Below are 144,179 nucleotides of genomic sequence, written 5' to 3' on the forward strand. Positions count from 1 at the left end.
AAGTATGGAAAAAGAAAATAGTATGCAAAAATATTTGTGTCTCCAGACTACTGCTCCTATTGTGTTTGTTAAAGTACAAGTTTTTCATGGGTTTTACAGCAGGCAGCCAGCACAGCCAAAATATTTACCACTGTGTGAGAGAGCGTGTTTTTCTGAGCAAAATTAGTTCTCTTTTCTAGTTCCCTGCTGAATTATACATGAACTTCCCTTGTGTTAATGTTGGGGGTGAAGGTGCACAGTCATTTAGATTTACATGACAAAAATGTAATAACATTGCACAGTTTTAGCATTGCAGCTTGAATAAAATGCTGTGCACTAAACTTGGGGTAGGTGTTAATTGATTTGTATGAATTACAGTACCTTGCTACAGTCCTCTGGCAATTATTTGGCAGCACACAGTGTATTTAGACCCCTTCACTCCTCACATTTTATTATGTTGCAGTTTTATGCTAAAATCATTTAAATACATTTTTCCCTCAGCAATCTACAATCAGTATCCCATAATGACAAAGTGAAAACATAATTTATCAACAATATGAATTAGAAAGGAAAAATTTAAATATCATATTGACATAACTGTTGAGACAGTTCACTCAGGACTTGGTTAAAGCACCTTTGGCAGTGATTACAGCCTGTAGTCTTCCTGGGTCTGACATCACAAGCTTTGCACATCTGGATTTGGGGATTTCTTTGCCGTTCTTTCTCTGCAGATCCTCTTAAGCTCTGTCAGGTTGGATTGGGACCATTTGGTGGACGCCAGACTGGTACAGAGCACTCAGGGCCTCAGACGCCCAGTCATTCTCATTAAGGATCTCTCTGTCATTCGTTCTGTTCAGCTTTCCCTCAACCCTGACCAAGCTTCCTCTCCCTGCTGCTGAAAAAAACCCACAACCTGATGGTGCCTCCACCATGCTTCACCGGTGGGATGGTGTTGGGGAGGTGATAGGTAGTGCCTGGTTTCCTCGAGACATGACACTTAGAATTGAGGCCAAACAGTTTAATCTACGTTTCATCAGAATCTTCACAGTCTGAGAGTCCTTAAGTGGCTCTTTTGCAAACTCCAAGCAGCTTTTATGTGTCTTTTACTGAGAGGAGAGGAGAGGCTTCGTCTGGACACTCCACCATAAAGGCCAGATCAGTGGGTTGCTGCAGTTATTGTCGTCCTTCTGGAAGTTTCTCCATCTTCACACAGGATCTCTGCGGCCAGAGTGACCATCAGGTTCTTGGTCTCCCTCTTACCAAGATCCTTTTCCCTGATGTCTCAGTTAGTCCAGGGATCCAGCTGTAGGAAGAGACCTGGTTGTTCCAGACTTCTTTCATGTAAGAATGATGAAGGTCACTCTAGGGAACCTCAAATACAGCAGGAATGTTTTTATATCCTTCTCCAGATCTGAGCCTTGACACGATACTGTCTCTGAGCTTTGCAGGCAGTTCCTTCCTCTTCATGGTTTTTGCTCCGATCTGTATTTTATATATGTGTGTGTGTGTTTGTGTGTATATATACATAGACAGGTGTGTGTCTTTCCACATCATGTCCACTCAGCTGAATTTACCACAGGTGAACTTCAGTCAAGGGGTCATAGCAAAGTGTCTGAATACTCATCAATTTGATATTTCACTTTTTAATTTTGAATAAATTTGCAAAAAAATCTAAAATTCTGTTTTCACTTTGTCAACATGGGATATTGAATGTAGATTGATGAGGGGGGAAATTGATTTAAATTATTTTAACATAAAACTGCAACATAACAGAATGTGAAAGAAGTGAAGGGGTCTGAAGACTTTCTGAATGATCTGTAATAACATACATAGTCAGTATGTAACACACATGTTAACAGTAACAATTTTAACAATTTATTTACATAATAAACTAGCTACTTGAACTCAGATGTCAGATATTGCCAGAAAAATCTACAAAGAATTCTGGAAAATGTGAACGACCCCTGGAGAGATAATGGCTGCATTGCCATGTCAAAGGAACTTCCTGACAATAGGCCTGATTTGAGGAAGTAATCATGTTTTAACAGATAATCTGAAGTTGACTTAAAACAAATACCACCTGAAATCAGTCTTGGCAGTTGTACAGTGTGTTATTTATTGATTTTTATGGCATTTTTAATACTTTTAAAAACTCAGTTTCAGGTCAGAACAAGAGACATGGGACAAAGAACATGTAGGTTTCATTAAGGACGGCTCTATCTACTTTAATTTACCTCATCTATATTTTTATGCTACCAACAGAAATGTGTCTGTAGCAATGAGTATTGGAAACTGTACTAAAGCACTGAAAGTTGACATTAAACTGGTCAGATTTGTAGTCTTGCTTACTGATTCTCTGATCATATGGTTCCTGACTTTGATAATCATTTTGTTAGTCCAGGTATCAGCAGGAGTATTGAATTTCTACTTTTGAGCAGAAAGAAGCAGCTCAAGTTGGCCAATGTACCATTAAAGTGTAAAGCTGAGTGTCCTTGCAGTTCCTGAAGTCAGAGGCTGACCTGGAATACATTGAGAAGCGACTGAGGCTGGACTTCATCAACAGCACTGCAGAGAGTGGATCTCCTGCTGAGGTAACCACTGTACTTCCACTGACACCGTTTCTCTAAACATTGTCATACAGTTAAGACAGGACACCATCCCCAGTCCACAGGAAACTGAGGACATGATGGCAGGTCTGTCATTTGTGTGCAAACACACAGTCCTGGTCAAAATTATTGGCAAACTACAGAATTCAGAATCTTCAGAAATAAATGCAAATGAACCAGTTTTGTATAAACAGAATATTTAATAAAATGTCCACTTATTAAATTAAAAATACAGACATTAAAGTTATTAGCACCTTTTGTTTGATTTAAATTAGTTCTTCAAACCAAATAAAAAACATAACTCACCTATGCTTAATCTTCAGTGTCCACAAGACCTGAATTAACCAATGAATGATGTTTATGTTGCATAAAAAGGAGGTGATTGTTTCCAGAGCTTTGTGGGAATGCACTGCATCAGTTTATAGGTGATGACGACATGAAGCTCATAAAGAAAAGAACACGTATCTACAGTAAAACATGGTGGAGGTTCGGCTTTGCTGCCTCTGGTACTGGTGGCACTGAATATATCAAAGAAATAATGAAATCTGAAGATTATCAAGACATTTTAGAGTGAAATGTATTACCCAGTGTTTTCATACATAAACATAATACAACACGAGAAAATATTGCAGTAAATCAATTAAGAACAGGTAACACAACAAACAGAACAAAACAAACCAGGGCACAATGAAATATTCCAAAGAGGAAATGTCCCTCATTCATGAACCATTGTCTGACTCATTCATGAACCATTGTCTGACTCCTCCAGTGACCGAGAACAGACATTGAAGTTAAGACTTAATCTTCCAAATCAAGTCCAACTTCATGTTTGGAAGTCTATGTGATGGCAGGAGACACCTGTCCCCTAATAATGACAGCTAGGGAGAATACCAGTGTCCTAAAAGGAGAAACAATAAACCATCCCCACACTAAATGAAAAGAAGTACCGAATTCATTTTTACATTTTAATAGTACTTGTGTACAATTTTGTTGATAATCTTCATAATCAATCTTGGAAATCCCATATTTTCTGTTCTGTTGCTATATATACTAAATACTGTGTCTGCAGGAGAACCCGGCAGTGATGCTGGAGAACTTGACAGTCATCAAGGCAAAACACGCAGAGCTGTGCTCCCAGGTGAAGGAGATCGCAGCTGCACAGAAAGAGTCCATGGACTCCATCAGAAACAACCTCGGCAGTGTCATGAAGCTGATCCAAGACTTGCAGCAGACAACCGATGTGGAGGTAACTACAACAGCTACAACAGCAGGCTCACAGTACTGTACACATCATACATTCCATTCACTACCATTCACATGAATGCTATAGCATTCACACTATTGTTATTCAAATCTTTATTTTTGGTGGGATTGCTGAATGAAGCAATCCCGGTATATGTTGTTGTCAGGTCGAAAAACGAACATTCTGTTTATTATTATTATTATTAGTAGTAGTAGTATTAGTATTATTATCATTATTATATTTGTTAGTATTTATTATTATTATTCAAATTTTGAATGCTGTAGCATTCATACTATTGTTATTAAAATCTTTCTCTATATTATTGGTGGGATTGCTGAATGAAGCAATCCCACTATATGTTGTTGTCAGGTCGAAAAACGAACATTCCGTTTATTAGTTATTGTTCTTCAAATCTTTATATTTTATTATTCTTACTTCTTCCGCCTTTCCATGGTCTCTAAGAAACCATTCAACAAAAACTTTCAGCTTGTTCTGTAGATTATCGGATGTATACAATATATAAAGCTATATAAATTATTATAAACCTTTTTCTGCAATTTTTTTGACATTCAAATGAATGGAGACGATGTTCAAATCCTTGAAAACCTAAGCCTCTTTGATCTTCAACTACTTCAGCATACTTTCAGCTACAGACTTCATTCAAACTTGAAAAATGTTTACAAGACTTTTGAGTTTATAATGGGTGTGTATTGCACGGATTGTTCGAGGCTAGAGTGGATTGTGATTTGTGATTGGTGGATTACCTTTAACCAGTGTTTTCCAGGTGCTACCTTTTTCAAAGCGAACGACATGTGGGCACCCAGTGAGACAGCATTGTCACCATGGCAAACTGTTGTGTTTATCAACCACTTTACTGACATTTATGCAGTGATTTACAAACATCTCAACTGGTTTAACTGGAAATATGTTTCAGTCTAGTTGTAATCAGGAAGCAATCGCCAGTTAATTTCAGTTTGTCATTTTAACTGACACAGAAACACATAAATACAGAGAAGCAGGGAGGTACATGGACAGAAAGAAAGGCAGACAGACACAGACAGGCAGATAGATACACAGACACAAACATTATAATATTGATGTATAATGTAATAAACACTACATCCTCCACAGTGATCAATTGAATCAAAAACTATCTAAACCTATTTTAATAATAAATCGCCAACTGAGTATATTAATAATTATCAGGCGTATGCTGAGGCTCCAAAGTGCCTAACTGCAATTAATTGGTTGATTTTGTTGCTGTTCTCCCCTGAGAACTGATATATCTGGTAACCTAAAGATGTTCTTTAATTTTATAGTTTTAATATAAATAAATAATAATATAAATATCATTGTCAAATTATCAAATGTAATGCAGTAACACCTTTAACTGACTCACTTTTTTTACTGAGGACATTTTTACACTGATTTATTTCTACTGATGTCTTTTCACTAATTGTAGTGACACCGTTCACATGTTGATGTGCTGATGTCAGTGTGGTGTCCCATTTCTGTTACTGGTAGAGTTTATTGCTGCTCTGTCTGAACACAGTTAATGTTGCTGTTTTCTTCATCACAGTGTCTAACTACCTGCTGTACATTTAAACTTGCACACGCTGCTCCTTTTAGTGACTTTCACAAACTCAGAAGTTGTTTACATGCTGTTCCGATCAGCTAGTTACTTTAGCTTAGCAGTAAGCACTAGCTTCTCTCCCTCTCTCTCGCTTGCTCGGTGTGGTGTTGTTGTAACTACAGTGTAAAGGATTGTGATGTTCATTACATCTTCAGCAATGTCTGCTGTCTTACTTCAGGCACAGCTCCAATCACTAACTTTAGCTACCTGCGAACTCTGACTGCCATCCCTGAATATTTCCCTCAAATAAAGTCAGACAAACTCTTTTTATATCCCACAATTTCCAACCTTCATTGACACATCACTATGCCAGGGCGGAGGCTTGTGGTGGTGATCTCTCTGGGGAACTGAGACTTCCTGCCGAGATCAACTCTCATGCTGCAGTCCTGTTTGGCAAGAACTGACCTTGGTGGAGCTCTTGGTGTTGTCTTTGTGTTGCTCCCACCTTCTCTGACAAACTGGATGTGATGGTCTGCTGGTGGGGGATGACCTCTGCTCATTTCCAGCCTGCGTCTCTCCAACACCTCTTGCAGCATGATAGGATGTGGTGGAAGCTTGCATTTAGGCTGTTGCAGAGGGGGCAGCACTCTTCCTGGCCAAACCACAGGTGCAAGTTCAGTGGGCAGGGGAGTGTGTCATACGTTGCCCTAATGAGGAAGCTGAGCTTCGACTGTGGGGGGATCTTCCACAGGTCCACCATGCTGATGTTTCTGCCAACAACGCCTTCCCACCTTGTCCAGCCGCCCTGATGTCCCTGTGCTATGGCCTTGATCTTAAAGCGCTCGTTCTCCATCCTTGTCACCTCAGACACCACCAGTTCCTTCCTCTCTCTTCTGTTGTCTTTGAACCAGAACTGCGGGGCTTCTCCCCACCCAAGACCAGCCCTTCCCATCTGGACTCTGCCTGTGATCTCCTTGTGCTGCAGCTTGCAGATTGCCAGGTCAACCACAGCATGGGCTTTCCATTCGTGGCCAGTGCGGATCTGGACATCTGCACTTCTCATTCCCACACTTCCCTCATCTCCATCACTAGCCTGGACTTCTCCTGCTTGTAGCCCATGCTTATTGATTGCAGCGGCAGCTGTAGGGTGTTCTTTCCAAAGAGACCAGCAGGTTAAGCTTTGCCTCCACAACCCCTCGCAGTGACCTCTCCCAAATCTTGCTGAGGTCTGCGTCTAGTTTCTGCCATGATGATGCCTCGCTGGCTTTTGGCCACTTGATTTTGTCCCTCTTAGCTGGTTCTTTCTTCACTGAATTTCCTGGCTCTGGTCTTTCTGGACAGGTGGGTGCGTCTCCTTGGTGCTCACTCGGCGGGTCACTTTCCACTGAAGGACCCTTCTCCTCCGCTGCCTGCCTTCCCTCAGCAATGCAAGCACTGTGGTTTTCGACCTGACCTTTGGTCCCTCTTTTCTTATCTGCTGCTGTAGTGCAAGGTTGCTGCTGGCAGTTCCCTCCACACCTTGCTCTTCCCTGGTGGATTCTTAAACCCCTGAACATGGTCACCTTTTGCCATCTGTACCCACAAATGCGCAAGCTCTTCTCGTTGTCCGTGTTTGTTCCTATCGTTTCCATGTGGTCCTTCCGATTAGGCCTATTTTTCACCCCACCTCTCAGAGGGCCTGCGGGTTGTCTTCTCTTTGTAGACTTTGTGGTAGATGTTGGGTTATTGCAGATCAACTTCTGTTAGGGCATGTACATGTGTGTATACATGTCTTGCTATGGTTGTGGGGACAAATTTGGATTTGAAACCATCAGTGCGAGGTCATTTTGGTCAGTCGTGACAGCTTCAAAAGGCTTTTTGAGGGACAACTGCCGTGACTGAGGTCAGTGTCAGGATAAGTCTCTACAACATGAATGAAACTGAAAGTAACGTCCTTTGTACAGATTGATACCTGAGGAGTGAAGTACATGCACCAAGCATCAGGCACATTCAAAATTTCTTCAGGAATTTTCTGGTTTCTGTATATCATTTTAACGTTTTAACCCAACACTGTTTTCACAGCTAATCATAAATGGTAGCAGATGCATGTTTCACAAAAAGGTGTTGGTCACACAGCTGATAAACTTGCAAATCCTTTCGCAAGCTCCTGCAAAGGACACAAATGTGGTGTTTGTTTTGATTTGGGAAATGTGTCAAAGTTATCCCAAGAAGTAAAGGTCTTGTGTTGCAATTTTAGTCAAACAGGTGCAAACCGGCCTAATGGCTTTTGACTTTAACAGATAGAGCTGGCAATGTTACAGATTCTGTCGCTGTAAATAGCTACAAAATTTGCATAATAAATAAAAATGTGATGTAACAGAAAACAAGAAGCAATGGCATTTCATAATGCACAAATAAACTGCATCCCTGATTATAAACTGTGACTGTGTCCTCGTTAACATGCTGCAGGTTCAGCCGCTGACGGAGTCAGAGCAACAGTCAGCAGATCTCCTGGCTTCAGCCGACAGTCAGACCACAAGAGAGGTAGGACCTTAGCTCTAGGACTATTTGTGTTTACCTGTAACCTTTGTGACACTCAGCACCTCCTTGGCTGATACACAACAAAAGCCGTCTGATGCTTTGCTGGTGGTGAGCTCATAATGTGTTAGAAACCGGCCTTTGCTTTGCCTGAATTGTAGTTTAACACAACAGCAGACTTCACAGCTCTGACAGAACAGCAAGGCACAAGGTCAGAGACCAGTGAGATGTCATCAGGAGGAGTGACACTAAACCACAGAGACTCCTGCATTGCACAGGAGCCTGTAAGGGCCAAGAGTTTATGGGAGATGAGGTTCGTTAAAGGCAGAAATATGGGATAAACAACAATATTAGTTAATATTATTTGTTTTTCAAAAGAATCTGCTGCCCTGATTTAAACAAATGAATTGAGCCACACAATAGAGTGTTGTGAATGGCTCTGCCCCAAGGCTAGATTTTAGTTGTTAGTGTTATAACAAATGTCAGTGTGAATTTTGAATGAAGTGTTCTTACTTTTATGAGTGAACATAAGTTGAATTTATACTAGTCCGGTATCATAATGGTGATTGCAGGGTGTGGTTGATTATTTCTGCTGCTGTTGAATTAAATTAGTAAATGATTTCCTTCAGGTGCCTCCTGATGCAGCAGCTTTGGCCAACGGCAGCCACTGAGTGAGTGAGTCCCTTCACATCTACTCCTTTGCTCTGAATACTGTAGAGATGGCATGTCACTCTCTTGGCTGATCTTTCTGTTGGTCAGTCACCACTTCAGTCTCACCTGAAATATCTCAACTATAGGATGGATCTCCATGAAGCCTTTATACAGACACTCATTTTCCCCAGGATGAAATGTAACAACTTTGATCCGCTGACTTTCATCCAGCTCCATCATCTAGTCGACATCTTATTTGTAAATTTTTGGTTAATGATCATTCCCATCAGCCTCAGATGTACATGCTAACATGCTAAGCTAAGACAGTAACCATGGCAAACATGTTACCTGCTTTACATCAGCATGTTGGTATTTTTAACACATGTGGACATGATTGAAGCACCATGTACAGAACCACTGGCATGGCTACAGACTCTGTGTCCTGTAAACACATCAGTCATTTAGTCTTCTTGGTGTATGCTGTTTAGTCCTAGTGTCCTGTTTCCATAAAAGAACACACACACTGTTGGCAGCTAGTACACAATGTGTAGAACTTATTGTTTTCTGTGTGTATCATACAAATCCAGGGTTTCAGCTGCGTTTTAGTTTAACATGTTACAGGCCTGTCATTATTTCCTACTCTGTAATTTGGTGGTAATTATGGTAAAAGCAGAAACAATGTTCTGATACAGTTATTAGTTAATTATTCTGTGTAACTCAAAAAGAATTGAGATCCTTTTACTCCATTGATCTTCGAATTTACTGATAGTGTTCAGTTTGTGTCTTTCATTGATGGGCTGAGGCAGCAAATAAAAGGTCTGAAACCTGTAAGAACTCTGTAAGACGGTGAACTCTTTACCCAGGGGTCTGTACAAGCTTTCAACACTCTCATCGCGTCTGATTTACTGTCTGATGTTCTCTGTGATGTTTTCTCTGTGTCCAAAATCCATAATTAAGTCTTCATCTTTGACTGGACCACAACAGCAGAGCCAGCCCTATAATCACAAATGTCCCCAACTGACTGACTGATCATATTTCAACCATGTGACTAAATTGGAGTTTCTCCATTTGTCGTTGCTGTTGAAGTTGAGCAGCAGCAGTTTGTTACCCAGACAGAGGCTGTGAGAGACACAATAAGAAAGATATTGTGTCTCTTCTAACGTTCTCTGTGTTGGGACTTATCATTCAAGAGACCAGATGTTTCTTTGCTCCACTGGACAAAGGAACTCAAACCCCACAGTTGCCCACTGTTCACACCTGGGGACGACCCTTCCCCCCCATGGACCTCACTGGCCAGCCAGTGTGGGTCACCATGTGACATGTGACCCCCAAGGGTGTCACCAAACAAAACCAGATCTCTTGTCCCTCTTCTCTCTCTCTTCTCTTCTCGGCTTGCTCTGGAGAGCAGCTCCTGCTCTCTCCTCTCGGCTCCTCAAAGGGCAACAAGGCCCCAGCCCAGGTCAGCTCTGCTACCTGAGAAACCAGCTCTCTCGCCGGCCTGCTCACAGCAGCCTGCAAACGTTCCTCTCCTCAACAGCAGCGACCTGCTTCGGATTAACTCAGAGTGAACCAAGTTCTCTTCAAAATCAGCAGCTATGACACAAGGCCAGCTGATTTTCCAAGCAACAGGAGTCATAGCAGAGTTAGCGTGGAACAGCTAACTCTGTTAGGAGAACAAAGGAAACTAGAAAATTTCAGGGAAATTTTGAGTGCCACGGGGGCTACTGCCGGGATGAGTACATGATTTATTTCCAGTGTTCAAAAGTCACCCTGATCATATTCTGGTTTTGAGAAATGTCTTGATATAAAAGACTCTGATATAAAACAATGTCACATCCCTCCATCATGTATTATGTGGGAAATATCTATATCATAATATATATATTAAAAAAAAGCAGAAAAAAATATTGATATATGATGATTTTATAGCATTTTCTTTGTGTGTCCTTTTTTGGACGCGAGGAACCCCAGAGGGTACAAAATGTGTTACCAGTGTATAATAGACCTGTAACAGTAACTGACATTAGATTTTAAAAATATGTCAAAAAAGACACTTTCTTGCAGAAATCCATACCTTCAGCTGTAACACAGCCAAAATGATCAGCAAATCAAAAAAGAAAAGTGAAGAAAATGTCCAAAAAAGGACAGAGGGACCCCTGAGGGTTAATAAATCCCATGAACCGCTATTTAAATTACCACTATTATGTTTTTTTTTCGGTGCTAAATTTAAAATTACTGGGGAGGAGAGCAACGCGACTAGAAGTGACAGCGAGAGAGGGCTAGTAGCTTCTCCTCTCCTCTGTCTCAGCGGAGACCGTCACAACTTCATTCACTCACTTAACAAAACAAAAAGAAAAGCAACGAAGGAAGCAGTAAATGGACTTACATATTTAAGACCTAACTAAATATAATTTAAGACCTAACATGCGGCTAATGTAAAGCTAGCGGAGCTTGGAGAGTTGGTTATCTGGTTGCTAGGCACGCACACACGCACACAGGTCAGGAGCTGCCGTTGCCATGGCAATGTGAAAATCTGCCCAGAATTTGGCTTCTACATGGCTTAAAACAATTGCAAATTATGAGAAAACCGGAAGAATAATAATAAGCCCGGAGGAATATTAATAGATGCCTCGGAGCTGAGCACCCGTGGCACTAATAACAGCAAAGCAACACAGCCAGACAGGACTTTACTCCACCAGGAAGCCTCCCAACTCACTGGACTTTACAACAACACTGGAAAGGACCTCTTTGTTTGTTCCAAGGACTGGTTTTTACCGCCATCTTGTGTAGTCTTCTTTGTTCAGGTCATGTGGTCACAGTGACAACTTTGAACCGGCCATCTTGCCTTTGTTTGTGTCCCCACAGTTAGACAAACATACCCCTACACACACACATACACACACCTGTATATACTAGATTAGACATTGTGTTTTACTCTGCTCCATTGTAAATAAATGCCTTTAAGTATAACTACTGGTGTGTTTAATGTTGCACAAGCGTGAATATTGCCAACCTCTACTTTGTAGAATTCCAATCCTTCAACTTTAACTTACTGTTGATTTGGTAATTTGGTTATAGTTAGTTAACTATAACCTCGAGACCTTTACCTCTATGTTTCACTTTTATTACTTCCGCCCTTCTAAAATCTCTGCTGGAGCCACAAACAACAATATAACCATAAAACCCAGATGTGTAATGGATCCTTTGACAAAAAGCAGTATTTTGGTGGAATAAACCCTTATGGCAGTTAAATATGGTCCTGAAACTGCAGCCTCCTAATCGCGAGGTGGCACTGGCACGAGAAACTGGGGTCTTAGAAATTGCAGTCCTGAAACTGCACTGCAGGAACATGGTATTGGAGTGGGAATTGATGCTTGTGGCTATAATTATTTATAATTTAATTTTTAGAAAAATAATTTATTTTTATTCAAATAGGAGTCTTACTAAACTTACCAGTTGAGACATTTAGGTGGTGGACCAGTCATCACTGGAGCTGACTGCGTGTCATTCATCACAAGTCTGTCCTTCAAACAGCTGAAACCTACACATGGGATGTACTCTTAGTATATCATTCACTACATCCTTACATGTGAGTGAGTGAGTGAAGTTACTCCTTTGGTTGGCCCCTCAAAAATAAACAATAAAATCGAGTAATGAATTTACCCTTTAACTCTGCACTCGTCTGTACTTGATACTCACACTGTGGTGGCTTCTTTACTGGTTCCTGGACTCTTTTTGGTGCCATCTACTACAAGACCCTGCAGCACATTGTCTAGTTTTGAGTGGGCTCTGAAAGGGAGAACACACACAGACCATATGGAAATTACCACAACTCAGCTACAGGCAGTTTAAATAATCCTGCAATTTCATGTTCATCTGCTCAAGTGGATTGAGCTGATTGAGGCCTGACACTGAACAGGAACAATCAGCTGGAGGTTCATTCATGAGGCAACAGTTGTGCCAAGAATGTTTCTACTGATTTGATCTACAAGCGCAAACTACTGTAAATACTTGGATCAAATGAGCAAAAAAAATGCTTCAAATGTAATACTAATGACTAATTATTAACATTAATACCATAATATATAACTATACTGTAATACTCTCAACCCAGCAGGAACATTAGTCAGTGAGTCTGCTTTTATCTACATTCAATATCCCATAATGACAAAGTGAAAACAGAATTTTAGAAAATTTAGCAAATTTAAAAAGAAAAAACTTAAATATTACATTGACATAAGTATTCAGACACTTTGCTACTTTGCAATGTACTTTGCATCTTTGAGATGCTTTGACACCTTGACTGGAGTCTACCTGTGGTAGATTCCGTTGATGTGGAAAGACACACACCTGTTTATAAAAAGGTCTCACAGCTGACAGTGCAGAGCAAATGGAGTTCTAATCATCATGCCTGGTTTGCTCCAGACATGACTCTTAGAACTGAGACCAAACAGTACAGCCTTGGTTTGATCACACCAGCAAATCTTGTTTCTCACAGTCTCAGAGTCCTTTAGCTGCTTTTTTACAAAGTACAGAGAGGCTTCGTCTGGACAGAGCCATAAGCCCCATCAGTGGAGCGCTGCAGTGATGATTGTTCTTCGGGAAGCTGCTGCTATCCAAAGAAACATCCCTGCACCTGAAGTTTGACTCTCTACAACACTACTGGGAATATGTTTAATGGACTGATGAAACTAAGGTTGAACTGTTTGAAGAACATGCAGCATCATGATTTGGGGGATACATTTCTCCACTCAAAAATCAGAGACTCAGATAAAATTGCTGAGAGTAAAGATAGTGCACCACATAGTAAATAGGGAGTAATTATGGATACAGCCTGAGAGTGCTTCAAAAGAAACAGTTGGTATATTTTAAAAGAAAAAAAAGAAAAACAGTGTGTTGTCTGTCAAAGAGTCCCTGGATTCTCAGGGTAACTATAGTGTTGTGTAATTATAACTAATGTTTTCATTTCACAATTCACCTTTGGGCTTTGTCTCCTGTCACTCTCCATCCGTGCACCAGATGTCCTCAGACTTTCTTCCCTATCCTAGTCATCTGATTGTCATATCCATCTGCTGACCTGTCTCCTATTCCCTGCTTCCCTTACACCTGTCAATCCAGCCTGCCTGTGTGTCTGCAGTTGTGCACACAATCTTTCTGCTGTTTTTGACAGTCCCTGTTGTGACTGCAAAATGCTCACGCTCTCTGACTGTTCCAAAACTTGGAGGAGTGCAGTAAAACACTGAGGATGAATGAATTGGTTCAATTTTGCATTGAGAATGAATGAGTCGACAAGCTGAACCTCGGGCAGATTATGGAGGATGCCGTAATCAAGATTTACAGAATGAGGGTATGACAATACACTTCTTGATTGTTGCAAATGAGCAGTGTAATGAGTTGGCAATGGTGGGAGAGAATATGTTATAGCTATACACTATGGCTATACAGCTAATGATACTACTTCTACAAATGAGATGATGATTAAATATTACTATATTTCGACATCAACCCAGTCATGAGCAGAGTGTTAAGACCGGCCTACTGTGAGTTGCGCTGTAGCTGGAGACCCTTGGCTGGAACCCAGGTGGCTGTGGTTGCTGTGGTAACCCCGGAGACGCGGGATCTAGGTGGATTCTCCTGGAGGCCGTATCCCATTATCATGGTGACAGATTCTGCCGGTGTCTCAGCGATTCAGCTCTGGTGGAGTTTGCCAGGAGACTTTTTGTCTCGGGCACTCTTGATTTCTGGTAGGCTTCTCTGCGGCGGTCATTGGCAGATGTGTTATCTGCCGGCGTCTCTTGCAGGTTGATGCGAAATAAACTCTAACGCACTTCACTTTGGCTGGATAACTCTAGAGGAGACTGGCGTTGACCAGATGACTCCAAACTGTCAAAAATCTTCAAAAAGGAAACTTGATAATAATTAAAAGTTACAAAAATTACTCTGATGCCCTTTTGGTCTTGACTTGGCTAATAAAATTAAAAGATTGTGCATGTAGACAAAAAGAATGCTACTTGGAGCACATGGCAAAGAAAGAAGGATGCGGACAAAATTATAAAGTGCAAAAATGGCTAAGAGCCGTGGCTAAGAGTTTGGAACTACATAGCTACAGAGCTACAAAAAAGCCATTGAACCAGGCTTTGAGCAAAGTGTGAATTGATCACAACTGTTTTATCTCCTGGGCTGGCGCACGTTTCAGGGGCACCACCCGTCCTCTCCTGTGTTTCAACTTGGAGAAGAGAGTAATTTTACTACATTAATTCTACAGTTTACCTATTAACTCGCACATCCGTCTTCCACCATGACCATAAAACATTGGATGAAATAACATATAAACCTAATGGCACTAATAATGACAGACTGGAGCATTGATTTCATATTACATCCTTCAAACCTGGAATTAATCATAATACAAGTGGTTAACTGATCAAACAACAATATAAACATTTCCTAAAGCTAATAGTCTATAAATGTGGATTACACAGCAGTTCTTTGACTGGGTCCATAACTCTGCATGTCCTTACAATGAACTTCTTTAATGGCTTGTGACTGATGCCAGGTCAGGTATGTATGCTGAAATATAATTTTAAGCTCTTATTGAATGCATTTTTCTGCAGCTTTCAACATCTGCAACAGTTAAAATAAAAAATAAAACAAAGATTTAATTGAGATCTATCTCTTTTTCTGGCCGAGAGGGCAGACGTACTGCAGTTTTGAGTAGCAAAATGTTATTCTTCACCCATATAAACATGAAAACTAGAATTACTGCCTCACGGTTGCGTGCCTCAGTTGCGTGCCTTGGCAGTCATCAGGTCTACATCTACGTTTGTCCAGTCTCATATATGTAGTGAAAACTTTAGTAGGTACTAAGTTTATTTTGTCATAATTACACTGTTAAAAAAAAAAAAAAAAAAAAAAACTTTAAAAAAATTATAATATTCCGGCAGCTTGGGCGTCAGAAAAATACATAAAACATCAGTAGATCAGTAGATTCACTGTGTCCACCATAATCCGAAGATTTAGAGAAGAGAACAGGTAATTACCTTTTTTGACATTATAGTATGTAAATGTTGACAGCAATTACTGTATGACTATATGTATACTGTACCACAGTATACTGTAAGTAAATATATGTTTCAGTACACCACTGTGCCGATGTACTGTAGTATTGTAATGGAGGGTTAGTCTTGTAGGCCTTGTATTCGTATATTTTTGTAACTGCATGTTCTCTTTTTGTAGAATTGAAAGACTGCCACATGGGGGTGGGAGGACAGCTATGTTCTCCCCACACCAAGAGACCCTAATTGTCGATATGGTCCGTGAGAACAACGCCATTAAACTGCATGAAATTCAGCAGAAGATCATTGAGGACCATGTAAATTTTGAGGGTATCAACAGTGTCAGCCTCTCTACTGTTGATCATGTCCTCAAGCGCAACAGACTACGCATGAAGCAACTGTACAGAGTGCCCTTTGAACACAACTCAGACAGAGTCAAAGAGCAAAGATTCCAGTATGTACAGGTTGGTATATATCCAGACACATTCAATGTTGATTACTGTAAGTAGTGATTTACTGTAGTGGCCTAAATCACTTTTTCTGTATCACTTACAAAACTATATCTATTTCTACAGAGTTTTTCAACTGGATGCAATGGAAAGAACCCCATGAATACATCTACATGATGAAGCAGGGTTTAATCTCACCAAAAGGAGAAGGAGAGGCCGTAGCGTGATTGGCCAACGGGCCATTGTTGGTATCCCTGGGCAGCGTGGTGGCAATGTCACATTGTGTGCTGCCATCAGCAATCATGGGGTTGTCCACCATCATGCCAACCTTGGGCCCTACAACACTCACCAGCTCCTCATTTACCTCAATCACATGCGAGATGCTCTGTTAGGGCAGCAGGATGAGTATCCCATCTATGTTGTTGTTTGGGACAATGTGAGTTTTCACAGAGCCCTCCGGGTTAGAGAGTGGTTCAATATGAACCAAGGTTTCATCAATCTTTGCCTTCCACCGTACTCCCCTTTCCTGAACCCCATTGAAGAAGAATTCTCCTCATGGCGGTGGAAGGTATATGAACGCAAACCTTACACCAGGGTAAATCTCCTGCAAGCCATGGAACTGGCCTGTGGTGACATAGGTGTGGAGGCATGCCAAGCCTGGATATGGCATGCCAGGGTTTTTTTCCCCTGTTGCCTGGCCAGACAAAATGTGGCCTGTGATGTGGATGAAGTCCTGCGGCCTGACCCAGTACAGAGAAATGATGCTGTGGCTGAGTAATGCACTTCTCATTTGTATACTTTTGTACTTTATTTTTATGTAGGCTTACTGTATAAAAGTGCTAAATGCATAAGATTTCTGTTTGTTTTTGTACTGTACAAGTGCTACGTGTAAATGCGCAAGATTTCTGTTTATTGTACTTTTATATTTTTACTATGTACAAGTGCTAATGCACAGGTTTTTTGTTTTGCAACATGCATTTAGCCTACAGTGAACAATAAACATTTATTTCGAGAGCTTCATGTCCTGAGTATTGTGTTTTCTATTTTTCTATGTAGTGTTTAGTGACTGCTCAGTAGTGTTTTTAATTTTGATAGACTCGGGGCACGATTTGACAACATAGTTCAGTTTTGAGCACAGATTAAACTGTTTTGAGGTGAAAGTTTGGTTTTGCAAGAAGAGTCTGAGGTTTTGTGAATGTAGCTTGAAAATTGGGTTTTGTGTTCACAGTTTAGAGAAAAGGAGAGCTGCTTTCGAGAAATGTGTCTTAGCAATCGAGAAAAACTGTAAAGTTCAAATTTCAGGACTCTCTTCCTACCTTACGCAGAACCTTTCCTATCTCCTCATCTGCTACATCTGCTACAGTGGCTTTGAAGCCAGGCTGGCCTAAAATGTGGTTCACCAGGTTCTTGTCGAGGAAATGTGGGGCTGGTCCTCCATGTTTTATACTCACTGCAATCATCTTCCCTGCCAAGAAATACTCATCTTCCCTGGCAGCTGTTATGCAGAGTATAGAGGAAGCACATACAATTAATCATCATATTATTTTTAAATATACAGGAAAATGAAATAGCAAGGATTTGCAAACTTTACAAAAAATGTTTTCAAGGTTAAATTAAATAATAATTCATTAAAAGTTGCTTGAAGGGGAAATTTGCTGATTTTCAACCTTACCTTTATCTATCCCAGTTAGGGATATAGTGTGAAAAACGCCTGCAGCTGTTGCCGATCTTGTCCGTGTTAAATGCGTCTTTTGATATCACTGAATGCAGGAAGTACAACAGGTGCCGAGCTGCACCCCAGAGACACGGACCAGATCAGCAACAACTGCAGGCGTTCTTTACACTATATTCCTAACCGGGATAGATAGAGGTAAGGTTGAAAATGGGCAAATTTTCCCTTACACACACAAATAAACTACCTAAAAAAAATACCATTGGAATTATACACAAGGTAGCAGCTTTCTGAAGGTCCATCAAAAATGGGGCGATCTTTGAGATGACTCATTAGAAGGGTGAGGAATTCACACCTTGGGCCACCTGTATCCAAACCCTCTTCAAAAGAGCCAGCATCGTCGGTGAACTTCACAAGCATGTCATTGTTTTCAGAGTAAGAGCCACGCTTAAATCCTCTGACAGCTTCGTCCCATATGTTTGACCTAGCTACATTGAACCTGCTGACTTTTTTGTGTTCAAGAGCAAGTGTCAAATCTGCAATGATTTCTTGAGCCAATACACTTGTATGCCTTCAAAAAAGTGGAAATTAGGTAAAGAAATACTTCAGATGTATAGGACCTGGTACAAGCATATTTTAGTAGCTAGCAGTTTGAACACTAATGCATACAATATGAATATATCATAGTACCATGCATACTGAGATAGCCACTACTCGCTATGCCTTGTAATCGTTAACTCCCACAGTGTCAGATTGCACGCTGCCACTGAAAAAAGGAAACTCCTGAGAGGACAGATATGTGAGGACAGAGCACAGTTAGGCAAAAAGACTTTGCAATCCATAGTTTGACCAGGATATGGTGACCAGAACTGCAGCTCTGTGGGCGTCAACAACTACCAAGTGCAGAGACTACTGGTTAATACAGTTGTAATAATAAAAATTTAGTGACTTACTCAGGTTCCTCTGGAGACGCATGTCTTTCATTTGAAATCTCATCATCATCATCGTCATTATCATCAATGACAACGGGTGCATACAGGTCTGTGTACTTCCTGCGAAATGAACACAACATTAATTTATATCCCCCCGTACACTTTCTTACACAAGAAAAAAAGACACACACACACACACCCATAATAACCGCTCCTGGTGGTAGAACATCCTGCGGTACTTTGAATAGTGTCCTCAGTATCAGATAGTATGATCTGAAATATGTAGAGAAAATAAAAATATATTTAATGGGTCAAAGTATGTGGTACATTTGTTCACTTGGTGTTTGTCTTACCAAATATGTGACATGAAATGAAAAGACACATTTCAACCGCTTCAATCTCTAATGCCAAGAAACAATGAGAATCTCAAAAGAAGAAAAAACGGATTCAACTCTTATGGACACGGAAAAAGTACAATGTAATAAAAAAGTAATATATGAAACTACAAAAGATACAAAAACACCACAAGTAATATATACTAATGTATTATTACCTCTGGTACGTCACTCCTTGGTGACAGTCGGCCAATGGAATTCCTGAGATAGGGAATACGTTTTATATTTAGGTGTGGGAAAAAACAAGGTACAACACAGAAAGCTGAAGGAGTCCAGTATATGTGTTCTATAGTCACATTTTGTATAGTGTACCCTTAAATGAGTAAGACTGTCAATGGTGGACCTGATGCAACTATCCACATGAAGAACTAACAGAATGTATATGTTTAGATATAAACTTGCTTACAGTGTCTCTGTTTGCGTTATGGGGCTGCTCTCATGCTGAGGTTCAAATGGCTGCAGTAAAATCACAAAATAACCATTTACATTAAAACAGACTGTATTGTTGCTATAAGTTAACAATTGCTTAATACTCTCAAATGTGTTAACATAACATCACACTCAACAGTGTGTCAGCAAGATCAAACTCAGTTTTTTTGTGCAGAGAAAAAATGTGATCCTCTGATATGGTTTCCCTACTTCTGCCTTGTATTCCTTAAGCACAAAAGGATTGTCTGTCCCAGGGACATTGATTATTTCAGAGGCAGCAGGGTACAGGGGGATGAAGGGTCCTTCGTCTTTTAGATCCTTATTAAAGTCCCTCATCTTCTTCTCAGCAAGTTGATGGAGAGTTTCGGCATTCGTGTCAGGGTCTGTGTTCAGTGGAAGGGTTTTTCCACGTATTGGTTTTAATTGTAAAGCCATCAACCCAATATTTATCTGCAAAAGAAAACAGACACAAATTGGGAAATTCATTGTCATCTGGTATTATCAGCAATTACAAACCAATTCATTAGCATTTGCTGGGTGCTTGGTCAAGGGTATCACTTGAGCAATTGTTTTCCCACAATAAACATGAAGCAAATCCATATAACTTCAGCATAAGTTGTGCTAAAATTACCTCTTTACTGACAACATTTGGATCCAAGATAATGTTAGATCTGAAGGCAAATATGTGTCTACAGGCTCTGAACCAGAACAAGCAACTAACCTGTGCATTCTTTTTTATTTATTTATTTATTTATTTATTTTTTACCCATTCTCCCAAATGAGAAGTTCTGCCTTTTTCTTGCGATATTGCAAAAAAGTACACAGAGATGGGTTTGTGGATCCACAAGCATTGGTGGATCTGCATTTGTTTGGTAACAATGCTGGAAGACAAACGAAAATGACTTGTTGTGAATAGCATGACCTACATTACCTGGCTAATTACAGTTTTTCTCAATTGTTTACACACTAACATTGGTACTTGAGACACAATGACCACAACCTGTAACTCATGTACCAACCCCCTGAACCAATACTGCTGAAATACAAGCACATCTCCTGCTTTACATTCTGATTGCTGTTCTAAACCACTCTTTTTTTCCCAAACACTGGACATAATTCTCTACATTTGGCACAATCTTCATAAATAACATCTCTTGTGTTCACATGGAACACGCTGGCATTCATTCATACTAGTGTTTTACATTTTGCTCAACAGTGTTCAACTGGTTCTTAGAAATGTTTATTCATATGATGGGGTGTGTGTGTCATTTAAACACAAAATACCATTTTGAGAAGACATAACATTGTTTTGACCACAGTGTCATTTTGCAGGAGATTTTTGGAGTTGATTATCTAACGTTACTGACAAACTAACGTTACCCTTATCACTTTTTTTTACCGTTCAAGGCGGGGTTTAGTGTAACGTTAACGTTAACATTAGAGCCCTGTTTAATTAGCCTGCTAGTAGACAGTAACAAAAACAGAACTGTACAAAAAATGCATCACACGTCACTGAGCTTTGAAGACAGCATAGTTGAATATATAAATAATGTCATTTGTTAAGTATCGTTAGCAACATAATGTTAACGTTACCTGAAGATGGTGCATTCGTAGGCTTAACGTCAGGTTGAGGTTCATCCATGGCTTCACATTCATCATATACAATCCCTGGAAGCCCCTTGCCACAGCCGCTGCAAAAACTTGGCCGTAGCTCTGTAAATAATTTCTTGCCGCAGTGAGGGCAATACATTATTAATAGTTTTGTTCCAGCTCCTAACTTCCTACCTACCTCTTAAAAAAAAAAAATAAAAAATGTACCTAACTTTTCCGGTTTGAATCTCTCTAATGCTGTTATGTTTTCTGATTTACTGTTGTGTTTTCTGATTTGCTGTTGTGTTTTGCACTTCAGGGCCACCTTAATAATGGGATGAGCAGCAGATATGGTGCATTGATTAAATATGTACCTGACACACTGAAATAACAGTATCCTACTATTTTTCATGCATGAGCTACTTGCTCTAAATCTAAATGATTTGACATTAATGAGACAACAACCAAATGTTTAATTCTGGTCTATTGACAAATAACTTACACCATTAACATGAGATACAGCTGTTATAATTTGCTACGGGAGAAGTTTTTCATTTAAACCTGAGAGAGAGAAAAACTCTAGTTATCAGAATGTTTTAATGTTCAAATGTGCAGATGTCGACATCTCTAGGATACACTGGTTCTTAGTAACGAAGTTGCTTTTAATACAAAATCATTCCATCAATATGAACAAGACTCTAGAAGCAAGCCTTTTGACAATGGGCAAACTAAGTATCTTTGCAGTGAGTGCCAGGCAGAGACTTACTGGTCAGGGTCAGCTCCATAATGAAAAAGCAGCTCCGTCACCTTCACTTGGCCCAAGAGAGCAGCACAGAACAGTGGACTCTGACCCAGGTGAGTCACACAATTCACATCAACACCTGAAACACATCAGAAAACACTGAGACCATGTTTTTGTTATTGTTCTTCATTTTGAAGTGCAAGTGTTCCTTTGACTTAAAGGAGCTATTTGTATGTTTTGGTATTGCTTCATAGTCAACATCAGCATTAACAGCAGTTTACTTACCAGTCTAAAAGAAACATTGCGAGTCCATTATCACACTTCATTCCTACTCACCAAGAGCTGTCTCCAGTGGTGGAAAGCAACCCTTTTGTTTTGCTTCTGTTTCTATCACTTCTTTTCTTCTACTTAAGTTAACATAATAACCAGCTCGCCCCCAGCCCGGTTGGTCACTTTTCGATAACAGCTCACTGTAGCGTCCAGTCTGCCCTGAGGAAGTACCTGCTCAGAGGACATATTATAACCTCTTGTAACATTTCCTCAAGCTCTTAGTGAGACTGGTAAGTGAACAGCTGTTAATGCTACAGTTGGCTATGCTGCAATAGCAGAACTCTTTTAGAGAAGAGTATGGAATTAATCTTTATTTGCATGTTACCAAACTAGATGTTTTATAGTATAGATACACAACAATAGTTGTACTATTTACTGTAACTAGTTGCATTCCCTTTTTCAGCAGTTTCTCCAACTTGGTAAGATTTCCCTCCAAAGTGTATTTGTGCAGTTGAGTTTGTAGGACACCCACATGAACAGGACAGGGGAAATGCAACGCAGTCAACTTGTTTCATCTGGTCAACCAGCAGAGGGCACTGTCATTAGCCAGTGAGGTCAAACTTGTTACAGCTAGTTTGTCTTTATTGGTGCTTTCATACATAACATGTTTGGTACATTTTGTATATGTTTGACTCCAAGGGAATGTTTGTGCCAAATTTGAAGGGATTCCCTTGTGTTCACAAAGTCAAAACAGTGTCTAAACTTACTTCTACCAGCAGTCAGTTACATCAGCAGCAGAGGGAGGAGAGACAGGACACATGACAGAAGGAAGGACTGACACTGATGTCTGAGGACAGAGGACGGGAGGAGGGATTGACACGGACTGATGTCTGAGGATACAATTTACGCCATCTGCAATGCATGCCACGATAAAATACTTACAATTTGAATGCAGCATATATCTGATTTGAAATCCTATTCTTGGTTAATGTTCTGAGACATATAGCCTTTTATTTATTAGACTATTTGCTCTGTTTAGCCTATTGAATGGGCTTAATTTTTTTTTTTTTAGTATGTTAATAAAGGGATGGGACAACAGGGTGAGTGGAGGCAGTGAGAAGGGGCAGAGGGAAGGAAGATCACATAGGGTGACATGGTTAATGAGGCCAGCACTTCCTCCTTCACAGCATCTACAATGTCCTTCCAAGCCCTGCAAACCTTGTCACATGGGGCCTGACTGGAAGCACAAAACTTGACATCTTGTCCTCTTGCAATACAGCACAGAGGAGATACTTTCTTCTTCATTTCATCTGAACTGTTCTCTGTGAGTTGTTCAGTGTATATAAAGTTGATCCAATAAAATGTTACTTTTTTTTTTTTTTTTTTTTTTTTTTTTTTTTTTTTTTAAAGTATATTTTTTGGGCTTTTGTGCCTTTATTAGACAGGATAGTAGAGAGAGACAGGAAATGGGGAGGCAGAGAGAGGGGGAACGACATGCAGTAAAAGGCCGTCCGATGCGGGATTCGAACCAGGGCCTGCTGCAGCGGGGACTGTAGCCTCTACATAAAGGGTGCCTGCTCAACCCACCCTGTTGATGGTGAAAGCTACCTTAGGATGCAGGCTGGAGACGTCGTTGAGGGAGCAGGAGGATCGGAACCAGGTGAGCAGTCAGCAGGGCAGACGAACCAGGAAGGAGCAGGCAGGTGGGTAATCAGAGCCAGACAAAGGATCAGGAAACCAGCAGGGAAATACTCACATTGCAACGTTGGAGCTGGAGAATGCCAAACAGCCACAGGGACAGGCAGACAGGAACCAGGAAGTGCACAGGCAGAACTCATGGTCAGGGACAGAAGGCGGAGGTGTTTACTGGGGCAGATACGAGGCAAGATGGTCAGAGACGAGCAGAGTCGATACCAGGAGGTCAGTCTGGAGATGGAAAGTCTTGCATGAGTACAGCGAACAATCTGGCAATGAGTGAATGAACCGGGGCTGCATATATACTGACTTGATGAGTGATGAGATACAGCTGAGAGCTCAAGGTGGAGCTGAAGGCGCTGATGAGGTAGGTGTGGTCAGCCAGTGGGGTGAGAGAGAGCTCAGGTAGGAGCAGAGGCAGATTGTGACACCTGTGAGTGATGAAGGTGGTTAGCTTGACACTTTCAGGGTCCAGAGGGATATGGAGGATGCATCCAATGTGGAAAACAAATTTTTTATGCCTCTTTTCTTGGCAGCAAGACTAGACTGCTTTAACTTATGTATGTAACTTGATTAGCTCAAACTGGCAGGCAGTATTGATGGCTCTATCTAGACTCAGGTTGCTTTCCATCTGCTACTTTTCAGAAACATCATGGTCAGTGATGCCTCTGTATCCCCAAACTCACACTGTTCTGCCAACTCATATAATCCTTTCACAAAATCCTCCACAGACTTACTGGGCCACTGTGAGCTCTAATGAAAACATGCCTGGTCATTTATAACATTTGTGCGGGGTATCAAGTGTTCATTCACCTTAGTTACCAAATGGCTGTAGTTGCGTGAGCTGGGTTCTCAAACATGAGTAAATTGATGACAGCATCTTCTTTCCCCGTGGCGGACAGCAGTCAGTTTTCATGCACTGCTCCATCCTCCTTATTTAACTTTGTGGTGATACAAAAATGGGAAAACCTGTGTATCTACAGTGGCTACATCGCTGGCTGGCTGAAGCTGAAGGGCTCCTGAGCTCTGAAGTTTGACATGCTTTCTCAGTTACTGGAATTTCTGACACAATGAAATGAGAGGAGACCACACAAACAACATGAATGGTTTTAACTTTGCTTTAATAATTGTATATAATATTGTATCTACAGCAATATGGCAGCTCTGCTGACCAAAGAGATAAAAACTCCAATAACACTTGTAATATAATGTGCAACTTTATTGTTTTTTATACTGCTGTTTTTACCTCATCAGACTTTTCCCCTCCTCTATACACCTTGAAAGTGGGTAAGGTTGTGCTAGAATTCCCAGCTCTGCTGATAAAATTCTCCCTGATAATCTTCCAACTTCCTGTTTATGTTTTGCCTCAGAAATTATGGGATATATGTTGCAGGTACCAATATGTCCTGCCTTTAAACACTGAGATTCCCTTTGCTTCAGGTTAACTGCCCAGTGTCCACGTACTTTTGACAATAGTGTAGTTCTAGAGATCAATCAGTTGGCAAGTGCACTGTTGTTGCAAAATTCCTACATTTCCGACGGCGCGCGAAGGCAGCAGAAGAGCCCATAGTCTGTGCTCGAACTCGTAAAAGCTCTTGTCATTTTTCCTTTTTTTTCTACATTCAGTTCGTGTTTGAACTTTTACTTTCTCTGAGTTCATGACTGAGAAATCGGCAACAAAACCGCCACAGTAACCTAAGAAAAAGTATAAAGGGACTCATTTTCTGATCTCTACGTTTCATTCCTAAAAGGAGCTTTTTGGAACAGGTTATAAATTAGCTTCTTAAATCAGCCTGCTTGTGTTGAACATAAAGTGGAACTTCACCATAAAACAAATAATTTTATTTCATATTCAGGCCGTATTTATGTGCTTTACTTGGTGCCTGAACTCAACCTATCGTTCCGTCTTGTATTTGTCACATTCATGGGCTGGTCTGTTATACATCTGCTTTATAATAATTGGATTTACGCTTTTAATAAACACACAACAAGAGAAGACGAGAGGAGGAGGGATTTCCCTGCTCCAAAAAAACTTTTTCCTCTAGTTGCATTAGCTGGAGGAAGACGAATGAGGGGGGAGGTGGGGGACATTCCTCTCATACTGCAGATCAGGCAGGGGGAGCTTCCTGTTTCTTCTCCTGTATTGCTTCCTTTTTTTTACGGTTAAATATGAAATTTGTTGGGAAGGACGGAAAGTTTTTGGCCGCGAACGAACACCTTTTCCGGGAGAAAGGATTAAAATCCGCTGCGAAGCCCGCGATCAAGCGGCGGCAGAGAGTGCTGTTGTAGAGAAGAATTTGTGCAGCCAGAGGAGTCGCTTCAGTCCGGAGTGAAATAACAGAAAAGATGTTTCATCGAGGACCGAAAAAGTGAACGGAAGGATCTCTGCAGAAAGGTAAAACGGACATGTTGTTAAGATACTAAAGTTGGTTAAACTGTGTGCTCGGTTCCCACTTTAGCGTATTCACGTATCACAGTTGAGAAAATTACAAACCGATGTCGAAGAGAAAACAATCTGTCCCCGCAGGAAAGTTACAGGCAGTTTTCTGTTGTATCATGAAGGCAGCCAGAGGAGAGGGTGGTTTATAGTTTCGGACAATTATTGTGATCTAATCCGTATGTCTCGTCCTGGTTCATATTTCATTCATTGAAGGCTTCTGTGAGTTAATGATTTTTAATGACTTGGTATTTTCTGCATATACCGATAACTGAAGCCTGGATAATGGAAAGTGTAGGTGGGTGTATCCTGTGTTAGCAGAGGTCCTGTTTGCTGCTTTTCAGCTTCAAGTTTAGATTTTCCCATGTGGGGCCACACAAAGGGTCCTTGATGGTTCCAGGGGGTCCTCAGAGACATGGTTCTGTGACTGGTCTCATATACACAAGGTTTCACTGAGAACGTTAACATGCGCAGCATAATCTGCTTATCTGGAGATTTCTATCACAGTTAACACTCCTAACAGTAACATGATTATAGCTAATAGTTAACACAGGTTTGCTCTGTCAACACTGCAGCATGTTCTTGGGTTTATTAATGCAACATTCAGGTAACTGCATCAGGTGAACTGTGACTGGTAGAAAATTCATCCATATCACTGGTTTGGTAAACAAAGGAATTTCAGGCCTTTGTTTATTTGCACATATATTCTTGTGTTGTCATTTTAGATTAAAAAGATTTGATGGTCAAAATCAATCTGTTCGATAATAGTGATACTGATAAATCATTCTGATCAGCAAAATTCCCAACTCAAACACAAAATAATGCAGATATGAATTAAAAGCAGTGTGAAGACCAAAGTTTAAAGAATGAATTTGACTAGACACTGTCAGGAGTTTATTTACTATTCTGTACTGGTAGGTTAATAACAGAAATAGTGTGTTATAATGTTAAATAACACAATTCTATAATGTGGATATTTCCTGGAAACAGAGACATAATACCAACTGTATGCGTGGATAGTCTATTTTTTTTCAGTTAACACATTTTAACGACACAGACATCCCTTATTAAAGCTGTTAAATGAAGGACGTCTCTCTGTTGATCCAGTGTGCAGTCCATCTGTTCTTAATGTCAAGTGGTAAATTAACTTCTAAAGCACTTTTCTAATTTTTCAACCTCAAAAAGCCATATACACCCATTAACTCACACACTCATACACTGCTTTTCTATCACACACACACACACACACACACACACACACACACACACACACACACACACACACACACACACACACACACACGTGATACATGATGATACATCTCAAAGCCACCTCACCTCAAACACGAGTTTACTGTAGAAGCTAGAAATTAGCTTTTCAGCCACAGTTAGGAGTAATTTTTAAAAGTCAGTTATTCTGGAGATTTTGCATGTTATAGCTCATCAACTACAATTAGCACACATGTTAGATCACCAGTGACCATTTCCCAAAGTTTACTATAACTTTTTACCAGTCAGCTGAGCTAGCCGTAACGCTGGTGAGCTAATCTGCTAGCATGGTTACGGACTGCTGTTGGCTGTGTGAGCTGTTGAATGTTATCTCATAGACCACTTATACGTGTGGATGGACAATTGTCCAGCATTTGTATGAATTTTTCAGACTTTTAGAACATCCACCAGTTCCCGGAAGTCGTGGCACCTCTTTCTTTTTCTCCAGCCAAGACCAAAACAGCTTAGTGCCAGATTTTCCAGAAGAATGCTTTGTGAGATCTTCTGGTGTATTAACTTGGAAATTTGGCCAGAAAAACTAATTGCTCTTTTATGGAAGCAGATTTAGGGCAGAGATTCCCTCATGAGTCCTTACTTCTGCTGGGAATGGTACCTGGATGTATGTCGACCGTTGTGCCATTCGGACTGCACTTCATCTGAGGTAGTTTTGTCATTCTCATGCTGCAGTTCTGCTTTTAAATGATCTGATTGATGAACCGCACAGAAACTAATTCCTCAGGTTCCTGTGTCAATAAATGAATGTCTTCATCATTGTCCCTGTATTCATTTGTAGTAACAGTGAGACAACAGTGCCATCATGAGGTCAAACTGAAGGAAACAATGATACCTACTATCACTTGCAATCCAGGACACAGAAAAAAGTGACACTCTCACAGAACGTACTTTGGTTTGCTATGTGGTCTTGAAGACTATTTAGAGAAAGACAAATTGAGATACCAGAACACTTTTAAAGGCTGTTAGCTGAATAAAATGAATGAATTAGACAGGGTTTAACACTAAAGACCTGAGGTGGGCATTTAAGGGTTAATTAAATGAAGCACAGTATACATTTCATTATCAATTTGTTATTTAAAATTAAATTAGTTTTCTTTTAATTGCAGTCTTGAAGAAGGCACAATTCAGGTCTTTCTCAGAATTTTGATGAACTGTCATCACATTCATGATATTTTTCCAGTTATGCAGATCTACACATTCAAGAATTGAAATGGTATAATAATAGAACTGTAATACAGAAACTGGAAAGTAACTTGTGTATTGAGGGGCTTTCAGGGTATAATCAAAAGATATGTCATTTTGAGGGAGTTTGCTACATCTTCACCATGTTTGTCTGTCTGTTGGAGACATTCGTGTTCTGCACTGATCACCTGCTTAAAGTACACGAGTATGGCTACACAAGTGACGGCCGCGGTTGCCATCTGCGTGGTTGCAGGAGCCCCTCAAGAGTCTCCGAGTTCCATGTATGAAATATTTGAGTGTGAATGGAAAACCCCCTACAGATCAGAGACAGAGAGGCCCACTGGGTTTGACCCAGAGCCTAGAAATTCCTCTCACTGCTCTGCTTCTCTCAGATATAAACACTTCTCTTCTTCTTCTACTTTTACCACTGTCTTTCAGCTTCTGCCCCCCCCCCCACCCCCAAATTTCTCAAACTTCCTGTCATCTGCTCTGTGCATTTTTATTTTTTTTGTTCAAACTCCTGGCTTGTTGGCTTGACTAAATCTTGTAGTGAACAGAAAGCTTTTTCAACCAGGACTGTGAATAGATTTCTGCAATGGAAGATCAGGATTTAAGACTTTTTCTGGAAAAGCCAGGAAATACCACATGATTTTACAAATGGATAACTTTGAAGGAATAGACCAGGAAGTATTACTATGGGTGACTTGTGGTGGTTTTCTGTCTAGTTTCCTTTCTCCAATTTAAAAGAACACGAGGATAAAGAGTCAGAAAAGTGCTCTGCTTAATTCATGGAAATTCAAGGAAGTTCCATCACATGCACTTGTGGGGAAGCTGGTTTCCATAATCATTGTAAGGAAAATCCAGTGAAGATTGCTAGGGCTTTCACAGTACACTACCCAACGTGTGCATACTCAACTAACTCAACTGTGGGAAATGGGGCTGAGGGTCTGCAGCACCCCCTGAAATGACACATTATGAAAACCATCAGAAGAATGTTTTTGGGATATATATGAGTGGTCCACTGCTATGTGTGGGAAGAAATCCTTGAAGATGTAGATTGATGACCTGGTTTCTCTGTCTCCTCTTGACAGTGTCCATACTTGTGAATGTTGACTGACGTGTATGTGCTCACATAGAAGAATATCACTTTTTGTAATAGTAGCTTTGAATTGGGAAAATTTGAAGCTCCTATTACAAAAAGTGATATCCTGAGTTCAACTTTGAGAAAAACCTTTGTCTGCCACTCTACGACCTCTCTTTCCAGAGCAGCACGATTAGCAGGGCAGCGCTGGGTCTATGGGGTCTATGGGGATTGAGTCCGTTTGGAGCGACCCTAAAAAAGAAAATGATTTTTTGTTTAAATAAAGAGCTGCAGGAGCTTTGTACAGTTTGGGCAGCCAGACACAGTAAGGAGCTGTACCTGCTGTACATACCTACGTGAATAAGATGAGGTGGCCATGATGCTGTGTCTGCCCTCAGGCCACAGCATAATGAAAATTTTAATCAAGTCAGAGTTACACAGCATGAACATGAAACAGCTCACGTTTTCCACTTAATATCAAACATGCAAGAAGTCAGTTCCTCACTCCACAATAATTATTAGATCTTTAAAAAATCAGCATCAGACCACAGCATCCTCTCCTTGACTGCTGTTTGCTGTTCAAGCAGAAGCTGCAGGTCATGTTACAGTCGGTTTATCCAGTGTTTTCTGGTCTGAATGTTCCTACTTATCTTTTATAATCACAGAAATGAAGAGGAACAACATCAGCCAACAGTCCATCATATTGTTACAGTCACAAGCAATGAAAGTAGAAGTTACATTCTCAGACATTATTTATCTCTTTGAAAGAGTAAACGTTAGGCAGTTACACCAGCGTGCAGGTATTAGGGAGTGACACAGTGCTGAATGGTTGCCAAATCCACCTGTCTCCTCCCAGCCCCACCTTGGATGGGGGCAGGTAGGTGGAAAGAGAGGTGCGCCACCTAAAACCCGCACAAAACAGGTAGACTTTATAGAACGTGGACACGGTGGATCAGACAAATGTTGGACTACCTACAAGGTTTTCAGTCAGCTTGATTTTAGGAGAATATAGAGATTTTTTAAGGAAGCCACACAGGTAGGACCATACGTCAGTGTTTTTGATAATCCCATTTTTAATCTTTTTTTGTGGTAAAAGTGGTACTTTCATGTTGGCCTGTGAAATAGTTTTATATACTTTTCTAGCACAAACTTGAAGATATTTAAAGATTTCATAATACATAAGTTGAATCTTTCAGGAGCAGTAGGAAAAATGTTCTCAGTTACAGTTCCTGGTAAAAGTCTAGAATGAAAACAATAAGAAAACAAGCCAGCAATTAAATGAGTGATGACCAAAGAATGTGGCAGCGTGAAAAAGTCATGTCATCTGTGAACAGTGTTCTCAGCTGAACAAATTCACTGAACTCCAGCTTCTTTTTCTCATTGTCAAAGCTCACTTACACTTAGACAGTAGCTTCTTATTTTAGCTAATGACCATCACTTTCACTTGTAAAAAATGCAAATGTTAACCAGCTGTACCACAGGTCTGTAGTTGCTCACACACTGAAAGGTTTTCGCTCTAGCAGATCACATAATAACAGTTGCAAGAGTTTAATTTTTATTGTATCTGTAATTTAAGACGATCTATCAACTATGGTCTGTGTGAGTCCTCAAATTTCAATCAAACTTTTTTAAGTCAGAACTTTTTAATTTACATTATGTGAGTGTGGAACCTTACATACGAGTATTTATTGTGTTTATTAATTATCCATGTAAATGGGGTTTAATATGGTTTTCTAGTCATTGAGACACCCTGAGTCAAGTAATCAAGTTGAGATGAAAAAACATGCATGGATGAAGGTCTCTGCAACAGAATGGGAGAGAGAGGGGTGTAATCTGGAGATGTTCTTGAGATGGAAAAAGGCTGTTTTGGTGATGCTTTTCATATGTGTGTCAAAACAGAGGGTGGAGTCCAGAGTTACACCAATATTTCTAACTTCAGCTATAGAGGATGTAATATACCCAGGGATGGTGAGATTTAAATGGGTGTTGAGTGTGGCTGGGGAAACAATGAGGATAGCTTCAGATTTATCTGGGTTGACTGAGATAATTGCAGGTCATCCAAGCACTGATATCAGGACAGTCAAGTAGGATGGTGGCAAAGTGTATGTTGGCTGTGTGTGGAAAGGATTGTGTGTTGTCAGCATAGCAGTGGAAATTAAGGCCATGTCGATGAATTATGTGTCCAAGAGGTAAAAAGTAAGTGATAAATATTATTGGCCCAAGAACTGAGCCCTGGGGAACACCATGAGGGATGTGGGAGACCTGAGGTTGCTAATGGAGACGATCTGCTTTCTAGCTGTGAGGTAGGGCATGAACCAGGATAGTGGAGTGCTGGTGACACCAAGTAAATGTTCTAATAGGTCAAGGAGAAGTTTGTGGCAGAGTGTATCAAAAGCAGCAGTCAGATCTAACAGGATGAGTATGTTGAGATAACCAGAATCTGAGGCTATGAGCAGGTCATTTGTCACTTTGGTGAGGACAGTTTCTGTACTATGTTTTGTCCTAAACCCAGATTGGATCTCTTCCCACAAGTTGTTGTCAGACATATGAGCCTGGAGCTGGCTGGCCACAGTGCGCTCAAGGAGTTTTGCTAGGAATGGAAGATTGGAGATGGGTCTGTAGTTGGTGAGGTTGTCCATATCAGTTCCAGGCTTTTTTTAGGACTGGGGTGATAGCAGCCATTTTTAAACCGGAAGGAACAAATCCAAATAGGAGAGATGTATTAATGATACAGTATGTGTCAGCAGGGGGCAGACGATAAGCAGGATTGTTTTCTGGGGTCAAGAGGGCACGTGGTAGACCTTGGATTTCTGACAAGGTCAGTTACATACTGCTCATCGAGGGAAGAAAGTCGAAAAAGAGCTGACGGGGAAGGGAGGGTGATAACATTAAATTTCATGGACATACTCTGTAGCTCTGTAGATGGAAATTATTTTGTTGTAGATAAAGTTCATAAAGTCACAGCAGAGATTTGTAGAGGCAGCCGGAGGAAATTGTTAAACTGGTTGAAGAAGGTTATTGACAGTGAAAAAAGAGCTCTGGGGTTGCCTTGTCCTTTCGTAATAATGGTGGAGTAGTAAGTGCACCATCCCTGTTTCCCTGAAGTGCTGGAGAATCCGGTTGTGACTATGGGAGACATGTACCTGGTACCTGTAGCTTGCCTGGTCTGCTGCATGGGGCACAATCAGACCCATCCAGCCGTAGTTTCTCATAAAGACTGAGGAGCTCCTTAAGTATCTGGGCAACAACTGTGCAGGCACGCTCTACTCCCTCCAGCATACCCACTAGTCCAATGTTATTCTACTGGGATCTGTGCTCACATTTAGCTTGCAGTAGGCTCCACAGGAACAGCGCTTCCTTTTATAGCTGTGTTCGTATTCTCAGGAGAAAGTCAACATGTTTTCAGTGGGTGTTGGTCTCCACCAGTGTTGCCCCTTGTCACCTATTCTGTTTGTGATTTTCATTGATAGGATCTCAAGGTATAGCTGGGGGTAGGAGAGTGTCCAGCAGTTGGGGGACCTTAGAATTTATTCTTTGTTCTTTGCAGATGATGCGGTTCTTTTGGCTTAATCAGCTGGCCACTGGGCCAATCTGCAATCGAGGTTAGAAGCAGAGTCAACACCTCCAATACCCTTTTTGCACCAACATTATCGTGCATATGCTGTTATTTTTAAACACTGGCAATAAGAAAGCGAGGTAAGAGGATCTCAGTTGGAAGGCGAAGCTTTCGGTTTACCCATTGACCTATTTTCCAAACCTCACCTATGCTCATGATAGTGACCAGAAGAACTTGGTTGCGGATACAGGCGGCTAAAATGTTTTTCCTCCCCAGGGGGACGAGGCTCATGCTTAAGAGATAGGTTAAGGAGCTCAGATGGAGCTCCGAGTAGAACTGCTTCTCCTTTGTGTTGAAAGGAGCTGGTTGAGGTGGTCAGGCATCTGACCAGGATTACTCCTGGCATAGACCCAGAACATGTTGGACAGCTTATACATCTCCTCTGCCTTGGGAACATCCCAGGATCCTCCAGAAGGAGCTGGAAAATGTTGCTGGGGAGAGGGACATCTGTACAACCTTGCTTAGCCAAAGTTAAAGGTCAATGTCACTGTTACTGCACAAAACACTTTTTAGCCATAACTCTAAAAGTCTTCACAAAGTTTTTATGACAAACTTCCACACAAATGGTTAATATTTTATGATTTTGGATAAACAGGGATGTAACCTAAAACTAGTCTGAATATTTTTCTGTTGAGCTTCTTCCAGACCACAGTCAGTTTGTTTACATGTATCAATCTGGTTACTGTAAATCTGCATATACATAGCAGAGAGAGAGCACAGCTCTTCCATCCTGAAGTGTCTGAATTTAAAATCAAATGTTCAGTCTCCTGTTGATTTTTTTCATTTTGTTTTGGATCAGTTTCAGTTTCTCTATCTCTTATTTAAAATAGAAGAACACATGGCTACGTGTCATGATGTGTCATTTCTCCTGCTGCTCTGCTGTTTCTTTCCATTGAATGAATGAGGTGAAAACTCTACATGGCAGTAAAAGTTCTCTCCACTTATTTCCTCTGTAGAGTGTCTGGTTCTTGGCGACGTCGACCAGTGCCTCTATATCTTGCAGCACCTTGAGGACCTGCTGAGTCTGCAGAAAGGCAAGGACTAGGAGTTGACCCACCTGCCACCACTAGGCTACCATCACCTTACACTGGACCACCTTCACCCACAACATCATCAGCCCCATCCTCCTGCTTCCCCTTACTTATCTTGATCAAGACTCATCTGGACCTCCCAGTCAGCCAACTGCAGCTTTTCAACATGAGCAGCTGTTGCCACTGACACCGCGAGGAGAGCAGAGTGAGAGCAACCATACAGGTAGGTATGTGAGGGACAAGACTGAGATCTGGGAAAGTAAGCTGGAAACAGATGAGGAGGAGTACAGGCAGGAAGGAAAGAGGGAACTGAGGTAGTCAAGAGAACGGAGGGAGAGAGAGAAAGAGAGAGGAAAGGCAGAGGAGGTGTTAGGTTATGCCTGGTGATGGAAAGTAACTAAGTACATTTGCCCAAGTACTTTATTTAAGTAAATTTTTTTGGTGCTTGTATTGTATTTCCATTTTATGCTACTTCACACTTCCACCCCACCACATGGAGTGGTGGATGATATAACACATTGGATAATATAACATGTTTTTAAAATACAGCACATTGTTAAAGATGGAAACAGTGGTTTCCAACCTTTCTGAGCTCTGATGTCTTACAAAAAGACTCAGTTATCAAACTGATTTTTTCCCCCTGAAGTTCTCACATGGTTTCAAGTAGCTCTTTACTAGTGATGCCTTCTCATCCTGTGTCAGAGCTTTTAATCTTTTGTGTTTCCGGTTGTTTTCTTTTTCTCCTCCTCTTGTCCCGCTGCTAGCTGAATATTTTTGGGATGAGCTGCAGGATATGGCAGCTGAAGTATATTTGAGAAAGTTTACATGTGCAGTCTGGGTGACTGGGGAATGGACAAACTATAAAGATCATGGCTGTAGCCTATTTCTGAAATCAGTGGAATCATATTTTAGAGCTACAGTTTGCAAAATTTTACATAAAACTAACATTAATTAAACAGAAAACACATGATCATACTGATCTTTTGTAAGCTTATGTAAAATAAGCTTACAACACACAATATGCCAAAAGAAATCTTTCAGATGAGTGCACTGCCAGTGCTGACAACTGTCAGACTTGTCAGACATTTATTTATCTGTCTTATGGGGTCTGCATGAGTTCATCAAACTTGTTTTATGGTCACATGTTCCATACACCCTCCCTTCACATATGTCCTGTCTCTCAGAGGCGGTCCATGTCATCATTTGGCACTCATTCAATCTGCTTACAACAACTCTGAGCTCAGCATCCTCACAAGTTTAACTCCTTCTTCTTCCCCAGCCTCCTCTTGTATTTACAGCCATTTGTACATGAATTTTGTCTGTGTCTGTGATATGTGCTGATGTGCATTAAATGTTGTGTATCTCAGGCTCTGCCTGTGGGGGGTTTCAGAGTTCAGGAATGTTCAGGATGTCAAACTGCTCAGATTTGTTTCAAAGCGTCACATCAGCAGAGTCACACTGGCAAACTAAATGCCTTGACTGAACTGTGTATAATTTATTCAAGAAATAACACACAGATGTAACAAACCCACACAACATTCTGTTCAGTCTTAACGTAAAAATGCCAACTGATAATCAGACTGTATAGGCATTTTTGTTTCATGACAGTATTCAGTCTGACTCTGTGTCCTGTGTGATGATGTTTATGTTTGGGAGAGAGATTATCTGTTCTAACAAATTAGTAGGAAATAATATGTCTGTCCCACCATGGTCAGTTTTTGTCAACACAGATGCTGTAGTAACAGAAGAACTATTTTCACCAAAAATATACAGAATGTAAGAATTGCCAGTTGTGTAAGTCAACTAAAAACAGCCCGATCGTCCATTTCATCCAAACTTACCATCATTTTCATGGCGACTTTTCTTTTTCTTTTTTCTCATTTTTCTTTTTTTGGCATTTGTTCCTGTATTTGATAATGACAGTAAAGAGGTGACAGGAAATGAGGGGAGAGAGGAGAGATGACATGCAACAAAGGTTCCTAACTGCACTTGAACCCCTAAACCACTAGACTAGACCACATTGGTCTGTAGCTACTTTTCTGGCTCTGACACAGGAAGAGGACATCCCCATTCTCAACGCCCTGCAAAACTCTGATTGGCTCAGCTGTTTTTCTGGGGAGAGAGCTGTCAGTTAGCACCAGTTTGAATCACTGAAAAGAATGTGACTCTGCAAAGCAGATATCAGTAAGCAACCTAAAAAACAACAATAAGTAAACAACCCCCAACCTTACTTAAAAATAGCCACAGATACATATCAATACACATGTTGCTGCATTCAATCATGTTACAATCGTTCATGTAATCTGTGGTGTTTACTGCACAAAGACTCTTTTGTTCCCTGTAGACTCTGAGTCAGTGCCTCCTTCCAGATAACAGAAGTACCCCAGTAAAACTGCAAATACACAAATACAAATATGAAGCAAACAAACTTTATCAACAAGTAAAAATCATCACTAGACTAATGGCCAGTAACATAGTCATAGATGTAAGAGGTTTGCTTGAACCGTATGGGATCAGAAACTGAAATATGGTGGAGCCAAGTCTGGCGTTAATAATAATTTTAAATTTAAGATTTTTAATAAAATTAGAAATTTAACATCGCTACAATGTAGTGAAGCCAGCAGTATGGTGGTATGAGAACTGCTACAGCGTCTTGATTTTACAAGAGTGCAAAGGACAAATAAGAGTAGTTTGGAAATATTTCTTAACTGGAAACTAGAATTTCTGCCTTGTTGGTGTTTCCTCCATGAACCAGCCAGTTGCAGGAAATATGACCACAACCTCTCTTTCCTGAGTAACAGCATTGAATTGTCATATTTTCATCCTTTTAAACAATTGTGTGAAATTGTGACATAATTAGCGTTTGTGACATTTTTGGCCATAAGTCAAGAACCCAAAGTCACAATGACCTTGGCCTTTGACATTGACATCTTCTCCACACGTCCTTCCTTCCATCATTTTCAGGGAGGTAGATTTTTGTTTTGTCAGTTCATACAACATTGTTCCAAAACTCTTTCTTTTTGTGTGTTTTAGTGAACTGCAACCTGACCTTTCTGTTTTTGAGGGTTACCAGGAGTTTGAATCTTGTGGTGAATCCTCTGGGGTTCTGGTCATGAATTCTTCTCTTGAACTCTGACATGAAACATATCTGCCTACATCCTGGGCAGCATTATTGACTGACTAGCTGTGCAGTCAGAAATAGGTTTTTCTGTGACTATCTAATGATTTTCTTTAATCTACTAGACTACTAGCCCTCAGCCTAACAGCTCGTTTTCTAGTTTTTCTGTGAATACCTGCTGTTTTTAGAGCACGATCTCTTTCTATCTGTCTCATGGGACTTTTGCTTTTTTTTTAATTTTTTTTTTTTTTTTTTGTGAGTCCTCTTTCACTTCACCCCAATGTGTCATAGGTAACATAGGTTAACACTGAAACACACATCTGGCTAAGAAACATTTACCAGACCAGCGTCCAATTGCAGTTAAACCCTTACAAGTTGGGAACTGTGTTAAAACAGCTGAATCTCCCACACAGTTATTTCTATACTGAAATTAAAGCTGACCCTCAGCACTTTAATGTTATATCCATTGATTTATTTTAATTGAATGTGTTGAAGCTCGCTGTCAAATACTAAGGGGCTGGACTGTAGGTCAGAGGGTGTGGTGATAAACAAATACACTCTCAACCAAACACATCACTGGTCTCATAGGTCTGAAACAACTGTGCCAATAATAGTGCAGAGCAGTGTGAACACAGCTCCACATTAGTTGTGTATTGTATCTGTAAAACATCAAAGTGTGCCAGTGTCTAATGGAAAGGTTTGTAATCTTGGGTTTCTGCTTTAGTTGACTTGCTTTTGCTTCATGTTTTTTTGTGGAAGTTACTTTAGTTTAAAATGATGATCATAATGAATCAATAGACAGATAAAATGATCTTTTGTGTATCTGAATTTTCACTTCCCAGCCAATTATACTCCATAAACACTTTTTTCTTCTCTGTCTTTTCAGCTTGAAGAATTTGCTGACACCCACCAAAGCTGACATTTTTCCAATTGTCTCAAATGATTTTATTTACCTACAGATGTTTCGCAAAAAAGCATCTTCCTCCTTGAGAATGAGAAGAATGACAGAAAGCACTAGATGTAATAATTTTTTTCTTTACTCTGTAGAAAAAAGGTGTAAAACAGTGGAGTTATTAATGTTCAGTGTTGTCAGAAGAAACCACACCCCCCCAAAGAAACAAACAAACAAACAACTTAAATCTACACACATGTCAATTAACCATTTTTTCACTTGTTTCTCTGGACTGGAAACAAGACATTAGGAACAGTTTTGAGTGTAAACCTCTTTTGATGTTCACAGCAAACACATCCCAGGTGGTTTCAGGTTTGACAACATTGGATGTTTCATTGTAAATTGAGTATCTTTGTTTTTGACTGTTGGTTGGACAAGATACGACATTTGAAGATGTTACCTTGAACTTATGATTGGCATGTTCACTAGTTCTTGCCATTTTATAGATCAGATGATTCATCGTTTCACTGAAAAAAGAAATAGTAAGCATTTCAATCCCCACGCTCTGTAGCCTTTTTTAGTCATTAACCCACAACTATTATGGTTACCTATTGAGTTTAAATTTTATCCTGGATGTTTGTGGTTTAGGGGTTCAGGGCTATGCTGGTGGTTTGGTTCCTCAGGTTTTTCAGAAAGTGTTCTTCCTCCACTGTCATTGTTCTGTCCCATCATGCATTGGTGGGTCTTTCATGGCTTTGTGTGGGGAGCATTGATGGTGGTAGATGGTCCATATGCATCTCTGATCTAAGTGCTTTCTGTTCCTTTCTATTTTTTCATCTCTTCGACTCTCTCTTTCTGTCGCTGTCATGGATTGTTTCTCTTTTCACTCTTGTTCCATCCCTTTCTTCTTGCTCTTGTCTTCACTCTCTCCTCCTCTCAGGGAGTGTGGACCGTGGGCGGAGCTTGTCCTTTCATGAGGTGCGTGACCAACGTGAGGCAGAGATGAGGGCCGCAGCCGAGGAGTCGTCAAACAGCAACAACAGTGTTGGAGGTGGAGGAGGAGGTGGCAGCACCGTCCTGCAGCGCCTCCTGCAGGAGCAGATGAACCGGAATTATGTGTTGCAACAACAGCAACAACAGCAAGGAGGAGGAGGAGCAGGAGGAGGTTACTCAGTACAGGGACAGGGACAGGTAGGCCCCTCTGATGACCACTCAATGACCCCTCACATTGCCCGCCAGGAACCCCAGGGACAGGAGCTCCAGACAGACAATGGCCTGGAGAAGCTGGGCTCTGCCAGAGTTGGAGGAGGGGGTGGGAGCAGTGGAGGAGGAGGAGGTGTGGGGACTGGAGGAGGAGGAGGCGGCAGCAGTGGAGGTGGTGGGAGCGGCCAAGGGCAATGCCCGAACCCCGAGGACCTCCCTACGTACGAGGAGGCCAAAGTGCAGTCACAGTACTTCAGGGGCCATGGTCCCCCTCCTCAGCCTCAGCAGCAGAACAACCAGCCCCAGCAGCCTCCTCTCCCAGCCTCGGTGGGTGCCGCCTTCTATGTCACTGGGGTGACCAGTGGCAAAGTGCGCACTGAGGGTCGCCCGACTGTGCAACGAGTGAGTGGTGCAGGGAAGGTGCACCAGGATGATGGGCTGAAGGACCTGAAGCAAGGCCATGTACGGTCTCTCAGTGAAAGACTTATGCAGCTCTCTCTGGCCACCAGCGGTGTGAAGGCCCATGCTCCCGTCACCAGCGCCCCACTCTCCCCCCAGCTGCCCCCTCCAGGGCCGCCGGGCGACTACTACAAGCCACAGCATCGCGGTCCCCCTCCAGACTACCCGTTCAAAGGAATGGGCTCACCTTCGAAGCAGCAGGAGTCTGGAGGCCATTTTTACCAGGAGCAGAGAGGGAGGGAACATTCGAGGGAGGTGCTCCCTGTCCGATACCAGCCCCCACCTGAGTACGGCTCATTCAGGTAAGGAACACACATACACACAACCCTAAATAGACACACTTAAAGCTGCACCAGTAATAGTTATTTTCAAATATCAACTGTCTACATGTGATGTGACTCAAAGTGATGAACTCAGAGATGTAGCTCTGCAGTTATGTGTTCAGTGCATGTTGAGACTCAAGCCTCTCATCAGCCCAGTCTCACATTCATCACCTCTCCTATTACATTATATGCTAATGTAGGTTGTTGCTACACTTGGTAGTATCCAGCTTTGGGTGACACTCAGAGCCTAAATAAAACCCAGACCCTCAGAAGCTGTGGAAAGAAAGGAAAGAAAGAAAGAAAGAAAGAAAGAAAGAAAGAAAGAAAGAAAGAAAGAAAGAAAGAAAGAGAAAATTATTTTGTAAAACTACAGGAGAAATTCCAGTTGTAAAAAAAATTTGTTGTGAACAGGGTCAAAATTCATACTCATTGAGTTTTATACAACATCAGACTTTGGAATTATTTGTGGACATAACTTAATCTATATACAGTACACAAGTTTGTTTGGATAGTTGAAGTGCAACTGTCAAATAGTTTTACATTGGCATGAAGCCACTAAAATGAGCTGTAAAATAATGAGCAGCACAAGGCAACCTGAACTGTGCTTGAATCCTTGCCAGCTCAAGGAGAGTTGCTCTGACCTCCGACCTTCATACATGAAGATTTCAGTTTTTATAGTAGTTAACAGTGTTGGAAGCCTTTTTAGTGTGCCTTTTAAATGTTAAATCTTTTTCCGTTTGATTACTTTAAGTTTGTGTCTCCATCACAAGTCATCTGAGTGGTTTCCACAGCAACTACAGCAAGTACAAGACCACAAAACTTCAAACAAATCTTTGAACTGAAGCGGAGAAATGATAAAAATGCTGAGCTTGAGATTATCAACAAAGACACACATTCATTATTGCCTCCCCATGATCGTCACACAGCTTTATTTTGACTTCTCCAACTTCTGAACTGAAATGATCAATTATCAATCAGTTAAATTGTTGCCTGGCGCCAGCAGACTTATTAACACCAGCTGTTTTTCCTGTGGTCTTTTCCACATGCAGATTCTCAAACACAGTTTCACAGATTGAAATGGAAACAGGTTCATGTGGAGTTTAATTCCTCAATCATGAAGTAAGACCTGCTTCAGGGTTTGTTTACTCACAGAAAAGGACAAAAAGGACAAAAAAATTTAAGAAACAACCAAGTTCAAAAATAATAAAAACATTTGAAAAGGTAAAATGTGAGAAATTTTCATAGTTTCCCAATAGTGTTTATCAGGACAGTGAGAACAGAGCCTGTTGGGCCTGTTTCACACAAGTCTCTTTACCTCAGAGCAGACCGGATTCAAACAGCCATGAATACCACAGAATTTTAATCATCAGGGCAGGACGAGTTAGGACATGATCTGTGTGGGTTTGATGACTTTCCTTTGAGGGCTAATGGCAGGAATGCTTGCTGAAAAGCCAGTTGACAGCTAGGGTTTTCCCACCTCACTCAAAAACAAGTTCCACAAACAGCAGGTGAATCAGACCAGGCTGAAGGACATTTATGTTACAAAGCCTTCATTTGTCTTCATTTAACTTAATTTAATCTATCAGCCGCAGTAGCAATTATATCTTACCTTGACTGTTTTAAACACTTAGCGTTGAAAGGACACAGAGACACAGGATGCCTCTTTGTTGGAACAAATCCTTTCTGAGATTTTAGATTAATAGTGAGGTAGACGATGTAAAGGTCAGCTCTGGAGTAGAGACAGTTTCAAAATGAAATATCCTTGTTAAAGCTGAACTGGGATTGCTTGTTATCTGCTCATATATACAGCAATTCGATAGATGATGAGATAAACTGACAATGATATCACACACAACTTAATCAAGTATCAAGACATTTCCTGCTGATTTTCAGTCATATGTTTTAGCTGCCATCATGCCAGGTATTCTCCTCTCGTTATCACTGGTGTTATTACCTGGGTTTCAGTGCTGATATCAAAACTGTCCTTTTTATAAATATTTTTTTCTACCAAATGCTTATTTCACTGAACAAAAGAATCCAAAGTTTCAAATGTTAAATGATCTCAGTTGTACAATAATGTTAAAAAATAAATCCAGATTAAAATGGGAAAAATTCTAATTCAAATCAGGGTCAAGACTCGACTGAGCATCCGGTACTAACGTTCAGTACTCTGCGCACCAGACACATATTCCAGTTATTTAGTTCGATACCTGGTCCTTGTTTTCAGTTGAATATCTGATCCTGCAGCAGTTTTGTTGTGTATATTAAATGGAGAAGTGGAGACAGGAAGTCCTGTGGTTCATAGTCCAACGCCACAGACAGACATGAGGTGACATAAGAAATGTTGTTTTTACTGTAACTAGAACTGAAACTAACCCTTTAGTTGATTAGTCCATTGACAGAAAATGTATCTGCAAATATATGAATGATTTTTCAAGCTAAAATGCCAAATGGTCTCATTGTATCAGATATGAGTATTTGCTGCTTTTTTGTTGTAAATGAATTGAATTTACACATATCCTTTGTTTTTGAGGTCAAGGTTACAGATGGTGTTGCACTGGACATAAAAGTGTTCCTAATTTTTTATCCACCCTGTACAGACATGAAGGTGCAGAACATTAGAAACACCTTGGTATATAATGCAGTCCAGTTCAATATGTAGCACAAATAAATGTATTATTATTATTATTGTTATTATTATTATCATACCATCACTAACTATGACTGCAGTGCAAAAACATATAACTGAATCAACACATCTATGACAGTGTCATCAAAAACCTTACAGGCATCATAAAAATAGACTTTGTATTGATTTGCATTAGATTATACAGGTGCACCTACCAAAATGGCCACCAGGTGTATAATGGGCATTTTAAATGATTAATGGATTAATAATAATCTGCAGATGAACTGAAAAGAATCATTAGTTTGGCTTAGTTTTAGTTAATTAATTTTACATTAATTAAATGGCGCTAAGACCTTTTTATTTCTACTGAAGCACTGAAACACAAGGAAAATTGTAATTCTGACTTTCCAAGTTCACATGCAAGTGTGTATGTGTGTGTTTATGTGTGTGTACAGTGATGTGAGTGTAATTGTGTGTGAGCTCAGGGTTATAATGAAGAAATCAAAGTAACTTCACACCGACTTTGTTTGCACCTTCAGTCTTCTTCTGTTATTCCTCCTAGACTGACAGTTTATTATGAACAGAGAGCTCGACAAACTGTGTCTGATCCTGTTCACCCCCTTTTTAAAGAATTCACTAAACTGCCCCTGGGAAGACACTGTAGAGCCGCAACAGCAACCAGGAACATTTACAGAAAATCCTTTATACCAAATGCAATAACTTTGTTGAACTCTTAAGCATCATTCACACTGGAATCATGGCTGTTATTGTTGTCTGAACGTTCCATATTGTGCTAATTTATTGTATTTATTGTTTGTGAGTTACAATGATGTGTTTTAACCAGCCCGTGAAGCCAAAGGCTGGTTTCCACATCATTATTATTAATATTATTATTTTTATTATTAGGTCCAGTAAGGAGGGCTCGGTTCACTCCCAGAGGACCCTTCACCAGCACAGTCCCACCTCCTCAGTCACTTCTGTGGGATCCTTGTCCCGCGCCCAGTCCTCCACCCTCAGCAGCATGCTTAGCGCCTCCCACTCCTTCCCCCACCAGCACCCTCAGAGCCAGGGAGAACCCTTCCCCAGCATGGGGCCCCGCAGTCCACAGAGTCCTGGCTCCCACCATACAGGTGAGCCCTTCACCCTGGGGCCCATTCACCCACCCCTACAGAGAGGTCATGGATTCGCATATGACCCCTACGGCTCCACTCCAAGGATGCATCATCAGCAACAGCACCATCAGTATCAACAACAACAACAACAGCAGCAACAGCAGCTCCAAGGGCCGGCATCCCCTCAGCTCCAGCAGCCTGTCCAGGCCGGACATTTCCCCCACCCGCACTCCTACTCCCACCTACAAGGGGAACCTTTTGCTATGATGGCGCGCGCCCACCAGATGGTGGATGTGCTGACAGAGGAGAACAGGATGCTTAGGCAGGAGATGGAGGCCTGCCGTGAGAAAGTCACCAAGTTGCACAAGGTAATATCTTCTGCAGAAGAGTTTTAAAGGACAGGTTCAAAATCTTTTAAAGTTGATACTCACTATTTAACTGTACATGTGGATATATATATGTACAGTTACAGATTATTTATTGCTGTCACTGTTCCTCCTGTCCAAACAGAGACCCCTTCTAAAAGCATTTTCATTGTAAGTGATGGGGATGGTGATGGATTAAATCCACAGTAGGTTCAACTGAAGCTGATATGAGACTTCAGTGGTTTGAATGAGATAAAGCAAATGGGTGTTTGCCAAAGTCACAGTTTTTTAGTTTGAAATTCTTCCACAGGCAGTGTTTCCCTGCTCAGAAGTGACAAAGAAAAACATTTTTTTACTTGAGGCTGTTGACAGTTGCACTGAAATGTAAATAATACATAACAATAGCTAGTGATCAAATGTGATGCAAAGGGAAGAACTGTAAGTTGCTCTGAATAAAAGCTTCTGACAAATGAATGAAACATTCAGCTGATGCATGGGGCATGTTTTTATAAACTCTGACCTACTCCCTTGAATTGACACTATGGACACGTTTTTGATTTTACAAAGTAGAGTGGAGAGGAGCTGGAACAGAGATTAAATATGTGTCCTGCAAAGATCAAATATTTCAGCACTACAACTATCATGCACATTCACATTCCACACTTTGACTCAGTGTTTCTGGTATTACTGTTAGGCACAGATGTTCATTGTGCAGATGTTGAAGAGATACTTTGCAGTTTGCAAGAAAAAAAGCTGATCACGCTTGAAGTTCAGATGACTTGAGTTTGTCAGCTATTTTCTTCTTGATGTTGTCCTTTTGTGTTTTGGTTGAAATCGATTTGACTTTTGATTGTTAGTTCATTAAGCCAGTGTGCAACCAAATTCCACATGAATAGTGAAGACCTCACATTTGGTGAAGCTCAGGCTGTAACCAGAGTTTAGGGAAGGCACCAAGCTGCAGCTGTTAATGGATGACAGACCAAGCAAACAACACAGTGTTGTTTGTCATATGCTTTCATTGATGCAGGTTTTGACACACGTCAATAGTTTGAAATTGAAAATATAGCATAGAAATAAATTTTACATTTTAATAAAAAAAAGTTTGATGCATATCCTTCACCCTCCCTGTTTCCCCTGTGTCCCTTCATTACCCCTGTGTCTGTGGACAGTTGGAAACAGAGATCCAGCTGGTGTCAGAGGCTTATGAAAACCTTGCCAAGTCCTCCTCCAAGAGGGAGTCCCTGGAGAAAACCATGAGGAACAAGCTAGAGCTGGAGGTGCGACGGCTGCATGACTTCAACAGGGACCTCAGAGGTGAGAGAGATGCAACATATTTCTACACTAGTGGAACTAATTTCCAGCCTAAAGATGCTCTTTAATTTAATAGTTTTATAATATATTATTATATTCATGTTCAACATGTTTTACCCCTCTCCTTCCCCCTTTTAAAATGTAACATGTTTACACAGTCATTTAAATTGACTTATTTTGTACTTTTATCAGAGAACATTTTTACACAGTGATTTTACTTCTACATTTCAACATTACTTTCTTACAACTTACTTTCAGTTTCATTCATGTTGTAGAGATTTGTCCTGACACTGACCTCAGTCACTTTAGGTGTCCCTCAAAAAGCTTTTGAAGCTGTCACGGCTAAAATAACCTCACACTGATGGTTTCAAACCCAAATTTCTTTTTTACAACCATAGCAAGACATGTATGCACACATGTACATGCCATAAACTGCAATAAAGCTATACAACTATATCCCCATATAGAGGATAGCTTCTAAGATCAGACTTTTATGACCTACCTTACCTCTTGACTTTTTGATACTCTTATTATGAAAGGGTCTGTGCTTCTGTGTTTGGCAGTAGGTTTTTATTTTGATGGTTAATCCAAATCGTGGCGATGGTGTTTGTGTGGTTAGGTTAAACATAACAGAGATCAAAGAGCCACTAGATAGTTGTTGATTCAATTGATCACTGTGGATGATGTAGTGTATATTACATTATACAGAGGTGTTTCTGTTATTTAGCCTACTATGAGGGATAAAAATGGGGTGGTGGGGGTGGGGTGGTGGTGTGTGTGTGTGTGTCTGTGTTTGGGGGGGGTGTCCAATTGAGTAGAATTGAGTCCAGTTAGCCAATAAGAATCGGCTTTGTCCATTTCTGCCCGGATACTGCTTTAGTAGCACCTGCTGAGACCTGAGACCTGCTGTTTGCTATCAGCCTCTGAATTTGTATTGCAGTCTATGGGAGAGCTACTATGATGGTTGAACAGTTGCTGTAGCTCAAAGCTCAAAGTAAATTCAACATGTCTGCTGCTGTATTTACTGTTGTACTGTCCAGTCTGAACTGTAATCTCTCTCTATGAGCACTAACTTGTAAACTGCTTTCCATCAGTGTGTATCTGTGTGTGTGTGTGTGTGTGTGTGTGTGTGTGTGTGTGTGTGTGTGTGTGTGTGTGTGTGTGTGTGTGTGTGTGTGAGGGCTGTGTTTGTAAACATCACAGAGATGATGAGTCTCTTAACGAGCTGGTTCCAACACCTGTGTCTAGCTAGAAGAAACAGCTGGCTCGGCGAACCTCTCAAACGACTACTATTTGTGAAAAAATGGTAACTCCTATCAAAACCATGAGTGGACCATGGCTGGCACAAGATCTTTGTGCACTGCATATCTGGCTTTGGTGTTTTTAAAGCCAAAAATGTGGACACAGGAGCGAGTTACAAAAAAATGTCACTTATGCATTTTTGGGGAAATCAGCTCCTGAATTTGTATTGCATTCGATGGGAGAGGTGGAGGGTATTCCTATCGCTTTGAGGCTCATGTTCAAATTCTGTAAGCCTGTGTGCTTAGGTAGACACATTGTATGAAACAGAAGACCGTCACCTAGCCACTAAAACCTGAAGGATTTAGATTAGGGCATGTACATGCCTGTCTCTGTCTGATTGTCTGCCTGTCTGTCTTTCGGTGTACCTGTCAACCTGTCTTTGTGTCCGTTTTTGTATAACTGTGTGTGTATTTGTATCTGTGTGTGTGTGTGTGTGTGTGTGTATGTGTGTCTATCTGCTTGTCTGTGTACCTGTGTATCTCTGCTTGTCTTTCTGTCAGTGTATCTCTCTGCTTCTCTGTATTTATGTGTGTTTCTGTGTTTCTACATTTCCTCAAGAAGCTGAACGTTTTGATAGTTGAATGGTTTATGTAGCATATTTCAAGTGGGGAAAAAAAAAAAGTTGCTGAGAGGTGTGTATATCATTGTCTGCATTTAGTGTTGGAGCAGTCTGTAGTGGGATTTTGATAGAAATGGCAATGTCAGTAAGTGGTTGATAAACACAACAGATATCAGAGGAGTCTTTAATCAGGTAATTTGACCTAGCTGTGTATCCCCTCCCTCCACTCAGAGGTTGCCATGGTAACAATGCTGTCTGTCTGTCTGACTGCCTACCTTTATTTATCTCTGAAAAAGGTAGCACCTGGAAAACACTGGTTAAAGGTAATCCACCAATCAGAATGAGCTCCAACGGTAATCCACCAATTAGAATATATGTAATGTGGAGTCAGTTAGATTGCAAACTGAAATAAACAGCCAAATGTTTCCTGAATGAAACTGTGTCTGTCTGTCTGTCTGTCTGTCTGTCTGTCTGTCTGTCTGTCTGTCTGTCTGTCTGTCTGTCTGTCTGTCTGTCTGTCTGTCTGTCTGTCTGTCTGTCCGTCTGTCTGTGTATGTGTGTGTAAGAGAGAGTCTGGCTGTTGCAGACACAGAGCTCAAACAAATCTATGGGAGAGAGCGGTCAGCCAACCTCTCAAACTCCTACCATTAAATACAAAATGGTGCATAATATCAGCAAAATTATCACATGGTCTGTGAAGACTCTCCTACACACCTCTATGTGGTTTTGGTGTTTCTAGAGCCAAATATGTGGAAACAGGAGCGAGTTACAAAAAAGGGTCAGCTCCTGAATTTGTATTGCAGTCTATGGGACAGTTGGAGGGTACTCCCATCAGATTGAAGCTGACAGTTTAAATTCTGTTAGTCTCTGTGCTAAGGTATGAAACAGGACAAATTTGTCTACTAATGAGGAGGAAATGATGTGTCAAGATCAAAATATGTGTTACACAGTAACACAGATTACTTTCAGACAAATTTTCGAGCTTGTCCGTTCATGACAGCTTTCTGTCTTTCGAGGATTTGAACAGTCTCTCCATTAATTTTGAATGGCAAAAAAATTGCAGAAAAAGAAATATATATATAAATATTTAAGAATATTACAAATAGTAGAAAAAAGTTGTATACATCCGATAATCTACAGAACAAGCTGAATGTTTTGAAAGTTGAATGGTTTCTGTACGAAAAAGTATGAAGGAGTAGTTAGAGACCGTAGAAAGGCGGATGAAGTAAGAACAATAAAATATAAAGATTTGAAGAATTAGTATGAATGCTGAGGCATTCACACTACTTATATGGCACATAATTAGTCCAGTTCATGAGCCACTTCCTTTGGCTGTGGTGATACACAGCCTGATGGCAAAGGGTACAAAAGATCTCCTGAACCTCTCTGTTCTGCAGTGCAGTGAGATGAGACGTTGGCTGCAGCTGTAGCTGCTTTTCTGTCCTGCCAGAATGTTGTGGAGCGGGTTGTTGGTATTGTCCACGATGGCCTCCATCTTACATTGCATGCGTCTCTCAAAAAGCAGTCCTGAGCAAGTCCAGACTCCTGCCAAGCATAGACACAGCTTTTTTGACCAGCTTGTCCAGTCTCCTTGTGTTCATGTCAGACATGCTGCTGCCCCAGCAGACTGCAGCATGAAAAAGTACACTGGCCAACTGACTCATAAAACGTGCAGCATTTCACTGCAGAAGTCAAAGGACCTAAGCCTCCTGAGGTGGCATTCGTGTTCCGGACCAGTCCAGTTTACTGTCCAGGTGCACAACTAGGACAGCCACCTCCGCCACCTAGGTATTTAAGTGTGCACCACGCCAATGTCCTTCCCCCAAATCCTGACTGGCTAAATTGTGAGCCTAGTCCTCCGAAAGTCTCCTTGGTCTTGGAGGTGTTCAGAAGGAGGCAGTTCTTGTCGCTCCATTCACTGAAGGCCATCTTCAGATCCCTGTATTTCTCTTCCTGCCTATTCCTGATACACGCCACAATAGCTGTGTCATCTGTGTATTTTTGGATGTGGCAGGACTCAGAGTTGTATTTAAAGTCCTCCGTATACAGGGTGAACAGGAACAGGGCCAGAACAGTCCCCTGTGGAGCCCCAGTGCTGCTCATCACTGTCCCTGAGATACAGTTACCCAGCCTGACGTACTGTCGGTCATCTTGTCAGGTAATCCACAATCCAGGATGTGAAGCAGGGATCCGACCCTATCCCCTCCAGCTTCTCTTTAAGAATGGGGGGTTGGATGGTGTTAAATGCACTCAAAAAATCAAAGAACATAATCCTCATGTAACCACCTGGCTCATCCAAGTAAGAATGGATAAGAAAGCAAACTTTATGGCGTCTAGTGCATGTTCAACCTGTGGCCTTAGAAGGTGGAGAAGCAGCCACTCCAGGGTCTTCATAATGTGTGATGTGAGGTTTTTTCACATCATATGGTTTTCCAACATAAAAATGAAAAAAGGAAAACTAGGGCTGGGAGCACATCTACTCGTACTTACCTATGCTAAATTTTGGATCAGACTTCATGCCTGGCCCACCACCTGCTTGCTCCAGATTGACAGGTGAAAGATCAGAGAGACTCAGTCCCATGTTGGAGCCTCAGTCAGATCCAGACTCAGATGATGAGTCTGCTGTGACTAAAATCAGAGACTAGCAGATGTATCAGAACAGTTAGTGTAGTTAGCATCTTTTATTTGTTTATATTTGTTAGCTTGTAACTGGCAGTGGCTGACACAGTGCTAGTGGTTGTGTTTATGCAAACTCTCGCTCTCTGTACTGACAATTTTCAGGTTTATTTTTCCTGTGATGTATGAAACCCTCGATGACTGAATCTGTTTTTGTGAGTCATTGGTTCACTGCAGTCCAAGGTGGAAATAGTCAGTCATGGTGTTGGCTGATTATTTTGCTCATGATATGTCTTGTACAAAAAATATATGGACATGTTAACAAGATTAACAAAGAGTGGGTCTTTAAAGTATCGTGATCAGGGCAAGTTAAGGAAAGTTACTTGACTGTGTACCCAGTACGTTTAATCCCAGCTGATGTCAACACCTGTAGTGTGTTTGTTCTAATCATTTTTGTTGTGTGTTTTAAAGAGCGCATGGAGACGGCCAATAAGCAGCTCGCAGCTAAAGAGTGTGATGGCTCAGAGGACAATCGCAAAACCATCTCCCAGCTGCTCACACAGAGTGAGTACAACACTTACACATACACACGCGCACACACACACACACACACACACACACACACACACACACACACACACACACACACAAACAGAGTGTGTGACGTCCCATCCCCTGGCATTTGTCAGGCACGATGTCATAGACAATGTCAAGATGGACGGAGCCTCCATGACGTCACCCACAGGTTTCTGAGTGAGCTGCCCACCATCGTCATCTTGGCAGTATTGGACTCTGTCTAACTCACGGCTAATTTCCTTTTTAATTGATTAATTAATTAATGCATGGAGTAGAATGTAAGATGACTAATCTATGGTGTGCATAACAGCAACCTTTTTTAAAAAACATGGAGGATAGCATTGTGTTTGTGTTTGTGCATGGGCTCATGTGTTTGTGTGTGTTCAGACAAAGAAACGCTACGTGAGAAGGAGAAGCTGGAGATGGAGCTGACTGCGCTGCGCTCCACCACTGAAGACCAGAGGAGACACATTGAGATCAGAGACCAGGCACTGAACAATGCCCAGGCCAAAGTCGTGAAGCTGGAGGAAGAGGTAAGAGTCACTTGTCACTCTTACTGCTACAGTTTACTGCACGTAGTCAACTACATCAGAGCCAGAAAATTCTGATTTGTTGCTGAGGTGGAAGCAGCAACCAACTTCACTGACTGTGATGAGGCAATACATCAAAAATACACTCCAAAAAAGTTCCCACCATGATGTTTTCTTAATCAAACAAGAGTCAAATGAAAAATAAGTGCAACAAGCTGTCAGATGGCTACAGGACTAGAATCTCAACAGACAACAGCTGCGAGGATATCTCATACCCTGCTGATAATATCTGCTGATCAAGAATAAAGAAAACAGGTTCCTTCTTACCACAGCTTTAGATGTTGTAGAGGGCAGAACGAGCCACAGCTGCGGTGTATGCCATATACATTAAAGGTGCAAAGGAGGACAGTGAGTTGTGAGTTACAGGGTTTTGATGTAGCAGGGGAGCCTTCACATGTAGCTGCCGTTAGTGCACTTTACCTTAGGAGCCTCCTGCTGCTGCTCTCTGAGCCTGAGGGTTATATAGGACCCACTGACTCAGACAGAACCATTAAGGGTCTAATATACTAAAAGCACAGACGATGCTACTTTGCAAATGGAAAGGAATCAATGAATCAATGAATCAATGAATCAATGAATCAGTTAATCAATTAATCAATTTGTCAATAAAATAAAGTTTGTTATCAGAAATTATGCAAAGATTTCTTTTCTTCACTGTTTTGGGGCATTTTCGCGGATTTAGTAGAGCGTTTTGTCAGCAGACCCTGACGCCAAGATATTAGAAGTGAGATGATTCAAACTTGGTAAAATGAAAATAACTGAAAATGATCACTGAAGGAAACAGCTGAACAAACAGGTTTTCTTAGATCCAGGTAAAAAGTGATCCCCAGCAAAGTTAGAATATACTATATATGTTTGATTATTTCATTTGTTTTTGATTTTCAATTGTGAAGGACTGAGGAGCCCTTGCTGCTCTGTGTGAAGAAAAGCTGACAATCAGGTCACTTTATTGTTTGTTTGGATTCTTGGCGAGTAGCTTGTGTATCCTGGTTACCAATGTTTTACTTTAGTGGAAAACCTCTCAATGCTGCTGCCTCAGTGCTGGCCTGGTGTTGGCCTGCTATTTGACACCAGTGTGTTCTCACTGCTCTGCTGACCTGTCAGTTAAACACAGTGAATGTCCTTTATACTGTCATGTCTACTGGTGGCTTTGGATGGGATGAGCAAATTGCTCTCAGTCTGATCAGTCATTATTCTTCTGGATCTGGTACATGGGTCTGTCCTCATTTCTTTCCTGTATTATAGTTTTATGTCTGTATTATTCACCAAATAGGTACAAGGGACTGATTTGATACATTACAAATGGCACACACTCGTTCATGCGCTATGGACAGTTTGGCTCCATTGTAATATTCAAAACAAGACAAAAGTAAAGTGAAGTTATATACAGGAAAGAAGCAAACAACATTTTTAAACATACATATAAAACTTCATAAACAAAAATCTCAGAAACTTAACATATCATTCCACATTCAGTTTGCTTCAACTTCATTATCATTGCCATCAGTTATGAAACACAATCACACAGGTTGTAAACAAGCCAAACAACAGTTTCAACAGAGGTCATACTGAAAGTCAGACAGTGATAATGGCTCATTGCACAGGAAAGCAGTTTGGGTCATAATATTTCCTTCACCTTTGTTTTCTCATCCAACCTGGAGGCTTGTTTCTAACCTGCCTGAGTGCTGACTGGGGGTACATTGTTTACCATGTTCACCATCTGGGTTTAATGTGTTAACATACTAACATTTGCTAATTAGCACTAAACACAAGTACAGCTGAGGCTGATGGAAAGTCATTTACTTTACAGGTAGTTGGTATATAACCAAAATATTGGACATGTTACAATTTTGACCTGATGATGTCCCTAAATGAAAAGTCAGAAGATCATTAATATCAGTACAATTAATCCTTTGGGTGCCATGATTATCTGTAGCAGATGTTGTGGTTCACCCAGCAGTGAGATATTTCAATCTGAACATCTCAACTAAAGGCTGAAGAAGACAACAACAGAACTGCCCAATAGAGGGAGGTTGTATGCGAATCTGTGTGTTTATTTTATTTTCCAATCCTCCACCTCCCTGTCCTGCTCTGTTTTTTATTTGTTTTTCTCTGGGTTTCTGTCTACTTCTGTTTTGAATCATTTCTCCTTTCTTCCCACATTCCCTCCTCCTTTCTTATATTTACGCTTCCTGCATTTTTCCCCCTTTCTATCATCTTCTGCTCCTTCTCTTTTATCTCCTCTTTATTTCTGCCTCTTCCTCTGTCTCTCCAACTCTGCCAGCGACAGATGTGGCTGGAGGTATTATATTTTTGAGGTGGGAGGGTTGGGGAGGGGTAACCGAGGTCCCATACAGGACAGGGAACGGGCTGGCGCTGGGCCAAAGTTGGGCTCTGACACAAAACGCCTGCTTATTGTCAGAACAAAGGAGTTGCAAGCTTTTCTCTTGCTCCGTCATTCTCTTCAAAAATGCAAGAGTCTTCAGATTCTTGGCCCTCTGACTGCCTTCTCTCAGCTCCTCCTGTCTTCCTCCCCTCTTTTCTCTCTACTGTGTTTTTTTCCTGTTTTTGAAGATAATCACTGTAATCTAAATCAGTCTGTTGAGCAGCAGCAAACTAAACTGTTCACTGGAGACACCTCACAGACACAAAGCCTGGATTTATGTGCTGTAAGCATGATAAGTGTGTTGCCTGTAATCGGTCCAGATCTGTATTTGTTTAGACACTAAAGAATAGAATAATAATATGTTAATGTACCAGATCCTTCCAACTCAGAGGGTCAGCAGAGGTCTCACTTACTATATGTGGTAAATGGACTGCACTTTTATAGCACTTTTCTATTCTTATTGACCAATCAATGCCCTTTACACTACAAGCCACATTCACCCATTCACACACACATTCCTACAGCGCTTTCTACTATTCATACAGCACTTTTACCATACATACACACACTCATACACTGATGGAACAACCATCAGAGGCAATTTGGGGTTCAGTATCTTCCCCAAGGACACTTCGACATGCGGACTGGAGGAGCCTGGGATCAAACCATCGACCTTGTGATTATTGCTCTCCTCTACTATAATATGGTTGCACCTCTGTTAACAGTTAACTCTGTAACAGTGCTTTATGAAGACCCTGGTGTGTTTGATACTTGGAGTTGACGATTTAGTCCTATCTGAAGGAGAATCAGCACAGCACCATTACCATGATGTAAATATTTCCCTCTCTCTGTGTGTGTAGCTGAAGAAGAAGCAGGTTTACGTGGAGAAGGTGGAGAGGATGCAGCAGGCTCTGGCTCAGCTGCAGGCGGCCTGTGAGAAGAGAGAACAACTCGAGCATCGACTCCGTACAAGACTGGAAAGAGAGTTGGAGTCACTACGCATGCAGCAGGTAAAACACCAGGCCTGTGCTGACTGGCGATCATATACAGACTATCTATAAAACGTATTTATGAATTTTATACAAATCCTCATCAGTCTGCTGTGGTAACACTAGTATCTTTCCAAATCTGTGTAGCCTATCATACAGGCTCATTAAAGTATAGTCTGTGTATCAGGACCTGGGAACATCTGACAAACGGAGTGTTTCAGTCCAGCTGTTTTCATGTACATTTTCTAATTGCACAAGAAAAATGGTGTAGTAATGGTGTGGTGAATGTTTTTTGTGACACACTTTGAACCCCTTAATACTCATCAGTCATGGTTTGAGTGTCACCGCCCGTCTTGAGTACTGTTCCCATGTTCATCCCATTATGGCCACAGTTTACCATCATCTAATGACTTCCAGCAGGACAATGCTCCATGTCACAAAGCAAAAGTCTCAAACTGCTTTCATGAACATGATGTGAGTTCAGTGAACTTCAGCGGCCTCCCCAGTCTCCAGACCTGAATCCAGTAGAACACCTCTGGGATGTGGCAGCATGAATGTGCAGCTGACAAATCTGCAGAACTGATGTGATGCAGGTCAGACTCTTGACACAGGAGGATGGTGAACACCTCGATCTGTTCTGCGTTTTCTGTGGCGTTTAATTACAGATTTAAAAACAGTTTGATGAGTAGAACTTGATGTTGATAAGTAAGGTGAAAGCAGTTAGATGTCAGTCGATGCCTGTCCTCAGACGGACTGCACTCTTCTCCCGGTTTCAGTGGCTGGACAGAGACATAAAATTCCTTCATTTAGCTGGAGAGATTATAAATAAAAAGCACTTTCTCATTTCAAGGAAAATAAGGGTTGTAACAAATCTGCAGAAATGATGTGATGCAATCATGTCAACATGGAGCTGAATCTCAGAGGGAATCTGTGAAATTTGGTGTGAACTTGTTCCAGAGTTTAGAGCAGAACCTTTTCCAACTCATGGCCACTTTAAAATCTCAACAACAAAAAAAAAACGAAATCCAACCCCATAACAATACGAGGGCCAATAATATGTTCTCAGAGCAATTTTTATTTTAATGATAATTAAGGACTGAACAGAAAGCAGAGGAAGCTCAATTTTTCTTTTTTGTTTGATCACTTGTAGATTCGCATCTATCTCTTGACTCTCTTTCCTTTTAGTTATTCCTGTTGCTAACCAGCTACCCATTTTAATAATCCAGTTTTTGCTATGGATGTAATCTTTTAGCACACAATCAGACTGTGATAGCAAACTGAGATAGCAAACAAACAACAATCAGACTGAGATAGCAAACAAGTTTAAGTCATGTTGTTGCTGGCGTCAAAGTGGTCCTGCAACAACATAAAAGATCCTATCATTGTCTTATCAGTGATAGGCCTTAATACATGAAAACATTTTAATGTTTTTGAAGATTGTTTCATTTTAAAACATTTAAAAATATTGTTTATATATATTTTTTGACCTGAAGGTGACCTTGTACAATTCGCTCTTCTTCATCTTCCTCTTAGGGTGTTTGATGAGCAAAGTCAGAGCTGCAGGCAAGAGACTGAAGTGTGGGTGGAGATAAAGTCACGGCTAATCAGGCAAAGTCATTTTAAGGCCATGAAGGTATTTTTTCATGGAAAAAACTTCTAAATATGTAATTTTGTGGAACGGAGATGAGTTTTATGGGGTTAATCAATGCAAGGAGAGGACCTTTTAACATTTCTGACAGCCAGCAATCTTGTTAACAGATTTCTCTTTTCTTTTTCATTTTTCAAGTTTCAGCTCCTGGTTTAGCTATCCAGGCCACAAACGTTACTGGTTTGTTATACTTTCACAGCATAATTTTTGGCTGCAGCAGCAGCTGGTTTCAGCTGTCCTCTACCTGCTGAGCAGCAAACAGGAGACAGACACAGTCAAGCCAGCAGCTGGTGAACATAGTGGCAGTTAAACAGCCAGATATTTCTTTCAGGGGTTGTCTTTCATTGTTGTGTTCACAGCCTGTTCCAGTTGCACCCAAAAAGCCAATCTGTTACTGTTATTTGTACACCCGTTCCTTGTCTGGACTGACCATGGGCCAGCGCATGATCTGTCAATGTCCATGAGTAAGTGAGCGAGCGAGCGAGTGAGTTTAAAGAGTGATCAAGTTCCAAGTCACTTGAGTGGTGGACTTTTCCCATTGGCCGTTGCTCTTTCAATGATTTTGATTTGATGGTTTCTGTTACGTCATCACGGAGTGTTTATAGTGAATACGCAACAGTTTTCAACTACCACATTTCCTCAAATAGTGACTGGGGCATTTGTTTAACTCACCTGTATAAGGTAAGAGGTTTTTATTTGTAACTTCCTCTGTTGACATGTATAATTGGTCATTCAGGTATTTTTTGTAGGATTCCTCGTTCTAATCTGCTCCTGTTTGCCCTGTTAATGTTTCTGCATTATATGTTAATACACACACTTCCTGTTACTGTTTCAAATTCTCTCCCAGCGTCAGGGAGGCTCTCAAAGCAGTGGTGTGGTCCCGTCTGAGTACAACGCCACAGTGCTGATGGAGCACCTCAGGGAGAAGGAGGAGCGGATTCTGGCTCTGGAGGCTGACATGACCAAGTGGGAGCAAAAGTACTTGGAGGAGAGTGTGATGAGGCAGTTTGCCCTAGATGCCGCAGCCTCTGTTGCCACTCAGAGGTACATCTGCATGTTATAGTTAGTGTGTTGTTATTGGCAGTTCATTCTGTGAGGCCTCATGGAAGAACCAGTTGTACAAACTGATTAGTTCTTAAGGGGGCAGGTATAAGTGATTTAGGAGAATTTGTGGTATTCACCAATTTTCTATTAGGTTTGAATGAGATTCAGAGGTGGTCCAGAGAACAGAGGGGGAAACACACTCATTTGACTAAAGAATAATAGTGGGTTAATCTGAATGAATTTAGAGACAAATATGATATTAATTAATTAATTAATTTTATTCATTTATTTTATTAAAATGAATCAAAATTGATTTTAAATGAATAAAAATTATGATGTACTTGATGCAAAATTAATATTATGTTCACGGTATTATCATCATAGCTAGCCAATTGACAGAGACATTTGAATCAGGGTCTTTATGCATTGTCATTCCCTTGCATTTGACAGTGTAATATCACCTGCTGTAGGGTATAATTGTCTCTAGTCTATATATATGTATCTCAGTGATTGTTGTCCCCTCGCATATTAGTCATGGACCTCTGTGCTTTAGAAAGCTTCTAACTTCATGTAGTCTGGATAGTTATTCCTCTTTATTTCCATCGCAGTACAGCGCTGCTCTGATGACTCAACACTGACAGATGTACTCGTATTATTTTGAATAGTTTTCGGTCCTGCAACTACGACTACAACTACTGACTGCTGACTACTGATTTGTAGCAGGCAGCACCCTGTATGTGGCAATTTTAATGCAAATAAGTAAGTCATGTACAGGTGGTATTCATTAGTCTGAGAGAAGTGATTTATGACAAGTTTTTCAATCAAGAGAGTTTGGTGAATCCAACTTGGAAGCCTCACAGAAAAAAGTATGAGAATCTGAGGACAAGAATATAAAAATGTTCTCGGGTGAAGCCAGTTGTTTCAGACACTGATGTCTCTCAAATGTTCATAAGCTAATGGTAAAATGGCTTGGCTTGAACAATGGGATGGAGCCTGGATGAGCAAATACCTCAACTGAGACACATGTGTGTCAAGACTCATCAGAATTAATGTTCCCTTATAGGAAAAATAGAAGTGAAATTAGAATTCAGCAGCAATAAATTCTATTTGCGACATCATTGGCTTTTTATATTTTATTATTTAAATTATTTATTTTGTTGTGGATGAGCTATTTCTGGACAGTGTTGTCTAATGGAGGCTCTTTCCTGTTTCGCAGGGATACATCGGCAGCGGTAATAAGCCACTCTCCCAGCAGCAGCTACGACACGTCCGTGGAGGCTCGAATTCAGAAAGAAGAAGAGGAGATTCTCATGGCTAATCGACGCTGTCTGGACATGGAAAGCAGGTAAAGCTCTCTCCACATACATGCAGCGTCCCTTAGACCTGTCGTCGGGTGGCAGCCTGATAAATATTCCTTTTAGTTTGGACGATTATTCCTTCTAGTTTGGACGATTATCTCATGAAGTTTCCCAGTGATTAGTTTTTGTTTTCTGGTTGTGGCTTAAGTTTCTTCCATGTGTTTTGAGAACTGTATTTCCAGGTGTAAACAAACAAACAAAGAAAAGATGTTGTTATCATCCATAATTCACTGTGGACTGACTAGCGGGTATAGTGGTTCAAAGACATGCTACAGCACACATGTGGATTTCATTCTCAGCCTGCTTTCACAACAGTTCCAATTAACTCTGGTGTCTTTGCTGGTTTGGACAACTGGACAGAGACCAACTGAGGGGGATTTCAGTCAGTTTCCGATGAAATTTTTCTTTGTGGTGTGAAAGCAAAGCAGATCAATCACAGGGCTGTGTGATTCTGGCAGGAATTCAGAAGTTAAACTGCTATTGAATCCATCTGTCGATTGTGAACTGTCAGGAAAAAAGATCTAATAGGCATCCTGTAAAAGCAAATCATTCAGTAAATGTTTCCCCGACCCATCAGAAAGTGAAAAGGGGTTTAAACAGAGGTGTTTTGCAGTTTTTCATTAAAAACTTAGTGATCACATTAATGTTAATTAGATGCCTCTTCTTCATCATTGTGACACTAGAGGAGGTAAACAAAAACATTAGGCACTGTTATGTGCCGCTGTTGTTGGTCTCTCCACCTTTGGTTCTAACGGTGCAGGGTGACATCACCAAAACTGCTTAATGGATTAATTATTTGTCAGTCCATAGGACTTCATGTTTACTGGTTTGTCTATAAGAAGCCAGTGTGAACATGAAGTGGACCAGAACTAAAAGGCAACAATGAGTATTTTTTTAATCCTTAATCAAATAAACTGAAGTCCAGATGTGACAGCACACATGTAGCTCACAGGTGCTCACTGTCCTGCAGTAACTGTGGCTCCTATCTGGTCCAGGATAAAGAATCTCCATGCCCAGATCATAGAGAAGGATGCCATGATCAAGGTGCTCCACCAGCGCTCGAGGAAGGAGCCCATCAAGTCAGACCTGCCATCTGCCATGAGGCCTTCCAAGTCTCTGATGTCCATCTCTAACACTGGCTCTGGTGGTTCAGGATTGCTCTCTCACAGCCTGGGACTCAGCAGTTCACCCATCACCGAAGAACGCAAAGACACCAGCTGGAAAGGCAGTCTGGGTAAGAACCAGCAGTCGTTACAGCTAAGGCAGAGTGTTTACCACGTGTGACACAGCAGCTGAAATGGTACTATGGTTGAGAAATGGTGATAGACAGTCACTTGTCACTACTGTCAGCATTTTTGATAATTATTTCTTCTCATGGTTGTCCAGGGGTTCTACTGGGTCCAGAGTTTCGCACAGAGTCTCTCAGGACGGAGTCAATCTCATCATCCCCCTCCCCAGTGCTTCCTTCCACTCCAATGACTGCAGGCCACTCGAAGACGGGCAGCAGGGACAGCTGCACGCAGACCGAAAAGGGCCAGAATCAGGACACCAGCAAGCCCAGCACTCCAGCACTTCAGAGCATGACATTGCCTGCCCGCCTGTCCAGTCCCAGCCCTGTCTACATCCCTGATCGCATAGCAGGTCAGCTCTCACTGTCTGTCAGACATGTCTGTCCAAGCTCAGGGATGTGTAAGGCTCTAATCACAATTCAAATTCCTAGAGAAATTTTGAATGTGCCTGCTGCTTCGTGCGTGTACTTCACTCCTCTTGTTTCAATCTGTATAAAGGGCGTTACTTTCAGTTTCAATCATGTCGTAGAGACTTATCCTGACACTGACCTCAGTCCCTGCAGTTGTCCCTCAAAAAGCCTTTTGAAGCTGTCACGACTGGCCAAAATAACCTCACACTGATGGTTTCAAACCCAAAATTTGTCCCCACAACCACAGCAAGACATGTATACACACATGTAGATGCCCTAACAGAAGTTGATCTGCATTAAAGCTATACCCCTATGTCCCCATATAGACGGTAGCTTCTATTATAGGTCATGTGGTCAAGCCCTAACACCTGACATCTCTCAGGATTGTTTTTACTGCTCTGTATGTTCACTGCTCTATATCCTTGTGTGACTAACCTACAAGACTAGAAGTTCACAAAACAGACAGATTGGATCATCAGAATCTGACATTTTTTCATCTCTGTGTAGATGTGGCAGTGTTTCATAGCAGCACCCTGGAGCGGAGGCTCCCTGTCCAGTCCCACCCACAGCAACATCCCCCCCCCTCAACCCCATCCAGCCAACAGGAAGTGGACAACGATATGGTGGAGATCCTCATCTGACCCAGTGACCTCTGGAAAAAAACTATCCATCTAAAAGAATATATCAGTTTCATCACAGTAAATGCAGTGACAGACGTGTAATTCATCACACCTGTAGCTGTTTCTGTGTTGACAGACCCACACCAAGACACATTTTCAAACTCTTATGTTTACATGTGTGCTCATTCAGACACTTCCAGCCTGACCAGAGTTTTTACACATTTCTTTCATTCCTTCACTGAATCACTGTTTATCATCAAGGTAGGAAAACCCAGAAATCATTTTCCTAAATGTGTGTCTTTAATATGAAGTGGAAGTTCATAGCTTCATATTTATTTTCCTGGTGCCTTTGGCTTTTGTGATGGTGATGGATTCAACTTCGGTGACTTGTGTTTGAAGTTGAATCAAAGTAAAGTATTTTCGAGTATTTCAAGTAAAAGCTGACATAATTAACACTCATGAGATGGGGAATTTAAAAAAGAGTAGACTAAGCTGAAAGCCAAAATCTTATTAAAATTGATCATAGAGTACAAACACATCCACACCCACACCCACATATACAAATGTATTTTTTACTTTTACATTTAAGGTGAAGGATTTCTCTTTTTGTTTGACTTGCTGTGGTTGGTGACAAATGCTTTGTTTAAATGCACTAGTTTTTGACATGGGGGGTTAAGTGTCATTGTTTCTGTGTGTGCAGACTAATAATGACCATATCGCAGCACAAGTGGCATTTCAGCAGATTTGGTAGGTTTTAGCATGTAGCATTTTTCCCTACCACCATGTGAGCAAATGAAGATTAAAAAACTGGGGACAAGGATTTAGCCATAAGAGAAAGCAGCTTGTTACTGGACATGTGATAGAGATCTGTAAACTCCCCTGTGCAGTGTTGCTGGAGGCCGGTTAGCTCCAATTTGACCAAATGTCTTGGCTACCTTTTTTGTTGCATTTATTGCACTAATTATTTTTTATGTGTTTCTTTATTGCTATATTACTTTAAGACTTCTGACATTAGATATTGTATTTATGTGTAATGTTTTTATACTGTAGTTAGACACAGCACTTGGGTAATCAGAAATGATGTAAACTATAAAACATTATTAACTGTATATATAGAGTATTTACGTTGTATATGTACTGTAATGGCCTGTGTTACTGTGTGCCGCGGAGGGATCTGAGAGCTGAACCTTACAGCTGTGTTACATATCCAGAGTTATTGAGTTAGTGAGCTGGTGAGAGTCTGACAGTGTTTTGGCTGCCTGTATGACCCCACTGGCTGAGGTCAATCTCAAGTAGCAGAAAGTAATACAGTATTTCTTTTCCCATGCTTGAACACAGATTTATTTTTTAGTATGATGCACATGATATCATAAAATTGACAGACGTACATGTTAATGTGAATATTCAAATTTCCAGCCACTTGTGTTACCATACCAACCTCCCACCTGACTTGGTAGAAGATCAAGATAAACCAGGAAAATTATTTCCAGACACCATTTGACTGACTTGAGGCCTGATTTGTCACTGTTATGCAATGCTGGACAAAGTCTGCTCTTCCCTTGGCATATTAAATATGATTTGGTCAGTTACCAGGCTAGGACAAGTTTGCATTACTTTACACTATGCATAGTGGAGTGTTGACCAAGGGTCAATGGATTTGTGTTCATCCCTGTAGATAAAATCCTGAACTCAAGAATAGCACCATCTTAAAAAGGGGTCACATGTTCAGTGTTCAATCAGAGCAAACAACAAGCGATCCAGTCATTTCAAGATATTAGCATGAACTGTATAGTTTAATGGACTGTACATAATCTATCTATGAAGTTTTGTGGTGGTGACAGGCATTAAACCTGCTCCAGGCTGCAGCAGCAACTTAAAAAAACTCCACCGAAAATCCACAAAGTCAAGAATCACTCATCCTTTAAAAAATCAATAGTTTTTTAACGTATGTAATTAAATATTACATTTCCAGTGAAGTTTATAGTTAGATTCAAGATACCCACTGAAAGCCAAAAACTTTGGACCAAAGAAGCTCAGAATGGTCAGAGGTCAGACCAGTTCATCAGAAGAATGTCATCAGGAAAGCACTGATATGTTGTAATTGAATATATAGCCATAACATTATGACCACCTGCCTTAATATTGTGTAGATTCTACCTTTTGCCGCCAAAACAGCTCTGACCCGTAGAAGCATGGACTCCACAAGAACTCTGAAGGTGTGCTATGGTATCTGGCACCAAGACGTTAGCATCAGATCCTTGAAGTCCTGTAAGTTGTGAGGTGGGGCTTCCATGGATCACACTTTTTTGTCCAGCACATCTCACAGATGCTCGATTGGATTGAGATCTGGGGAATTTGTGGGGACAAGTCAACACGTTGTGTTCCTCAAACCATTCCTGAATCATTTTTGCCGTGTGGCAGGACGCATTATCCTGCTGAAAGAGGCCACATCCGTTAGGGAATACCGTTTCCATGAAGGAGTGCACTTGGTCTGCAACAATGTCTAGGTAGGTGGTACGTGTCAAAGTAACATCCACATGAATGGCAGGACCCAAGGTTTCCAAGCAGAGCATTGACCAAAGCATCACACTGCCCCCGCCAGCTTGCCTTCTTCCCATAGTGCATCTCGAGTGCCAGCTCGAGTTCTGATGTTCACGTGCCCATTGTAGGCGCTTTCGGCCGTGGACAAGGGTCAGCAATTTGTGCTATAGTAGCTCTTCTGTGGTATCGGACAACACAGGCTATCCTTCGCTCCCCACGGACATCAATGACCCTTAAGCGCCCATGACTCTCTCGCCGGTTCACTGGTTGTCCTTCCTTAGGCCACTTTTGGTAGGTACTAACCACTGCAGACCGGGGAACACCCGACCAGGCCTGTAGTTTTGGAGATGCTCTGGCCCGGTCATCTAGCCATCACAATTTGACCCTTGTCACAGTCGCTCAGATCCTTACCCTCACCCATTTTGCCTGCTTCAAACACATCAACTTTGAGAACTAAATGTTCACTTGCTGCCTATTATAGCCCACCCACTGACAGGTGCCATTGTAACTAGCTAATCAATGTTATTCACTTCACCTGTCAGTGGTCACAATGTTATGGCTGATCAGTGTACGTGACATTTGAGCAGAGTATAAGGATTTAGACCACTACTTCATCTCATCAGCCAAAATGATTGGTGTCATTTTTCTCCATTACAGAAATCAACAATCTTCTTGTGTGAAATCATTTGAAAATCAAGATGCTTTGCTTCCTGGCACAGGACATGCAGCACTCTGTATTTTGACTGAAAAATGTTTATAGCTGTCAACACAGTTCACTGTTGTCCTCTTTATCTATTGCTTTTTTTCATCACCAGCACAATAAGTGTCCTTTATAGAGGTACTGTAAAATACCTGTCTGAGCGTTGTCACTTGTCTTGTTGGGCTCAGCTGAAACTTGAAGACAATGGACCCTGTGAGAATTATAAGGCCTCAGGTGACATCAGTGCAGCTCTCTGATGGTAGACTGCAACCTTCATGAAGCCATCCTTTAAGAAGCTTGCTTTCTTGCTGCAAAAACTAGCACTTATTTTAGTGCCAAAGCAGCAAAATTGAATTGACTCTTCTGTTGCTGGTGTTCCCTTCAACAAACACATTTCACTGAATGTTCTGACTGAATATTTTGGGTAAAGGCCAACCAGACCAGAACATTTCAAAATAATAATAATAATAATAATAATAATATATCTTTTCATAGTTAGTTGTGGAAGATGAAATGCCAAATAATGAAAGGACAGTTGGGATCAGTTGGGTTCTTTGTCTCATTGTCTAACACAGGGAGTTTAAAAAGCTTCAATGAACATCACATAATGAGCTGGAAAATACAGACAGCTCTCATCAGACCTACAATAGTAGGTAGTTTCAGGGAGGACTAAGAAAACTAACATCTTTACATTTGAGAAGTTGGTACCAGTGAACATTTATGGTATGCTTATTATTATGTAAACAAATCAATTAACAACAACTTTCAAAATGGTTGCAATTAATTTCCATTCAATGAATAGTTTTCAGTCCTGCAGGGTGTTTCCACAAGGCACATTGAAAATTACTATAGGTAAGGAAATGTTCTTGCACTTACATGAACTGCTTTATGTTATGTTGGCATTTATCCTTTAAAGCAATATGTGGTGTTAGCATGAGGTTAGTAACAATGTAACACACCCATACTGTGTCTGTTTCTGAATCAGAAGTGTCCATTTATTGTGCAGTGCTGATGATGTGTCCATCTTGTTTTTAACCATCTGAAAAATTTGGACTTAAACATTTTCTAATGTACAGGTGTTACTGATTTTGAGTAACTGTTTTTGTGTAAGGATGTAAAACTTTGAAGCCATTTTCTTGGTTCCTACAACCTTTACAGTTACTCCTAAAAAACTCAAATCATGATACAAGTGCCTCTACACCTGACATGATACAAATGACTGTTATTTTGTGACCATGTAGAAAATCTGAGGTGCAGGAGCTGTGTTTGTCTTTACCAGGAACTTGTTTATGTTTCTGTACTGGCAGCATTGTTGTCTGTTAGCATGTAGACAATCTTCATCTGTCATCCACTGCACTCGCTTAGTGTACATAATCTGACAAATGCCTTGCAAAGAAAAGCTCAATTCAAACTGTTATGAGATCTCCGCTAGAGGACTGATGGCTCAAATGGATACACAGAAACTCTAAAGGTGGAGCAGTAAAAATGTCAATGTCTGTATTGTAGTGATTCTTGTTTAAGGCTATGTGTTTTCAGTCTGTTCATATACATACTGCTTAATTTGTCATTGCTGTACAATCACAGTTCACATAAAAGCAATTTCTGATTAATCATCTGTTTACAACATTCATCTCGTAGTTTCTTGTCATATGGTATGAAGTCATTTAGTTTTCTTTCTGTATTCCTTTTCTGACAAAATCCAAAATAACCAATTGTTTGTTATATAATATAAATGAGTTAAGTTGGGATTAACTTAATTCTTTTGTTAAATAAATTAATGCAGAGACTGGTTGTTCCTGGTGTTTAGTTACATATACATGAGCTCACTTACTGCTCAGTGCATATTAGTCACTATATTACACAAAGGGAAACATATGAAAGAACTTTATGGCTGTAATTAACACATGCTTTCTGTTCTAGTCACTAAGTGATCCACACCTCTGATTGATCATGCTGCCCTGTCAACCAACATGGGTTCATTTTAGTGACTTCTTCTCTCTTTGTTCAGTGTGATGGAACCAACCCAACAATCACAACCTCCTGCCCAGCATTTGGTCTCATATGCACTGTAATCAGATGTTAGTTTTTTCATAAAAAACATTTCACAGAGCATTGAATTTTAATATAAAATCTACTTTTATTAAATCAACAAACAGTAATAATGGCAGAGCTTTGATAAAAATAAATAGACAAACTCTGCCAGTGATGGTGACATGAGTAATATTTTTAACAAACTCACAAATGGCATCTTGAGTGTGTAGATCAAAACCCTCACACAAGAACTTCATCTTAACCAATCAAACTAACACAGCAGACAGAAAATCACACATCTCCAAATAGTTTTGTGTTATTCACTAGAACTCATGTATTTTTTTAAATGAAGACAATTAAAATAAATGAATGTCCCTAAATTCTTCAGTCCAAACAGTGTAATCAACCTATAAACAGATTACACAGCATAAACAAATCAACGCAAACTACACAAACTAGATTAAATGTTAATTAAATGTTATTTTACATTGTATTTATCTTTTGTGTGGAGTTGTGACGGACAGTGATGATCATAGCTGAACACAACAATAGAATGTCTGTGAGGTCAGTACACCTTACATTTGCGTACTACATTACAATTATTAGCTCTGACAGGCATGTGTCTAAATACATAACTAGCATCAATTCATGGACACTTACTGTATGTATGAGACTAATTTCAGGCTGTAACTGACAGGACTGTACTCAATATGCCTGGTACTAGTGTTTCCAAATACGACGTGTGTAAGTGTGTGTACACACTTGTTTGGCTGTTCTTGGGAGAACCCACTTTTGACAAGTAAAGGGAGGCTACTTTTACTAACTGAGGTCATTTAGTCCAAGTCTCAGGGGTTATTCTCAGGTTACAGGTTGGCAGAGACATGTTTGACATTAGGTTCAAGTTGAGGAGGGAAACAGCAGGGCTAGTAGTGTGATACACCCTCCATAACACCATTCTGTGACAAATTTTGTAAGCAGATGTAGGAAGTGCTGAAGACATTTGATAAATTACATCTCCCAAAATGCCTCAACAATGCCTCTGCATTCAATAAAATATTCATTTGTAGGAGAAACGAGACATGAGGACAGTGATGGCAACAGTCAGTTTCCTCAGTCAAAAACCTTGAGCATTGCCTCAAGAAACCCAAACTGTCCTACAGCTGCAGTGCATTCTGGTCGTTTTCCTGTTGCTGTGGATGTGTAAACTTGTCTCTGCACCACTACAATTCATTTCTACCTGCATTAGTGACTGTTGGAAGCCCCTTCCCCAGTGCTTCTCAATTAATGATTGACATTTTAAATTGCTAATTTTCTGATGAAAAGATAAAGCAATAATAACCAAAACAGAAGAACAAAACACTCTGACATGAAAAAAATGACCAAGAAATGCAAGAGGCACATCACTGTTTCCAACTCACAACAATGTTACAGTTGATATTTCTTTGAAGGATATGGAGTGCGGGATGAATGTGGACATCACAAGTTTAGTCAAACAAATGTTCATGTAGACAGATGGGGCAAAACATTATGAGCACTCACAGATGAAGTAAATAAAGCTATTCATCTCATATACTGTATGTCAAGGTCTGGGATATATTAATTGCTACATGAACAGTCATTTGGAGCATCTGTGAAACGACAAGACTTGTGCGGTGCTCCCACTCAGCAATGGTGAGGATCACTACAGGTATAGTAGATGGATAGATGGATGGATGGACAGATGGATAGATAGATACTTCATGTGAAATTCATGTGTCCATTACCTCATTGTTGATAATAATAATAATAATAATAATAATAATAATAATAATAATAATAATAATAATAATAATAATAACAGTTCATAATAAATAAACAATAATAATTAGAATAGTCCACTTCCTTTGGCTGAGGTGTTGTATAGCCTGATGGCAGTGGGAACAAAGGATCTCCGGAACCTCCTGCAGCGCAGTGAGATGAGACGTTTGCTGCAGCTGTAGCTGCTTCTCTGTGCTGCCAGAATGTTGTGGAGAGGATGTTTGGTATTGTCTAAGATGGCCTCCATCTTACATTGCATGCGTCTCTCCACAACAGTCCTGAGTGAGTCCAGACTCCTGCCAAACACAGACCCAGCCAGACTTGACAACAGTGTGGAGGGAGTTGCAGCTGCAGTGTCAGGTTGTGGAGGAGATGCCGTAGGAGAAGCTGCAGCTGAAGCAGTGGGAGAGAGAACAGATGAGGCTGTGTCAAACCTGTTGTAGAACAGGTTGAACTCATTGGCCTTGTCCACATCACCTGATGTTGCCTGGCTCTTCTTCTCTTTATAGCCAGTGATGGATCTCATCCCCTTCCACACCTCTCTGGTGTTGTTGTGCTGAAGCTTCCTCTCTACTTTCTTTTTGTTGTCCTCCTTCGCCTGCTTTAATCTCCTCTTAAGCTCATGTTGCAAACACCTGAGCTTCTCCCTGTCTCCATCCCCGAAGGCCTCCTTTTTCTGGTTGAGGAGGGGGTTGATATTACTTGTGATCCAGGGTTTGTTGTTTGGAAAGCAGTGTACAGTCCTTACTTATTATTACAGTGTCCATACAGAAGGTAATGTAGTCCGTGGTACATTCAACCATTATATCAAGGTCAGGGTCCTTGCTGTTATCATTTTTCCTGTCACTCCAACAGTACATTCCAATCTGTGCACTCAAAACAGTCCTTTAGAGACTCACTGGCCTCCGGGGTCCAGTGCTGAATGAGCGGGTGGTTGCAACATACACAGTACACAGGGCTTGTAGGAAGGCTGAAGAAAAAACAGATTATGATCTGATCTGCCAAGTGGTGGTAAAGCTGAAGCAATGTAGGCCTAGATAGGAACTATTTGGCAGCACGCAAAGGACAAACAGTATATTACACAGGGGCAGTCATAATGTTTTAGCTCATCAGTGTGTCAGTGTGTGTGTGTTATCTGCGGATCCACAGCCAGGCATTTAGAAGGCAGGCGGAGAAGAGCAAGGAGAACTGTATGACTTCTGTATTCCTCCGTTCAGCATTGTGTGTCTCAAGTACTGCCAGCCGGCGACTCATCTTCATCACCTACACAGGTATGCAGAGACAGACAGAGTGCGGAAGAAAGAGATGGGAAAAGTGATGGTGAACAAACAAGGAATGAGCCAAATGGGCTTTTCCACTGCGTACCTGTCTCCTGAGGATGATGAACTCAACTGCAGCTCCTCCCTCCTCTTCTAGGCTCCAGTTCTCCATTGTACTGAATAGAGAAAAGAGAGACAGATACATATCATTATTATTATTAGGGCCCGAGCATCAAAGAGTGCGAGGACCCTATTGAAACTGTAGTGTTTATTATTATTCCTGAATGAAAATTGCCTTTTTGAGGGCTTTATCATGCTTGAAAACTCATGAAACTTTGCAGGTCAGGCATGGCGAATATGTTGATATTTTATGAGTCTTGGCTCGATAGCGCCCCCTATTGTGGTGATACTCTCACTGTGTGTCACCTACATGCACAGAACTTGGTAGGCACATGTATTATGCCAAAAACTACAAAAAACATTATTACAACCCATACCCTAAACCCAACAGGAAATCAGCTTTTTAGATTTTTGTGATTTAAAGACATCATACTTTAACAAACTCCTCCTTGAAACTGTTGTGTTTATCAGGGCCCGAGCACCGAGGATGCGAGGACCTTCTTGAAACTGTTGTGATTATTATTTTTAACCGAAATGAATCGCCTTTCAGGCATCATATTCCAAAAATCATGAAACTTTGCACACTCGTCAGGCCTTGTGAAAATGTACTTATTTTATGAACATGGGTGTGGCAAAATGGCTCTATTGCGCCATCTAGACCATTTCACAGAGGCCCTTCATACCCCAACATGCTGTAACTCCAGCATGCATTGTTCAAACTGCCCAAAACTTAATGTGTTTGATAAGATTCCCGGCCTGACGATATCTACATGCCTATATTTAGAAATACTCATAGTGCCAACAAATGGCAACACAAAACATCATGTTTTACTATTTGATATACTCCTTCTAGCAGGTTCACCACAACCACACTGATGCTTTATTGTGAAAATTGTGAGATTTCAATTTTGATGTTTCACCATGAAACAGGAAGTCAGCTCCTTCTAGAGAATTAATCATATTGACATCATATTTCATCTGTCTAATCTCAAGACCTTTGCGATGTTTGTACGTTTTACCTAGATGTATTAAATTTGGTAGGTGTATATCACATTTAGTTCTACAAAGAAGCCTCTTGGACCCATACCCTAAACCCAACCAAAAGTTCGCCATTTTGAATTTAGTGTGCAATTTTGGTGAATCTTTTGGCCATTTCCAGGCATCATATTTTAACAAACTCCTCCTACAGTTTTAATCAAATCAATTCCAAGTTTGGTCAGTATAATCTTAAAACCTTTGCGAAGCTAGATTGCAAAGCTTTTTCAGGGTCATTGAACAGGGTGTCCGTGGAGGTGCGGTGAATTTCACCACGACAAAGGAATGTCATGCCTACAGAGCCAACAGGTAAACGGGGAATGCCATTAACACAGCCCTGCACACTGCACTGTCCTATCTGGAACACCCTGGGACATATGTGAGGATGCTGTTTTTGGACTTCAACACAAACATCCCCAGCAGAATGGAGTCCAAAATGTTGGACCTGCTGACCATGAGCCAGTACACATGCAGCTTGATCAAGGACTTATGAACCAACCATCACAGACAGTCAGGTGGGGGAAAGCCACCGCTCTTCCTCCCTGACACCCAACACTGGAGCCCAGAGTGTGTGCTGAGTAGTCTTCTGTTTTCCCTTTACACATACAGTATGACTGTACACCAACTCACAGCACAAACACTACAATAAAGTTTGCGGACAACACCACTGTGGTTGGACTTAATGGTGATGAGTCTGTCTACCGGGATGAAGTCTGCAGATTGACAGAATGGTGGAAACTGTAGAAATGTGTGGAACCTGTAGAAATGTGTGGAACCTGCTCCATTACACATCAGAGGAGACACAGTGGAGAGAGTGTCTTCCTTCATATTTCTAGGTACACGCATCTCCCAGGACCTCACATGGACCCTAAACGTCACTTCTCTGATGAAGAAAGCACAGAAGCGGCTGTAGGACAGGACATTAAAAAGAGCCAACCTATCCCAACAGCTGCTTCAGTCTTTCTATCATTGCAACATTGAAAGTATTCTCACCCATATGGCGTTTTTATACTATTTATTGTTTTATATTTACTTATATATATTGTAACGTGTCTACTTGTCTATAGTTATGTTTACTCATGTTGCTATGTTTACTGTATGTACCACAGGATACACTTGATTTCACTGTACACTGTGCAATGACAATAAAGTTATTGAATTGAAATTATTGTGGGATACCAGGAAAGTTTCAACTACTTGTCTGAAAGAGACACACTCATGGTACCATAACATTATGATTCCACAGACTGCATCAAAAGCAACTAATACCCAGGACACATTAAAGATGCAGTGCAGTGATTACTCAGCAGTTTGGGTGGTACATTATGACACAAACATGAGAGTATTTTGAAACATACAGTTTTCCTTTCAGTCACCTTTTCTCAATTTGATCCACACGTGCTGAAGCAGGGACCTCAGGCATGACTCTCACTGGTGGAGGCTTCTCTTGGTTGTTAAACCTTAATTCCAACAAGACAGAAAGAAAAACTGCAGTCTGGCACTCCAACAACATGACAGGTAACCGGCAGGGACAATGCAAAGATTTTAGTGGCTAGTGACGGGCGATGTTAGCTGAGAGCAAAACAGATGACGAGGAGCATGATGAGAGTAGTGGGCAGTGAGTAATGAAAGCAGATAATGACTGAAAATAGGACACGCTGTCACAGAATTCATCCCTTACAAACATCTGTTGACACCACCAAGCAAGACATTATGATTTAAATCGAAGCAGGTGCATGTTGATTTTTCCACATGGTCTAGCTGGGTAGTTTACCAACTACAGAAAAGATGATTTCATCAGCAGCAAATCTCTACCAATACAAAAAATATTTGACGTGAGATCTGTGTCTGGATCCTTGGCCAGTAGTGAGTGATGTTATCATGAATAAGAACATGAAACTAACAGCTGAGGCATGGACATACTTTCCACAGACAGTGGCAGTGACTTTTCTCTGGTCGCTCGGATGTGCACACGCTTCCACTCAAACTACAATTGAGGATTTGTGTGGGTCTGGTGTTCCACGCATGCACATTTCCCGATCTCCACTCCAGTTGGTGGCAGAAATGCACAACAATGTTTTTTGCCAACCGCTATAAAAATCAAGATGTAGAAGAAGAGAACAAGAGGAAGGCAAAAAAAAAAAAGAAAATATAATGTGTCGCCAGCTAACAAGAATAGGAGAATACAGCCAGGAGTTCAAAACCATTTGGCTCTTTGTAACTTCCAAAGAGTATTGATATAAATGTGGCTTACACTGGATGTCCACACACAACCTCTTTGCAAAACAAGAATCCATTTTGTTATCTGGAGCATGCACAGTCGGCGCACTTGTTATGTGGATAGTTCTGTGCAGACACAGATTTTAGGCTGCGTGGATGTCCCCACAGTAGTCCACGCAAATTCTGGCGGACATGGGGGGGTGACAACATTTACACTAAGTGAAACCCAGCAGAAGGTATGAATTGGCATTTACTGGGTGCTGCCAAGGCTAAAAGATCATCTAAGATCAAAATGAATGCAAGACTTGATGAGTGGCCGACAAGGACCCGTGGAAGACAACACATGTACAATAAAAAAAATAAAATTTAAAAAAAAAAAAAAAAAGTTAAATACATGAAGGGAGCACTCACTTAGTAACATAAGCAAATGTAAAAGTGTCTTTTTTTGTTTCTATTGGGAGAAAAAAGTGTTTATAAGCCAGAGAGGTGGGAAGTGGAGACACTGAAGTTTTAATACAGAGGATTTACTATCTGCACCTGTATGTCTTTCTATATGTGGGTTCCCGGACTTAAAACTTATATCTGGAACTTTTGACAAAACCTCCCCCAGACCCATAAATGAATAAGATAACTATATTTTTTTCTGGGTTAGCTAACATACTTACATAATCCATAATGCATAATGCATATATGTGTGCCTCTAGCCGGCAGAACAAAGAGTAATGTTAATGCTGTGTAATTAGCTTACAAACTAAAACAAAGTTCACTGTAGGGTGAAACTTCTACAGTGGCTTCTACAGGGTTCAACATGCTGCAACTTCAGAAAAAAAAACAACCTTTTTTGGGTTGTGTGTATGTGCATGTGTTTTCTGAAGTTGCAGTGCATTGAGCTCTCTCGGCCAGTGTGGATTTCTGTTATATTAGTAAGAGGGGGTAGGTCAGAGGTTCCAAATGAGAAATGGGTGACTGAACTCCAAAAGGGCAAAACAACCTCCACATTACTCTGAACAGCTTCTAAACAGCATAATATAATTTACTTTTTTAGCCAGGCAATGGGTCCAATTACTTTAAGGCATCATTTCTTTTTAGGACGCTGCCGGATAATTTAATGTATTGTCTTTTTGGAAGTGAAATAATTTCACTTTCAAGTATTTCTCAATTAGAGATGAATCCTGCATATTTTGGGATAGAATGAGAGCTCCTTGGATGCTTTAAAATATGACTCAGACCTGTATTTCTGGCTGACCATCTGCAGGAGGTGCTGTGAAGTCTGCAGGCCCAGCCGCCTGGCTGCCTGCAGCATGGAGTGTGGAGACTGGCAGCCCAGGGGGGTGGCAGGGAAAGGCTTGGTCTGGGGGTCGGTGGTCTGGGTGGAAAGAGGAGCAGTACAGCTCTGGCGGACATGGCGACCTGAACCTCGACTACAGCCAAGAGAAGTAAAGGGAGTCCAGAGGAAAGGAGGAGGAGGAGAACATCAACATAGGTTGACATTAAAGATAAGAGACAAGGGAAATAATAAGTGAGGAATGTAGGAAAAGTACAGCAGGGAGCAGGCAGGTGGAGGGGCAGTAAGGAAAAGAGGAAGAGGGAAGTAAAAAGACAGGTGGAGAGAACAACAGAGAATGGAGGGTTAGAGGTGAGGATAGGAAGAGAAGGTGGAAAAATACCAATTCGGGAGGAATACGCTAATGGCATACAGGTGCATACAAGAAGTGTTTTGTGCCCATCAGCTGCTATGGTGGCATAAGATTTCAAAATAAGTTTTGGAATTCAAGAAAACTGCAGATCATCCAAAACACAGCCTAAGATGTGAAATAGAGCATAGTCCTTTTATTTGATTCCTTTAATGTGAAAATAGACAACTTATTTGGTTTAACTTATAAATAAATAAATGTTAATTGCATAATCTAATGGCTATAGAATGACACCATCTGGTTTCCTATAAGCCTGATTTTCATTATGGAATTCTATTTACCACAAGGCACAAAATTTCTCAGAAAAATGAAGGATTCATTTACAAAGCAAGTGTGCCTGCCATTGCCCAACCAAAACAGAAAGAGAATAGTGCTTTTGTTTTCTCCAGTAGCTCTCAGTAGCTTTCCCCGGGCAGTGGAAAAAGAACAGGAGTAACTGTGGAAACTATCCAACAAAAGAAAGAGAGTCCCGCTGTTGGAGGAAGCAAAGAAGGTGAAGAGGGAGAATGACAGAAACCAAGATAAAACAAGAGCATCAGACAGGCAGTCACTAGATAGAGAGCGCCACGGAAATTCAGCCCTGGAACTGGCTGGTACCGATTTAACAGATATTTTTACTGTCCATTGATGCAGTGGCCCAACCAGGTCTTGTCCCAGGAGTCCAACTATGGAGAGAGCACTGGGATTCGACAGGGTTCAGAGCTGACACTGAATTGGCCTTATTTCTACTAGATCAGTAGCAAAACCTATCTACTTATTAATACAACCAGGTGTTTCACTCCTCCTTTATCACAGCACTAAGATCAGGGTTTCTAATTTAAATTGGGATTCTTATGGTTGTTTTTTGCTTTGGGTAGTAGCCAGGCTGACAGAATTTCTGTAACAATACCAAACAATTTGTTTTTTGCCTTGCCTCGATAAGCTGTCGTGTTTAACTTATTTGAGAAAATGTATCAATACATGTGACAATTGACAAATCTTTGAGGTTATTTATCAAGCAAAAATGGCTAACATTTTCTGTTTCCAGTTTCACCAATTTGAGGATGTACATTTCTTCATATTATATCATTGTAACCTGAATCTTATAGGCATTTTTCACTATTGTCTGGCATATTTTGACTAAATGATTACTGGATTAATCAAAAAAGTAATGGAAATATTTCTTAGTTGCAACCCTAAATAAATAAAGAACCCACAGAATCTAACCAAGCATTAAATACCAACTTTCTAGATGTGACTGTTCTTCGTACTCAAAGCAACAGACACATTTTGATCCGCACCTCAAAAAGAGCTGACGCCAACACCCAGCACTACTTTTAGTTTTCACATCACATAGCTGACTAGCAAGTAAATGTGAGTCAGCTGCTAAGGTTAAATTGTGCTTCAAAGGTAACCTCAAGTCTGTTTTTCAGTTTATTGAATAGTTCACACAGAAGAAGACACAAACAGGAATGCTGGATCGAGCCAGATTAACAGTAGCTTTGAAGGCACAGATGTCATATATACAGTCATGGCCAAAAATATTGGCACCCCTGCACTTCTTTCAGATAATGCACCATGTCTCCCAGAAATTTGTTGTAATTAAAAATGCTTTGGTATTGACATGTTTATTTCTTTTGTTTGCATTGGAACAACACAAAAAAAAACGGTCCAAAAATGGACTGGACAAAATTATTGAAAGATGAAAGATTGCAACGAAGGATTGTTGGAATGGTGGATAAAGAACCTCGATCAATTTCCAAACAAATTCAAGCTGACCTGCAGACACAGGGTACAACAGTGTCAGCTTGCACTATCTGTCACCATCTGAATGAAATGGGACGCTATGGCAGGAGACCCAGGAGAACCCCACTGCTGACAAAGAGACATAAAAAAAAACAGACTGGAGTTTGCCAAAACTTACCTGAGGAAGCCAAAATCCTTCTGGGAGAACGTCCTGTGGACAGATGAGACCAAAATAGAGCTTTTTGGTAAAGCACATCATTGTTTTGTTTACAGAAAATGAAATAAGGCCTTCAAAGAAAAGAACACGGTCCCTACGGTCAAACATGGTGGAGGTTCACAGATTTTTTGGGGTTGCTTTGCTGCTTCTGGCACTGGATGTCTTGACTGTGTGCATAGCATCATGAAATCTGAAGACTACCAAAGAATTTTGGAGCGCAATGCAGTGCGAAGTGTCAGAAAGCTTGGTCTCCATCAGAGGTCATGGGTCTTCCAGCAGGACAATGACCAAGAGCATACTTCAAAAAGCACCCAGAAATGGTTTAAGACAAAGCGCTGGAGGGCTTCCGGTTTTTGACGAGCTAAGCAATGGCAGCATATGAAACTTGCACCCGACATTTTGAGTAAAAGGTTGCCCACAACAACCCGAATACTTAAAAAACTTGAGTACAGTTGGACTTAGGATTGTGGGTCTTGAGAATGCCTAAATATAAGATGAAAAAGTCAATGCAGTCGGAGCCATTAGAGAAAGATGAAGTTAGCCGGGGGCCCTGGCTAGCAGCGTAATGAAGGACGATGGTGTGGAATTGGACCACGCCCAAGAGCAGATGGAAGGAGCAGGTCTGGGTCTTATACTGAAAGAACTTAGGGAGTTTAGGAAGGACAACAGTCAGCAGCTGAAAGAGATTCGTGAAGAAATAAACAAAACTAACACTAGAATCGATGAGGCTGAAAAGAGGATCAAGAATACAAGTAAAAGTGGCGCAAGAAGCGGTTACGGAGCTCCTGAAACTACAGATACACCAGGATGCAAAGCTGATGGATTTGGAGGGCCGCTCCAGAAGAGAGAATATTAGAATCCAAGGAGATAAAGAGGGAGCGGAGGAGGATTCTCCATTGATGGTATGTTATGTTCAGCACTTGCTGCGGGAGGGTCTGTCTTTATGGATGCATATGCTTCAGGCTCAAACCAAAAAACCATCGAGACTTTATAGGGGTTTACAACAAATCAACGGTAGCTCACTGCATGTAAAACAGAAATGGGAGAGGGAAGGAAACCTAGTTCTAAGTTTCTTTTAAGATGGAAAGAATTACCTTTGCCATAAGACTACAACAAGGTGTGTTTTTGAAAAGATGGGAAAGATGGATTATGTCTGTCACATCGGTAAGACCATCTTTTATCTAATGTTAAGTTTTATGTCCCTTTCCCTTTTCTTTTTCTCTTTTAACCCTTTTGTAAAGGTTTTTTTAGTATCATAAAGGTGCACCCCAGCCTTCCTGTTCTAGGGAGTTTAGTTCTTTTTCTGTATTTTATAGAATTCATCTCTTATATTTTGGTGGAAGGACCAATCATTCATCACTGTATTATTTATGGAATCGCAAATATACTGCTGTGTGATTCAGTTGTAGTTTACAGACGAATGGTGAACTGTAATGTTAATGAACATGTGAACCATGTAAAATCATAATAAAAAGAGAATTTTAAAAAAGACAGCGAGTCCAGATCTAAATCCCATAGAACACCTGTGGAGAGATCTCAAAACAGCAATTGGGAGAAGGCACCCTTCAAATCTGAGAAACCTGGAGCATTTGGCAAAAGAAGACTGGTCCAAAATTCCAGTAGAGAGGTGTCATAAACTCATTCATGGTTACAGGAAGTGATTGATTTCAGTTATTTTTTCCAAAGGATGTGCCACCAAATATTAAGTTAAAGGTGTCAATAATTTTGTCCAGTCCATTTTTGGAGTTCTGTGTGGAATGATATCAGATTTGGCTTTTTTTCTCTGTTTTTTTGTGTTGTTCCAATGCAGACAAAAGAAATAAACATTGAATACCAAAGCATTTTTAATTGCAATAAATTTTTGGGAGAAATGGTGCATTATCTGAAAGAAGTGCATTTTTGGCCATGACTGTAGCTATAGTAAAACTCTGGCTTCACCTGGAGATCCTGTGGGAGTAGAGCAGAACTCTGGCTCTCTATGCTGTTAACAGACAATAGAGAATAACTGCAGGAGGAGACAGAAAGCCCCCACAGCCGTGGACTTTTGGACCCCGCTGTATATGTTTAAATACACGCACGTGCGTGCACACACGCACGCACACGCATGTGTGTCCAAATGTTCTTATTCACTTATATGCATGTATGTGTTCCAAATTTCTGTTAAGTGAAGGAAAGAAATTCTGACACAGCATTTGTTGTAGAATCATAGTTAGATAAACAGAGCTGATTTGCTCCAGCTGAATCAATGCTAAATAGCAGAAAAAACTATTCACACAAACTACATGGGTAATCTTACAGTACTTACGAGCTTGATGGATGTCTGGGCACTGCCAGAGCCTGTTTCAGCTGGGTTGGTGTGCTAGGCGGCGTCCTGCCAAAGCTTTGGTCACTGTAAGATCTCCGTATGGGACTCTGTCAAACAGTTAGAGACATATTCAGCAGATAGGTTTCTTTAAAGGTGTAATACAACACCTGCTCTTTACATTGGTAATTTAAAAACAGAAAATCCTGTTCTTAATATGGACCAATTCCTTTTTTTCTAAAGTATTTTTTTGGGGCTTTTTTATGCCTTTATTCGATAGCACAGTAGAGAGACAGGAAATGGGGAGGCAGAGAGAGGGGGAATGACATGCAGCAAAGGGCCGTCCAATGCGAGACTCGAACCGGAGGCAACTGCAGCGAGGACTGTAGCCTCTACACATGGGGCGCCTGCTTAGACCACTACGCCACGTGATGCCCCAATATGCTCCCGTTTAATACACATCACCCTCTCTCACCTGGACATCAGCAAGGGGAATAACGTATGCCTGCTTTTTATTGATTACCGCTCCTGTTTTTAATACCCTTGTCCCGCACAGACTGATCCCTGAGCTCAGGAGCCTGGGGTTGAGCTCTTCACTCTGCCCCAGACACAGACCACAGGTGGTGTAGGCCGGCACCTGCACATCCAGCAAATGCACCCTCAGCATTGGTCGCTTTTCTCCCTATACAAACATGATTGTACTCCATCAACATAGTGAAATTCGCTGATGACATACTGGTGGAGGGGCTGATTAAGGATAACAATGAGGCAGCCTAGCGGAGCAAGGTGGAGGGGATAGCATCATGGTATATGAGCAACAATCTAGCCTACCTACCTCCCTTCTGGCAGACAGATCTGCTCCCTCAAAGCAAGAACTGAAAGCAGGGAGATTCTTCCCCAAAACTATATGAGCCATGCTGTCAGCTTTCGCTGCATAGTTGTTTGGCTGTACATAATGGCTATAGGAGGTCTACTTTTAGCTGCTTTTATTGCCGTATTTAAACAGTTTTAAACTGATATTACCTTATTTATATAATTTTTGAAGCACCTGATGTCAATTAGGGATCCTGACATAAATGGAGGGACCTGGGGAGTGGAGAGCGCTGCTGCTCATTTGCTACACGTATGTGAACTGCTTGAGGGGTGGACTCTCCTCCCCATGTGGTTTTCGGTTTTGTTGTTTTAGTTTCTTATGTTAGTTTCTGGCTTGGAGATCACTGGTAGTTCAGTTATCGGTTTGTGTTTTGGTTTAGTTTGGTTTGCGTTAGGCAGTTGAGAGGGGAGTACCTGATTGCGACTGCCCATGGCGTGGCTGGTTTAGCTCCCCTTCTTTTGTTCTTTTTGGCCAGGATCTCCATCTCTCTTTTGTATTCTGAGTATGTTTTTTCCTGTGTTTAAAATAAAAAAAATTCTTGTTCTTGGCATCTCTGTCTGGCATCCTTCATATGTTCCAGTCTCCAGTTGAGCCTGTTTTCTTAGGGAGGCTGTAACAGGGTGTTTATAGCTTGCAGTGTTGCCAACTCACCGTCTCTCGATTTAGAGACTTTTTTTCAAATAAGACTGGGTATAAACCTGGACCATGTATGGATGCCAACCGGGGGCTTAGGGCAACACCTCAACCGAGCTGCCTCTGGATTCCTGGCTGCTTGGAAGCTGCAGAGAAGTGGAGCATTTCCAATGCACTTTGCCTCCATTACAGCAAATAAACTCCTTTCATTACATGTATCATTATTACTAAAGGAGGCAGAGGACTAACTTAACCTAAGACTCACAGAGGAGAGAGAGCGTTGGGAGAGGGAGGGAGGAGAGTAGTCATCGCTAACTGCTAAAGAAACTCTGCAGATCTGAATAGCATGTACTCAACAGAAACACCAGAAACTGGAAATGAGATAATACACTTACTGCAGCACAGCAATAAAAGCCCTGTTAAGAAATAAAGGGTTTCTGTCCAATGAAACGCTGGAGGGCTTTTAATATGAAACGGTTAAAGGAAGTGTTGAATTTGTATTAACACGTAATACAGTAACTTTGACACAGCAAGTGGTAGCGACTGGAAACAAGGCTTCATACTTAAATACCGCTATGACCAATTATACATATCAAACAGAGGGAGTTCGAAATAAAGACCTGTCTCTAATACAAGTCTGTTACGTTCTGGAGTTGAGGTGAATAAAGGCTAAACTATTGCCTATGCTGTGCTACAGTGCAGACGTGTTTTCCTCAGCTCTCTCTGCTTTCTATATGCTTTGTGCCTGCATTTTAATTTCCTACAGGCTACTTTTCCAAAGAGAACTATAATTACCGTCTATACCAGTATCAACGAAAACCTCTATAGTGGATTTGCTGAAAGTTTACTTGTTGGACACAGTCCCAAAACAAACTCACCTGCTACTCCAGCCTGGCAAAGCTTCTCTAACTGGCAAAAGACAACATAATCGAAAACCCTGCAAAATCGGTAAACTGCTCGGATTGTGAACGACTTATTGAGAGGATAATGGAGCTTGAGAAGAAGATTGAAATGCTTTATCACATACATGAGAGTGAGCAATACAGTGAGCAAGGCAGTGTGGTTCCCAGTTTCGGCAAATTATATTTATAAAAGATTTATATTATTTTTTATTGTTTTTCTGTTGGTAAAAGTGGTACTGCAGCCTAAACGATAAGAGATTATGGCATGAAATTTGAAGGGCTGGTAAAAGATCCCTGCAAGTACCTCGGACACCAAAAATGACCCATGTCCACCAATAGGTCGCACTATAAATGAGGACGAAGCGTTTTGGCCTCTGACTCCCAAACCATACATGGCATGGCACATTCAAAAACCTTATATGGGCGTGTTCAGTGAAAGTAGCTGAAAGTCGTAACATAGGCCCATTTGCGTCTGTAAAATATTTTCACAAAATCATGAAATTCTAACTCCTCCTCGGCATCGAGTCCGATTGGCATGAAACTTGGCAACTCCGGCACTCACGGATGAAATAATTAGAATTTGGTGGTCAAAGGTGAAAAGTCAAGGTCACATTGACCTCAGAACACACTTTTTAGCCGTTACTGAAGACTAACACTGGCAGACAGAGTTGGTTGCATCCTTTACCGATTGGTGTGTATCTCTAACTTTATTTTTTGCAACAAAGTATTCTGCAGGATAAGGCTCCCACAGCATGTCCTGCACTTCGTTGCTAGCGTTGTAGTATCGCTCGCGATCACCCTCCACCGATTGCCGTGTACGTAAACACAGGGACTTGCATTATCGGTCTGCTATGTCCATTTCTGACTCTGGGTCCGGTTCTACGGATCTTAAAACCAACAGCCGTCAGTTTGTCTCTGCATATATCGGGGGATCCTTGGTTGGTGTGTGCGTGTAGGTTGTGCATGTGTATGTGTGTGTGCATATGTGTTTGTGCATATGTGTGTGTGCGTGACAGAGTGACGTAGAGGGAGGGGGTGGACTCACAGCTCTGTGTGTGTGTGTGTGTGTGTGAGAGAGAGAGAGAGAGATGTAGAGGGAGGAGGAGGACTCACAGCTGTGTCTGTGTCTGTGTGTGTGTGTGTGTGTGTGTGTGTGTGACAGAGAGACGGAGAGGGAGGGGGAGAACTCATAAGGTAATATGCTTTAAGAACTTACGTTTCTCACACATAGTCATCAAAACTTGTTGCTTATGAATAAGGTTGCATGATGACCTATTCCTTTAAACCCATTCAACCATTTAAAGTTTCATAAAGGTATTATACATACCCCCCTCATACATTAGTACGCATCTTTAACATACCCCCCTGGGAAAGTCTACTACATTAACATTACATTCCCACTCCCATCCCCTCATTAGCATAACCTTGATGACCTCTAGACAATAGGGGGTCATCCATCAAAAATGGTGTATATACCTCTCTGGCCCGTTCATCACTGCTTGCAGCTTTAAGCATTGAACCCTGTTGTAACTGTAGTGTTTATTAGTGCACAAGCACTGAGTGTGCCAGGGCCCCCAAGCACTGACAAGCGGTGCGAGGACCCTACTGTAATTCATACGTTTATTATTAGTGTATTATTAGTGAGTCTTGTAATTGTAGTGTTTGGACCCTTTTGCAATTGTAGTGTTTATTATCATTCCTAAATGAAAATTGCACTTTTGAGGACTTTCCCGTGCTCAAAAACTCATGAAACTTTGCACACGAGTCCAGTCTGGTGTAAATTTCGATATTTTATGGGTCTCACCCATGGGCACGGCAAAATGGCTCAATAGCACCACCTATTGTTGCACAAATCACACAGGGTTTCACCTACTTGCACAAAACTTGGCAGGCACATGTACCATTTCAAAACCTACAAAAAACGTATTCCAACCCATACCCTAAAACCAATATTTTGCCGTCAACCTGCAATTTTTGCGATTTCAAGATGTCATACTTTAACGAACTCCCAGGGAATTCATCCGATCGACTTGCTGGTCGGTGAGTGTCATCTTAAGACCTGTGTGAAGTTAAATTGCAAAGCTTTTGAGTTTTCATCATAGGACCCGCCTGCTACAGCGCAGCGAATTTCGATCCTTTGCCCTGAAAATTTGATACAAAATCTCCAAATGACCCCAAAGTTTCTGTGTGTGATAACAGTCCAGCCCTGAACACAGTTTTATGCTCATATTTGGTTATACTCATAGCGCCTCCTTGTGGAAACAGGAAGTGTCCAGTTTTACACTTTCATATACTGCGATCGTATCTTGACCCAGACATGGTCAGAAAATGCTTAACAACTTGATGATGCACAATAGTGAAAACTGTGACTTTCCCCATGAAAATTCAAATCGCTATAACTCCACCATGCATGTGTATGGCCCCATGGCTCATACACATGATAAGAGTTCCGCCCTGAACAGACCTATGTGTATTTAGTTATACTCATAGCGATATGATTTTCTTTTTCTTTATTATTTCCTGGCCCTCAATAAAAGGGTCAGAAAATAATTTGTTGAAGATCCTGATGCTTCATGGATATCAATTTTAAGTTTTCACTTAAGGACGTGGCTGTGGCAGTGAGTTACATATGAATCAGGAAGTAGCTTAATGTCCATGACATATTGTCAAATTCCAAGATCATTGTTGGTTTATCCTCATCTTCAGACGGGTGTAACACTACACTGAAGAGCTTTTGAGTATTCATTGGACGACCCGCCCGTGGCAGCGCGGCGAACTTCGATCCTTCGCCATCAAACTCACTACCATTACTATACTATACTTTGTCCAATCTTCTCCAAACGTGGTCACAGTATGCTTTAGACCTAGATGATGCTTTCCTGTGAAAATTGTGAGTTTCAGTTGAACGGTGTGGACTCTGGACCACATTCAATTTTGATGCATGATGGACTCTGCTCTGCCTCTGATCTTACTCTGATCCTCTGCTTCCACCTTGTGGAACGTATTTGAGAATACAAGGAAAAATCCTTAATCTTCAGTGGCTTTAAGTCTATTGTATATTGTCCAATATTCCCCAAACAGGAATTAACTCTTGTGTGACAATCATTTAATTTACATGACATTTTCAGTGTAAACTCTGATACTGAGCCTCATGTGTGCCTATTGCTTGGTCTCTGGCTCCACCTAGTACACATAATTAAGAATGCATAAAAAATGCTTTAAATTTTTTCTGCTGCCGCACAGTCTGTGCGATAAGTCTCGCCCGTGAGTGCGGTGTACGGCGGTCGATATGATGTGCAACCACTTCAAATGGCGTGCTGCAAGCATTCCTCAATTTTCCCTTACGATATCTCTTTGCGACTTATGTCTGTGTCTGCACATGACCCTTCAGTCTCACGCCCTTTTAAAGGCATTTTCGGGCTTTTACCTATGCTTATTAGGGCCAACTGACACACACTTTCAATTTACGAGGAGATTGGCATTCATCAATCTAAGAACACAGGTGTGCACAATTCTGCGGTTTAAGAACACATTCATGAATCTGAAGTAGATTTTCTTAATTACTTTCTAAGAACAACTTAGGAAAGAATTTAAGTAAATACAAAAGACGATATTGGTCAATGAGCCCCATTATTCCCAAACAAGTTCCAAATCATAACCTTACAGTAACATGTCATCAGGCTTTCACTGTGCTTGATATACACTTATTCTAATTTTGATAAGACCGCACTGGAATATTCCTATAAATATCTTCAACATACTGTAGATTATCGTTGTTTGTTATCTTACAGACATTTCATACATTCCAAAGTTGCTGTTTGGTGAGATACTGCACATAAGAACAATGACCTTTGTGCATCTTCTCATTACAGAAGAACTCTCCTAGGTACCTGCAATGTTTCTCTTAAGAAGACCTCTCCAGATGGACTCTCCCAGCATGGTTCTAGACCCAGAGGGCTGCAGATTATCGGTCTGGACGGGCTGAACAGAGGTCTGGGGCTCATATCAGGGGCTTCTGTGGGTGATGAAAGATGACAAGATTTCACTTTCATGCAGCACTATGTTTTGGTTCTTAACTACATGGATTTGATTTTAATTTTGGAAAAACCAACATAAGAAAACCAGGTTTCAACAACAGAATTAAGAAATCAAGTCCGGTTTGTTTGGTCAAGCCTAGACAATGAATGAACATACTCTATATTTAGCAAAAGCAGCAATGATAGCAGATACTGAATTACAAAATAAAATGGTAATTAAAGATAACCCTTGGATTAATACATTATTGAAAACCTGGCATGAGACAGTAAAATTATGTGGCCTAGGTGATTCATCTAAACTGATATGGTGGTGTGCTTACAATACAGAATTTATTCGTAATAGATCTGATGATAGATTTTGAAAATGGATCACAAAAGGCTTGACTTATTCCACATTTGTTCACAAGGGGGTATTTCAGAGTTTTAAAACCATTGAGAAAAAAACATGGTCTGGAACAAAATGATTTCTATAAATCCCTTTAAGTTCGGCAAATCCACAACATGTAAAGAGAAGTGGAAGGAGAAGGAAAATTTTAACATTTTTCCTCATCGTAAGGTAATTCATAAACATATTAATAATGTATTTGGAGTCACCATTCCCTTTAGAATGTGATACTGTACAAATGGGTGACATCTCAGGCCAGGGTGGACTATCAATGATGAGAAACTGATCTGAATATTTCTGGCAGCAGGCAAAAAGGCTGTCACAAGGAAGTGGCTAAAATCAGACCCACCCACCATCCACAAAACCTCTGGAAGAGCTTGGCTGTAAAATGGTAATCAAACATACTACAAATTTTTTTTGTTTTTTAACGTGCACAATGCTATGTGAATCTACTTGCAGTAATAATACTATATAAAATGTTGAATGTGAAAGGAATGGCAAAAAAGAACATATATATTCCGCAAAAACTTGAAAAAGTCTAGAAAGTCATGTGCTGTAAAGAGGCGAGCAGCTAAGAGATGGCTGCTGCTGAGTGAGTTTAGCTACAGTGTCAAAAAGAAATCTAAGATTGTGTTTATTGTTACTGATGAACAGAGAAGTAGGCTGCTCTAGCAGTGGCGAGAGCAGTGGAGAGAGCACGCAGAAACAACACAGTAAAGTTCTTCAGATTTTGATTTGTGCCATTTGCACTCCAATCTCCTGCAGGCCTGCTTCAGGTCTCATGTTTCTTCAGTAAACCACGGTGTAGACCTCTTTAACCATCTGGTTTTTAGTGGTGAGAGGAGCAACTGAGTCCAAGAGGCTAGACAGAGCTGTGTTTAATATACTAGTACAAATTTCGATGGAATCAGTTGCTACAGTGAAGGGAGCGAGGGTCTCCAGTAGTTTCTCAGCAAGAGCAGCTACAGTTGCTGGACCAATGTGTCGTGTGGTAAATACATTTGAGCTAGTAATGTGTGGACATGCTAGTGTTGCGTCAAACTTGATAAAAAAAAAAGTCATCAGAGATTGCAGAAGTGACGGGAGAGACAGTCACAAACTCCACAGGATAGGATCAAGTCTACAGTGTTGCCATTGCAGTGAGTTGGTTCAGCCACAAACTGGGTGAAACCAAAAGTGTCAATAATTGCTTGAAAGGCTTTACTTAGAGCATCCTAGGCCTTATTCAAGTGAATATTAAAGTCAAAATAATTAGAATGTCGTCAGTGTCAGTGACAAGAACTAAGATAAATTCTTCTAAGAACTCTGAATAAGGGCTAAGTGGTCTTTAAAGTACTACAAGATGAAATGGTCATAGTCTGACATCCTGGAGAGGGCTAATCTTAGCTGATGAAGAAGATTTAAGTTTAAGAGCCTCCAAGGAGTTAAAGGTCACTTCCTGTTTAGTCGTTAACCTGAAATCTGAGTCATAGATTAAAGCCACACCCCCACTTTGCTTAGTGGCTCGAGCAGCATGTGCATTAGTATAATCAGGTGGGGAAGCCTCAATAAGAGGAAGAATAACATTTGGTTTAAGCCATGTTTCACAGAGACTAATCATATCCAGTCATTTAAACAAACTGTATCATATCCATACATAAATATAAACATTTTGTTTTGTCATAAGCAGACATCCATACAAAATAATACAATTAAAAAACATGACATTTCAACAGATTTATTTGATTAGAATTTTTTTTAGAACTTTACAATCAATTCTTTCATTGAACAACAAAAACATGAATGTTGAGTAAAATATTACTCATTCCCCCTCCCCCACCCAATCAATAAGTAAAAAAACTGTTCTTCACTTTTGCCACACCCTTTCAGGCAATGGCCTCTTCCTGGGCCTCATTAACATCCTCCATGTTCACCTCCTCAACATCCAACTCCTCTTCAGTCTCATTGTCCAGCCTTGTTGAGGATGGCTCTCTGTCAGGCTCAAAGAGCCTTAGGTTTGCCCGAACGGCCACCAGTTTTTCCACTCTCACATTTGTGAGCCTGTTGCAAAGCTTTGTGCGTGTGTTCCTGAACAGTGACCAGTTGCGCTCAGAGGTAGCTGATGATGGTGGGATTTGATGGATAATGGAGGCTACAGGTGCAAGGGCCTCAGATCCACAAAGTCTCTTCCACCAGGTGGATGCAGATATGTGCTGGCATGACTGCCAGATTCCATCCCCTTCCAAAAGGCCTTGCTTGGTTCGGTACTTCGCCAAACTGCCCAGAACTTTGCCTTTATCAAAGCCCAGGTGGTCAGACATGGCTGTAATAATAACGTAAGCACCATTAATCTCTTCCCCAGAGAGTATGCCCCTGTCATATTTTGGGTCCGCTGCTGCATGCACCGGCTTCATGCAGAACTCCCGGCGTTTCTCCAATGATTTGACCACAGTAGTTTTCTCTGCTTTGAGCAGTAGGGAAGTGGAAGCCAGGTGAGGCTAGCTGTTTGCCCTTCACATACTTCACAACTTGCCTCGCTCTCGTGTATAGTGTGTCCATTGTCTTCAGTGCCATGATGTCTTTCAGTAGAAGAGTAAGAGTATGGGCAGCACAGCCAATGGTTTATGGGGATTTTCCTCCCTAGACTTAGATTCTAGACTAGTGGACTCCAAAACTGCACTTCCTAAAACCCTAGCAGGCTCTCTAATCACCTGTGACCTGCTGAGCACTACGTCCCTAGTGTCAAACCTGCTGTAAATACCTGTCTATATTACAAGACAAAACAGCAGCGCCTTTTCCAGTAGGATGAAGGCCGTCTGCTTACAGGTGGTCAGGGCAGCCCTAGAAAGAAGGCCAGTTATCTACAAAACTACGTACCTGTTCTCTACAGTGATGGGCCAGCCAGCGGTTCAGAGACAGAAGCCTACTGTAAACCTCATCATTAGTGCCCCGCATGGGTAAGGGACCAGAGACAGTTAATCAATGCCGACTTATCATTCTGGCAAACTCAAACATCCTAGCAAGACTAGCTTCTGTGACCTCTGACTGCTTCATCCATATGTCATTGGCACCAATATGAATAACTACGTGGTTATAGCTAGAGCTAGTGGTGGAGAGTGCCTGGGTACCCTGTTTCTTTCTGTGTTATGCCAGCACCCTAAGATAACCTCAAAGTCAGAGGCTCTGGCCCCAGGTAGGCAGTAAATGCTGGCTGGTGAAGCTAGTCTAACATTGTGGGTAAATAACTTGCGTGTGTAGCTAAACCCTGTCACCCGAGGTGGAAGAGGAACGCAGGCCAACAGGATTACCAACAGGGCTGGCAAGGGTCAAAAACCTGTTTGCAGTCGGGAGGGGTGACTGCAGACCAGGCTATGCAACAGGTCACTCAGTCTTCAGAGCATTTCCACGCCCAGTAACAGGGACAAACTCAAAGTCTGCCGCAGAGGCTGCGTTAGGGCTAACACTAGCAGGCTTGTTGTCAAGCCAGAGGCTACAACTATCGGGAGTGCCCGTCATATCTAAAGTGAGGCTAGGAGACAACAGCTGCTCTAAATGACGGACACATCTCTCTAGTAGAGACACCCTGTCTGCGCAAGCGGAACAGCCAACACAAGCGATAGTTACAACAGTGAGGTAGCATTAGCTGAAAGGCTAGTGGGATAGGCTAAGCTAGGCTGAGCTAAGCAAACAAGCAAACACTTAAAAAGAGAGAATTCTGTTTAGAATCCTGTTTAAGATCCCAAGTGGGTTGAATCTAACACCCAGTGAATTTAGAAGATAGTGACAATTAACCAATCAATTGTAGAATCAGAGAGATTTAGAAGAATTAGAGTAAGGAGAGTCAGGAAAGACAGTAGAGAGGTGTTAACAATCTCACAGAAAATTTTGCATCACAGGAAGCAGCGTCACAGGAAGCACAAGCTAGTGGAAGGAGGGTCATCTCCAGGGGATCAACGAATGGACACCAGGCAACCTTGAGAGCATAGGCATAATCTCCAGTCGATATTTGTTTGTTTCTTTTCTAGAAAAAGCACCAAAAGGACTGATTATCACTAAGGTGTGAATCCTGGCCTCTCTGTGCTATGCATGAATATGCACACACACCAACCTCCCTTCCTCTGTCCCTCTCTGGATAACTCAAACTATAACCCACATTCCAATGCTAAGTAGTGACCAGCAGAACACTCTTCAGACACAGATCGGAGGAAGAATATATAATTAAATATCTAAGTGTTCTGTATCCCATGAGATGTTTCTATGTAATAGGTCAGTCCCAAACTTCTATCCTATATAATGACTGAAATGTAACATGTAGACTTTAAGACAATGTCTTTCCTGTGACCATACTGTCAGCTTCCTTCACACAAGGTAACACACACAACATGACATCCAAGTCAAGAACAACTGTACCAAAAACAAAAGAAGTGCCTCAGAGTAATTTTTGTAACTTTGTAATTATCATCAGGCCCCTTTTTTGAAGATTTGTGACAGTTTAGAGTCACCTGGTCAATGCCAGTCTCCTCTTAAGCTATCCAGCCAAAGTTAAGTGCATTAGAGTTTATTTCACATCAACCCGCGGGAGACACCAGCAGATAAGACATCTGGCCACAACCGCCTGCAGACAACCCTACCAGAAATCAAGAGTGCCCAAGATAGAAAGTCTCCTGGCAAACTCCACCAAGGCTGAACCGCTAAGACAAGGGCAGGATCAGTCACCATAATAACGGGACACGGCCTCCAGGAGAATCCACCACAGAAACCTCAGCCACCTGGGTTCCAGCCAAGGGTCTCCAGCTACAGCAGAACTCATAGTAGGTCTGTCTGATGTTGAAATATGACAATATTTAATCATCAAATCTGAATCGTAGATGTAGTGATCATTAGCTGTATAGCGGTTGGCTATAGCCATAACATATTGTCCCACCATTGCCAACTCATCATTGCCCATTTCATTATTATTTTCATCTTTATGATTATTACACATTGCATTTATTCGATACTAATCTAGTTAATAAACTTTTTTATTCGCACTCAGTCGGTGTCCTGTTGTGTTCATTTGGAGTACAAAAAATCAACTTAAGAAAATCACGGCTTCTGATATGAGAGTGATCACATTAATGAATGAAGTAATTCACTGTTGTCCTCCCTGAGGACTGGTGCCCTCTTTCAACGAGAGCAAATTCAAAGTTGTGGTGTTCACGCTACACAAGCAATGGTGCAAAACACTGTTTTCGAGATCTTTTATGTTATTATGAGAAGTGTTAACCTTTTTTTTTTTTTTATTCTATACTTTGCTTATTGTTCATTTTAAATTTACACACTAAACAAAAATTCATTACATTATTACCCCAAATTACACAACAGTCTCAGTAAAATTAAAAATAAAACTTAAACATAACTTTGAATATAGAGTTATACATATAAGTTGAATTAGTTATAGACAAGATTAAAAATAAATTGAGTAAAAATATATATGTAATCATTAAAATAAATAAATAAAATAAATAAATAAGTAAAGCCTGCAGTGTCCAAACAGGCCAAAACTTTTTAGATTTGATGAGACTCCCTCCCTGAACACCTCTACATGCTCATATTTCGTAATACTCATAGCGCCACCAAATGGAAATATAGGAAGTGGTTATAACTCTTTGATACTTTGTCCAGTATTCCCCAAATTTCACATGTTTGATGTCAGTCTCACACTGAAGACATCTGCATACTAATATGGTCTGATACAGAGCCTCATGTGTGCCTATTATCTGGTCTCGGGCTCCACCTAGTGGTCACAATTAAGAATGCATATAAAAATCCTTTAAATCTTTCCTGCTGCCACACAGTCTGTGCAATAAATCCTACCCCGTGAGTGCAGTGTCCGGCGGTTGTTATGATGAACGACTGCTTCACATGGTGTGCTGCAAGCCCCCCGAGATGCGCAGGAGTGGACCCTATTGAAATTGTGTTTTTTTACGGCCCGAGCACTGACTGGTGTGAGGACCCTATTGATACCTCACTGTTTATTAGGACCCGAGCGCACTGGAGAATGCGACGACCCTATTGAAACTGCTCTGTTTTTAGGGCCCAAGCACCAACCAGTGAAGGGACCCTATTGAAATTGCTCCGTTTATTATTAACCCATTCATACCGGATGCTGCGCAGTGCAACATGACCCCTCCCGCCGGTTGCTGCGTAGCGCAGCATTGTTGATTCCTCGTCATTTTCATGATATATTCATACATATTTTACATATTTATATGCTGCATGCGTCATGAAAATGACGAGGAATCAACAATGTTGCGCTACGCAGCAACCAGCGCAGCAACCGGCGGGAGGGGCAATGTTGCGCTGCACAGCATCCGTTATAAATGGGTTAAGGCCCAAGCACCAAAGAGTGCTCTGACCGCTGCGTTGCCGTGCCGATCCTTCGCCATGAAAATTCAACTCACTGTATCTCAGCGTGCACTGTCCAAACAGGCCCCATGGCTTATATATCTGATAAAGGTCCCGCCTTGAACAGACCTGTATGTCTATATTTAGTAATAATTTGTAAATAATTTGTTGAAGATGCTGATGCTTCATGGATGTCAATTTTAACTTTTCACTTAAGGGTGTCTCTCTGGCGGCGAGTTAAATACGAACCAGGAAGTGGCTTTTTGTCCATGACATATTGTCCAATTCCAAGATCATTAATGGTTTATTCACATCTATGCAATGCTACACTGCAGAGCTTTTGAGTTTTCGCCAAAGGACCCCCCCGTGGTGGCATGGCAAATTCAATGCTTCACCATGAAAACATCACCTGGCTATAACTGAAGCAAACATTTTCCAAACTTGCCCAAACCTTATAGCAATGATAAGAGTCTCGCCCTGAAGACATCCACATGCTCATATTTAGTAATACGCCACCCAATGGCAATATGAGATATATATTTTATAATTTCATGTTTTACTCCTAGCAGCCCTCATCAAAGGTGGTCAAAAAATACTTCTTCCCTTGCTGATGGTAAATTGTGAAAATAATGCCTTTACATTTAAGGGCGTGGCTATAGTGGCGTGGCAAATTCCCAACAGGAAGTAGGTCTAAATCCATTATAGATTGTCCAATGTGTGTCAAATGTTTTGATCCTACAGTGCGAACATTGTGAGTTTTCACTTAAGGGCATGGTTTCTGTGGTGTGGTGAATTCTGAAACAGGAAGTGAATATAACTATGATACTTTGTCCAATCTGCCTCAAATTTCACGTTTGATGACTCACACTGTAGACATCTGCATAGTAATTTTAAGTCAAACTCACAGCGCCACCTACTGAAAACAGGAATTAACTCTTGTGTGACAATCATTTAATTTACATGACATTTTCATTGTACAGTATGATAAAGAGCCTCATGTGTGCCTATTGTGTTGTCTCTTGCTCCACCAAGTGGTTACAATTAAAAATGCATATAAAAATACTGTACATCTTTTCTGCAGCCACATGGTCTGTGTAATTAATCTTAACCCTGAGTGCAGTGTCCAGCAGTTGTTATGATGTATGACTGCTTCAAATGGCGCGCTGCAAGCCCCCCGAGGTGCGCAGGAGTGCAAGGGCCCGATCAACACTGCTTGCAGCTTTAATTATTGTTATTATTGTTAGACGTATTATTATTGTTATTAGTCTCATTATTGCTGTTATTTGACATATTCCCTGTTGTCTTTTTATTACTATTGCTCTTATTATCATTCTACATCTTTATGTGGAATCTGCATTCTGCTGTGTTCTATGGTCTAGACCTGAGATAACTTCTGTTATGATTCGGTGTTATATAAATAAAACTGAATTGAACATTGAAAACTCCTACACTCACAATACAGTACATCACTCAGTCTTTGCACAGCAATTTCGAAACACTGAGAATTTGGGAACCTACCAGTGTATGTCAGCCTGTCGGGGACCTGCATAGTGCAAGCAGGTGAGTGCTCCTCGGGCCACCTCATGGCCTCACCTACTTCCTCCACAAACTGCTGCTGCCTTGGGCCAACACTCAGGTGTTCTGGGACACGCATGTTTTTGTTGATGACATCCATGAATGCTGCATCACGACTAGGGACCTGGGACATTTCCTATAGTTACAAAGTGAAAGCCATCATCATATGAAAACACCTGTACAAGCAAAAGTTTCTAGTTTATGCATAATTATTTACTTAGTCAGAAATCCAGAGTATCTTTCACTGACATTATAAAGCATCCTCCTCATTTGTGTTTTCATCTTGGTTTTATAAGTGCTTTTAACACCTGACTGAGGAACACTGAGATGCAAAAAGATTTTGCAAATGCACCTGCATAAGTAACTCAGCAAATTTTAATGCATGCATCTATTTCATGCAATGAAATAAATATAAATAATGAAATAAATAGGAGTGGCCAACAGGAAGGAAGGTTAGGCTAATTGTTAATACAACTTAACAGACATCTAGGTGGTGGGTGGGACCATGGATGAGAAGGATGAGCCATTAATATATGATCACATACTTAAAATGTGGCTATAGCATCTTGAAATCCTTCTTTATTTTGCTTTTTCATCAGATGACGTAACCAGGCTTCAGAGAAAAGGTTAACAATCTCTCAAGTACCAATTAGCATAGGGAGGGTTCCTTTTTCTTTTACAAATGAATGGATTATACATTCCAGAAATATACAGTCCAGAAATGTGCACTCAATATTCATGTCATAATCTCATATAATTGTTCTCAAAGTCAGGTTGCAGAAAACTTTCAGCTTGGGTCCTTGAGGTTAGCTTAAGGCTGTTGATTTAATATTATTTTCATATATTTGTTTTAAAAAAGTGTATAACATATATTTGATATTTTTAATTTATAAAATTACCCCCCCCCCCCATACCATGGCTAATACTGTTGATCAACTTCTTCACAACTCGTTTTATCTCGCATTATCATCACAACTTTACAAAGGAAAACCCTAAATGCGTTGATCCAGAGGCTCAAGAGGCCCAACATTATTGACAGCGCCTGTCTCGCTGTCAACAATCCAAGTCAACAGTATTTTCCCGCAGAGCAGCACGTTACCCAATATAGCCGACTAAGGTTAGTTAGCTAGCAACAGGTTGCTGCCGATAGCTAACAGGAGGTCAAATTTCACACCTCCTGACAGGACACACTTCTGAAGTCAGTAGCATCAGATGTATGTGTAAAAGCACGTACGAAGTAAAACAACTCAATAAAGGTTTACAAACCTTGATTAGGGTGACTCAGTCACTGTCCAACAACTGGTCTGCTTGGCTAACAACCTATGTACTTCCAACTCTTATGGTCAGAATCCTTCGGAATAAAAGTGTCCTTCAGAATAAAAGCACCATGGGGGCAGATGGTATCTGGCGCATGAGCGAAGGTGAGCTGCAGCAGTGCGTAGCGCCGACGTGCTCTTGCTGGACTTGGATACAATGCATGCTCGTTAGAATTTTGTCCGACTTCCTCCGGTGCTGCAGACCAGACCGTCATCACGTCACATGACATTAAAACCTCGCGGGAGCAAGGCAGCAGCAGTTTTTGTTTTTTTTGTTTGTTTTTTTAATGCTTTATTATTTAAAACATCTTCCATTTCATCTTATTAAAGCTATTAAACATTGAAAATGGAGGAAACAATCTCAACTTCTGAAATAAAATAACATGAGAAAAACATCCTAAAAGGATGTAATAAATCAAGAGTTATCGTTGGCATTTTCTGAAACTTTGCCGTTAATATTTAATTTAGTCAAGGAGAAAAGTTCTGTTTCTTTTTTTCAAGTTAAAAACAAATTCAGTATTCTTTTCTCCTTCTTCCAGCCATTTCCTTCTAGATCTTACAAAAACTCATTTTGCCTTATCTTCGTAAACTTGCTATAATTCTAATTGTAATATTGTTAAACTATCTTTATCTTGTTGACATAGATGTTGCTTTCCATATATCATAATAATTTCTTTAATTATATATCCTCTTTTATTCGTTAAGCATTTGCTATTTGCTCTCCCCTCCGGATAGCCAATCCTCTGATTTTATATTTCATAAATTCCCAGTGTCCAGCATACGATTTCAATACCTTAGCCTTAGTCCAACTTTCATTAATTATTATTTTAGCAGCATCTATATGTGGATCCCGTTAAATTAGGTTGTTTGATTTCCAATAACTTGTGTTGGGTTTCTTTCCTCCCACTGTCTTATTCAATATATACTGTCTTGGAGTCCGTTGACAGACTGTTTGTTTGTTTGTTTGTGTGTGTTTTTGTTTGTGTGTGTTTTTGTTTGTGTGTGTTTTTGTGTTTGCGTGTGTGTGTGTGTGAATCTGGCTGTGTGTCTGGCTGCGCTTGTAAAACTTATGGAGATCAATCAGGCTGTTAACGAGCATATCCTGTGTACAGCTGGAAGACAGAGCTCACATGAACATGTGACATGAACACACAAACTTACATAGTGCTGATTTGTTTCATTTTTGATCAATCCCACCAATAATAAAAAGTAACATTTCTGGCTTGATAGCAATGTATAGTGGGATTGCTGAATGAAGCAATCCCACCAATAATAATAAAGATTTGAAGAACAATAGTGTGTCTCAGCAGTCACACTAATAAAGAGAAACATTTTTGACCTGACAACAACATAGAGTGGGATTACTTCATTCAGCAATCCCACCAATAAACGGAATGTTTGGAATGTTTGCCTCAGCATTCACACTAATAATATATGCCTTCAATGGTATTGCATTGCAGGCACATAATAAGTATGCAGAATAATAATATATGCCTTCAATGGTATTGCATTGCAGGCACATAATAAAGAATAAAGAAAACACAAAATTCAATAAAATTAGCCCACTTTACCTCAACCACTTCCTTTGGCTGAGGATCTCCTAAACCTCAGTCCTGCAGTGCAGCAAGATGAGACATTTGAACTGCCAGAATGTTGAGGAGAGGGTGCTTGGTATTGTCCAAGATGGCCTGCATCTTACACTGCATGCATCTATCCACATCAGTCCTGAGTGAGTCCAGACCCAGGCCAAGCACAGACCCAGCCTTTTCTACCTGCTTGTCCAGTCTCCTTGTGTTCATGTAATAAAAAAGCATAAAGAAGGAAACCAACCACTACTGATTGATAAATATAAATATAGCACCTTTGAAATGTTCATAGTCACAACCACTGGATGGCGTGCTTAGCTTTAAATCTATACAGACTGCTCTAGATTACTTTCCCAAAATCACTGGAAAATAGCATTTTTTTTTATTATTCACATTCGCTAATATTTGCCATAATTTCCTCTAGGCGCATTTCCTGGATTTGCCTGCGACAGGTGTGTCGAATATCTACAATATATATGTTCTGCATATCCCATCACATATCCTGCACTTCTTTCAGTGCCTCTGTATGTTTCCATCTATCTTTAGAGGCAGTGGACATAAATGCAATGTTGATAAAAATACATTGTTGATACTCAAATGACTGAAATGAATCACAGTAAAGAACGTTCCACTCTTACTGCTGAACACAGACACACCAATATTCTATCACTCTTTAATTACATTATGGACAGTTTGTTTATGTTGCAAATCTTTGCGTGATAAATTGTTTGGTATTCTATTGATCTTAGCATTAGAGTTATATGAGACAAAAGTGGACTCAGGTGTCTGAGAGTGGGTGTCTGGCAGAGCCAAGTAAGGGCTTCGTGTATAGCAGAGCGCAAGCTAGAGTGGGGGTGGGGGGAAGGATTTCGAGTCCGAAAGCGGTGAGTTCAGCAGAAGCCTGCAGCCGATGCCGCTTCATTGTAGGTTACCAGGGACTAAGAGGAGCGATTCAAGTCTTTGGTGGATGTATTTATCCTCCCTTTGTTGGGAAAGTGTAAAAGAAAACGGGAGGCTATATGTCTTTACTTGAGCTACCAGGCTCTTTTGCAGTCATGTTCCCAGCGTTTTCTCTGCCCATGAAAGCGGAGCGCAGTCGAAATAAGGAGCGGCTGGAGGCCAGTCTGGCCGGTTTGTGTGAGTTAGAGCTGCTCAAACAGAGGCAAGAATGCAGGGTGCTGAGCGCTCTCTGCCTCGGGGACGCTCCAATTCCTGGGCGTCCGCCTTGGGGAGCTCTACGGTCGGCATGTTGCGCCCTGGACGCACCAAACGGCAACGCGTCCAACGAAAATGGCCTCGGACTCCAAAATGTAAGTTCTGTTTGCTTGATGATGGTTCTTTGGTATTGAAGTTGGTAAAATCAATATCCTGCTTGTCTGTTTCCCGATGTGTTTGTAAAATTTTGCAATTGAAGGACCCCGCAAAGTGATACTTATTTGAAAACATACCCTTCTGCTTGATTAGGTTTGGTCTTATCAGAAGGTTTTGCGTTGTCAGATATGACTTGGCCTTTATGTTTGTTGTGGGCAGAGGAGTGTGCAGAGTCGGGGTAGTGACAGCAGAAAGGGATCTTTTTCTACATATTTACTAAGGGGTTACGTCAGGCAGTGAAACATTTTCCTGTCTTTCAGTTTCTTCTTGGAGGTCCCTGTTATTTTTTCATGAAGACTGCCACACTGTAGATTGCATCAACAATTTGGGACTCTTTGAAATCTATTTCAAAATCAACATCAGTGTTTCCAGATTAACTTTTTCTATGTTTGGTAGAAAACAACATATGGTAATCTATTTTATGGAAGACATAATACTTTTAGGGCCTGTTTTCCATCAGCTTAATGTCCTCAGCGGATGATGCTCACAAATATGAAAGACAACCCTCAGAATAGACGGGTTTGGATCCTCAAGCAGGCAAATGACATTGCTGCCGAAATTTCAACATAATATCAGTAAAATTCACAATGTAGCACTGAAATAACATCTGCAGTTTGAGATAGTGAAGCAGACCTACAAGCCTGGATGCCATCTGACTTGATTTTTAATTACAACAATAAAATGAGACGTGTGTATTTTTCACTTGGTTTCTGCAGGAGTTGTACAGCCCCAACCAAAGAACACAGTTGTACATGTGCTTAATGAAAATTTTGTAAATTATTGGAATTGAAAAAAAAATTTAAGCATATAATGAAACTGATATGATCTAGGATACTTGCAGTTTCCCCAAGGGTTGGTGAGGATACAAGCTTTTAACTTTGTGTAGCAATAGTGAGACAAATGTTTTCCTGAATAAAGGATGCAGCAGATAGACAGATGCCACTGTCTCCACATGAAGCAGCTAAAATGGTTAAAAAATATATTTGTAATTTTTTATGGCTGTGACATATTCAGATTCAGCCTAGACATAGACAGCTATTATGGAATATGTCATATTGACATCATACCAGCAACATTACATAAAACTGACTGTAAACAGGTCTTTTTCCTGTTTATTTTTGCTTGTAGATGCACGTGTCACGCATGAAAAATAGACGAGATGCAGTATCACTAGATCATGCAACGCAGCTGCGAGACGTGTTACACAGGCAGTTTGTTCGCACTAACCCATTAAGATGGGCAGCAAAATGAAAACCAAGGCGTTCTGCAGCCCACGCCACACATCCAGTGTGTTTCTGGCCTAAATTTTTTGCTCAACGAAGTATAACAATTAATATATTAAACGCCACAGTGAGTCCTTTGAAGCGGGAGTGTAGGACCTTTAAATATATGTAAACATCTGTTACATTGAAGCAGTTGCCAAATAAGTTCACACAAAACTGATCAAGCCTATCAGCTACAGGTAAATCTCTCTGTATTCCTTAGTATACCTGAGTTTGGCGACTTTCCCAAGCTGTACATCGGTTATAATGCTTTGTGTATCAACCAGTGAGGGTGTTCTGTTGGCTATAAGTACATTGCAAACACATCTGGAGGCTCAAATAAGCACCTGATGGTAGGGCTGCTCAATTATGGCAAAAATCATAATCACGATTATTTTGATCAATATTGAGATCAAGATTATTCAGCTCGATTTCTCATTGACTTTGGAAAAAAACTGAAAAAAACTGATTTCAAAACAAAAAGCGTTGTGTTTATGTAGTTATTCCCGTTATACACAATATAAGTTAAAGATATGAGCATAATACCCCCACCACGAACCACCACCGACCTGAAACTGAATTTCAAAATGACAGTTCAGATGATGCTCTGTCCTTTTCAGACTGAATTTCCACATCACACATCCAGAACAATCAGCTGGATAATGGTCAGTTTCATCATTAACCCGTGTTGGTATAATATAGTTAACTCTGTGTGTGGGCTCCAGGCTGTAGCGTACAAAACACACCTGAAGCAATGATGGATGAGCTACGAACTAGTTGGTAGAAAACTGTACATTTCTCCATCTGTATGTGACGGACTTTCACCGAGGTCGCTCATGTTTCCTTGTATGAAAAAGCCATTTAGTTGTCTCAGTTGTCACTAAGTGCAGGGTCTGTGTGTGTGATGTGCACGGTGCTCCAAGTCGCAATTAGGGGAAAATATGATACAACGTACTATAAATTATGCATTGTGGTGCAACAGAGATGCACCAGCCTATAAATCATATTCTCCAAAGGTGTAACATGCTTGTTTGGTATAAGCCCCAACAAAAATCATATCATCATTATTACATGTTTTCAGTGAAACATTCCAAACTGAAACCGTGACTCATTCCACAATCACAATATCTGCCCAAAATAATTGCAAAAGGATTTTTTTGCATACGGTTCAGCCCTAGCCTCCAGATGTGTTATAATGTATCCAGAACATGGTGTCAGAAGGAACAACCGCAGCTAGGAGCAGGCTCCAGCAGCTAGGAGCATGAGAGAACCTTGGAAGTTTGGTGGTGGTGGTGGTGGTGGGGGTATTATGCTCATATCTTTAACTTTAACTAATTCTGTTGTCAGAGGAAGGGTCACAGTCTAAAAAAGAAAGTAATCAACAGCGAGGACTAATACAGATTACCATTGGTGTGAATTTCCCTCGGTGGACAGTGTTGATAAAAGAGAAGGGACTGACGGCAGACATGGATGTTGTCTTACTGATCTTGCAGGTTGGCCTTTGTAAAATATTTGGAGTAGGCTATGTAGCTGTTACATTTACTCTACTGCAGGAGTTTTCAAAGTGAGAAAGTAAGCGTCACCTCAGACAATATAAAGACAGCTAAGCCCCCCCCCTGCACTGTATGTCTTTTTAAAACTTCTTTTTAAAACATTTTTATCATCTTTAGCTTTGCTTCTTAAATAAAAAACGAAATCCCATATAATACACTGCAAGGCGTTTTTGTGCAAATTTACTTAAGTCAAATAATTATTGAACATATCAAAGTAAGTTGGACACCAAATGAAATCTTCACTGTGCACCATTCACAGTGCACTCTTAACAGTGTAAATCTTTTCCATATATACTCTCAGCAAAAAAGTGATTTTGCCTTATTATGTGGCCTTGAGGGGCAAGGAAGGGCTGAGTGAATCAGTGCGCTGCACACAGCTCTACAAAGAAGTAATGGCACAAATTAGTGCAACATACAATATGCCACAAAGAATGCTCCAACCTTCTGTGAGCTGTATTTTCTTGTTCTGCTTGGCTTATCCAAATGTGCTTTTTCAGCTCACTCTGCGCCTGCCTGTGTTGGCACATCTTACGCTCTTGTGACAAGAGCGTAAGATGTGTAAGATGCACCCTTAAAATAACATTAAAATATTGTGCCACTGACTTCAGACTAGGTTTTTGTTGGTCATTCACTTTCTGCTGCCTCAAGATAGCAGTGTGCCGACAATGTGCCTGACCACACTTCATTTTAAGACCTACATTCCCATGTCCCCCCTCAGATGAGCGCAAGTGTATTTGCTATTTAAACAATGTATGTGCTGGATGGAAAAATTACTGCGTCAGTCTGAAATTAGCAAAGACACTTGCATTGTGATTTGCATTGGGTATAAGAAGTTGAATTTAGCTAACCAGAAGTTTACAGTTATTTTAAGTTTTTTTTTTCATGCTGTTCTCTTGCAGTATATTTTATGAACAAATAAAGAAATTTTGAAAAACAACAATCAAACGCTGTAATGCATAAGCACAAAACAACTGAACCACATGATTGTCCTCTAATCATCACCAACTGAGTATTTGTCTAGAGGGAGATTTAAGAGAAAAAGACATTGACATTTAAATATATGCAAATTTAAATTTTTAGCCTCTTACTGTTACAGACATTGATTTCATTCTGTATCCTGTTCTTTTTTTTAATCACTTAGAGAGACTTGAGAATGACAAACTCATTCACAGTCAGTGTAGTGCTGTCTCAGTATAGCTATGTTCAGTTGTCTTTCTTTTCTGTGACCACAAGGCTATTCACCCATGGTGTCGGTTCAGACACCTGTGCAATCACATCTTCCTGTAGCAGATCATCCAGTGTGGCTTTAAGCATGTCCATCACCGTCAGTGGTATTTTTCTGTATCGATGTATGAGGAGTAACATTAAGGTCTGTGTGGATGTGATACCCCCCCTGAAAACTCCCCGAAACCTTCAAAGATAGTTGGGTGCTGAGCTCCTGTTTTGTTGCTGGAATTTTTGTCTCCAGTGCGTCAGTATGCCCACCCTTTTTACTAGGTGTACTAAATGCTTCACATGCCTCCTTCCCGAGGATTGGTATGGATGAGTGTTTTGATAAGTGAAATGTCAGACTTGCCTGTGCCTTGGGTGTGGAGCACTTGAGTGTGAGGATCCCTTCTGCTCGCAGTTGCTTTCCTCCATACGCCACCAACACCGTCCTTGTGGGCCATAATAGCAGGTGGGCTGTCCTTTCATGCCTGGCTTTTCTTTAGATGGCCTTAAATATCCTTAGTGGAAGGACATTGGCGTTAGCTCCTGTGTCCAACTTGAAATTTTACAGTCATGTTATCAGCATTTATCTCAGAGTATCATGACCTTTCTGTGTTGTCATTAGACTGATCAATATTCACAGCTCTCATAAACAGTGTGTGTCTATTTTCACACCCACATCATGCACTGTTTCCTGGAGCATGTTTTTCCCGATTCACCCATGATGGTGAGCANTAAATATCCTTAGTGGAAGGACATTGGCGTTAGCTCCTGTCTCCAACTTGAAATTTTACAGTTATGTTATCAACATTTATCTCAGAGTACGTGTTTTTCCCGATTCACCCATGATGGTGAGCGTGTTGTAAACTTCAAGAGTTTCCTCTCCTAGCGAGAGCAGTAAGATGGCTACTTTTACTTTCTCCTCTTTACCATCTGCTACACTTGTGGTCATGTACATCAGGAAGTGTTGTTCCCATCTTCTCCAGTTCTCTCCCAAATTGCTGGTTAGCAGGAGCGGTGAGGGTAGTCTGAACTGCTCCATCCTCTCCATGCGCCTCCCACTCTTTGAGGAGCGCACCTGTTAACTTGATTGTCATTTAGCACAGCCTCGATACTTAACTGCTCTGGCAGAAATGATGAACTGGACTGACTTCTGACACCATGTAATATATATTCTATATGACTGTCGACTTGCAGCATGTCATGAATACCCTGAGACTTGACTTTAACTCCAAGTACTTAACTTTAAGGCACTTCACTTAACATAACGTGCACCTAGCGCCAGACCTGAGAGCGACCAAACAACAACTGACTTATCACTTTACCTACAACTAGACATCATTACATCAGTATTAATGTGCCAATATATACCACAGACTTTATACTTAAAGCATTTATTACTACACACAACTAACAAATATTGACACAACATCAACAACACAACAAACATTAACTACAACTAAAATTATGCTACAGTCAAGGAACAGAGTGATTTAATACCACACACTCACTCACACACAGTAACCGGGCTTCCATTGCAGTTTTGTGCAAAATATAAGTGATTTCTTAGAAAAGATGACAAAACACAATTATGAATGGTCTGTGTTTCCACTGAGTGATATTATGTGAATAAAGCTTTTTTTTCTCCCATGATATCATTCACACACACCTGGCTCTTAAAGGAAAAGGGAGATGGCACTCTGATTAGTTTATTGGATGTGGTGCCCAAAACACTCCCATGAATAATTAAGAGACTAAGCACAACCCTTTTGAAACATGCGCCTGGCATAGTGAACATGGACATGCCCTAAATGCACTAGGGCCATGCGCTTCAGACCATGCGCTTTGGACCTTTAAAATAGAGCCCTTAGACTGCCAGAGGGGCAGTCCCTCATGACTGCTGGAAGCTCCGCCCAGATGGGCAAGTAGAACAGATGACCCTCCAAGCACTACCTATTGGCTAACTCCCAGTATCTGCAAAACTAGTAGCAGAACAAAAGTAGCAGGCAGGCAGGGTGGCAGGGGCTGTCACACCCCTCCCTTAATACCTTTAATACCCTTTTTACACCATAAATAGCAAACATGGATAAACCCGGTAAAAAGGCTTGACCCCCTTTACACTGCTAGCCGGGTTTGCCTGAGAGGACACACAAAACTGCAGGGAGCAATGTCATCACATGCAGTTACAGAGCAGAAACACACATAAAGACTGGTAAAATGGATCGTCGCCCCAGGTTGGTGCTCCTGTCAATGTTGGAGCCTACGTGTGAGAGGCTTCGATCAATGCGTTTTTAAAACTTATTTTGGGGCTGTGCTCACTCTTTCATCCCCGAGTGCAGTGTAGCCGTGGGGTTTCTGGTTTAACAGTACCGTGTTAGGCAGGTGACACCGTCACAGCACGGAAAATTGTTGACCCAGGTTTTTTGCTTACATAAGTGCTGATTGGAGTTTGAGCCAATAAATACCCACGTCCACTATCACTTGACCCCGAACTGAATACTGATTGTACCCTTTTCCATTGCTGACAAAAAGCCTGATGTTAGCAAGTCTTTTGACCAGTAGAAAAGGGGCTTAAGATGGGGTCCTCACTAAGGTTACTGTATGTCTCACAAAGTTTTTGTGATGATCTTCTTGGTTTAGCTCTATCAAGGGCCAAAATTTAATTTTTCATGTGTTTGATGTTTCATTTGACACATAACAGACTAATTTAAACGTCCACTTTTGTAACGCTAATTAGACTTTATTCCTTCTGTAGCAGTTCCCCCTTATGCCTGCCTGTGTATGTATATATGTTCATGGTGTGGATGAGATGAAAAAAGTGAAGGAACAAAGAGAAAAACCTCCTGTCTGTGATGCAGAAAAAACAGAGCCAGGGAAAGAAAGAATGCATGTTTGTCTGTGTATGAGGGAGTAGATGTATTTATCCCTCAGCAGGAGCTGCTGACAAGCATGTGACAGCTGACAGCTGCTGGAGAGGCAGGACAACCTTCACTGTGGCATTGTTTATGTCAAGGCACTAATCAGAGGGTGCATTGAAATGTTGATTCAACATGTGTGTGTGTGTGTCTCTTATCTCATTCTTTTCTATATGTTTACTATATCCTCACACTATCAGATAGCAGTCATATCACAAAAACCCCTATCATACCCTATTATAAATATATGTGTGTGTTTTTATATGTGTGTTTTTATATTATGTCTGTATCTGCATCATTAGCTAACATGAATAACATGTTCATAAATGTTTACATAACATGAACATACATGCATGCATACTCATACATACATAGCATATCCATATGGTATACACCCATATACTGTACGTAATAGTGTACATGCAGAAACACCTATACATACACATGTATAAACAATTTTTAAGAGCCGAGGCTATTGCAGTTGGTTGACCTCAATAACAGCATCAGGTATAAATCTGAACTCTTCAGAATTCAAATAAATACATGTTGTTCATTAGTGAAGTCACAATGATAGTGAAGTGATGATGGAGGTACAGGATCATGAGTGTAGAGTTGCTTCTTTAAACAGCAGAGCAGCTGGCAAAAAAAGATGAGGAAAGTAAGCAGAGACACTCTCCCCTCCTCAGCAGCTGCTGTCGAAATGCCCAACTGCTCCAGTGGTCAACAGTTAAATACTTTGGCTTCCCTGGACTGAGCGCATGTGCTCATTTGGTATTGTGGTGTACTGTATGTATTTTCAGTGTGTTTGTGCTGTTATCCAACATACTGCAAGTCTCTAGTGAGAACCTTTGCTTCTTTGTGACCAGCTTGTCATTGAAGCTACAACAACTTGCTATGCTTGGTGGGTGGTACTAAGAGGAATGTACACTTATAAATTCAGGAAAACCTCATTCACACTGAAACTGGGCTTACAGACTGTTGCTTATTTTGCAAATGGGTCAGCACACACCATTGCGAAGGCTTAAGCAAAATTTTCAATATTAATATTCAGACACATTCTTTATTGAGTATAGTTTGTCTTGAAACTAGTGGATAGTGTTAACTAGATAGATAAGATATATGGATAAATAGATAGATACTTTATTTATTTTATTTCTTACATTGCATGCGTCTCTCAACCACAGTCCTCAGTGAGTCCAGACTCCTGCCAAGTACAGACCCAGCCTTTTTGACCAGCTTGTCCACTCTCCTTGTGTTCATTCTCCTGCCCCAGCAGACTGTAGCATAAAAAAGGACAATGGCCACTACTGACTGATAAAATGTGCAGAATTTAAATGACCCGAGACTACTGAGAAAAAAGAGCCAGGTCTGCCCCCTCCGATAGATGGAATCCATTTTCAGGGACCAGTCCAGTTTACTGACCAGGTGCACATCTAGGTTTTTATAAGTGTGCAAGAAATCAATGTCCTTGCCTTGAATGTTGACCGGCTGAAGGGTGGGCCTATACCTCAGAACATCAATGACCATCTACTTGCTTTTGGAGGTATTCAGAAGGAGGCAGTTCTTGTCACTTCATTCAATGAAGGACATCATTACATCCCTGTACCCCTGTTCCTTCCCATTCCTGATACACAACACAACAGCTGTGTTAATCTGAGTATTTCTGGATGTGGCAAGACTCAGAGTTGTATGTAAAGTCCACTGTATACAGAGTGAACAGGAATGGGGCCAGAAAAGTCCTGTGTTGAGCCTTAGTGCTGCTCATCACCTGAGATACAGTTACCCAGCTTGACTTACTATGGTCGTCTTGTCAGGTAAACCACAATCCAGGACGTGAAGCAGGGATCCACCCCCATCCCTTCGAACTTGTCTTTAAGAATGCAGAGAAGCAGCCACTGCAGGGTCTTCATGATGTGTAATGTGAGGGCCACCAGCCTGTAGTCTTTATCTCAGCCAGTCACCCTATTTTAGGTACTGGAACAAGACATGATGTTTTCCACAGGACCAGGACCCTCCCTGTTTGTAGACTTTAGTTAAAGATCCTCCAGAGAGGCTCAGCCTGCTGGGCTGCACAGTCCTTAAGCAGCGTCGGGCACACACACACACACACACACACACACACACACACACACACACACACACACACACACACACACACACACACACACACACACATCTTGCTTTTCCAGGACATAGCCTCTTGAGCCCCACCCTCATCTCCTCCACTGTAAAGGACAGGAGACTTGACCCCAGTGTGGAGGGAGTTGCAGCTGCAGTGTCAGGTTGTGAAAGAAGAGGCGTAGGAGAAGCTGCAGTTGAAGCAGTGGGATAGAAACAGGTCAAGCTGTGTCAAATCTGTTGTAGAACAGTTTGAACTGATTGGCCATCTCCACATCAACTGATATTGCCTGGCTGTTCTTCTCGTTATAGCCAGTGATGGGCCTCATCACCTTCCACATCTGGTGTTTTTGTGCTGCAGCTTGCTCTCTGCTTCCCTTTTGTAGTCCTTATTTGCCTGCTTTATTCTCCTCTTCAACTCATGTTGCACACACCTGAGCTTCTTCCTTTCTGCATCCCTGAAGGCCTCCCTTTTCTGGGTGAGGAGGGTCTTAATGTTACTATTTATCCAGGGTCTGTTGTTTGGAAAGCAGTGTACAGTAGTTGCTGATATTACAGTTTCCAGAAGTTAATGTAGTCTGTGGTGCATTCAACCATTCTGTCAGGGTCAGTGTCCTTGCTGTTATAATTTTCCTCACTGGCCTCTGGGGTCCATCTTTGTTGAACTGGTACCACTGACTCTTTGTTGGTGGCAGGCCACAAAACCGGGCCATTTTCTGGTGTACTTTGGAGTGTTGCTCATGGTGCCTGGAGGCTTTGGGCACTGTAGGGAGTCTCTGGGCCTAGCTCGTCCTCAGATTCACCAGGGGCCGAATCAGACGTTTCACGTTGCCATATCTTAAATATTTTTTGTCTAATGTTGCTATAAACAGTAATTACAAATGCCGCACAACTGCAAGACCACCACTATGAAATTACCTTTCATTGAGACAGAATTCCCTACCCCTATACCCATCCATACACTAATACACAGGTAGTTTATCTATTTATCTGTGGTCATGTGTCTGACTGGCTTATGTTTCAGTTTACATTTCAAATTGCATCACATTCCTAATTAATAATATCCCGTATCAACTCTAAATTTCATGGCTTATCTTATTTGTCTTTACTAGGCTAGTGTAAACATGAAATCACCGTCCAACTGTGCACAATCACATTATACCATGCAAAGAAAACAACAAATCAAATCTGTTGCCAAAATAAGTACATTATTGTCAGATCCATTAATGTGACAATAGAGAGCTTGTTTGTAGAATGCATATTCTGTTCAGGTGCCATTAGTCTGGGTAAAGTTAACTGACTGGGCCTAACCTCACCTAGCACAGCACAGCTAAGCAGCAGAACTCTTGACCATTGTTAATATACATGTACATGTTGGTTAATGTTTTGTTGTTGCAATGTTTGCTTAGGTTGTGGTTAGTCGTATAATTAATTGAGTACTTGCATGTTTACATACATACCTGTAACTAACTCTAACCCTAACCCTCAGTTCTAGAACCTGCATGCAGCTAACCTTCTCCCTCTAGCTGGTACCTTTAGACTACATAAACTAAACTAACAAAGAAACTCACACCTTCCCTCCCCCACTCACCAAGTAGTCTCAGTGGCCATTTTGAGTAGTTTCTTTGTTTCTTTGTTTACCGCCAATCCGCATAATCAGGCACATATATATATATATATATATTGACAGAAACACACAAACACCATCTCCATGAATTGGATTATTAACCTCCAAAATAAAAGTCTCAACATGGTAAGAGGGAATACAAAACAAAACAAAACATTATGCAATTTATACTACCAAACACAGAAGCACAGAGCTTTATCACAGATGAACTTCTGTTAGGGCATGTACATGTGTGTATGTCTTGCTATGGTTGTGGGGACAAATTAGGGTTTTAAACCATCATTATGAGGTTATTTTGGCCAGTCATGACAGCTTCAAAAGGTTTTTTGAGGGACACCTGCAGTGACTGAGGTCAGTGTCAGGATAAGTGTCTATAACATCAATGCAACTAAAAGTAACGTCCTTTGTACAGATTGAGACATGAGGAGTGAAGTACATGCAACAAGTTTAATATTTATATTTTTAATAGTAATATTGTCTTAATTTATGATAGCCAATAAATTGACAAACAACCGAAGGTCCAACGTTTTGGTGTCCTGCTAATGAGGCAGAGCATAGACCCAACAAGACTAATCCTATAATTAAGAATAAATGGTGCTTATTGAAGGGATTATGACAAACATTGCTAACTCTGCACACAAACGTGTTTCCCTGCCAAGTGTGTTTTTGTTGCTGAAGTCAACTTGACTGTACAGAATTTTAGTTGACTGGGACTCCTGCAGAACCATCAAATCATCCTGCAGAACCACTGACAGTCCAACTATAGATTTTACAGCACAAGGCTTCAATACTACTCTGGGAGTGTATGTGTGCATTCATGAATAACTGCATGTCAGTCTATGCAAAGGCATGGGCATGTTGTGCATGAATGTGCACTCACGGGAGGGAAACAAGTAGCCATTGAGCCAGCAGCCTTACATAAATTGATGCTAAAACCCACACACAGGTCCTTTTATAAAGTGCATGCCTGACATAAGCAGATCTTAATTTTTCACCCACCTACCCACACACACACACATACACACACACATTCAATCTTATGTTCCTATGTGTTGAAGAGTCTTGTGAAGCACAGACTGAGTTTAGTTTGAATGGTCAACGAAGTACATAGTGGAAATTCTTCTATTTGCAGCTACTATTCTTCAAGTGAAGACAGCTTCATTAGATCTAATTTTCTTCATGATATCCATGAGTCCTGAGTGGTAGCCTGTTTGACTTTATCCGTTGTGTAATACAGCACTCTAGCTCACTTTATCTTGGTTAACCCGGCGGTAGACAGTGCAAAAACATGCTAAACTTAGAGAGAGTTATGTTTACAAGATACGGAGGGGACTAATTTGTAGCGTATTACAGAGACAAATTCCTGTAGGTGATGTGAAAAGCTAATACAGCAATAAATATTTATTATTCTGATTCAGAAATAAACATATACAAGCTATTAACTAGCTTCATATGGCTAACTTATATAAAATGGTGAGTTGCAGGGATATTGCACTCATAGAAAGATCATTAGCTGTAGATCATAATGAGCAGGCATCCACTACACTAAGTTTATGGAAAGAGTCAGTATTTGCAGTGTTGACCTTTCTTTTTCAAGACCTCTGCAATTCGCCCTGGCATGCTGTCAATCAACTTCTGGGCCACATCCTGACTGATGGCAGTCCATTCTTACACAATCAATGCTTGGAGTGTGTCAGAATTTGTGGGTTTGTGTTTGTCCACCCACCTCTTGAGGATTGACCACAAGTTCTCAATGGGATTAAGGTCTGGGGAGTTTCCTGGCCATGGACCCAAAATTTCCATGTTTTGTTCCCCGAGAAACTTAATTATCACTTTTGCCTTATGGCAAGGTGCTCCATCATGCTGGAAAAGGCATTGTTCGTCACCAAACTGTTCTTGGATGGTTGGGAGAAGTTTCTCTCAGAGGATGTTTTGTTACCATTCTTTATTCATGGCTGTGTTCTTAGGCAAAATTGTGATTGAGCCCACTCCCTTGGCTGAGAAGCAACCCCACATATGGATGGTCTCAGGATGCTTTACCGTTGGCATGACACAGGACTGATGGTAGCACTCACCTTTTCTTCTCTGGACAAGCTTTTTTCTGGATGCCCCAAACAATCGGAAAGGGGATTCATCAGAGAAAATGATTTTACCCCAGTCCTCAGCAGTCCAATCCCTGTACCTTTTGAAAAATATCAGTCTGTCCCTGATGTTTTTCCTGGAGAGAAGTGGCTTCTTTGCTGCCCTTCTTGACACCAGGCCATCCTCCAAAAGTCTTTGCCTCACTGTGCGTGCAGATGCACTCACACCTGCCTGCTGCCCCAATCCCGCAGCTGAATCAACTTTAGGTGACAGTCCTGGCGCTTGCTGGACTTTCTTGGAAACCCTGAAGCCTTCTTCAAAACAATTGAACCTCTCTCCTTGAAGTTCTTGATGATACCATAAATGATTGATTTAGGTGCAATCTTACTAGCAGCAATACCCTTGCCTGTGAAGCCGTTTTTGTGCAAAGCAATGATGACTGCACGTGTTTCCTTGCAGGTAACCATGGTTAACAGAGGAAGAAGCACGATTTCAAGCACCACCCTCCTTTTAAAGCTTCCAGTCCGTTATTCTAACTCAATCAGCATGACAGAGTGATCTCCAGCCTTGTCCTCATCAACACTCTCACCTGTGTTAACGAGAGAATCACTGACATGATGTCAGCTGGTCCTTTTGTGGCAGGGCTGAAATGCAGTGGAAATGTTTTTGTGGAAGTTCATTTTCATGGCAAAGAGGGACTTTGCAATTAATTGCAATTCATCTCATCACTCTTCATAACATTCTGGAGTATATGCAAATTGCCATCATAAAAACTGAGGCAGCAGACTTTGTGAAAATTAATATTTGTGTAATTCTCAAAACTTTTGGCCATGGCTGTACATTCCTCAATCTGCCCCAAATTTTGCTTGTTTGATGATAGTCTCACCCTGAAGACATCTGCATGCTAATATGAAGTTATAGTCACAGTGCCACCTACTGAAAACAGGAAGTATCCCTGGAGGGACAATCATCATTTGATTTACATGACATTTTCATTGTCTCCTCTACACTTGATGTACAGGAACATAAATTGTGCTTGTTGCGTGGTCTCAGGCTTCACACAGTGGACACAATTAAGAGTGTAAAGAAACATGCAATACATGTTGTCCATCGCCACACGGTTCAAGCAGGAAATCTGACTTGTGAGCGTGGTGTCCGACGGTTGCTACGATGCATGGCTGCTTTAATTGGCCTACTGAGAGCACACAGAGGTGTGCAGGAGTGCAAGGGCTGATACATGCTGCTTTCAGCTGTAATTATTATTAGACTTCTAACCTCAAAGGGGTAAATATATTTTTTGGAGTTTTTTATGCCTTTATTGGATAGCACATTAGAGAGAGACAAGAAATGGGGAGGCAGAGAGAGGGGGAATGACATGAAGTAAAGGGCCGTCCAATGCGGGATTCGAACCGGGGCCGACTGCAGCGAGGACTGTAGCCTCTACACACGTGGACAAAATTGTTGGTACCCTTCCGTTAAAGAAAGAAAAACCCACAATGGTCACTGAAATAACTTGAAACTGACAAAAGTAATAGTAAATAAAAATTTACTGAAAATTAACTAATAAAAATCAGACATTTCTTTTAAATTGTGGTTCAGCAGAATCATTTTAAAAAACAAACTAATGAAACTGGCCTGGACAAAAATGATGGTACCCCTAGAAAAGATTGAAAATAATTTGACCATAGGGACATGTTAAACTAAGGTGTGTCCTGTAATTAGAATCACACGTGTCTTCAAACTTATAATCAGTCCGTCTGCCTATTTAAAGGGTGAAAAGTAGTCACTGTGCTGTTTGGTATCATGGTGTGTACCACACTGAACATGGACCACAGAAAGCAAAGGAGAGAGTTGTCTCAGGAGATTAGAAAGAAAATTATAGACAAGCACGTTAAAGGTAAAGGCTATAAGACCATCTCCAAGCAGCTTGATGTTCCTGTGACTACAGTTGCACATATTATTCAGAAGGTTAAGGTCCACAGGACTGTAGCCAACCTCCCTTGACATGGCCGCAAGAGGAAAATTGATGAGAAATTGAGGAGACGGATAATACGAATGGTAACCAAAGAGCCCAGAACAACTTCCAAAGAGATTAGAGGTGAACTCCAAGGTCAAGGTACATCAGTGTCAGATCGCACCATCCGTCGCTGTTTGAGCCAAAGTGGACTTAATGGAAGACGGCTGAGGAGGACTCGACTGTTGAAAGCAAATCATAAAAAAGCGAGACTGGAGTTTACCAAAATGCATATTGACAAGCCACAAAGCTTCTGGGAGAATGTCCTTGCAAACACTGTTGGTCGTTGAACTAAACTGTAGCAACCATCTGGCTTACCACTTAACTCTGACAGATTGCATGTGTCAAAACTGACAGGATTTACCCTTCCAAATATAGAAGTATGGCAGTAAATTTAGCAGATTTTTGTTTATTGTGCCATTTTTGGGTACTGCTTCAGTATTTTCATTTCATTTTCAAAGTGGCTCTGTTTTCAGTCTAGTGATGTCATTTGTACTCATTTGACTTTGCTGCCTAATGTATCAAATCAAAGGGAAGCTTCTGATGCAGCCAATCTGGTACAGAAAACTATGTACCAATAATGTTTTTTTTAAAGTAAAAATATTATGTATATTATGTAATTGTGATTCTATGCTAAAAATGAAAAATAAATAAATAAATAATTAAGTTAATTTGAAGGAAATTTTAAGCTATTTTTATGTCAAATGACACATAACATATTTCCTATTATATGCTATTTAATGTAGTAGTAGCTAATTGTATGATTTATGAGGTTGAAGGAACTGCCAGCAGAGTTCAGATCTGGTAAAGGCTACAAAAACATTTCTGCTGCATTGAAGGTTCCCAAGAGCACAGTGGCCACCATCATTCTTAAATGGAAGAAGTGTGGAACAACCATCACTCTTTCTAGAACTGGCCACTCAGCCAAAATGAGCAATCAGGGCCTTCATAACAAAGACGGTCACTCTGGCTGAGCTCTAGAGATTTTATGTGGAGATGGGAGAAACTTCCATTACTTCCTTGACCAGCACATGTTTGAAAAGACAATGTTCAGCTGACAGGCTCTTACGGACTTGAAACTTGAGTTGGACTTAAAAGCATTTCTGCTGTTCAATGATTTCACCCCATCACCCACCAATTTCTCTTCTTTCTTTCTTCATTCTGCCAAACAGGTAATTTTCTGGTTTCAGGTGTTCAGGTGTTTGGAAAATTGAATTGGATCTGAAGTTTGGGATGGCTTCTCAGCTATTTACTGAAAATTTCCAACAGCAACAGCTATCCATTTTTATCAATTAATTGTTGGCAGGCACAGTCCAAACTGATGTAAATGGAAGCTGCACATGAGAAAATAGACATACATATTTCGATTTATTGGTTTTACAAAGATACTGAATCTAAAAGTTTTGTCAAAAGTAACAGTTCATCTAAAAATTTCATTATCTAGTCAGCCTCTGCTCCTCACTGAAAGATTTATAATAATAATAATAATAATAATAATAATAATAATTTTATTTCCTTTTTTATTTTATTCTTCTCATGTCTTGACATACAGCTTTTGTTTTGTAAGTTTGTGTCATCTGTGGAAAAAAATAGACACTTCTTACAGTCTCCATGTTTTGCAATTGTCATGGCTTAGATGGCCTCTCCATGGAAAACACAAGTACTACAGATGTTTCCCAACTGAGTTTATATATAACCTTTACTTAAACTTTGTTTTATAGTGCAGCTAACATTTTTCAGAAGTCATACACCTCAGCAAACCCTGCAGGAGATAAAAAAGATTAACTAGTACTTGTATAATGTCATTGCATCGTTTATTGGTTTACAACAGTCCTTTTGTGTGAAAGTAGTGCTACAAATACATTGAATGAATCAGCCATAGGGAGACATTAATGGATTTTCTGCAAAGGGTAGGTTTGGAATTTGTGAAAACATCTCAAATGTGAAACATGTGGGTTTGGTTAAACATGTGAGGGCTGTGAAACCAGATGACCAACTGCTGTGTCTCATGAATTATCTGATGTATTTGTGTCATTGCTAATGACTAATAATTTAATTCATTCAGTGACAGTAATATGAATGAGAGCTGTCCTTTAGTACCAATATTTCTCTTCAGTAATGCAAATTTTGCTCCTTTTTTCCTCAAGTGTAATAACAGGATTTGTTCCCATCCTTCAGCTTACATTTGGGTGGTTCTGACTCACTGTCTGTGTCTGTGGGTGGGGGATGGGAGGGGTTGTTATTGTTCCAGTGTGAATGGGAAGGTTGTTGCTCTCTGTATCTCTACTGCTCATTTTGGGAGGTTTAAATAATTCTTCCATTGCAGTTTTAGCACATTTTAGCATTTAGATATTAGAATTAGCTGCAATTGTTTTCTCAAAAGAGCAAAACTGATATTTTACCAATCCCTTTTGTGTAGGAAGTAAAATGTATATGGAATGCAATACAAATGTTAAATTGTGTACAAGGACCAGTTTTCTTTACTTTCATGGAAGTGAAGAATGATGAATGTGGAATTTATAATATCACAGAGTGGGTGGTGAAGCACTGGAATGAATACAGAAAAGGAGGGGACCTGAGAATAGAAACATGTGTCTCTTGTCTGCATGTTCAGTTGGGTGTTTTGATCATGCTTTTAAGAGAATGCAAACTCTTGACTTAGTGCTCTGTCTCTTTCTATGTATTTCAGAACAGTGTTCGGTGTACTACCTGTGGTATAAAGTCATCTTTAGAACAGCAGGTGGCAGAGCTGAATGTGAACACTGAGGTCAAAGCAGCAGAATCTTATACTGATCCAGAGGACAGGCAACTCAGTTCAGGTAAAATCATTAACTTTGAATAGAAAATTTCACAGCAAATAACATGCACTTTAAAGGTGGACACTGTGTCAGCTCATTTTACAACATAAAAACCAAGGATTTGAACTTTGTAACAGTTATTTATCTCTCTTTTTGAAATAGCTTAGTCTGTTTGGTCTGTGTGTAGAATACAGATTCTGAACAAAATGAATAAATCACTCATTATTATTTTTCTAATACTGACTTCATTTAACAGTCTGGATCAGCTCCATGCTACATGAAGTCAGCATTAGTTATTTCATGCTGTAGTTGCACCAACAAATACATGTAGTGTACTATAACTCAGAGTCATTATCAAGACCAATGATTCTTTCTCCCTGCTGTGGTCATTAAGTCTGCAGTTTAGGGTTTGGCAAACAAACAATCAAGAAAACAAATCTATTACACGTCCTCAGTGGTTAAGCATCCTCCATAATATCTAAGCCCATTTTTATAAAGTGGCTGGGACACACATCTGGGTGCACAAGGATTTAAAATGACAATCCTTTCAATCAGTTGCACCACTGAGGCAGTAATCTCATGGTGCTGGTTACACATAACCATTATTAAACTACATTTGTGTCCGGTAAGATCACAAATGGCTTGAAATGTGTGTTAGAGTACACAGAAAGAAAATTAATTGCTGTAGCATAGAAAGTGACTAACTTGGGGGAATTATGAGTGGAATATACAGTAACTAAAAATGGTATTCACCAAATGGGTATGTACTGATTTTTCAGCTGTACTATTTTTCCATTTATCTCATAAACATGTAAAGACTGTTGTGTTGTTTTTCAATAACAGATGTACAATTTCCAATTGATAATTGCTATAAAACAGCTCTGAGTCCATATTTGTAATAGTTTAAAAGTAAATAAGTAAAACTGGAGAGACCGTCTTGTGATAGGTACTAAGTAGTCATTACTACATTATTACATAAGTACTTAGTAGTCATTACCATATTATTACATGAGCACTCAGTAATCATTAATACACAGAGGTGGTTTTAAGTACTTTGCAGGTACTTATATGTTTTTCTGTCTTTGGACAGATGTTCTCACCATGGCAGCGTCACAACTGTCCAAAATAAAGTCACAAAACTGTACAGGTGTGACTACTGAGTACTCATGTAATAGCTACCAGCTACTAACTATTGTATATCCTTAGTACAAAGCCATGTAATTGTTTTGTATTTTGGAAATACAGAGCTTTTGTAGCGATTATATAGCTGTTTTGGCAGACAGAAAGCACACCTCAACACCCTCAACTCAGAGGATGTGTGTTGTTCATCAAAAGGAGAATACGCTTACTGAAGTGGTAACAGCAAAAATAATCCTGGTCATTTTCATTGTCTTCACTCTCTTTGTCAGGAGAGGTCCTGGTAAACAAGCAAAATGGATCTACTGAATCAAATTACCACCCTGTGGTCCCACATTCCCTCTCAGCCCCTGAGGGGACAGGGGAGACAGAGACAGAAGAATCATTTTTGGCAGACCCAACGAGACAGGCCATGATTACTGATACATTTGGGGAGATGAAGGATGTTGATCCCAGTCAGGAAGATTATCAACAAACCCAAAAGGTAGAGACTTATATATATGGATTGATCCAACGCCGAGCTTTACCTACACGCCCTTCAAAGCCCCGCACCAGTCTTGCACATGATGCCCGAGCTGTCAGCGTGGTGAGGCAGAGTAGTTTATGCTACAAGGAGGAGCAACATTCACCAAAGCAGGTGTCTGTTCAAGTTATCTCAACTCCACCCCAGTGTTCCGAGGGAACTGCTCCACAGGTTTGCTATGAAGTGGATCAGGAACGTTATCTAGGAATAGAATCTAATGAAGATGCATCACACCCATACCACCACCAGCAAAGTGTAAAACGTCAACCAGGGATTTATTACAAGGCGAGGCAGGCCTCCATGGTTAACACCTCCCACTCAACTTCACCAGACTATGTGTCTTGCAGTATGCTGCAAGTCCATCAAGACGCCAGCAACAGCGAGCCTGATTCAGCCCAACATTTCCACAACTACAATTCCCCTCCAGCTCTGTCAAAGCCTCACCATCCACCATCTTCTGATGAGCAGCTGGTCAACGCAGAGTATATTCCAGCCCAGCCCTGCCGAGCCTCCACCAGAGCTTATGCCCATCATCACTCAAACCCCCACAAGGGCGCTGTGGTGCCCAAAACCAGCCAAAGCATGTTTTCTCCAGAAAGAGGTCATCATCACGAAGAACAGAATCCAACAGCATCTCAGATTCAACCCTTAAAATGCCGAGGGGGCCCAAAGAAGTGTCGTTTGAATGAAGACAGAAGTGGTGCCGGCAGGAAGCCTGGGAAGAAGGCATGCAGGTCTCAGTCAGAGAACAGCCTACAAAGGGTCCCAGAGCGCAAGTACAATACAGTAGAGAGGGACGGTGGAGGAAGTGGAAGCGGTGGAAGGGGAAGCCGCAGTAGTCAATTCAGGAGCAAGAAACAACAGCAGGGAAGTGGTGGCTACCGGCGCTGGCAGTCCACCCTTGAGCTCAGCCAAGATGAAGCTGACCAGCCACCCATGCAGGCACCCATGCAAGGCTCATCAGCCTCAAACCAAAGGGAACATTGTGCAAGGCGCACACGCAAAACTCATTCTACACATGCATCATGTACCTACCAACACCGCAGCCACAACCACCACTCCCACCCTCATCAACACTTGGAGTCCCATTTAGAGAGGGATCAAGCGCCACTGTGTAAGCCTAGCGAGGACTACTCTCACCCAGGCCAGGGTGAGTCTGAGTCGAGCATGAGCGAGGCTGACTCTCCAGATTCCAGCTCTTTGTCCAGTGACTCAGATGAAAGTGGTGGTCTGGTTTGGCCCCAACAACTACTCCCTCAACTTTCCCTCCCATCACCACCTGCCCCACCTGGAGCACCTCTGCAGCCCAAGGCTTTTGTCAAGATTAAGGCCTCACATGCCCTTAAGAAGAAGATCCTGCGCTTCCGCACTGGTTCATTGAAAGTAATGACCACTGTATAAGTGAAATACTGACAAAACAGAAGGAATGTGAGCTGTAGAGCTTTGGACTATGTAAATGATTGACTACAAATTCTGAATATAATATAAAATAGTGAATAGCAACTATAAAAAATCAACTACTATGATTGATGAGTAAACTGATTAGATCTTCCTTAACAAACAATGAAGGAAGTAGCTATCACCATATCAGCCTTTTTGTTCAAAAATTAGATGTAAAATTGTATAGGAAGTGGTATAGTTTACTAAAAGTCTGAAGTCTACAATATAGATGACTCGTGCTTGAGGTACTCTAATTTGTCCACATTGGCCCCAAAATATCCACATACGTCCATATGCATACACCCACTGAAAGACTACATAATAGTCAATTATGATATTGTCTTTGAGGTCACAGTGAACTCTATTTCATGATAGGTTAGTCCTCAAACTCCTCATGTCTTGTTTTCCTATATGGCTTGTTCATATGAGTGTTATAAAGCAGATTCTCCAAGCTTTAACTGAACAAATCCTGTTTCAACCTGACAAATGCCACCAGTTAATGAGCAACTGTGTTTGTAAAACTTTATCATTAGCATATCCTACATCCCCACATTGCTGAAGTTATAGATACGTTTCATTCACAAAAATTTTACCCAAGAGTAAAAACAAGAATGTCATGCTGCAGAGGTTAGACTTGTGCTGTCAGGAATTAGCAACTGAAAACATAACAAATGTAGTAGTGTCAGTCACATTGTTGGACCCAAAGAAATTATTATTACAGCCTTCAACAACGAGACGTCAGAGCAGGGGCATGCTATGACTGAAATCAAGAAAATGTTATGATGCTGAAAAATGTGTTGGAAATTAATGTCTATTACATAAAAAAAAGTTTTAAATTTTAAAAAAAAAAAAGAGTTACAGTAAATTGCAATGATGATGATATGGTGAGAACAGTACACATTTTGAATTAAGTTTATTTTAATTATTTGTTTTTAATTCAGTTAATTTTGGTATCACACCTAAGCTTTAAATTCAAAAGGCATTATAATTTTTGCGTTCAACAGGTGTTTTTCCCCTTGTGGAGAAAGGCAGACTGTCATGGCAGGTCTGGACCACTCATAAAATCTGTTCATACCTAAAAGAAAGTATGAGAACATTCTCTAAAGTGCAACTTAAGTACATGTCTCTTTGTACTTTTTCTCTGTCACTAAGGACATTGTTAATAGTTAGATTAATATTTAAATGCTTTGCAGATCATTAAAAAGTCTAATGCATGTTTAAAAAGTTTTTCTTCTTTCATTTAAAAGTAGGATTTCTCCCAGTTGCCCGTACTGTTTTCTCTCCTATTCATCTATTCTCTATTTTCTCTCTATTGATCTCTCAACCAACAGTTACACGTGCAAACTGGAAACTTACTGTTGAAAATACAATGATATATACAATGCTAAGACACGCCACAGTTCCCTTATATTTGGCTGAAATTATCCATACCTGTTACAGTGGGATTGTTAAGTGGGACTGATATTAAACAGGAGGCTAACTTAAGACAAATAACCAAGGGTTAATGTTTCTTGCATGTTTCTCTTCATAAACATACAGCTATTAAATATATTATGTGTAGAAATAAAGGTCAGACTGGGGGAATGGGACTACAGTAGATAAAATGAGTAGTTGTGATGGAGTGGATTGTTACTACAGTACAAAGTGCCTTAATACATGGATGATATAGTGACACATCTCACTGGAGAAAGAACCGACTGTCAACCAAAATTAAGTCAATTTTTTTGTCATTTCACTGTAGCAGAAAACACAAATGAAGAAGATACCACAGCAGAAAGATGTAAACAACTTTAGAAAGAGCAACTAATTATTCTTGAAGGATGGATATAAAATGTTTAGTAGCAAGTTAGTTTCTACTATTTTAATGTCAATAACAGGGCACCTGCAGACTAATAAAAATTGCGTGCCCAAAGAATGTATTTAACGTTTCAATGTCACTTTGAGTATTTGACAGTGCTGTTATCATTTAACATGCACCAGCCCATTCACTGTTATCTTCTTTTTGTATGAAATTTGTTTGACAGAAAAAAACAAATAAATAAAATAAATAAATACAAAATAAAAATACTTGTGTGTCTTTTAACATTCTAGAAAAAAAACATCAACCAGTAGTTTTGTCAGTGGAGGCTTGTTCAATGCATCATGCTTGGTGTTACCAGCACACACACACACTCAACTATTGTTGGATAGATAGATAGATAGATAGATAGATAGATAGATAGATAGATAGATAGATAGATAGATAGATAGATAGATAGATAGATAGATAGATAGATACTTTATTTATCCCCTAGGGGAAATTCATGTGTCCATTAGCTCATTGTTGATAATAACAATAATAATAATAATGATAATGAGGTGTTGTATAGCCAGATGGCAGTGGGAACAAATGATCTCCTGAACCTCTCTGTTCTGCAGCGCAGAGATTAGACGTTTGCTGCACCTGTAGCTGCTTCTCTGTCCTGCCAGAATGTTGTGGAGAGGATGGTTGGTATTGTACAAGATGGCCTCCATCTTACATTGCATCCATCTCTCCACAACAGTCCTGAGTGACTCCAGACTCCTGCCAAGCCCAGACCCAGCCTTTTTTTACCAGCTTATCCAGTCTCTTTGTGTTCATGTCGGACATGCTGCTGCCCCAGCAGACTGCAGCATAAAAGAGTATGCTGGCCACCACTGACTGATAAAACGTGCAGCATTTCACTGCAGACGTCAAAGGACTACTACTGTTAAAACCATCATGAGTAGTACTACTACTTTTTGTAGTATATTTGGCAATGCCACTATTGTTGCTTCTACAACTAGCAATACTATTTGTCAAGTCAAGTCAGTTTTTATTTGTATAGTGCCAATTCACAACATACGTTATCACAAGACACTTTCCAAATAGAGCAGGTCTAGACCTTCTCTTTATAATATTATTTACAGAGACCCAACAATTCCCACCAAGAGCAAGGACTAGACGACAGAAGGAAAAACTTCCTTTTAAGAGGCAGAAACCTCGAGCAGAACCGGACTCAGGATGGGCGGCCATCTGCCTCAACCGGTTTTGTTGGATAGAGAGAGAGAGAGAGAGAGAGAGAGAGAGAGAGAGAGAGAGAGAAAGCGCAAGAGAGAGCACAGAGAAGAAGAATGTACAGTGATAGCAATATATATAATAACAGTAATAGGAGCGGCAGTAACAGCGATAGTAATGTAGTGGCAACTGTAGTGCTCATACTGATAAAAATAGTAATGACAGCTAATAACGTGAATAATAATCATTATTAATTATAGAAAACTTTAGCAGGTTTAGTAGCAAATGTTAAACAGGATCATGGGGGCAGTAAGTGATTTGGAGTTGCAGGTCCAGACTTTACAGCTCTGGAGGCGGGAGGACCTGCGGAGAGTAACAGGGAGGAGATAGAGAAAGAGAACGGAGAGAGAGAGGCACACAGCCTGGGAACTTCATGTGTTTGAGGGAAAAAGCAAACGGTTAGAATGAAGCAGTGATATTTAGAAAGTTTACAGTGATCTCATTACAAAGCCTGTGTTTGTAAAAGAATAGGAAGCTAACTGAAAGTTAAGGCATAAAAATATGTTTTAAGTTTAGATTTGAAAGTCTAAATGGAGTCAGACAGTCTGATATGAGCAGGAAGGTTGTTCCAGAGCAGAGGGGCCCAAAAGGAAAAGGCCCTGCAGCCAGGAGACATCTTTTTAACTCTGGGAACAGACAGGAGCCCTAGATTCTGGGAACGGAGAGCACGAGATGGAGTACAAGGTTTAAGCAGATCAGACAGCTATGAAGGAGCAAGTCCATTTAGAACCTTATATGCCATAAAAAGTACCTCAAAGTCTGATCTGAAATGAACAGGAAGCCAATGAAGGGAGACTAAAATCTGTGTAATATGGTCAAATTTTCTGGATTTAGTAACAATTCTGGCTGTGGCACTCTGAACCATTTGAAGGCTTTTAATATGAGCACATGGCCAGAAAGGCCAGAAAACAAAACGTTACAATAATCGAGTCTTGATGAAGCGAAAGCATTAATTAAGATTTCAGCATCAGTCTTAGACGAGAAAATATCGAATCCTAGCTATGTTACATAGATGAAAAAAGGCAGTCTTGGTGATATCTTTAATGTGTTGATCAAAGGAGAGGGAAGAATCGAAAGTGACATCCAGATTTTTGACTGTCAGACTATGAGAAATCACACAGTTATCAAGAGTTAATGTTAATTGATCAAAGTGGTTTCTACGTCGGATCGGGCCAACAACCAGCATCTCAGTTTTATCTTACGAGCTAAAAGTTATGAGACATCCAGCTTTTCACAGCAGATAAACAGACCTCTAAATTCGCAATCTGAGAGGAATCATCAGCCTTTATAGGTACATATAACTGAGTATCATCAGCATAACAATGGAAATTAATTCCATGACTGCGAATAATTTGACCAAGAGAGAGAGAGAATAGCAGAGGGCCAAGAACAGAGCCCTGGGGTACTCCATGTTTCACAGCAGAGTATGTCGATATAGTGTTATTATAGGAGACGCACTGTGTTCTGTCAGATATGTAGGACTTTAACCAGGTGAGGGCCAGGCCAGAAACATCAAATTTGCTTTCAAGTCGGTCTAAGAGAATACAATGATCTATAGTATCTGCACTGAGATCCAGTAAAATGAGCACAGAGGGTGGAGTCCGAATCCATGGAGATCAGAAGAACATTTACTACTTTAGCGAGCACTGTCTCAGTGGCGTGACAGGCCCTGAAGGCAGACTGGTACGGTTCAAACAGATTATTATTAGACAAATGAGACAAAAGCTCCTGAGACACAGCTTTTTCCAGTACTTTAAAAAAGAAAGAAAGGTTCCGAGACTGGTCGATGATTATTTAAGGATCCTAGATCAAGGTGTGGTTTTTTAAGTAGCAATCTTAAATCTACTGGGAACTGTGCCAGAAGTGAGTGATCAATTAATAATGTTCAGCACTGAAGGTCCCAAGATTGGCCAGAGGTCTTTGGAGAGCTTAGCTGGTAGAGGGTCCATTAGACAGTTGGTGGGTTTAGAAGACAACACCAGCTTAGATAGTGCTTCAAGAGACAGAGTCTCGAAATTTGTTAAAGGAGAAGTTAACAGGGACTCAATGTAATGCTCTGCTAGTTCTGTAGACACTGGAGAAGAAGAGGTGATTTTATGTCTAATCTCGTCTATTTTAGGTGTGAGCAGCTAAGGGATGGCTACTGCTGAGTGAGTTTAGCTACAATGTCAGAAAGAAATGTGTGATTGTGTTTATTGTTACTGATTAACTTAGAGAAGAAGGCTGCTCTAGCAGTGGAGGGAGCAGGCTTGCATTTTAACACAGACTTGTGCCACTGAAAGTAGAGTGCTTCAAATTTTGATTTTTGCCATTTGCGCTCCAATCTCCTGCAGGCCTGCTTTAGGGCTCATGTTTGTTCAGTAAACCACGGTGTAGACCTCTTTAACCGCCTTAGCCATTTTAGTGGTGAAAGGAGCAACTGAGTCCAAGAGGCTAGCCAGAGCTGCGTTTAATTTACTAGTACAAATTTCAACTGAGTCAGTTGCTACAGTGACTGGAGCGAGGGCCTCCGGTAGTTTCTCAGCAAGAGCAGCTACACTTGCTGGACTAATGTGTCGTGAGGTAAATACATTTGAGCTAGTAGTGTGAGGAAAGGCTAGTGTTGCTTCAAAATTGATAAAAAAGTGATCAGAGATTGCAGAAGTGACAGGAGAGACAATCAGACTAGATACCTCAATTTCATGGAATAGGATAAAGGCTAGAGTGTTGCCATTGCAGTGATTGCAGTGCATATTAAAGTCACCAATAATTAGATGATTAGATTTCGTATGTGTCAGTGACAAGACCTGAGATAAATTCACCAAATTCTTCTAAAAACTGTAATAAGCGCTGGGTGGTCTTTAAAGTACCACAAAATGATATGGTCATAGTCTGTCATCCTGGGGAGGGCTAATCTTAGCTGATGAAGAAGATTTAAGTGAGCGCAGCCCCGAAATAAGTTTCAAAAACACAATCACCAATCGAAGTAAAGTGATCGACACTTAAAGGAGCAAAAACCAGCAGATGAAACATTACAGACCATTTTGCCAGTCTGCACAGCAGCTAATAGCTCACTCTTTCTCCCCTGCTGGGTAAAAAAGCTGGTAAAATTATTCCATGACCGAGAATTGAATGGAAATCGTAGCCTATTTTATTACAACAAACCCAACTCTCTATTTAAATCATGATTTTGTAATCACTGATTTGCAGCATCATCTACCTGTACCTTAATCTTGTTAACAGTACAATTGTGTACCCTTTGCTGTCAGCAATTATATGGTACCTTAAAAAATAAAACCAAGGTCCACAGTTATCATCCTAAGGACCATTTCAGTACCTTACAGGTAACTTTTCTGAAAAATTGCCCTTTGGGTACTAAAGCGATACCCCTTTTTCTCTGTATGTACTTACTATGGCCACTGTTAATTATACAGTTTACAGTATAGTATCACTACAAACAAATGATATTACCATACCGGTATAACCTTACCTTAAAACCTAAAAAGATATCCTCTGAGAGAGTGTGTGTGTGTGTGTGTGTGTGTGTGTGTGTGTGTGTGTGTGTGTGTGTGTTGGTGTGTATGTGTGTGTGTGTTTGTGTGTGTGTCTGTGTGAGGATGTGGTTGTGTGTGGTCCAGGTATAACTCATGTTGTGTGAACCTAAATCTGTTTACATTATGGGGATTTGACTTCCTAAACAGGACAAAAAGTAGTCCCCATAATGTAAATCATCACATTTTAAGGTGTAGATATGTTTTATGGTTAGGTTTAGGTTAGGGTTAGGGTTGGGCAAGTTGTAGTTATGGTTAAGGTTAGAGAAAGTCTTGAGGAAATGAATGTAAGTCAATATAATGTAGTCATGGAGGCCTGTGTGTGTGTGTGTGTGTGTGTGTGTGTGTGTGTGTGTGTGGATGCACCAACGAAGGAGAGCACAAAGGGGATTTCTACGGGCTGGGCTGTTTTATGACATTAGGATTCAGTTCCAGCTGCCTCAGTTCATTAATGTGGAAAGGAGGAATGGAGAGAAGGGAGAGAAAAAGAAGACAGAAAATAAAAGGAGAAACGGCTCATATAAGCCACTGAAGTAAAACAACAAAACTTCTCACTTCTGCAACATTTGAAGCTCTTCATCATCTCATCTACATTATTATTACCAACATTTTCCCAGCTGCCATGGTTTCACTCTCATATCCTTCCCTTCCATCCTTCATCCCCCCATCTGTTAGTGGTTAGAAGAAACATGTTCCCTTCAGGGGCAGGAACCTGGAGTATTTCCTGCTTTGTGTGCTAGTGTGTGTGTGTGTGTGTGTGTGTGTGTGTGTGTGTGTTGGGGGGGGGGGGGGGGGCAGAGAGGCACTGAGCCTGAGCAGGAAACCCACACTGAGAAAGAGAAACAGAGAGACGGTGAGAGATGGAGAGATCGAGGGGGAAAAAGAGGAGGAGGTTGAATGGAGGCCTCGTGAGCATACATCTGGCTTTGATTAGCCAGACAGAGAGTGTGATGGTGAGAGTGGAGACAGAGGGGCTTTTATCTTTGGCACTTTTGGCGATACAGTGTGATTGACCTATTTTTTTCTCCTCCATCCTTTTTAGATTTTTATTAGATCTCTGGAACCAACTTTTTGTAATCTGCTGTCTCTGTAGACAAAACAAATTAAAGTGCAGCTCATTTACTTCTCCATCATTTGTATTTTCTTTGTATCACTCTGTTTACAGGTGTGCTATAACCGTTAATTAGTGTTACATTAATCGTCATTATCTATCTTAGATAGGACAAACTTTGCAAAGATGAATATATTTCCAGAAATAACATTTTGCATTTCATTAAATGATGTATGGTCGTCAGAAGAGGATGAAGGGAAGGAAAGATACAGGATACTTATCTCATATGACATCGTCAGGTCAGGAATATGTTTATGTTTTGCTTAACAACAGTCCAGTACCAGTCCACTTGAATCACAGCCGTGCTAATATTCAGTACAACATCACTCCCTCTCGTGTGATATGGCTTAAAATCATACTACATGCTGGCTACATTTCTGTGCCTGTGCAGCTTGTTAAGACCCATAATTATGTTTTATTGTTAGATAACCCCAGCAGCTGCAGTAATTATTAGCAAAGGAGGAAGTCAGGTGATGTAGTATAAAGAGCAACAGAGTCCACATTGGGATGATGTCAGGGTGGATGGATAGGTCACCAGAACACAAAGACCACTGTTTTCTTTCACCATGATGGTTGCACAACCTTAACCACCTCTTTATTATTGTAACCATGACTATGAAGGTCCTCTAACCTTAAAGGTGTAATGTGTAAGATTGTGCTACTTGATCCACCTCCATAGGAGGCAGCATTTCACCTCTTCGCCCCTGTCCAGTTAATCATATTGTTGTTTTACCCATTTTCCTTATAATTTATCATTTATATGTGCATTCATTGTTGATAGTTAAAATTGTTGATAGCATTGAAACAAATTATAAGTACCTGTAATACAGACAGTATGTTTTTATTTACCTATAAAAATATGAAGGCTAATACTGCATGCCACATGGGATCACACATGGGTGTCAGGCTGTAGCAGCATGAGGAAGGGATGATGACATCATCACAAAGGCAGAATCAGAAAATAAGGTTTATTGCCAGGTAGGTTTTTACTTACAAGATATTTGGCTTAGTGTTTGGTGCAGTATATAATAAACATATTAACAGGAAATAACAATAAAAAAGGTAAAATACTGCAACAGTCAAAAAGATATATATACATAGATACACAAATTAAAAAAATAAAACTATGAAAAAAACTATTTACAAAAGTGTTGACAAAACTCCTGAGGAGCAGGATGCGCAAAAGATCACAGTATAGACAAGATCTGTTCTGTGCAGGGGTAATTCTCCAAGGTGTTACTGTAATGTGGTTGTTGATGATTGATGAGGCCAGACGCAGAAGAAAAGGAAGGTGCTGGTCCATCACTGGGGCTGACTGGACTGGAATTCTGGTCCTGATACAGACAAACATGTGATAGGACAATTACTTTAGATCATACAAGTTCTTTATATTCAAACATATTAGGTCTGTTGTGTGTGTATAATAAATACTAAGGATAGATATGAATATGCTTAAATAAATACAGTATTAGGCAGTGGATACTGAACCCGCTGGTTCTGAATCAGTCTTTTTGTTTTACTTATAAAAAAATGTTACTGACGCATCTATCTGGACAACAGCCGCAGGAACAGGATGATTTCTACTAAATCGCAAAAATGTCTGTCGACATCATCAATCATACATTTATGCCACTTGAAGTGTTTGTCAGTACAGTTTGTCATTTGCACTAATGATACTTTTCGCTACAGACCAACATTAGATGTTACGCACCAGTCTAACAGGCTGTGCCTGCCACAGTAGGGGCGCTATTTCAGGAGACACTTCTATGAGTCATGTCACCAATAGGAAAATCATTATCTTCCTCTAACACTGTGGTTTCCAATGATTTTGATCTAAAATAACTGATTTATTCAGAATTATGCATTCAAAAATAAAATAGCAACTTGAAACGATGAGTGCATATCTCAGTATGTCTGCTGAGGAGGATTTTAGGAGGAGGAGCCACAACTACTAAACAAAATCTTTTTCACCCTATGTAATTTTCATGCCGAATTTTAGCCGAAGAAATCAAGTCACAAATGTAAAGATGCTCTGGAAAATTTTGCGTTGTGTCAGCCCAAAGTGTACAAAACACAGTACCTCACCATCACTATGTTCTTCCTTTGAAAAAGACATGTAACTGAGTTTGTAGAGCATGGAGATGGCTCAGCTAGTGCTGGTTACTCCACCTTCTTCTGCAGCTCAGTTGCTGTTCCCTCTCATTTTTGGATTTTGTTTTGTTATTCCCGCTGACTGAGTACATATAAGAGTACTAGAGTTCGAAAAAAAGATCTAGTTGTCGATTTGTGTAACCCACAGCAGTTGAGTCTGATGTTTAGTCTAGGATTGATATATGAACAGCCTGAGGGGATGAAAGAACCATGAGAGTAGACAATGAGTGATAGTTAGTTAGATAGAAAAAAAAAGACACACAAAGTGGGGCTCAGTGTTAGCATAGTTTGTCCAATCCCTGCGCAATATTAACCAACTCTGACAGTTTCTCGCCAGGGACCCCTCCCCCCAAAACTTAAATCTCTGATGAGTGTGACACAGAGTGAGAGAAGTTAGTGTATATCACACATAACAGCTGCCCAGCATTTATTAAATATGGGCACATTTCAGGCTGGAAGTCAGCCACGGTATCCACAGTATTATTACTTCATATTGTCAGATATCAGACAGTGTTAGATGTCTGTGAGGAAAAAATCAAGTCTTTATCTCTGAAGATTTCTCATTTCAGTAACACACAGCCTCTCTATCTTCCTGTGTGTAGGGAGTGTTTGTGATTTCTGCTGACTGTGAAGAGATTGTATGTACTTCTGTTAGGAAAAGTAAAGAATAAAATGTCAAGCAATGTTTATGTAATGTATGTAATATAACCCTAAAGCTGCTATTGGATCACTCCCCTGCTCTGAAATTGAATGTTGTGTCAGCTTATTGCAAAAGTCTCTGTTTTCCAGATGGATGCTTTGAACATGACGACAACTGCACTTGGTCGACATGTGACATGATGAGTTGATGAGACGTCTAGACTCATTTATGGGCACAGTCGACACAATCCACCAGTGGGTCAGGAGACTGGTTTTGTTTTGTTTTGTTTTGTTTTGTTTTGTTTTGTTTTGTTTTGTTTTGTTTTGACTGATAGATGAACATGGTTAAGATTTGGGCCCGTGGGAGGAGGCTGACCACCAGGTGCAAAGAGCCTATATTCCAACCTGAACTTCCCCCCAGACTCTCAAAGAGGGAGCTAAGTCTTTGTGTGGTCTTTTCTGGACCATTGTTTTTTTGTTTGTTTCCTTTGGGGGTTTGTCTGCCAGTCATTTCTTCCACCTCCCTCATAGTCCCACGCACCCTAACTTGTGATGCACACTGTCCAACCTGGCACTCCAAACATATAAAGTTATGAAAACTTAAAGAGGAAATAAATAAATAAAGTACAGTTCTTTAATTCTTTAAGTCTTGGGTTGCCATATAGACCACGTCACTAAATAAAAAATATTTTATTGCATTTATTGGGAAAGTATGGAAATGGAAAGATCTAATGTGTTAATGTGTAGTGGGAACTCAACGCATCCCTGCGCTTTAGTACAGGTCATAGCAGTATTATGTGTTGCTCTGTTTCCCTCTAGAGGCTAGGTGCAGTAAACACATGGTCACTGGTTTAACTAAATACGTCTCTTGTTATGGGCTCTAAGGCCCCTCTAGTTCACACTCAGGTGAAATTGGTAACGAGACCTGTTTGAATTATGAAGTTGTCAATCACTATAACAGAATGAGTCACAGCAGTAGAAAGATAGGCTATTTCTGGTGTGTTATTGCAGTGTTGCTCATCTGAAGATGTTTAAACAAATCTTTAAATAATAATAGATTCAATTCAGCAGCAGTAAAGACTCTAAAATTACTAGATGGATGTGACTTTATGTCTTGATTTCCCATAATAGTATTGTGGTAGTCTTTGGTGTGTGGGCATACACTATACTGTGTGTTTGTGGGTGTTATTGATGAACCTTGTTAACTTGTTCTGTCCCTCAGGGTATAGTTGTCTGTCTAGAACTGTAACAGCAAGCTTCAAGGAGCAACACATGACATAGTTCAGTTTCAAAACAACTGAATGTCTCTGCTTTCTGTTTTATATCTGTGATATCTGTGATATCATCTCAACGCTGAATATGCATTAAGGAAATACTAACTATACACATCTTTTAAAAAATTAAATTAAATTAAAAACAGTCAAATAACAGCTATAGCCACAGCAAAAATTTATTTTTATTTTTTGGGCTTTTTATGCCTTAATTCTAGATACAGTGAAAGAGAGACAGGAAAGATGTTGGGAGCGAGAGAGAGAGATAGAGAGAGGATTATATGCTGCAAAGAGCCACAGATCAGATTTGAACCCATGGCCACTGCAGTTAGGACTAAGCCTTAACCACCCTACCAGGTGAGCCATGATTTGTGGACTCAGCTTTGCTCACTTGGGACTGTAGCTATTCCATAATGTTTCATCATCAATCATGACCAAAGTCAGTCAACAAAGCAGGGATGACAACAACACGATGCAAATAAAATGAATATATTTGTGAAAAACTAAAATAATTCAGGTATTTCAGGATCAAACTGGAGGATAAAGCAGCTCACAAATAACTGTGGTTATAATAACTTTTAACACTGAAGTTCATACAGATATTATCTTCTATTATATGATTGTTGATATATGCAGATTTTTTCTTTAAAAATGGATATCACCTAATCACTGTAACTTTTACACAGAGTATGTTATTCAAGTGATCAATATTACACTGGTTGACAATATTGTGACTTCCTTAATTGACCTTTAACCCATAAGATATTTTGAAGAGTGTCCTAACATGGTCTAAATTCCTTGACATAAAAATCTAAATTATTTGGTCTATCAAGACCTCATAAACATACTGGTCAGTCCTTTGTAAATGATGGAGATGTCCTCCTTTCTGAGTTATTCTATGACACAGTTGGAGCTGTCTTTACTACAGTAAAAGCTATAACAGACATGTTGGGCCTGGGTGTTTAGGAAACTGGTTTTGATAGTCATTCATCAAATGTTTAGTTGCTATTGGAGGAGATCGGTGTCACATAGGAAAAAAATCACCCTGAGAAGGTCCTGGAGGTCATTGCTACTTTCTCTGATTACCTTCATACCACAGAGTCAGATACAAGAGCAGCAAATAAGCAAATTATTTTAAACTAGATTGGAATCAGCTTAATATTAGTTATTTGAAATGGACCTTATTTCATCTTCACGTTACTCAACCTTCCCAATTCGGTTCTCTTTACTGGGATAGCATTCATGCACTGGTTACACATTTAAAGGTTACACACACAGTTCAGGTGAACTGCAATGGTATCAGTCCATAGTGGCTGTACTGGTTCAGCTTTTCAGACAGGGTGGGGCAGCTTCAGGTGGGGTTGGGGAAGCAGGTGGGGTCAGCCGGGAGAGGGACAATTGACTCTGGGATGGTCCAATAGAAAACTTCCTGGCAACTGGGCTGCAATAATGGAAATAGAGAGACACAGTCAGGTGGTACATTGTATACAGAGGATATATAAAAAAAAAAATCTGCAAACCCCTTCTGATATGTAATTACATTATTAAATTCACTACAACTTAAGTAGTGAAAAGTAAAAAATTATAATAGTTAATAAAGTGATAACTGGTCAAAATGTCTCTGAAACATAGGAGTATGTATGTAACACCACTGCACTGTCATTTTTGTTCACCCTTCCATGTGCTCCTGCTGCTCTCCATCCACAGATCCCTCTGTGTGATCAGCACCGCTGTTCTCCTCCTCCTCCTCCTCCACATTGTTGCTCATTAGGCATCGTGGAGGCCAGTGCAGCTCTCTGCTCTCCAGCTCAGTGTGCTCTGTGGGCTCCACAACAATAGAGGGTAGACGCTCCCTCCTGTAGAGAAAATCGTCAGGATAGGAGCTGGAGTCTGACTCTTGATTCATGTTGGCTTCTGGAAAGATCTGGACCAGGAAGGAGATTTATAGTAATATATTATAACTATAAATTATATTACCATACCATATATTACCTGTGCACCTCGGATGGGCTTGCAGCATACAATTTGAAGCAGTTGCACATCATAACAATCGCATGACACTGCGCTCACAGGCAATAAGCACACATGTGGCTGTGTGTCAGATCAGAGCCAGATCAGAGCACACAATGAAATATCAAAATTGAATGTGCTCCAGATTTCACAGTGTTTGACTGTAACTCACAATTTTCACAGGGAAGCATCATCTAGGTGTAAAGCATACTCTGACCACATTTGGAGAAGATTGGACAAAGTATCTTAGAGTTATAACCACCACCTATAACCTCAAATTTGGCGAACCACTACTGCCACGCCCTTATATGCAAACACACAATTTTAGAGGTATTTTTTGACTAAGGTTGCCATGGGTCTGGTACACCTGCTAGTATTACATGAAATTGTGAAATTTCATATTGCCATTTGGTTGCACAATGAGTATTACTAAATATGAGCATGCAGATGTATTCAGGCCAGGACTCTTATAAAATATATAAAATTTGGGGCAGTTTGGACAATGTGTGCTTGATTTATAGAAAGTTGACGCAATAGTTTTCACAATGAGGTATCACCAATGTCATTCACATTTTCTGACCAAGGTTGAAGTGTGGGTGTGGTCGACCTGCTACGAGGAGTAAATTAAATTCTAAAACATTATATTTCCTGTAACCACAAGGGGGCATTATGAGTATAACTGAACGTTGGCATGTAGATGTGTTCAGGGTGAGGCTCTTATCAAACTTATAAAGTTTGGGCCTGTTTGGACAATGCATGCTGTAGTTATAGAAACTTCCTGTTTCATGGCAAATCATCAAAATCCGTCATGACGCCACAGGCAGGTCTTGCAGCATCAGTTAAAACGCTTTGCAATTTAACATTGCAAAGGTCTTAAGATAAGACTGACCAAATATAATGTCGATCAGATATCCTTTGGAGGAGTTTGTTAAAGTGTGATGTCTTGAAATCGGAAAGTGGGCAAAGCAACAATATGAGTAACTGGACAGGGGTGAGGAAGTGAAATGCTGCCCCCTATGGAAGTGGATCAAGTAGCACGATTTTACACATTACACCTTTAAAGTATGTGACCCTTAAATTGCAAACATGGTGCCAAAATTGCAAATTGAATTCAAAATGGCATACTTCCTGTTAGGTGTAGGCTATGCATGCAAGAGGTTCTTTTGTATATCTTGGCATGTTTCATGTGCCTACCAATTTTTGTGCATGTAGGTGAAACTGCAGGGATAGGAAAGGCCTCTTTGAAAGGGGTGCTATGGAGCTATTTTGCCACACCCATGTGCAAGACCAATGAAATACGTATATATTTTCACTAGGCCTGACGCATGTGCAAAGTTTGATGACTTTTTGAGCATTGGAAGGCCTTCAAAAAGTTGAGTCATTTCAGTCAAGAATAATTTCAATAGGGTCGTCGCACCCTCAGTGCTTGGGCCCTAATAAGTGGAAAAATAAAAAATTAAACAAATCGCTCATCTAGATTTGAAGCCAAGTGATGCAATTTAAAAAAGACAAAATATGGAAGGTCACTGCAAAGTAGGTAAAGATGACAGTTGTACCTGATAGGCACTGCTTCCTCTTCTCTGAACTGAACTCTCCTCCATCTGAGATTCTACTTGACTGAGAATGGTGCTCATACTGCAAACAAAAACACAACACATTTTGGCTCAGTTTGGGTAAATCCAGTCTGAAGCGTTTATATTATCCAACCTCATCAGTGTTCTCCCGCAGCAATGAACTTAAAGGGGACCTATAATGCTTTTCTGTGTTTTCCCTTACTTATAGTGTGTTATACAGGTTTTTGTGCATGTAAATGGTCTACAGAGTCAATTTACACCAAACGGAGTAACTCTGTCAGGGTAAAAACCCAATTTTCTCCTTTGTATGAAACGCCTCGTTGGGATACCAGACACGACTTCCTGCAGCACAGTTAGATGCTTCATTTTCACAATGGTTACATCCCTAATTCACACTTAATGTGGCCAAACAGGCGACTTGCATTGTCATTGTGGATTTGTGATGTTAACCATGTTACTCACGTTAGTAAGAAGCAGCAGCAAAGATATAAATGCTTAAACATTTGTCAGATATTGACATGCTTTACCTCGTTAGGTTAGATAAATTATCCATAATTTAAGCGCTGAGTTCATTTTTCAGTAACTATGCGCACAAAAGTTTAATTAATTCAGAATTACCGGCATCATAAACCAGCAGGAGGTGAAATGGTGGAGACTCCCTACCTGTTGACTGTCTGTTCCTCCATTATTTATATTCCTTTAGTCTGGAAGTGTCCACACATAACAAATCACAAGGGTTTCTCATAAAAGTATTCCATGTTATGAATATTGTCATCCGAAGTCTTTGCAGACTGTCCAGCATCTTGATTGGCAACACTCTTCATATTTCTCCCTCCCTCTGTCTGCTGTACAGTGGGTACGCTCGTTTTCTGCTCCAGTCCAGCTTGTGAAGGTGGGTCGGGTCTATCATCTTCTGGTTCAGGACGTTTGCTCAAAACGATAAGGCAGAAAGGAAGCCGCCACAACCGTTTGTTGACACAAGACATGCAGAACAAGTCTTTGCCATGGTAGTTGCCTCAAGCTTAAAGAGCCCTGAGCTCTAACAGAGCGTTTCAGACAGAGGGTGAATAGAGTACAGTATAAAATTTACAGAAAAAGAAAAAGAATGTCTTTTCAGAACATTAAAGCATGTAAATCTATTTTAGTCGACACCAAGAATTAAATTATTAACACTAAAAATGGCCATAATAGGTCCTCTTTAAGCTATACAGTAAAATAACTAATCTAATACAAACTAGAAGTAGAGACTAACAGCCACTTTTCAATAACCACAAAATACATATGGACTGGAGCTGAGGAATGTGGAGCAAATCTATTGTTCAGACCACATGTAGGGATTAACAAAGGTTTACATACCGCAGGACAAACAAAATTCTTCACATAAATCCAGACCAGTTAAAGATAGTTAGTTATAGAAACCGAAATAGAGATTATTTAGGAATTATGTAATTATATTCAGAATATAAAAGCTAAAAAAACAGGACTAATGTGTTCCAAACACTTAATTTCATTGCAGATTTAACAAACAGTTTTTACAGCTGTTGTCATGAAGAGTGACTACAGAAGTGACTTCTGTAAACCCCCGGGTTTGTCACAATGTTTTTCCTCTGCGCAAAGCATTAACAATTTTGTACTGGGGTCACTGGGACAGAATTTGATCAAATGGAGCTTTGTGGTCTGATGTGAGGGCTACTGGGAGTTTGTGACATCAAAGCTTTATCTGTTATTCTGAATTGGATTGGCAATTCCCCATGCAAAGGGAGACAGAAAAAATCTGCATTCGCTGTATCATTCATCAGGTCTTTATAGTCCCAACTAGGTGTAAAAGCCTATTGCCTCCACCCAACCCCCAGCCCAGGTATTAGCTACACAGTTTAGAAAACCTTTGCAGTTATCAAACAGGATCACCTCAGCAATTTCTAATTTAGGTCCCGTGCACAGTGACCATTGGATGGAGGAGTGTGTATATGTTTCACTGAGATATGTTCCAATGGACTGCCCATTGACAGCAAGTTCAGGGATGAGGAGCAAGCCAGCATAGTAAGAGTTTCACCTGTTCTCTTAATCTGTAGGTATAAGCACTTAATGGCATAACAGGGTTGAACAACAAGTGACTCCTCAACTCCAAAGATGGGGGAAGGGTGAGAGTATGTGGAAAAGAAAAAGCTTGAGATGGGACAATAATTATCAAGAAATGAAGAGAATACTTCTCTAGTTGAAGTAAGACTGATTGTCCAGATGGTTACTTACAAAAACCTACATTTTTATGATTTCCAGTTAGGTATAAGTATATATTAATGATTCTACAGTATGTGTTTATATTGTATAAACACACTGACATCTTAGCATGGAATATCTGAATAAAAATCTATATAGGGAAGGAATACATGGGCAATTTCAGTGTTTGTGTTTGCTCATCTCTAATTACTAATGCTTTGTTGAACTCATTCATATAGGCTTAAATAGACAGATGGTTCCTTAACTCCATGCTTCCCACAGTTTGATTACAATAGAACTATAACAAAACTGGACCCACTACATAGTGAACTGCTGGAACCGGGACAATAACTGACAAAGACAAACCTCTTGAATCCATGATCTTGTTATCTTGTAGAATCTACAGTGCCCTCATTTCTACCATGGTAGTCTGAGAATATGCTACGACACACATTTCTCACACCTATGGAAGTTTGGGTAAGTACTTACATTGTATAAAATGTATCTTTAAGTATTTAGAGTTGTTTTAGTCATATAGCTTACCTGTGCGAGGCAGGAATACAACTCATCTTTACAAGGGTTTAAGGACTTAAAGACTTGAAGGATCAAAGCAAGGAATTCCAAATGGTTCAGAAACTGGACTATTCCTGTTGAAAGTCAGCCACTCTGTGCTGTCAGTCACTTTGGTTTCCTTCTTACTGACTGTCACAGGTTCAGCTTCCTTTCTTCCCTCACCTCAATCCTCTGTTTCTCTCGTCTTGTCCCTTCACTTCCCTACAATGTCCCATTCAGTGACGCAGGCAATGCTGCACATTCAGACTAACGTGCAAACCTGCTTTACAAGCTGACAGGCTTAGTGTCTCCTTTAATTACAAACAAAGCCTTGATGTAACATGTGAGTGTGCAGCATCACGGGGCCTTGTATATAGGCTACTGAGGCTGTCAAATTCATTACATTCTGGATATTGTTTTACATCATGAATAATGCCAGAGTCTTTCCCTCCAATAATTCAACATTCAGTAGAGTTGTTGATGTCATGGTGAAACTAACTGCCCGTTAAGGCAACCTAATAAGGAATCAAAGAATATTGTGGGGAGTAAATTTCTACTCAACAAGACTTTAAAGTTAGCACGTGTCTGTCTGTCACAGCCTCGGATCAGAGTTTAGTTCACGTTTCCATGAGTCTCAGGTGCATTTAGGGCAGACAGTTCAGCACTAACTGGGAACTCAGTCAAGATGAAAGTTATTTTTGTGTACCCATACTGACACTTTATAAGCATATCAAATTCTATCCGTGGTGTTCCCTTTTTGTTGCAACCACAAGAGTAAATTTCTAGTCTAACCAGTAGGAGGTGTGAGCACGTTTTGGGCAGTTCTTCAGTCTGCACCATAACCATCAGCTGCTTCATGGAATACATGAATAGACAATAACAGTAGTGAACACACCATCTACATTAAATTTGTGTGGTCTGACCTAGAACCGATTTCATAAATGAACCATTACCCATGTTGATAAATGACATTACTTTGCTCTATGTGTCCTTCAGTTTCCTTAAGTATATCATGTTAACATTGTTCACATGCTGGGTTCAGTGTGGAATATTAATAATATAACATGTCATATAACATATTTTATATTATACATATTTATGTATAAAATGCTATTATGATATTGGGCTAACACTTTAGATTACAACTTGCAACGTACAATGTAATTAATGCAGAGGTCCAGTGTAATCATTTATACTCTACTGTACCAGTATAGTATGAACCAATACATATATGTAGGGTTCTGAGGAACAAGATGTGAAGTTATGGAATAAGGGGGTCGAAAATCAGGATCTTACAAAGAATTTACACTGTAGTTATTATTCTAATTACCAATATATATACAAATACTATTACAGGTACAGACCATAAAACTGCGTAAAAATCAGGATGTTTCAGAGAAGATGGAACAGTGACTTCTGCATTCTTCTCAAACAATTTTAATTGTATTTGCAGGGAGGACAAAGGAAAAAAAAGATAAAGCCAAGCTCTTTATAAAGGGCGAAGAAACTGAAAGTAACATCCAGAGGATGGGGATGAAAATAATGAAAAATGTTATTGGAAAGAACAAATTGATATTCTGCATAACAAAGTAATGAAATCTGTTGGAGTCATTAGAAAAATTTGTCCACTTGTCAATAAGTCCTCTCTTTAACCTTATACTACAGTTTAATATAAACATAACTTAGTTACTGCAACTGGCCAGTACCTATCCCACATGTCTCCATTAAATCCATGTAATCCAGAAAATGTTTGTTAGACTAGCTGCAAGTCCAAGGGAGCCATCTGCTTCTTGATTTTATGAACTTAAAATATTGACCATGTTTGATATAAATATCCTACAAACATATTTTTATTTACAAGGCGAGATTCAAGGACAGAAATTTACCAAACTTCCAACAATATTTCTGTAATACATACATTCTTACCCAAGGAGACAATCAAACCCTCTGCATCTCCTTCATTATCACACCTAAATGGGGTATTCAATTAAATATAGAGGTGTACAACTGCACATTCATCCTTACTACCTGTTTTTAAAAGAAAATTAAAAGAGGCTTCAATTAGTACACAAATGGGAATCAGAGTGGACTAACTGTTTTTTTTCTGTATTTCTGGTTTATTGATCCATTTGAGTATTCTTTCCATTGCATATATTGTGCTGTCTTTGCTGTTTCTATTTAATTGTTTTCTAATTTTATATATTATGATTTTTTTCTCTCTCAGTATTTATGATTTAATTTTACATTGAGTTTAGGTTTTAACATAAGCCCTAGACAGTTCCTTACCTCACCTGCACATCCACTTCATAAAATAAAACTATATACAATATACTTGAAAATAAATCTAAATCTAAATCTAAATCATAACTTCAGCAATTTGATGTGATTTTATTTCAAAATGACCTTATTACCAACAAACAGGCAAATTACATTGTTTCTTCTAATTCTAAAATAATCTGTGTTTACTTTAGAACAAAGATCAAGGGGACAGTATTGTTCTGGATATGACTAGCCTCTGAAGACTGTCTGAACTGTTGTTCACCTCACTAGCAAACTTCACTACTAGACACTTGTTTATGGCCTTGTGGGCAGCAGGATCAGGGTTAGGGTTAGGGTTAGGTTAGGTTAGGTTGGGGTTAAAACATAACACTCTGAAGAGTGTTATGGGGGGCTCTGGTGTAAGGTTACCATGGATGTTAAAAAACACTTTGGGATTTTCTTTATTAAAACCATTCATAGATGGTTAAAAATATCCCTAAAAAAATAAATAAATAATAATAAAAAAAAAATAAAAAAAATAAAAGAATAAAAATCAAAACATATATGTAAGCAAAATTAATGATAAAAATATAAATATAATAATAAGGAAAACCTAATAAAAGAATAAAAGAATAAAAAGACAGAGAAAGGACCTACAACACAGGGAGGCAGCGGGAGTTTCGATTATTATAAAATTCTCCTGCCTGTCATGGGCTCTCCCCACTGTTGGATAAAATATGTTAAAATGACAATTTCTCCAATTAAAAAGCAAATTCAATAAGGTCTGTAAAAGAAATAAGCCGTTATAATACTGTTATTAAAATATATAAACACTTCGNAAATAAAAGAATAAAAATCAAAACATATATGTAAGCAAAATTAATGATAAAAATATAAATATAATAATAAGGAAAACCTAATAAAAGAATAAAAGAATAAAAAGACAGAGAAAGGACCTACAACACAGGGAGGCAGCGGGAGTTTCGATTATTATAAAATTCTCCTGCCTGTCATGGGCTCTCCCCACTGTTGGATAAAATATGTTAAAATGACAATTTCTCCAATTAAAAAGCAAATTCAATAAGGTCTGTAAAAGAAATAAGCCGTTATAATACTGTTATTAAAATATATAAACACTTCGATAAAATAAAGCAAAGGAAGGTTAGTAATAGTTAAAATATACAAAGAAAACATGCAATTATATAAAGTGTATATAAAAATATTTCAAACCAGATCAAATAATAGAAGTGCTTAAGAGAAGTGCTTAAAATCACAAAAACACGGTTAGTAAAAATAAGTGTATATATATATATTTTACATGTTATAGGTATCTGTATGTGACAAACAAAGATAATTTAAATATTTAAAAAAAAGGGGTTTAAAAGATATTAATAGATAAATATATTATTAAGTTATAGGTTAAGAGTTTAAATTGAAAAAATTGTCATAAAACATAAATTCCCTAATTTGTATGTGTTTTTTTTGGGTTTGTTTAAAATACTTTTTAACTTTTGAGGGATCTATATTTTTAAAGGAAGTTAAAAAATGCAGGCAGCTCCCATATATGCTTCTGGTTTCTTTCACTCTATTAAAATTCCATTATTCCTCTCCATGTGGATAAAAAGTGCTTAAAAGTTGGGGCATGCAATAAATTAGGATTTGAATGGTACCAGCCGTTCGTTAAAACTATAAAACATCGAAATTGATAAATAATAATTGAATAAATTCACACATAAATAAAAATATTTACAAGGTAAAATTAAAGGTTAGTAAAAAACATCAAACAGTGTTATATATAAAAGAGGTGTCACAGGAGAGGGGTATATAAAATTTATAAAATAGAATGGGAAGCAATTAAGAGGGATAAAAACAAGGTCCGCCGCGCTCCATGGAGAATTCCTCATAAAAGAACTTGTGAGGGAGAGATCATAAACAGTCCAGGAGGTTAGTAAAAACGTTTTTTACTAAAATATAGATTAAAAAATGGAAATGGTTCAACTAATATTTTTCATTTAAGCCAGTAGGGTCTATTGTTTTTAATAAGTGGATCCATTTCCTTCCTTTGAAAGTCTTCTCCCTGGCAGTTGTGTTCAACCAGCGTTACAGCTCCTTCAGTTGAAAACTTGTCTTTTTTCCACTCTGTTCACAGCCTCCTTTAATTCCAGGATATAACTAAGGTAACTATCTTTCTTATGTTTTGAAACATAAAAAAGTAGGTTATTGGTAATATTAATAACCCTATTAATAGGGTTATTATGCCCTGGCCTAATGGATTTCAGGCTTGAATGATCTCAAACCAGAGAAAACTACCGCCTCTTGGTTGTATGCCCCCACCACTCAGACTAGTTTCAGATTACATCCCTGTTTATCCAGAGTCATATAAAACATTTACCATTCGTGTGAAATTTTGTCATAATTGCTGTGTGAAGTCTTGAGTATTGGCTAAAAAGGTTTTTGTGAGGTACAACTGAATTTGACCTTTGACCTTTGACTACTAAGTCAGACTAAACCTAATCAGTTCATCCTTGAGTCCGAGTGAACATTTGTGAAAATTTGAAGGGATTCCCTTGAGGGAGTTCTGGAGATATTGCGTTCACAATAAGTGACTGTGAGAGCATTTGTATAAATTGCTGGCCCTATAATCTGGAATGTCCCTGATTTGTGAGGTCACCGTGACCTTGACCGTTGACCTTTAGCCACCAAAATCTAATTAGCTTGTCCTTGAGTCCAGGTGAACGTTTTTAACAAATCTGAAGAAATTTCCTCAAGGCGTTACGGAGATAAGGCATTCAAAATAAATGACTGTGAGAGCATTTGTATAAATTGCTGGCCCTATAATCTGGAATGTCCCTGACTGTCTGACTGACTGCCTGACTGATCATATTTCTACCATTGGTCAGCCGAATGCCATGTCACTGAGTTGGAGTTTCTGGCACAAACAAGAGGGGTGCCAACTGGGGGCTTTGGGTTAAAGCTCTTGTTATGGGCAGTCTACCAAGCCCCTCTGGTTTCCCGGCTGCTCAGGAACTGCAGGGAAGCAAAAAACGAGGCTATTAAAATACTGCTAAGACCAATTATACATATTAGAGGGAGTTAAAAATAAAGACCTGCCTCTAATACAAGATGCCCTCTAATACAAGTCTGTTCTGGAGTTGAGGTAAATAAAGGCTAAACTATTGTGGATTCCAGACAGACACTGTTCGCTGTGTGAAAGATAGGATAAGGAAGATATTCTATCTCTTCTTACTTTTGCTCTAAGTGATCATTTTACAACTAAATAAAGCTGAAAACACAGCACAGACTTTGTCTTTAATTCATGTGTTTGTTGATTTTGTCAGACATTGTGGTTCTAAAATCAGCATTTGACCATAGATTTTTACCTAGTCTTGTTTTCTTCTCAGTTGTTTCCTTTGTTCATAACAAATAGCTTTATCGCTCTATGTGTTAAAACACAAAACATATACACTCATGCTTCATGTATTGTCTACACTCCACTTATAGATTAGTTAGAGAAAAAACATAATCACACTCATGTGGAAGTGTGTCACTTTAGTTTGACACAGGAAGTGCAGTTTAAACAGCTATGAAAGGAGAGATTAAAAGTTTAAGGCGATTCTGTGTTGCAGCACTGCTGTATTTATAAAGAGAGAAGAGGAACGAGGCATTTCACTGGAAAAGTCAAAACAGAAGTTGAAGAAGAGAAAGAGAATGAGGGGAAGAGAGTACATACACTGCAGCAGAGGAGGAACAAGGGACAGAGAGTGAGCAGATGAACAGACAGACAAAGAGTTTGGATTTTCAAAACCAGCCAGCTGGTCGTGAGGAAACAATCTCTGCTGCATCCCGGAAAAAGAGTGAGTTAGGGAGACAGACGAGGAAAACATGCAGACATGCAGAGGACTGAGAGGTGATGAAGTGGGGATACAAAAACAAGCAAGGAATCTAAATACATTCTTTGGATGGTTGACAAAATAAGAAATTTGCACTCTTCAAAACATGACTAAGCATAACAGCAACAGCTAGTACTGATTCTGGTCAGTGGTTCCTGTTAACTTTGTCACAGGGAAAAACTGAAGAAAAGCAAACTAGGACATGTAATAAAAAAGAATTAGTGGTAGATGGAAAAGGAAAAGAGAAATTATTTGAAAGTGTGTACATGCTTTTCTATCAGGTCTCACTATGGTAGTTGAACGTTTGTACTACGTTGAATAGAGGGAGTGGAGAGAGACAGACTGAGAGACTTAAACACCAAAAAAGGTCTTGAGTCAGAGCTGGAGAAACTGCAGGCTTGACAGATGCTGCACAGCGATGGTGAGCCACAGAGAGAGAAGAACAAGGGGAGAGACAGACGGAGAGGATGGAACACACTTATAAAGACAAAAAGTAGAGAGAACAAAAAGTTAGAGTAAACTAGAAGCGTGGGAAAGAAGAGGGAACTGACCTGTTCAAAGAAGAAGTTTGTATAGAAAACACACACTTCTGTACAGTGGTTAAGCAGATAAGGTATAAAGAAAGGGAAGGTCAGGAGTGACAGGGGGTGGGATTAGGTTATGATCCAGAAAGATATCCAAAAAGTGACTGTGCATGTCGGTGAGGGGTGCTGCCAACAAAAGAAAGTGAGGGTGGGCTGTTACTGTAAATCTCAAGAGACCAACCAGAGTACTCTAAGCCAAGAGGAAAAAGAAGATCCAGCTTGTCTCACTGAATCCAACACCCCATGGACACCAGGATTTCACTGCAACTCTAAACCAGACACACACTTCACCCATTGGGCGTCATGTCAACCGGCCCTGGCCTTGGTGCACCTGACCTAGCAGAGGGTCCCCAGACCACAGGACCTGTTGGACTCCAGACCCTTTTGGACCTACTTGTGGGTGTCTATCAGGAGTTCTACTCCTCATCCTTTGCAAGAGAAAAATATATCTCTGGTTTCCTGCAGTGGGGTGAGTGTTTTACTCTTATCTCTCTCTCTCTCTCTCTCTCTCTCTCTCTCTCTCTCTCTCTCTTCCTCTCTGTATGTTGTCGTGCTAACCTGCTGACCTAGCTTACTCATCGTGCTACTTTCATTACATGTTGCCTGTCAACAACTTTGTTTGGCCTCTGAAGAACAATCACCCAAAGTTCACCACACATAACACTGTATGACAAAACAACCAGTTTGTTTGTGTTGCTCAAGAGCTGCATACCTGGGCAGAAA

The 144,179-nt window shown here is 40.4% G+C and overlaps 6 protein-coding genes across 8 annotated transcripts in view; 3 read left to right on the plus strand and 3 right to left on the minus strand.

Moving 5' to 3' along the window:
* Positions 1-9,824, plus strand: part of ska2 (spindle and kinetochore associated complex subunit 2) — a 12,805-nt gene extending 2,981 nt beyond the window's left edge. Inside the window, exons 2-6 of the mRNA XM_022762526.1 lie at positions 2,478-2,570; positions 3,655-3,831; positions 7,850-7,924; positions 8,548-8,589; positions 8,716-9,824. Coding sequence (XP_022618247.1) covers positions 2,478-2,570; positions 3,655-3,831; positions 7,850-7,924; positions 8,548-8,589 — 387 coding nt within the window. The 3' untranslated portion in view covers positions 8,716-9,824. The remainder of the gene's footprint in view (positions 1-2,477; positions 2,571-3,654; positions 3,832-7,849; positions 7,925-8,547; positions 8,590-8,715) is intronic.
* Positions 9,825-16,242: 6,418 nt separating this feature from the next.
* On the minus strand, positions 16,243-23,485 carry LOC111234564 (the record flags this gene model as incomplete). The annotated part of the gene is given in 6 exon segments (XM_022762713.1): positions 16,243-16,458; positions 17,390-17,568; positions 18,006-18,307; positions 18,840-18,842; positions 19,479-19,958; positions 23,475-23,485. Coding segments are annotated over 6 exon segments (1,191 nt in total), but the record flags the coding sequence as incomplete, so codon positions are not given.
* A 2,454-nt stretch (positions 23,486-25,939) lies between these two features.
* LOC111234366 (angiomotin-like) lies at positions 25,940-66,247 on the plus strand. Of its 2 annotated transcripts, none has more exons than XM_022762413.1 (14): positions 25,940-26,193; positions 34,355-34,652; positions 38,434-38,567; positions 39,380-40,403; positions 43,960-44,533; positions 45,700-45,844; positions 50,790-50,882; positions 51,282-51,427; positions 54,731-54,880; positions 57,355-57,551; positions 58,768-58,896; positions 59,905-60,143; positions 60,296-60,550; positions 61,116-66,247. In XM_022762413.1, the coding sequence occupies exons 3-14, from the start codon at positions 38,507-38,509 to the stop codon at positions 61,247-61,249; spliced, it is 3,147 nt and encodes a 1,048-aa protein (XP_022618134.1). In that variant the 5' UTR covers positions 25,940-26,193; positions 34,355-34,652; positions 38,434-38,506; the 3' UTR covers positions 61,250-66,247. The 2 variants fall into 2 exon arrangements, with proteins under 2 accessions (XP_022618134.1, XP_022618135.1); XM_022762414.1 differs by having other exon boundaries at positions 38,507-38,567.
* Positions 66,248-69,238: 2,991 nt separating this feature from the next.
* On the minus strand, positions 69,239-95,144 carry LOC111234445 (mitochondrial fission factor-like). Its single transcript, XM_022762542.1, has 8 exons — positions 94,908-95,144; positions 93,585-93,777; positions 85,169-85,293; positions 78,873-78,979; positions 74,161-74,352; positions 72,088-72,171; positions 69,663-69,732; positions 69,239-69,560 (listed from the first exon to the last, which is right to left on the minus strand). Exons 2-8 carry the CDS (start codon positions 93,772-93,774, stop codon positions 69,429-69,431), a joined length of 900 nt encoding a protein of 299 aa, XP_022618263.1. The 5' UTR covers positions 93,775-93,777; positions 94,908-95,144; the 3' UTR covers positions 69,239-69,428.
* A 35,460-nt stretch (positions 95,145-130,604) lies between these two features.
* Positions 130,605-136,898, minus strand: LOC111234519 (protein LBH-like). 2 transcript variants are annotated; one of them, XM_022762663.1, is made up of 4 exons: positions 136,715-136,898; positions 133,937-134,015; positions 132,044-132,294; positions 130,605-131,811 (listed from the first exon to the last, which is right to left on the minus strand). In XM_022762663.1, exons 1-4 carry the CDS (start codon positions 136,738-136,740, stop codon positions 131,694-131,696), a joined length of 474 nt encoding a protein of 157 aa, XP_022618384.1. In that variant the 5' UTR covers positions 136,741-136,898; the 3' UTR covers positions 130,605-131,693. The 2 variants fall into 2 exon arrangements, with proteins under 2 accessions (XP_022618384.1, XP_022618385.1); XM_022762664.1 differs by lacking the exon at positions 136,715-136,898 and adding an exon at positions 134,618-134,689.
* A 6,861-nt stretch (positions 136,899-143,759) lies between these two features.
* Positions 143,760-144,179, plus strand: part of dmpk (DM1 protein kinase) — a 30,112-nt gene continuing 29,692 nt past the window's right edge. Inside the window, exon 1 of the mRNA XM_022762714.1 lies at positions 143,760-143,925. Within this exon, the coding sequence (XP_022618435.1) occupies positions 143,760-143,925 (166 nt within the window). The remainder of the gene's footprint in view (positions 143,926-144,179) is intronic.

Source organism: Seriola dumerili, unplaced genomic scaffold, assembly GCF_002260705.1.
Source record: "Seriola dumerili isolate Sdu_G_001 unplaced genomic scaffold, Sdu_1.0 BDQW01000449.1, whole genome shotgun sequence".
In the NCBI taxonomy this organism is placed as follows: domain Eukaryota; kingdom Metazoa; phylum Chordata; class Actinopteri; order Carangiformes; family Carangidae; genus Seriola; species Seriola dumerili.

Excerpts from the sequence above, each read along its gene's own strand:
- LOC111234366 (XM_022762413.1), top strand. The coding sequence starts at position 38,507 with ATGTTTCGCAAAAAAGCATCTTCCTCCTTGAGAATGAGAAGAATGACA. Across the intron at positions 40,404-43,959 it reads CCTGAGTACGGCTCATTCAG|GTCCAGTAAGGAGGGCTCGG; the intron begins GTAAGGAACACA and ends TTTTATTATTAG. Across the intron at positions 51,428-54,730 it reads TCGTGAAGCTGGAGGAAGAG|CTGAAGAAGAAGCAGGTTTA; the intron begins GTAAGAGTCACT and ends CTGTGTGTGTAG.
- LOC111234445 (XM_022762542.1), bottom strand. The coding sequence starts at position 93,774 with ATGTCCCAGGTCCCTAGTCGTGATGCAGCATTCATGGATGTCATCAAC. Across the intron at positions 74,353-78,872 it reads CCCAGACATCCATCAAGCTC|TCGAGGTTCAGGTCGCCATG; the intron begins GTAAGTACTGTA and ends TCTTGGCTGTAG. Across the intron at positions 69,733-72,087 it reads GTGGATCAAATTGAGAAAAG|TACAATGGAGAACTGGAGCC; the intron begins GTGACTGAAAGG and ends TTCTCTATTCAG.
- LOC111234519 (XM_022762663.1), bottom strand. The coding sequence starts at position 136,740 with ATGAGTTGTATTCCTGCCTCGCACAG. Across the intron at positions 132,295-133,936 it reads GAGGAAGCAGTGCCTATCAG|ATCTTTCCAGAAGCCAACAT; the intron begins GTACAACTGTCA and ends TTCCTGGTCCAG. Across the intron at positions 131,812-132,043 it reads CAGCAGGAGCACATGGAAGG|CCCAGTTGCCAGGAAGTTTT; the intron begins GTGAACAAAAAT and ends CCATTATTGCAG.